The following is a 144179-nucleotide window of genomic DNA, read 5'->3' on the forward strand; positions in this document are numbered from 1 at the left end:
AGCCAAAGCTAAATGCTAGCACCCAAAACAAAAGAAATGCATCTTAGAATTACTTCGCTACAAGTTTGTAAAAACCTGCAAATGATTACTGATTATATCCAATTGTTTCCTAACAGTTTGCCTGTCCTCTGGGGATCTCTTTCTTGAAAGAGCACCCCAGATCCTAACACACAAAGCCACAGGCATAAGATCTAATTGTTGGTAAACAGTGCTTCCTGGAAAGCTGCTATTTACTCTCAGGGATGCACATAGCTCCTTAAAGCATCTGTGTCCCTCTGCAACCAAAACTTAGCTTGTGGATCAGAACCACGCAAGCGGCTAGATGGAACAAAAATTGGTCATCCTGAGGTACTACAAAATCCAGCACGCGGTTCATCGTGCAGCTGCCACCATGCAACAAACACGGTTCCCTAGAGAACGCGTGAATGCTCGGACAGAGAGTAATCAGGAGATTGTACACCCTAAAATGTACTGAGAGAGTCCTAGAGCTCAGCTAGGCGTGTCAAAGCTCCCTCTTACAAGTCTGCCCTAATAAGAACACCCTTGTACCTTCAGATATTACTGATAGAAAACCATGTGGGCTTTGTAGTCCTTAGACTTCTTATGCACCACAGGCAGAACTCCTTAAGTATGCAAAGCCGAGGCAAGCACCATCAGATGACCTATGACAAGTTTACTGTTCAGGAAACCAATTGATATTTATAATCATTATTTTATTAAAAAAAAGTTCCTTAAAGAAAAAGTCAAATTATGCAAGAACAAACGAATAAGCATTATGCTGGTTAATTACAAAGCCGTAGTGAGGCAAAGAAAACATGAAAAATATCCACATGTCCAAAAACATTAAAATAATTCAAAAAGTTAAGAAAATGAATAAAAACAGTTCAAATAAGGTAATCCATCAGGAAAACAAAATAGTCCAATTATGTAAGAAAAAGTCTATAGTCCTTGATAATCCTGTAAATGAAAAATACTGTACACAAGGAAAAATCCTGTAAAATAAAATATCCCATTGTCCTCAGAATAATCCACAAGAATAGTCCATAGGAGTAGTCCATAAAAATAGTCCATGAAAAGAGTCAAGAATATTCCCTGAGTAATCCATGTGTGTAGGCCATGGGTGATCTAGGAGTAGGTCATGAAAGACTTAAGGGTGGGTCACGAAAGACATTAGAGTGAGTCACGAATGACAATGTCCATAGGTAAAAGTACCTTTTTCAAGAGTAACTGGTAAGTCCTTATCTGCTCCTTCCCACGATGTCATCCAATCACAGTCCGTCATTAGGCAAACAGTCCTGATGTACCACCTGACCTTCTCTCTCATGGGTAACAGATGTTATTTGGGTTTCTGTGGTTTTGCAAAGAGTCACAACAATACCCATCTATCTTATCACAAAGTTCCTTCTCATGTTCTCAGAAAAGCATTTTCCCAGCTTTCATTAGCAAACAACCTGTTAGCATTGCAAGGATCCTTTATACAGAGAAACAAGATGGAACCTCTCTTGCACATTTCTTAATTACAAAACCCATGTTCAATACAAGATTTTAATCACATATCCCATCTCATCACAAGTGATTTACAACTTGATTATCTACCTGTGATTTACTCATTTTATTTTATTATATCAATAAACAAGTTTTGTTTTGGAAGAAACACTTGTCCTTTTTAAATATTGATTATAATTGGTGGCAGCAGTTGAAGAGGAAGAGTAGTGAGCACTCCTGGAGGCCTGAGTGGATAGAGGCTTCAGAGTGGCCAGCTACAGAAGATTGGAAGGAAAGCTTGGGCGGATATGAAAAGAGATCCCAGAGGGCATTTGAGAACCAACAGACGGTTGGGGTCCATTTTGTAGGCAAGCCCTCAGATCGTAACCAAATCAGAAACAAGGATTGGGAAGGAAAGGGGGGAAAAGGCCCTAGTTATGATCAAAAGAAATTTTTAACTTGCTTTGGTTGTGGGGAGAAGGGACACTTCTTAGCCCATTGTAGTAAGAATAGAGAGGTTGGGCCACAAAAGGGAAATTTGCCTAAGCCTAAAGCTGTATACCGCTTACAGCAGAACCAAGTTACCACCGAGAGGGAGGAACTGGGTGCCATGGCAATCCAGGCTAATCTCACTACACAAGCTGAGAACAGAGAACCAGATCAAATTCCAGAGACTGAAATACTGCATTGTTATTTAATTGAAACTGTGATGAGATGGGTTTTTGAGTTAAAGTCTTGTAAGGAATATGGGGTTTGTAATTAAGAAATGAGCAAGAGAGGTTCCATCTTGTTTCTTTGTATAAAGTATCTATGCTATGCTAGCAGGTTGTTTCTAGGCGAGCAGAGAGAATGTTATTCTGATAGCCTGAGAAAAGGACTCGGTGTGATTAGATGGGAATTGTTGTGACTCTTTTTAAACCACAGTAACCCAAATAACATCTGGTGTGTGTATGGGAAAGAAGTCATGTGGTGCAACAGGACTGTTTGCCTAGTAACGAACTCTGATTGGATGACATCGTGGGAAGGTGCGATAAGCCCTTGCCAGTTACTCTTGAAAAAGGAACTTTTTGCCTATGGACATTGTCATTCAAGACCGACTCTTCATTCATTCGTGACACACGGGACTAACCTTTACATGGACTGATCTTTGTACTATACTGGATTACTCTTGGACCTATGGGTTTTTTCCTAAGGACTATGGATTATTTCTCTATGAACTCTTATTTATGGAATACTCCATATGGACTATGCTCTTGTAATTTTGTAAGGACAATGGTACATTTACTGGATTTATTTTTTTTAAGGACAATGGGACTTTTACTGAATTTTTCTTTTTAGTACAGGATTTTTGTTCTACAGAATCACTGAGGACTATAGCCTTTTTATAACCTACTTGGATTATTTTGTTTTTACTAATGAAATACTGGACTGGAACTGTTGTTATTCTTTTTAATGGCTTTTTGTATTTTGTAAGGTTTTTGAACACTTTTCTATTTTTCATGTTTTCCTTGCCTCACTACAGAGTTGTAAATAACTAACACAATGCTTATTAACTTGTTTTGACTTAGTTTGGTTTTGATACCTAGTAACATGCTTATTTTTTTAAAATAAAACAATGATTATAAAACTCAATTGGTTTCCTGAACAGTACACTTGTCTTAGGGTCATCTGAGAGTGCTGCCTCGGCCTAGCATACTTAAGGAGGCATGCCAGTGGTGCAAGTTAAGTCTAAGGACTACAAAGCCCACTTGATCTTTTCACAGTAATATCTGAGAGTACAAGGGTGTTCTTATGTGGGCAGACCTGTAAGATGGAGTGTTGTAGCATGGCTAGCTGAGCTTGGACTCACTCAGCCCATTTTAGCGTGTGCAAACTCCGGATTACTCTCTGTCCAGGCTTACGCGGACGTTTTCGAATGCCGTGTTTGCTTACAGAAACAAACCAAGAACTCTTTAAAACTTCTGGTGATGATATTTTTATAAATAACATTAAAATTATGGCTCTGAAGAATTCATGCTCTCAAGTAATCTTATGCCATCATGACATTGTTCCCTCAGGAATGTATTTTGAAAGGAGAAAGCATGACAGCTAAGGGGATTGGGGCAGCATCTGTTATTCTGTCAGTGGCTGAAATACCCATCAGATATCAAGGTTGAGAAGGGAAATGGAGATCAGGAGTAGCTGCGCAACTGCCAGCGCTGGTTTTAATAGGGATTGCCCTTGCTGAGCATGTGAAGAGAGTTTTAGTGCAGACTCATTCCCAGATGGAAAATGAAGTAATAGTTGAGGAAAAAGATGAAGTTCCTATAGAGATAATGAGAGATAATGATGACCCAGCTGAGTTAATACAAATTAGGAATCCCCAAAACAATACATTTACACAGGAACAAAAAGCAGATTCCACGCTGCAACGTTGCTTTGAAAAAGTTACTGAAGAACCATTAACCCCTGAAAGACCTGAAAGGTACCTTATACAGACGGAGATTTTAGTGAATCCCAGGAGGGGAGGGGAAAACCTTCAGAAGCAATTAGTGGTTTCTTCAAAGTATCGACAGAAAATAATGGAAAGGGGGCACTCAGACATCTTTTCTGCTCATTTAGGCATTACCAGAACTAAACAAAGAATATCCCAGAATTTTCACTGGCCTGAAATAGGCAAGCAGATAAAAGAATTTTGTCAGAAGTGTGATGTGTGTCAAAGGCAAGGGAATAGCAACGATAAGACTAAAGCAAAGCTATGCCCTTTACCAATTATTTCTATCCCGTTCCAACACATTGGTCTGGACATCGTAGGATCATTGCCCAGAGTCACCCAGAGGAGGAACTTATTTATTCTATTACTGATTTTGCCACACGGTACCCTGAGGCTGTCCCTCTGAGAAATATTGAAACTCAGACTGTGGCTGATGCCTTGCTTAGTTATATGAGTCGTATGGGGTTCGCGTCTGAAATAGTTATGGACCTGGGGACATCTTTTACATCTAATCTCATGCAAAGGTTGTGGCAACTTTGCAGAATCAAGCATGTAACTTCCACACCCTATCACCCACAAACTAATGGTCTCGTAGAGAAATTCAATGGAACCCTCATGCGTATGATTAGGGCTTACTCTGCAGAGAATCCCAACAATTGGGATCAGAAATTGCAACATCTACTAGATGCTTATAGGTCTGTACCTCAAGAAAGCACTGGGTTCAGTCCTTTTGAGTTATTGTTTGGGAGAAAAGTGAGGGGACTCCTGGATTTACTCAAACAAAGTTGGGAGAAAATAGAAGAATCTGATCCTGAAAATTTGATTTCATATTTAGACAACCTAATGAACACTCTAAAGAAAAATTTAGAGGTAGCTGCTATAAATTTACAGGGACAGTAAAAGAAACAAAAAGTCTGGTATGATAAGAAAGCCAGAGAACTTTCAATCCTGGGGATGAGGTGCTAATTTTGATACCTATCAAAGGGAATAAATTACAATTAAATTGGGCAGGACCATTCAGAGTAATGTCCAAAATGAATTAAATTAATTATGTCATCAAGGAGGATGGAGAAGCAAGCAGGAGAGTGGTCCATATAAACATGATCAAGCCTTACTATAGGAAGGAAAACATTGTCCTGTTTGCAATGAAAGAAGCAGACAATGAAAAACATGATTTACCATTTTGGGAAGGGAGGAGAAAAGCCAAATTTAACCCTGAAGATATCAGAGTTAGTCCTTTACTTTCCCCTGAAAATGAAGTGAGGGCCTTGGTAATGAAATACCAGCAGGTCTTTTCCAGCAAACCAGGGTTATCCAAGGGAGTGGTGCACATAATTGATACTGGAGATGCACTCCCACTAGCAGTTACCCCTTATAGAGTTACTGGGGCATATGTCACTAAGGTTCACAAGGAGCTGGACAAAATGCTGAAGGAGAACATCATCGTTCCTTCATCCAGTCTTTGGGCAGCTCCTATAGTGCTTGTAGACAAGCCAGATGGCAGCATCCGTTTTTGCGTAGACTATAGGAAGCTGAATCATGTAACCAAGCCGGATGCATATCCGATGCCCAGATTAGATGACCTAATAGAGACAATAGGGGGATGCCAATTCATATCCTGCCTAGATCTAACGAAAGGGTTTTGGCAAATGGGGCTAGACCCCAAAGATCAGGAAAAGACAGCATCCTGTAGCCCGTTTGGATTATATGAGTTCCGTGTCCTGAGTTTTGGACTCAGAAACTCACCAGCAACATTTCAGAGACTCATGGACCAAACACCGCAAGGGCTTAGAGACTTCAAGGTGGTTTACATCGATGATATAGGGGCCTAGTGGTTTGAATTGGGATTTCCCTGAAGCCTGTGCTCATTGGGATTTCCCTGGACTCTAACTCTATCTCCAATCCTAATATCCTGAATATGAATGGCCTGAGGGAGGGCAGAGTTTCAGCTTTAAAAGGAGGATGAGGAGGAGAGTGTGTCACGTGAAATTCCCTGATCCTATTTCTTACCCTAATTTGGTAAATAGGAAAGCCAATCAAGATTGCATACTTCCACTCTATTAGAGAGCAGGCCGGGTAGGTGGGGCTCGTCAGCCCTGGAAGGCAGCCCATCTACGAGAAGGAAAACTTTGACTTTAAACCTACACTGCCTTGTGGCTATATCCACTTATGGAAAGGGCTTCAGGAGATAACCTTGAGGCAAAATCCGGAGCCGGAGTCCCAGAGGCAATTCTGCGAACTCCTGTGACATTGCTGGAACCAGTTGTATTGGCTCTTGCCTTTCCACTGGACTATTTCAGCGATGTGGAGAGGGGGGATCTGCTGCTTGGGTAACAGCCTATCCCCCATACTATTTTACCCAGGCTTCGTGCTCTGGAGAGGACACTCCAGCTTCGCATACAGCGTCAAAACAACACAGGAAGTAGCAGTTACCGGTTATAAGTCTTTGCTCAATTGACGTAGAGCATGACGCCAGGGACTACTTCTGACGGTGGGAGAGGTCATTGCACCTCAATAGGTAGATACCGCCCGCCTTAAGCTGGGCAGCTCCCAGCCAGTAAGGTGCTACCTCACCATGGTCTGTTAACCTCACGGGGTGCATGGGGTTTAGGGTGAAACCCGACAAGCAGATCGATAATCGTGCACCATGCAACAATCGTAAGAAAACTTCTGCCCTAAAGCTGGGCACCTGGAATGTACGGACAATGACCCCTGGCTTTCCTGACTATGGCTTTTTTTTTTTAATTTGGGTATTTATTATTTTTATAACATACATACCTACAGCAAACAACAACAGGAATACCTACAAAACATTAACATGTAAAACTAAAAAGACATACACAAGTGACAAGACAGACATATAAGCAGGGAGGTGTTTCTCATACCAGCTTATCTATTATGTAAATTCTGACTACAGAAATAATATATCCATGTGCATCTGCACATGTTATATTCCACATCGCTATTACATATATATAATTATCTAACATCTTAAATTTGTAATAATTGTTTGAATTCTCTCATCTGCATTTCCATCCATCTGTCTCTTATCATATACATTCCTCATTTCCTCTTTAAAATTTCTTATCCAGCATAAAATCCACCCAGGCCTATTCATTCCTTGATAATCTCCATTCTTATATACAGTAAACTATGTATCTAATATTTTCAGCATAGTCATTCTTATAGTTCTTGTATGTTTGATATACCCATATACATGCCTTAAAACAAACATCCAATATTATTATTCATCATCATTTCTAAGATCTATAAACCACATATACTTATCTAATCTTAAATTTCATATTTGGCCAGATTTGCTTATAGTATATCGATCATCTTGCTTTATCTATTAATTATATCTATCTTAAAACAATTGACTTCTATTATTTATTCAGCAAGTACCTTCCCCCTTTCTAGTTTCTATTTGTCAGCTCCAGTGTCGTCCAACCGGAATTGGCCTCATGATCACATATATTTAATATCTCACTATACATGCCTCACCAACAAAATATTTCCCAGTTTTAAAATGCCATCTGTAATATTTCTTTAAAGCAATTTCTATGCAGTTAATTGATTTGATCCCAATATAGTCAGTGTTTAGATTTTGGAGCGAGATAGCATGTGACCTCTGATTGTAAATACTTGCCCTGAGCTTTGCCCATCGCTCCCTTATCTTTTTTCTTTTCAACACAGTCTTAAGATAAATTCTCCCTTTCCTACCCCCTCCCCTTTTCTCTTTTTTAGTCATCCTTTGAAAAAAATGAGTCTTTTTCTCCTTTCTTTCTGACTCTGGGTTGTCTTCACATCGTGCCAATTGCTGTTTCTCCACGATTAAAGACTATTCATTAATTATCTGGAATTCCCCCTTGCTTTCGATTTTTTCGTGCATAGCAGAGAAGATTTCTTTCAGATCCATTCTGCACTCCTCAAGTTGCATTTCCAAATGTCCGATTATATGACTTTGAAATTCTTATAAAAGTTCCTTGATATAATGCATTGCCAGTTGCGACAATAGCTCACCCCCACCTTCCATGGTCGTACCAGTCAACAGATTAATTACTCAGAATATCCACATGATTTATTGGCAAGTCCGCTCTTAAGGTCTTGTAAGGGGGGACTTCATAAACATTGTAGCCAGATACAGAGTCATTGCTAACTTATTTAAAGTTCTTAAGTCCTTACTTTACAGATTTATGAGAGGCCAGTTCTCTGGGAGGGAGGGTTAAAAAGGAAAGAGGATAAGTTGGTTTCGTTTTCGTGCTATGGCGTAGTAAAGAAACTCCAGTATTAAGGCATTAACAAAGTTATGCTGCTTTGAGGTCTCCTTCTCAAACGACTTTCACATAGCAGATTTGATCTTTACTTGCTGTAGCTTATCAGCAGATTAGATTAATTTCTGTTCTGTAGTCAGGTAGTAAATTTCCTCCCCTTTGCCGAGCAGCTAACTCACCAATCATGGCAACTTCACGAGACAAACTGCATGCAGGAAGGGAACCCTTCCAAAAATCAGATTGCCGTCTGAAATTCGGCGGTTCCGAAGCTCCCACTTGCTGACAAGTCCACGCTCCTGTGGAACTTGCCCCCTCCTTCTCTGGGGGGGTCGTCTGTCTCGGAGTAAACCCAGGAGAATCCAGAGCACTAGGATTCCCCTGTTCTCGCTGCTCGTGGCTCCTCCCTCCTGACTATGGCTTTTCTGATGACCTGCAAGAAATAGGCGATGTGCCTAAGACAGCTGTCATTGACATGGAACTGAGTAGACTGCAGATGAACATTGTTGCCCTTCAAGAGACAAGACTGCCAGACTCGGGATCTGTCAAAGAAAAAAACTTCTCATTCTTCTGGAAGGGAAAACCATCGAATGAGACCAGGGAGTATGGTGTTGGCTTTGCAGTCAGAAACACCCTTCTGAAATGCATTGTTCCACCTACTGTGGGGAATGAAAGAATATTGTCTCTGCAGCTCCACTCATCAGCAGGACCAGTAACCCTCATTAGTGCATATGCACCAACACTGTCATCCACTACAGAAGTGAAAGACAAATTCTATGATGATCTGGAAGATACTATCAAAAAAGTCCCTGAAAGAGAGGCACTGTTCATTCTTGGAGATTTTAATGCTAGAGGTGGTGCTGATCACAAGTCTTGGCCCACTTGTCTAGGCCATTTTGGCATTGGAAAGATGAACGAAAATGGCCAATGCTTACTGGAGTTTTGCTGTTATTATGGTCTTTGTGTCAGCAACATATTCTTTAATACAAAGCTGCAACACAGAGTTTCCTGGAGACATCCAAGATCCAAGCATTGCCATCAGCTCGATTTGATCCTCACTAGATGTTCTAGCCTTCCTAGTGTTACGATCACACACAGCTACCAGGGTGCTGATTGCGATACTGATCACTCCCTGGTGTGTAGTAGAGTAAAACTGCGAACAAAGAAATTGTATCACACGAAAAAGGAAGGAAGACCACGTATTGACATCAGCAAGACTTGCGATCAAAGAAAAGTGAAGGAATTTGCCCAAGCACTTGAGGAAACCCTTTGTAAATGCACCTGAACGATGGGAACACTTCAAGACTGCTGTGTATAACACCGCCTTGTCCACCTTTGGCAAGAAGACCAAAAAGATGGCTGACTGGTTCTAAGCCCATTCGGAGGAATTGATGCCAGCCATCGAGGATAAGAGAAGAGCTCTAACAGCATACAAAACCTGTCCTAGCAAGTACAACCTGCAAGCTCTTTGAGCCGCTCGTAGCCAAGTCCAACAGGCTGCCAGGAGATGCTCCAATGATTATTGGCTTCAGCTCTGCTCTCAGTTACAGATAGCAGCGGACACAGGTAACATCAAAGGAATGTATGATGGTATCAAGCAGGCCTTAGATCCATTACAGAAGAAATCTGCTCCCTTGAAGTCTGCAACAGGTGTGATCATCCAGGACCGAGCACAGCAGATGGAACACTGGGTGCAGCACTACTCAGAGCTATATTCCAGAGAGAATGAAGTAACCGAGGAAGCATTAAATAACATTGAGTGCCTGCCTGTCTTGGAAGAGCTGGACAGCGAACCAACCTTAGCAGAAATAAAAGCGGCCTTGGATTCCCTCGCCTCCGGCAAGGCACCTGGAAGGGACAACATCCCTGTTGAAGTGCTGAAATGTGGTAAGGAGATCATCACCACCGAACTGTATGAAATCTTTTGTCTCTGCTGGAGGGAAGGTGGAGTACCTCAGGACATGAAGGATGCAAACACATTGTACAAGAACAAAGGAGACAGGGGCGACTGCAATAACTAATGTGGCATCTCTCTTCTTAGCGTTGTAGGGAAGCTGCTTGCCCGTGTGGTGCTGAAGAGGCTCCAGGTGCTTGCAGACAGAGTCTATCCAGAATCACAGTGTGGTTTTCAAGTTAATAGATCCACCACTGACATGGTATTCTCCCTCCGACAGCTGCAGGAGAATGCAGGGAACAACAACAGCCACTTTTAGTGGCCTTCATAGATCTTACAAAAGCATTTGGCTTGGTTAGCCTTTTTAAAATACTTCCCAAGATTGGATGTCCACCTTGTCTCCTTAACATCATCATATCCTTCCATGAGGGAATGAAAGGCACTGTAGTTTTTGATGGCTCAACATCAGATCCCTTTGACATCCGAAGCGGAGTGAAACAGAGCTGCGTCCTCGCACCAACCCTATTTGGGATCTTTTTTGCTGTCATGCTGAGGCATGCCTTTGGAACTGCAACAGAAGGTGTCTATCTCTGGACTAGATCAGACGGAAAGCTCTTTAATCTCTCCAGATTGACAGCAAAGACCAAAGTCCAACCAAAATGCATGCGGGACGTCCTCTTCGCAGATGATGCAGCCATTGTTGCCCACTCTGCTGAAGACCTCCAACAACTCATCGATTGTTTCAGCAAGGCCTGCCAAGACTTTGAACTAACTATCAGCCTGAAGAAAACACAAGTCATGGGCCAGGGTGTGGACTCACCTCCCTCTATTACTATCTCCACGCAAGAATTGGAGGTTGTTCATGACTTTGTGTACCTTTGCTCAATGATCTCCGACACTCTCTCCCTAGATGTCGAGCTGGATAGATGCATTGGGAAAGCAGCTACCATGTTCTCTAGACTCACAAAGAGAGTATGGCTCAATAAGAAGCTGGCGGCATAAACCAAAATCCAGTTCTATAGAGCCTGTGTCCTGAGCACACTCCTGTACTGCAGCAAGTCCCGGACCCTTTGCGCACGGCAGGAAAGGAAGCTGAACACCTTCCATATGCGTTGTCTCCAACGCATTTTTGGTATCACCTGGCAGGACAAAGTTCCAAACAGAGTAGTCCTAGAATGAGCTGGAATTTTTACTGAAACAGCGCCGTCTACATTGGCTTTGGCACGTCGTGAGAATGGCTGATGGTCGGATTCCAAAAGATCTCTTGTATGGAGAATTAGTGCAGGGAAATCGCCCCAGAGGGAGACCACAACTGCAATACAAGGATATCTGCAAGCGGGATCTGAAGGCCTTAGGAATAGACCTCAACAGATGGGAAACCCTGACATCTGACCCTTCAGCCTGGAGACAGGCAGTGCATCACGGCCTCTCCCAATTTGAAGAGACCCTTGTCCAGCAGGCCAAGGCAAAGAGGAAGTCACAAAAGCAGCAAAACCAGGGAGCTGGACAGGGGACAGAATGGATTTGTCTTCAGTGTGGAAGAGATTGTCACTCTCAAATTGGCCTCTTCAGCCACACTAGACACTGTTCCGAGTCCTCCATACAGAGCACGTCACCATAGTCTTTCGAGACTGAAGGATGCCTAACTAAAACTAATAGGGATCTTTACTCATTCATGGAAAGATCACCTGTATCACCTGGAAACAGTGCTGCAGAGAGTGAAAGCAGCAGGGCTAACAGTGAAAGCTAGCAAATGCCAGCTGGGTAGCCCCGAAGTGAAATATTTAGGCTATATAGTAGGGGGAGGGACAAGCCAACATTGAAGCTATTAGCAACTGGCCTAAACCCACCACCAAGAAAAAGATCAGATCTTTTCTAGGGTTAGTCGGCCATTACAGACGTTTTATACCCAGATTTAGTGAAATAGCCACTCCTTTATCTGACCTAACACACAAGAAGAATGCAGAAAGTATCCAGTGGACCAGCAGCTGCGAGGAGGCATTCACAAAGCTGAAGTTGATGACCAACCCAGTCTTAAGAGCTCCGGATTTCCAGCGCGAGTTCACCATCTTTACCGATGCATCCAACATAGGGTTAGGAGCCGTGCTGAGCCAGAAGGACAACGACGGAGAACATCATCCCATGGTGTACCTGAGCAAAAAGCTACAGGCGGGTGAGAGACATCTTTCTACTATTGAAAAAGAATGTCTTGCAATTGTTTATTCTCTTCATAAACTCAGGACATATATATAGGGTAGACATTCAATTGTGTACTGATGATTACCCTTTATTATGGTTGAGAACTATAAAAGCAAACAACAGCAAATTGATGAGATGGGCCTTGATTCTTCAGAACTTTGATTTTGAGGTACAGTGGTGCCTCGCACAACGATTGCTTCATACAACGATGAATTCACACAGCGATGGGTTTTTTTGAGGAATTTCCCCCATCGTTTAACAATGTTCTCTATGGGGGAATTTCACTTAACGATGTCCCTTTTTGCTCATTTAAAAGTGTCTTAAAATGTTTGAAACCTGTTTTAAATGCTTGGATTCCATAGTGCACCTTGTGAAACATGTGCAAACTTAATTTGGTTTTGTTCTGAGTCTTCATTAATTTTTGGTGATTTTTTTATTTTCCCCATTTAAATCAATTGAATGGACAGTTCAATGCATTCCAATGAGAGAAAATTCAAAAAATCACCAAAAATTAAAGACGACTCAGAACAACACCAAATTAAGTCTGCATAGGGTTCAGGAGGTGGGCTAACGATTGCAAGCATTTAGAACCTGTTCCAAACACTGTAAGGCACTTTTACAGGAGCGAAAAAGGACTTTGCAAAGCCATTGAAATGTATTGAGTCGGCTTCAATACATTCCAATGGAGGAAACATTGTTTCACTCAACGATGTTTCCTATGGGTTTTTTCATTTAAAGACGGCAATCTGTTCCAATTGGAACGGATTAACCGGTTTTCAATTCATTCCTATGGGAAATGGTGTTTCACAGAACCATGTTTCACACAATGTTGATTTTTTTGGAACCAATTAACATCGTTGTGTGAGGCACCACTGTACGTGTAATTAAAGGGACTCACAATGGTGCTGCAGATGCCCTTTCAAGAAGACCTGACGACTGAAGAAGGGAAAAGGACCAGGAAATGAAATACAATAAAATGTATTAAAATGTAAATGGTTCAAGAATAAAAATGCAAAAAAGTGTATGAAATGAAAAATAGATTAAAATGAAAAGTTGTTGAAATGTAAGTATATAAATGTTGAATAAGTTTCTATGCAATGGAGAAGCTAAGGTTATTTAGATGTTTAAGAAAATTGTTTTAATAATTTATATGCATAAAATAATAAGATTAAAATGTAATTGTTTAAGTGATGTTTTGAAATAACATGCCTTTAAGCTCTGCTTTGTTCCTAGGGCTAACCACTGTAGGTTCACCCCAGGAAAAAACTTTTTAAGGAGGGAGGTATGTAGCGAGTACCCAAGTCAGCACCTGCCTGTCACCAGGGAACCTTGGCAGGAGAGCCAATGAGAAGGACGGAAGGACTTAATGTGTTTGTTAAATGGTGTGTCCTTGAATTAATTGATGTTTAAAAGAAAACATCTGGTGGCAGTGTGAGGAAGAGGAAGCAGCTTGTGTCTTTGTGAGGAACCAGAAGAAAAAAAGGAGAGGAAAAAAGTGTACCTTTTAAATTTAAGGCTTGTAAATTGGAGTAGAAGCCTAAATAACTAAACATGCCTTCCAAACGGGGGAAAAAAGGAAGCAGAAGTGCCTACTGAGGTGGCAGTTGGCTCAGATCAAGAGAGGGAAGGAACTGAGGACACACCATTTAACAAATGCATTAAGTTTATTTATCAGGGTGCAGTTAACCGTCAGTATCGAGATAGCCAGTTCACCTGACCCTCCACACTAAAAACTGGTGCTGTTGAATGCCAGGTCTGCATTTAACAAATTCCAGATGATTTACGATCTTATTCTGGAGGAGGATGCAGACTTGGCATGCATAACCGAAACTTGGATTGGTGGGGAGGGGGGTCCACACCTGGCCCTAGCCTGTCCTCCTGGTTATGCTGTCCAGCACCAGGACAGACTGGAGGGACGGGGGGGGGAGTTGCCATTGTATATAAGAACACTCTACAGGTTACTAGGTGTTCTGCGGTGGTGAAGCCGGGTTTGGAGGCCCTCCACATGTCGATAGGGGCCAGAGATGGTCTTGGGATTTTGCTGGGTTACTGTGCTCCCCGCAACCCAGCCACTTCCTTACCAGAGCTGGTGGACTTCGTCTCTGCGACACTGTTGGAATCCCCGAGACTTTTGGTGTTGGATGATTTTAACATGCATGCGAAGGTCCAGCTCCTGAGTTCTTGGAAACCATGACATCCTTAAACATGTCCCAACATGTTATGGCCCCACCCACGTGGGCGGTCATATGCTAGACCTGGTTTTCTCCACCAATTGGAGCAAGCGTGGTCTGATGGTGACTGACCTTGTGTCAGTTCTCTTGTCATGGATGGATCACCACCTGGCTGGCGCTCCTGTCGAGATTCTGATTGACAGCTCGTCTACCGCTGCCACTAGGGCTGTAGACACGATTGCACCTAAATGCCCTCTCCAACGCAGAGCTCGGCCTGCGCCCTAGTTTAACTAGGACCTCCGAGTGATGAAACGGATCAGGAGGAGACTTGAGCGTAGGTGGAGGAAGAACCCAACGGAACATAATTGGATAGCTGTCAGGGTCGCAACTAACCTTTACCTGGCTAAGTGTCATGAGTGCAGCTTGTCAGCTTCACACTGCAATAATACGCAGAGTTATCTTCTTCTGTAATAAGACACGTGTATTATACAAATATACAAATATACAAACTGGCAGAACTTTGGCGTAGCATGCAAACAATAGACAAACTGGCATAGAGGATAGTAGCAAGAGAAAGAAGGAGAAGATACATTAATGTTCATACTGTTCACTTTTATACAGTTACACAGCTTCTTCGGTCCAATCACAGGACGCATTACATCATCTTCTCTATGTGGGTGTCACCTCTTCTCCAGACATTGCATCATCTTCTCCTCTGTCACAGTGACTCAGCAGTCACACAGCTGTTCATTATGGCAGCTCATTAATGTTACATTTGATACATGTTCAGGCCTATAAAATTCCAATACCTTGACACAGCTGAAGACCTGGAACCAGAAGGGTTAACTGAGGCTGAGGAGAGTGCTGAGCAATGAGAAACACCTGAATTGCCTCCAGATTCTCCTTCCCCAGCAGACAAGCTTCGGGCCAGGCTTCGGGGAAGACTTATGGCAAAAAGGTCAGAGGATCGCTCGAAGGCTGTCCACAGAAACATCCGTTCAAATAGCCCTGAGTATTGACAGGATGAAAAGGTTTCCAGCAGCTCAGGGGGCTGTTTTGCTATAAAAACAGCTCCTAGTCAGCTAAGAATTCTGTGGAAGCAACAAGTCAAAACCTCTGGCTTGCATCCACGCTCCTACAACCTTGAACCATGTTCCTGATTCTGGACTCTGACCTTGGGCTACGTTGTGTATTTGACTCTGGACTCTGACCTTGGACTACGTTCTCTGAGTTTATTTGGTAATTGGATATCAGCTTTGCATTCTTGGTATTCCTGACCTTGGACTGGTTTATCCGACTTTGGCTGTTGGAACCCCCGGGAACGTGACACTAAGGTAAAGGCTGCTCGTCGTACATACTTCGCTAACCAGATAAGCGAAGCCTCAAATCAGCAGGCGGAGTTATTCCGTATAGTGTGCGACCTATCCGGAATTGGTCCGAGTGATGCGCCTCCCCCTAGTTTTTCACCGGACCAATTTGCAGCATTTTTTAAATCTAAAGTGGAGGCCATTCGTCAGGAGCTCTTTCCTTTTTTGAATACAGTGAGTTGAGCTGAGATGTCCAGCGCTCCGTCTTGCCTGGTGATTCTTGATCTCTTTCAACCTGTGACACCAGACACTGTGGACAAAGTGCTTGATCGCTGTCAGGCCACCTCCTCCTCCCTTGATCCTTGCCCGGCCTGGCTAATCAAAGCAGCCAGGCCGATAACAACGGAATAGGCCACAGCAATAATAAATGGGTCTTTCCTTGAGGGCAGGTTTCCTTCTGCCCTCAAGGAAACACTCATTAGGCCCATAAGAAAGAAACCTAGTTTGGCGGCGGACGAAATTGGCAATTATAGGCCCATTGCCAATGTTTCTTTCATGAGCAAAGTGGTTGAGAGGATGGTGGCTGATCAGCTCCAAGCTCACCTGGACGAAACAGATGCCCTGGATCCGTTTCAGTCAGGCTTCAGGCCACTACACGGTACAGAGACGGCATTGGTCGCCCTGTACGATGACCTGTTGAGGGAGGCTGACAGGGGTAAAACATCTATGTTGGTCCTCCTCGACATCTCAGTGGCCTTTGATACTGTTGAACACAGTATCCTCCTGGGGAAGCTCTCTGAGTTGGGTATTGGTGGCTTGGTGTTTGCCTGGCTCCATTCCTTCTTGGAGGACCGTCCCCAGAGAGTACAGTTTGGGGAGAGTGTTTCAGCCCTGTGGAGTCTCAATTGTGGGGCTCCACAGGGGTCGATTATCTCCCCAATGCTGTTTAACAACTAGATGAGACCGCTGGGAGGGGTCATCAGGGGGTGTGGAGCATCATGTCATCAATATGCTGATGACACCCAGCTCTGGGGACTGTACTGCAATGGATGCAGGAAAATGGGCTGAAGTTGAACCTGGACAAGACGGAGGTTCTGAGGGTGGGTGCCCCTGTGGTCGGCGGCTTGAGTGACTCTCTCTCATTTGGGGAGGTGACCTTGGCCGCTAAGACTGGGGTTCGCAGCTTGGGGATCCATCTGGACCCGGCACTCACCATGGAAACACAGGTGGCGACGGTAGTCCGTACCACCTTTTCCCACCTCTGGCGGATTGCCTGGCTGTGGCCCTATCTTGATACGGGGGCACTCACCACCTTGGTGCATGCGCTCGTAATCTCAAGATTAGACCACTGTAATGCACTCTACGTGGGGCTGCCTTTGAGGCTGATGTGGAAACTTCAGGTGGTGCAGAATGCGGCGGCCAGACTCCTTAGTGGAGTGAGAAAATGCCAACATATTTCTCCTACTCTGGCCGCATTGCATTGGCTGCCCATCCGTTTCTGCATCGACTTCAAAGTTTTAATGCTTACTTATAAGGCCCTAAACGATTTCGGACCTCGATATTCGGCGGAATGCCTACTCCCACCAAGCTCTACCCGGATCACCCGTGCAAGTCAGGAGGTGAGGCTGAGGGGGCTGACGTCCAGAGAGGCCCAGAAGGAAAAGACACGAAATCGGGCCTTCTCGGCGGTGGCTCCTTGCGTCTGAAACAAACTCCCTCCGGAGATTTGCGCGGCCCCTATGCTGGGTATCTTTAAAAGCCAAGTAAAAACATGGATGTTTATTCAAGCCTTCCCTCCAGTCAATACTTGATTCTCTCTTCTAAGTTCTTCTTTATTTTTACTCTATTTTCTTGGTTTCCACATTTTCATTTGTAGATTTATGTAACTATGTATTCTATAGGATTCCAGGATTCCATGAGAGGGATCCCAGCTGAGCTGGCTGGTGTTCCTGTCGAGGCTCTGGTGGAAGGCTGGTTTACAGCCGCCACCAGGGCTGTAGACACAATTGCTCCTAAATGCCCTCTCCAATGCAGAGTTCGGCCTATGTCCTGGTTCAGTCAGGAACTATGAGCGATGAAGCAAACTAGGAGAAGGCTAGAGTGCAAGTGGAGAAAGGGCCCGATGGATTATAGCTGGAAAGCTGTCAGGTTCACGACTAACCTTTATCTCGCTAAGATAAGGGTTGCTAAGCAAGTTCACCTCACTATTTATTTATTTATTTATTTATTTATTTATTTATTTATTTATTTATTTATTTATTTATTTATTTATTTATTTATTTATTTATTTAATATCCCGCCTATCTAATCAATTAAGACTACTCTAGGCGGCTTACAGCAGCATAAGCAACAACAATATGATTAAAAACAATTACATAAGGAGGACTTTCAGCAAGATGGGACAAACACTGGGAGAAGAAGGAAAAGGGAGGTCAGGAACTGACAAAGGGGAAGGCCTGCCGAAACATCAATGTTTTTAGTTGTTTTTTGAAAATGCCCAGCGAGGGAGCCACGCGAATGTCAGGAGGGAGGTTATTCCAGAGGCGAGGAGCCACTGCCGAGAAGGCCCGATTTCTTATCTTTTCTTTCCGGGCCTCCCTCGGCGTTAGGCTCCTCAGCCTCACCTCCTGGCTTGCACGGGTGACACGGGTAGATCTTGGTGGGAGTAGGCGTTCCACCAGGTATCGAGGCCCTAAACCGTTTAGGGCTTTATATGTAAGCATCAATGCAGCCAATGCAATGTGGCCAGAATGGGTGAAATATGTTGGTGTTTTTTCACACCACTAAGAAGTCTGGCCGCCGCATTCTGCATCACCTATAGTTTCCGCAGCAGCCTCAAAGGAAGCCCCATGTAGAGTGCATTGCAGTGGTCTAATCTTGAGATTACGAGCACATGCACCAAGGTGGTGAGTGCCCCCACCTCAAGATAGGGCTATCCGCCTAAGATGGTAAAAGGCGGTTCGGACCACCGAGGCCACCTGGGATTCCATGGTGAGCGCCAGGTCCAGATGGATCCCCAAGCTGCGGACCCCATCCTTGGCGGGCAGAGTCACGCCCCAAAAGAGAGGGAGTTTCCCAAACCCCCGACAGTGGGGGCGCCCACCCTCAGTACCTCCGTCTTGTCCGGGTTCAGCCTCAGCCTGTTTTCCTGCATCCATTGCAGTACGGTCCCCAGGCAGCGCTGAAGGGACAGAACGGCATCTCCTGCGGTAGGTGGAAAGGAGATGTACAGCTGAGTATCATCAGCGTACTGATGACACCGGGCCCCACATCCCCGGATGACCCCACCCAGTGGCCTCATATCGGCCACCACCCTCTCGACCACCTTGCTTAGGAAAGAAACATTGGCGACGGGCCTATAATTCCCAATCTCGTCCGCCGCCAAACTTGGTTTCTTCCTAATGGGCCTAATGAGTGTCTCCTTGAGGGCCAATGGAAATTGGCCCTCCAGGAAAGACCCATTTATTATTACAGTGGCCCATTCCGTTGTTATAGGCCTGGCTGCTTTGATTGTCAGCAAACACGGGTTCGAAAACATGTGTAAGCCTGGACAGAGAGCAATCAGGATTTTGCACATGCTAAAATAGGCTGAGTGAGTCCAACTCAGCTAGCCATGATACAACACTCCTTCTCACAGGTCTGCCCACATAAGAACACCCTTGTACTCTCAGATATTATTATGGAAAGGTCAAGTGGGCTTTGTAGTCCTTAGACTCAACTTGCACCACTGACAGGACTCTAAGTAAGCTAGGCCGAGGCAGTACTCTCAGATGACCCTATGACAAGTGTACTGTTCAGAAAACCAATTGAGTTTATAATCTTTATTTTATTAAAGAATAAGCATGTTTCTAGGTATCAAAGCCAAATTAAACCAAAGCAAATAAACTAGCATTGTGCTGCTTAGTTACAAAGATGTAGTGAGGCAAAGAAAACATGAAAAATAGAAAAGTGTTCAAAAACCTTACAAAAACACAAAAAGCCATTAAAAAGAATAAAAACAGTTCCAGTCCAGGAAATCATCAGTAAAAACAAAATAATCCAAGTAGGTTATAAAAAGGCTATAGTCCTCAGTGATCCTGTAGAACAAGAATCCTGTACTAAAAAGAAAAATTCAGTAAAAGTCCCATTATCCTTAGAAAAGAAAAATCCAGTAAATGTACCATAGTCCTTACAAAATTACAAGAGCATAGTCCACATGAAGTATCCCAAGAAAAGAAGTCCATAAAGAATATTCCATAGGTAACAGTCCATAGAAAATAGTCCATGCATAGTCCCTAGGAAAAAGCCCATAAATCCATAGGTAATCCAGTATAGTAAAGGTTAGTCCCATGTGACACGAATGAATGAAGAGTCGGTCTTGAAAGACAATGTCCATAGGCAAAAAGTTCCTTTTTCAAGAGTAACTGGCAAGGGCTTATCGCACCTTCCCACGATGTCATCCAATCAGAGTTCGTTACTAGGCAAACAGTCCTGTCGCATCACATGTCTTCTTTCCCATACACAGCAGATGTTATTTGGGTTTTCTGTGGTTTATCAAAGAGTCACAACAATTCCCATCTAATCACACCGAGTGCTTTTTCTCAGGCTATCAGAATAACATTCTCTCTGCTCGCCTAGAAAACAACTTGTCAGCATAGCAAAGATACTTTATACAAAGAAACAAGATGGAACCTCTCTGGCTCATTTCTTAATTACAAAAGCCATATGCTTTAAAAGATTTTAACTCAAAAACCCATCTCATCACATTGATTAGCCAGGCCAGGCAAGGGTCAAGGGAGGAGGTGGTGGCCCAACAGCGATCAAGCGCCCTGGCCACAGTGTCAGGCGTGACTGGCTGAAAAGAATCAAAAGTTACCGGGCAAGACGGCGCGCTGGACGTCTCACTCCGACTCACTGTGTTCAAAAAAGGAGTCAGGTCCCGGCGGATGGCCTCCACTTTAGATTTTAAAAATGCTGCAAATTGGTCCGGTGAAAAACTAGGGGGAGGCCCATCACCCAGACCAATTCCGTATAGGTCGCGCACTATACGGAATAATTCCACCTGCTGGTTGGACGCTTCGCTTATCCGGTTAGCGAAGTATGCTCGACTGGCAGCCTTTACCTTAGCCAGGTAAAGGTTAGTGGCGACCTTAACAGCTATCCAATTGTAATCCGTCGGGTCCTTTCTCCATTTGCGCTCTAGCCGTCTCCTAATCCGCTTCAGCACCTGAAGGTCCTGGTTAAACCAGGGCGCCGGGCGAGCTCTGCGCTGGAGAGGGCGTTTAGGTGCAATCATGTCTACAGCCCTAGCCGCAGTGGCGAACCAGCTGACAGTCAGAGCCTCGACAGGAGCGCCGGCCAGGTCAGCCGAGACACCTCTCATGGCATCCTGGAATCCATTTGGATCCAGTAGCCTTCGAGGGTGGACCATAACAATAGGTCCCTGCTCCCTGTGAGGGGGGAGGGCCATGTTGAGGTTACATTTTATTAGGTGGTGATCCGACCATGATAGAGGGACCGACTCAAGGTCAGTCACCATCGGACCACTCTCACTACAACTGGAGTTAAAAACCAGGTCGAGTGTATGGCCGCCCACATGGGTGGGGCCGTTGACATGTTGGGACATGTTCAAGAAGGCCATTTCTCCAAGAACTCAAGAGCTGGTCCGGAAGTCTCTGCCTCCGCATGCACGTTGAAATCCCCCAAAACCAACAGCTTCAGGGAGACCAATAGTGCCGCGGAGACAAAGTCCACCAGCTCCGGTAGGGAAGTGGCTGGGTCGCGGGAAGCACGGTAGCCCAGCAAGATCCCAATACTGTCCCTGGCCCCAATCGACACGTGGAGAGCCTCCAGACCTGGCTTTACCACCAAGGAGCGCCTTGTAACCTTGAGGGTGGATTTATAAACAATGGCAACTCCCCCCCGTCCTTCCAGTCTACCCTGGTGTTGGATGGCATGTCCGACCCTTCGTGACCCCATGGACCAGAGCACTCCAGGCCCTCCTATCTTCCACTGCTTCCCGGAGTTGGGTCAAATTCATGTTGATCACTTCGATGACAATGTCCAGCTACGTATCTCACCCTCTGTCATCCCCTTCTCCTCTTGCCTTCACACTTTCCTAACATCAAGGTCTTTTCCAAGGAGTCTTCTCCTCTCATGAGATGGCCAAAGTATTGGAGCCTCAGCTTCAGGATCTGTCCTTCCAGTGAGCACTCAGGGTTGATTTCCTTTAGAATTGATCGGTTTGTTCTCCTTGCAGCCCACGGGACTCTCAAGATCCTCCTCCAGCACCACAATTCAAAAGCATCAATTCTTCAGCAGGCAGCTTTCTTTATGGTCCAGCTCCAACTTCCATACATCACTACAGGAAAAACCATAGCTTTGACTATTCGGACTTTTGTTGGCAAGGTGATGTCTCTGCTTTTTAAGATGCTGTCAAGGTTTGTCATTGCTTTCTTCCCAAGAAGCAGGCGTCTTTTAATTTTGGGGCTGCTGTCTCCTTCTGCAGTGATCATGGAGCCAAAGAAAGTAAAATTTGTCACTGCCGCCATATCTTCCCTTTCTATTTGCCAGAAGGTGATGGGACCAGTGGCCATGATCTTAGTTTTTTTGATGTTGAGCTTCAGACCATTTTTTGCACTCTCCTCTTTCACCCTCATTACAAGGTTCCTTAATTCCTCCTCACTTTTTGCCATAAGAGTGGTATCATCTGCATATCAGAGGTTGTTGATATTTCTTCCGGCAATCTTAATTCCAGCTTGGGATTCCTCCAGTCCAGCCTTCCGCATGATGTATTCTGCATATAAGTTAAATAAGCAGGGAGACAATATACAGCCTTGTCGTACTCCTTTCCCAATTGTGAACCAACCAGTTGTTCCACATCCAGTTCTAACTGTTGCTTCCTGTCCCACGTATAGGTTTCTCAGGAGATAGATAAGGTGGTCAGGTACTCCCATTTCTTTACAGACTTGCCCTAGTTTGCTGTGGCCCACACAGTCAAAGGCTTGTGCATAGTCAATGAAGCAGAAGTAGATGTTTTTCTGGAACTCTCTGGCTTTCTCCATAATCCAGCGCATGTTAGCAATTTGGTCTCTAGTTCCTCTATCCCTTCGGAATCCAGCTTGTACTTCTGGGAGTTCTCGGTCCACATACTGCTGAAGCCTACCTTGGAGGATTTTGAGCATAACCTTGCTAGCGTGTGAAATGAGTGCAATTGTACGGTAGTTGGAGCATTCTTTGGCACTGCCCTTCTTTGGGATTGGGATGTAAACTGATCTTTTCCAGTCCTCTGGCCACTATTGAGTTTTCCAAACTTGCTGGCATATTGAACGTAGCACCTTAACAGTGTCATCTTTTAAGATTTTAAATAGTTCGTCTGGAATGCCATCACCTCCACTGGCCTTGTTGTTAGCCATGCTTTCTAAGGCCCACTTGACTTCACTCTCCAGGATGTCTGGCTCAAGATCAGCAACCACATTATCTCGGTTGTCTGGGATATCTAAACCTGTCTGGTATAATTCCTCTGGGTATTCTTGCCACTTCTTCTTGATGTCTTCTGCTTCTGTTAGGTCCCTCCCATTTTTGTCCTTTATCATGTCCATCTTGGATTATCATGTCCATCTTTGATTACATACAAAGCCCTACATGGTTTAGCACCTCGATACTTGGCAGAACGCGTCCTCCCACCTAGATCTACTCGTATCACTCGTTCTAGCCAAGAGGAGCAACTGAGGAGCCTAATGCCAAGGGAGGTCCAGAAAGAAAAAACAAGAAACCGTGCCTTCTCGGCAGTGGCTCCCCATCTATGCAACAATCTCCCCTCCGAGATCCGCTTGGCCCCTTCGCTGGGCCGCTTCAAAAGCCAACCTAAGACCTGGCTATTCAGACAGGCCTTCCCTCCAGACACCATATAATATATTCTGATTTCCATCTTGAGTGATTGTTAATCTCTGTAAATGATGATATAACTTTTATATGTTAATTGTTTTATATTCTTTGTTGTGAGCCGCCCAGAGTAGACTGTGTCTAGATGGGTGGCATATAAGTCCAATAAATAAAATAAAATAAAATAAAATACTATTAAAGGAAGGAAGGAAAGAAGGAAGAAGCTGATGGTGGACTGATGTGAGGAAGGGACAGAGGAAGGATAAATAAAGGGCAATGGATGCAAGAATTTATCTGAGGATGCTGTGAGGTGTAAACAGTGTGATAGAGCAGCCTCCCCAAAACAGGACAGGGGCTCTAGGTTAATTAGGAAAATTGGGGCAACACAATTCTAGCAACAGCATAGTCTAAGACAGTGGTCCCCAACCTTTTTGTGTCCATGGACTGGTTTAGCAGGGGAGGCCTCCATGAGTGCATGGGAGGGGCCATGTGTGCATCCATATGTGCATGGGAGGGGTCATGCATGCTTGGGAGGTCCAAGGGAGGGGCCGTACATGCATCTGCACATGCAGGGGGGCAGGAGATTTAAGGCCATGGACTGGGACCAGTCTGCAGGCCGGGGGTTGGGGACCCCTGGTTTAAGATACTAGTTTCCACCCAGTCTTTCTTCATTCAATATACAGTGGTGCCTTGACTTACAAAATTAATCCGTATTGAACTGGTGCCTGCAACTCAAAACTTTCGTAAGTTGAAACAAAATTTCCCATAGGAATGCACTGAAAACCGTTCCGGCTGTTTTTGGTTCTTATGTAGAGGCACCGTTCTTAAGTCGAAGCATTAGTTCCCATAGGAACTAAGGCAAAGCTGGTTAATCCGTACTCTATCACTAGGGGGAGAATTTTTCTTCTTCTGACCTAAGATGAACTTAGGTTAAAAAAAAAGGGGGCAAGAAAGGAGGGAGGGGGGAGGGAACAGCTTTTAACCCAAGCACCTTTTAAACAAAAGCAAGCACCTTTTAGGTTAAAAAAAGGTCAGGAAAGGAGGGAGGGGGTGGAGGGAAGGAACAATGAGGAAATGAGGAAAAGAGGAAAGAAAGAAAGAAAGAAAGAAAGAAAGAAAGAAAGAAAGAAAGAAAGAAAGAAAGAAAGAAAGAAAGAAAGAAAGAAAGAAAGAAAGAAAGAAAGAAAGAACGAACGAACGAACGAACGAACGAACGAACGAACGAACGAAAGAACGAAAGAAAGAAAGAAAGAAAGAAAGAAAGAAAGGTCATCACTGGGGCACACAGACCCCTCAGACAAAGGTTTGTGCTGTTAAGCACAAAAAGAGAGGAGAGAGAGAAAAAAAAACAATGGGGGGAGCCTTGAGTCTACAGTAAACTTCATTTTAAAGCCTGGCTGCATCAACAAGCATCACAGTCCCTCACATAATATTTTCTGATTTTAAAAGAGACAGACATTGGAGCCATATTTTAACACACACATTTTAAAACAAAAGAGAGGTCACAGTACACAAACACTAAGAGCCACAAAAATAAATAAAATTTACATTTTATTACAACCTACTTTTCACATTTTAAATCCACACTGCAAGACCCATAAGAGCACAGAAACATAACCCCCACCTAGGCCTACCCCCCACCAAGCTGCAGAAAACCTTGTACAGTACAGTAAATACAGTGTACTCACCCAGAACAGGCAGTGTCTCTGTTTAAAAAAAAAGTCAAAAATCCAACATTAAAAAAAAGTCCATAGAGTACAGTACCAGGCAATACAAGGCAGTCTGAAGATCCATTCTCTAATCCATGGGTTGGGGAACCGGAGTAAATTACCCCAAATGGGGTAAAAGTGAAAATCCTGGGGGTAATGAGCAGGCTGGTACCCCTCTCCCACCCACCCACCCCCCACCCTCTGCAGCCAAGCTCAAATTGTAAACTACCTTGTCCCTTCGTTGCAGCAGTGGACTTCTAAAAGCTCCGTTTGTTCAGAGATTGGGGAGATAAGCTTCCCTAATAGTTTACAGGTGGGGATTAGCCCGGGCAATCAGCCAGTCCAGGGCTTCTGAATGACTGCTTCCTCCAGATGTGAATGCGAGCAAGCAGAAGGCGGGAAAGGAGGGAAGAAAGAAAGAAGGGTGCGAGAGACCAAGGACTTCATCAGGCTTATTTAAATGTAATTGGAGAAAATGGAGGGAGGGAGGAAATGGAGTGTGTGGGTCTCTGTGTGAGAGAGAGACAGACAGACAGACTGACTAACTCAAAACTGAAAATGAACAACCAATCAAGCAAAAGAGAAACTGAATTAAGGCAGGGAGAGGGTGGCTTTTTAAGGTGCTGTCTGTGTTTATCATTGCTTTGCTTCCAAGAAGCAGGCATCTTTGAATTTTGTGGCTGTTGTTACCCTCTGCAGTGATCATGCAGCTCAAGAAAGTAAAATCTGTCACTGCCTCCATATCTTCCCCTTCTGTTTGCCAGGAGGTGATGGGACCAGTGGCCAGGATCTTGCTTTTTTTTTTTATGTTGAGCTTCAGAGCGTTTTTTGCATTCTCCTCTTTCACCCTCATTAAGAGCTTCTTTAAGTCCTCACTTTCTGCCATGCTTTTGCATAGTCAATAAAGTAGAAGTAGATGTTTTTCTGGAACTCTCTGGCTTTCTCTATAATCCAGCGCATGTTAGCCATTTTGTCTCTAGTTCCTCTGCCCCTTTGAAATCCAGCTTGTATTTCTGGGAGTTCTCAGTCCCCATACTGCTGAAGCCTACCTTGAAGGATTTTGAGCATAACTTTTGCTAGCGTGGGAAATGAGTGCAATTGTATGGTAGTTGGAGCATTCTTTGGCACTGCCCTTCTTTGGGAGTGGGATGTAGACTTATCTTTTCCAGTCCTCTGGCCACTGCTGAGTTTTCCAAACTTGCTGGCATATTGAGTGTAGCACCTTAACAGCATCATCTTTTAAGATTTTAAATAGTTTGACTGGAATCCCATCACCTCCACTGGCCTTGTTGTTAGACAAGCTTTCTACTTCATACTGATTATATAGCCTGCTAGTTCGGTACATAGCCTGGCAGCCAGGATTACAACTTTTCCAATCACTGTCTTTTTTACCTTTTAGATGACATCAGTTAGAAAAAGAATATATCAAGAGGAATTCCTGGATTATGGGTTTACCCAAATTGATGACAGAGGAATAATGAAACCACAGTGTGTTGTTTGTTTGAAAGTTCTGACTGCAGAATCTTTCAAAAAGAGTCAATTGAAGAAACACTTGGATAATTTGCACCCACATCTGGCTTCAAAACCGCGGGAATATTTTGTAAATTTGGAAATGTCTGTCAAAAGACAAAGATTGGACAGCAACGTGAGAGGTACATTCAATCAACGTTCAGCATCCAAGGCTAGCTTTGAAGTGTCCTGGTTGATTGCCTGGAACAAAAAACCTTATACTATTGGTGAGGATTTGATTAAACCAGCAGCTTTGAAAATGGCAGAGATTATGTGTGATAAGAATGAAGCCAACAAACTAAATTCTGTGCCCTTGTCTGCAAGAGTTGTTAAAGAAAGAGTTTCTATTTTAGCAGAAAATGTGAGGCAACAAGTTATTTGCTCAATAAAAGAGAGTAAATACTTTGCTATTCAACTTGATGAGACTACGGATGTTAGTAGTAATTCACAGCTGATGGTATATGTCCGCTACAAAGGTTTACATTTAATTGAAGAAGAATTGTTGTTTTGTTCTCCTCTTGACTTGAGATCTCGTGGAATTGATATCTTCAATAAAGTTAATGAATACTTTAATGACGTCAATTTAAAGTGGGAAGACTGTGTTGCTGTGTCTGTTGATGGAGCACCAGCTATGTTGGGTCGTGTTAATGGTTTTTCAGCTTTGGTGAGAGAGAGAAATCCAAAAGTTGAAGTAAACCACTGTATTATCCATCGCCAGGCACTGCTTGTGAAACATTTGGAACCTGCACTGGAAACAGTCATGATGTTGTCAAGATTGTCAATGTTGTCAAAGGACATGCATTAAACACGCGATTATTTCGTGAATTATGTAAAGCTGGTGATGCTGAATATACAGACCTACTTTATCATACAGAAGCGAGGTGGCTCTCACATGGGAATGTTCTGTACCGAGTGTGGACTCTCAAAGCTGAACTTGAAAATTTTATGGTTAATCAAAAGCATGTTCTCGCAGAGAAGTTTACGAACTCCTTGTGGGTTGCACATCTTGCATATTTAGCTGATATGTTTGAGCATGTTAATGTATTGAACAAAGAATTGCAAGGAAAAAACATAAATATAATTTCAGCCAGAGAAAAGATTTCTGCATTTGGATCAAAACTTTTATATTGGAGACGGAAAGCTGAACAGAAAAAGATAGCTACCTTTTCAAAGTTAGCTTTGTTCTTGGAAGATTGTGAAGATATTACTTATGAAGACATCAGGGATACAGTTGTAAGGCATCTTACCAAACTCAAAGAGCGGTTCTCTGATTACTTTCCAGATCTTGATTCACAAGCTGTCAGTTGGATTGTAGACCCCTTTAAATGTGAAATTGCTGTTGTACCAGAAGAGCCTCAAGGGTTGGCAGAGTCACTTCTTGAGCTTCGATGCAATAACGAAGCATGTATTGCATTTGAAAACAAAGCAGACCTGTCAAATGTTTGGATGTCAGCAGCTGCAAAGGCATTCAGAATTGCACATGAGGAGGCAGTCAAAAAGTTGCTGCCTTTTGCAACAACCTACCTTTGTGAACAAGGATTTTCCATTCTTACAAACATAAAAACAAAGCAGAGAAATCGATTGGACCCTGAAGACTGTATTCATATTGCTCTGACGTCAAAATGCCCCAGTATTGATGCTCTCGTATCCAAGATGAAGCAACATCATTTCTCCAAAATCTGAAGTTTTCAAGTAAATTGACAGTAATTTTGAATAGATTCAATAAAATTTTGAATTCAAATACTGTATCATTTCCTTCCTTTCAAATCAAGGGGGTAATGTCAGCTTATATAAACATTTTGGGGGGTAAAAGGTAAAAAAGTTCCCTGACCCCTGCTCTAACTACTGGGACGAGCAAGGTAGCAGACAAGCAGTCTCTTCACTGGCCAATGGTTAACTGAAAGTCCAAATTTCATGCTTTCCCCGCCTCCTCCGCGTATTTTTTTCCGTCCGTAACTTGAATCTCCAGCCGCAAGTCGAAGCAATGTTTTGTGGTTGCAGCTTTGTCATAACTCAATAATTTCCTAAGTAGGGATGTTCGTAAGTCGAGGCACCACTGTACCTAAATGGCAGTCCTATGATCTCTGAACAAGGAAAAGGATTCAGGCTGAACCCCACAGATTTGTTGAACTATCTTTGCTATCAATAGCCTTAGTTTTTATAGTCAGTGATGAGGAATGCTGAGAAATATAGTTCAACACATCTGATAGGTCACATTTTCCCAACCCCTGCTATACGTGATATGAACAGTAGCTAAAAAGGTGTTAAGTCTAGTTTGAAGATAGGCAATGACATATCCATAAGGCCTTACTGGGATAAAAAAGCATACTAGTGGCTCTTACACTGCTTATATGCCAAATGAGCAAACATTCCCTAGTTGCTGCAATCCATTTACTTACTTGCCAGGGTTCTAAAATCTCCCTGCTGTTGTTATGTTGCCACAGAAACCTTGCTGTGATGCTTCTGGTGCACTTGCTCCTGGTGCTTTGCACTTCAGATTGAAGTAAATGAAGCGCACCTGCCTCTTCCATGATATTGCCTGTCCTTTCTCATTATGCAGTCTGAGATCAGCTGTGAACACAGGTTAGAATTGCAGCAGATACATTTATGACCTCACAATTTCAAGCCCTGTTGTAAAGGTGTGTGCAAGAGAAATGTTTGAGGAAGCAAAGCTTTAAAAACCATAAAACTGGAACTGTTTAGCCTAACATGATCACCCAGTTCTTCTATGGTAAGTTGAGTTTTGAAGATGGTGGGCAGAGGCGTAGTTAAATTTGTGAAAAGGATTAGTTTTGACTAGGTTAACAGCTGGTTGGCTGCATAGCAAGCTGAGTAGCTGAAGGTATAACGAGCTCACACAGCTGTATCTTTCATGTCCCTTTCCACTATAATAATAATAATAATAATAATAATAATAATAATAATAATAATAATAATAATAATAATAATAATAATAATAATAATAATAATAATAATAATAATAATAATAATAATAATAATAATAATAATAATAATAATAATAATAATAATATATGGTCAGTGAGCCCCTTTCCTGAAGCGGAAGCTGAGGCAGGAGGGAAATGTGCTTGGGGGACATTTTACTGGGTGAGATCTTTTCTGATAGGCTGACCTTTGCACTCCCTGACCACATGGTCTGAGGGGGCAGGGTTTTGGCTTTAAATTAGTGCCAGCAGAAGCGCGCGCCTAATGGCGCATGAAATTTTCTAGTTCTATTTTGAGTCTAATCTGCTAAATAGGAAAGCCAAATAGCATTGTATACACCTGGGGGGGCAGGAATGTTTTAGGAGTAAAACACTTTTTTCCCGCACTATTAGGGAGCAGGGCGGGTAGGTGGGGCTCATCAGCCATGGAAGGCAGCCCATCTAGGAGAAGGAAAACTCTGATTTCAAACTTCCACTGCCTTGCGGCTATATCCACTCATGGAAAAGGCTTCAGGAGATAACCTTGAGGCAAAATCCGGAGCCGGAGTCCTGTAGGCAGTTCATGTCATTCTGGCAACTCCTGTGATGTCGCTGGAACCAGTTGTATTGGCTCCTGCCTTTCCATTGGACTATTTCAGTGATGTGGAGAGGGCGGATTTGCTGCTTGGGTAAAAGCCTATCCTCCATATTATTTTACCCAGGCTTCGTGCTCTGGAGAGGACACTCCAGCTTTGCATACAGTGTCGAAATAACACAGGAAGTAGCAGTTACTGGTTATAAGTCTTTGCTCGTTTGGCGTAGATCATGACTCTAGGGACTACCTCTGACTGTGGGAGAAGTCACTGCACCTCACTAGGTAGGGTGAAAGCCAACAAGCAGATAAAGAACCCTGCACCATGCAACAATCAGAAGAAAACTTCTGCTCTAAAGCTGGGCACCTGGAATGTACGGACAATGACCCCTGGCTTTGCTGACAACCTGCAGAAAATAGACAATGTGCGCAAGACAGCTGTCATCGACATCGAACTGAGTAGACTGCAGCTGAACATTGTTGCCCTGCAAGAGATGAGATTGCCAGACATGGGATCTGTCAAAGAAAAAAACTTCTCATTCTTCTGGCAGGGAAAACCATTAAATGAGACCAGGGAATATGGTGCTGGCTTTGCAGTCAGAAATACTCTGCTGAGATCCATTGTTCCACCTACTGTGGTGAGTGAAAGAATCCTGTCTCTGCAGCTCCACTCATCAACGGGACCGGTCACCCTCATCAGTGCATATGCACCAACACTGTCGTCCACAACAGAAGTCAAAAACAAATTCTAGACGATCTGGCAGCTACTATCAAAAAAGTCCCTGAGAGAGAGCCGCTGTTCATTGTCGGAGACTTTAATGCTAGAGTTGGTGGTGATCACAATTCTTGACCCACCTGTCTAGGCCGTTTTGGCATTGGGAAGATGAATGAAAATGGCCAACGCTTGCTGGAGTTTTGCTGTTATTATGGTCTTTGTGTCAGCAACACGTTCTTTAATACAAAGCCTCTACACAGAGTTTCCTGGCGACATCCAAGATCGAAGCATTGGCATCAGCTCGATTTGATCCTTCCTAGCATTACGATCACACGCAGTTACCAGAGTGCTGATTGTGATACTGATCACTCCCTGGTGTGTAGTAGAGTAAAACTGCAAACAAAGAGATTGTATCACACAAAAAAGGAAGGAAGACCACGTATTGACATTGACAAGACTTGCAGTCAAAGAAAAGTGGAGGAATTTGCCCAAGCGCTTCAGGAAAGCCTTCCAGGGGCGACTGATGCAAATGCATCTGAACGATGGGAACATTTCAAGAATGTTGTTTATAACACTGCCTTGTCCACATTTGGGAAGAAGACCAAAAAGACGGCCGACTGGTTCGAAGCCCATTCGGAGGAACTGATGCCAGCCATCGAGAATAAGAGGAGAGCTCTAGCAGCATACAAAGCCTGTCCCAGTGAGTACAACTTGCAGGCTCATCGAGCTGCTCGTAGCCAAGTCCAACAGACTGCCAGGAGATGTTCCAACAATTATTGGCTTCAGCTCTGCTCTCAGATACAGATAGCAGCGGACACAGGTAACATCAAGGGAACATATGATGGTATCAAGCAGGCTTTAGGTCCAATACAGAAGAAAACTGCTCCCTTGAAGTTAACTACAGGCGTGATCATCTAGGACTGAGCACAGCAGATGGAATGCTGGGTGCAGCACTACTCTGAGCTATATTCTAGAGAGAATGTAGTAACCGAAGAGGCATTAAATAACATTGAGTGCCTGCCTGTCTTGGAATTTTAGCAGAAATAAAAGCGGCCTTGGATTCCCTTGCCTCTAGCAAGGCACCTGGGAAGGATAACATCCCCGTCGAAGTGTTGAAGTGCTGTAAAGAGATCATCACCACCGAGCTGTATGAAGTCTCTTGTCTTTGCTGGAGGGAAGGTGGAGTACCACAGGACATGAAGGATGCAAACATTGTCACATTGTATAAGAACAAAGGTGACAGGGGCGACTGCAATAACTACCATGGTATCTCTCTTCTCCACGTTGTAGGGAAGCTGCTGGCCCGTGTTGTGCTGAAGAGACTCCAGGTGCTTGCAGACAGAGTCTATCCAGAATCACAGTGTGGATTTTGAGCTAATAGATCCACCACTAACATGGTATTCTCCCTCAGACAGTTGCAGGAGAAATGCAGGGAACAACAGCAGCCACTCTTTGTGGCCTTCATAGATCTCACAAAGGCCTTTGATTTGGTTAGCAGGGATGGCCTTTTTAAAATACTTTCCAAGATTGGATGCCCACCTCGACTCCTTAACATCATCAGATCCTTTCATGAGGGAATGAAGGGCACTGTAGTTTTTGATGGCTCAACATCAGATCCCTTTGACATCCAAAGCGGAGTAAAACAAGGCTGTGTCCTCGTACCGACCCTATTTGGGATCTTTTTTGCTGTCATGCTGAAGCAGGCCTTTGGAACTGCAACAGAAGGCGTCTATCTCCAGACTAGATCAGATGGAAAGCTCTTTAACCTCTCTAGATTGAGAGCAAAGACCAAAGTCCAACTGAAATGCATGTGGGACTTCCTCTTCGCAGATGATGCAGCCATTGTTGCCCACTCTGCTGAAGACCTCCAACAACTTATGAATCGTTTCAGCAAGGCCTGCCAAGACTTTGGACTAACAATCAGCCTGAAGAAAACACAAGTCATGGGCCAGGGTGTGGACTCACCTCCCTCTATTACTATCTCCACGCAAGAATTGGAGGTTGTTCATGACTTTGTGTACCTTTGCTCAATGATCTCCGACACTCTCTCCCTAGATGTCGAGCTGGATAGATGCATTGGGAAAGCAGCTACCATGTTCTCTAGACTCACAAAGAGAGTATGGCTCAATAAGAAGCTGGCGGCATAAACCAAAATCCAGTTCTATAGAGCCTGTGTCCTGAGCACACTCCTGTACTGCAGCAAGTCCCGGACCCTTTGTGCACGGCAGGAGAGGAAGCTGAACACCTTCCATATGCGTTGTCTCCGATGGATTTTTGGTATCACCTGGCAGGACAAAGTTCCAAACAGAGTAGTCCTAGAACGAGCTGGAATTTTTACTGAAACAGCGCCGTCTACATTGGCTTTGGCACGTCGTGAGAATGGCTGATGGTCGGATTGCAAAAGATCTCCTGTATGGAGAATTAGTGCAGGGAATCCGCCCCAGAGGGAAACCACAGCTGCAATACAAGGACATCTGCAAGCGGGATCTGAAGGTCTTAGGAATGGACCTCAACAGATGGGAAACCTTGACATCTGAGTGTTCAGCCTGGAGGCAGGTGGTGCATCATGTCCTCTCCCAATTTGAAGAGACACTTGTACAGCAGGCCAAGGCAAAAAGGCAGTCCCGAAATGAGCAAAACCAGGAACTAGACAGGGGACAGATTGTATTTGTCTTCAGTGTGGAAGAGATTGTCACTCTCGAATTGGCCTTCTCAGCCACACTAGACGCTGTTCCATGTCCTCCATATAGAGCACAATACCATAGTCTCTCAAGACTGAAGGATGCTACAGGGGATGGTCAGTGACCAGGAAGATAAGAATACATTATTTAGATAAAATCATGTATCAGAGACATTGGTCAAGACATGCATCATCTGGCTGTTTTATGACATTAAAATTAAAAAGATGTTTTAAGTTAGCCAGTAGCATATATAAAAGCTTTTAAAACATCAAAGCAATCACATGGTATAGGATGAAATTAGGGGGCATATATAACCATCAGTATGACACCTAACTCTCCTAGAAAGTAAGTTAAACAAGAAATCTCTAACCAGGGCAGAGGCACTCGAAGACCTTGTGCCATCAGGAGACTGTGGCAAGCTACTGTGGCAGTGCAGTATTTGGTCACTTTATTAGTAATGTAAGAAATTGCATTGGAGAGCAACAAAAGAATATAAAATTCATTGGATCTTCCTGGAATTTTTTTAAAAATAGCAAAGATTCTTGCAGAGATCTCGATAGAAATGACAACATAAGAGGTCATGTCCCCTGTTTCTATTTCATCACCATCGTAAGGACAAACAATCAAAATAGGGTATGCCTTGAAATCTCCCTTCCAAAAGATTAGAAGGCAACACATTAAATCTGGCTAAGGTTTATTTAACTATTTAATTTTCAGAGCGTGGAGGTTCTGGAACTGGACCTCACTTACCATTATGCACCTTGACATGGGAGCGACTCTGTAGAACTTGGATGGCCAGCAGACTGAGATGTACCACTGAATCTCAGGGAAATTTGCACAATTGAATTGTTTATCAAAGCCCCTTCTCAAGCTCAATATTCTTTAATTATGAGTGTATTTTTTTACATTAGACCTCTAGTTTGAAAAAGAAAATTGTATGTACATGCCTCTCATGTGAGACAAAATATGTACAAAGCTACACATACTGTAGGAGAACATGACATATGTGCTGCCAAGGGCTCCATAGACAGTGGTCACCCAGGAAAGAGCTGTTGGTGAAGGAGCAACAGTTCACTGTTTCCAATCATCAGTAAAAGGGGTGAAAAGAATACTAGATTATGTGAACCTTTATCAAGTCCAGCAAGACTTTTGCTCATCCATAGTAAGGTTAACATTCTTCTATGATGCTGTAGTAAAGATGAAAAATACTTATCTGAAGAAAATGGAAGGGATCTTTACATTTAAAAAGTGGGAGACATCTCTTTAGAGGAGACTCATATCCCCTGGATACATGAGTCTTGTTTTGAGCAAATATAAAGCTTGAAATTCTAAAGGGCCACAAAAAAAGCCATAGGGTCTGTGCTATTAAATATAAGAGAGATGGCCATTAAGCAGTCCCACAATAGTGGGGCAAATCATTATCCTCACCATAAATCCCACAATTAGTCAGATGGGCAGCATATAAATCAAATAAATAAAATTGCCAGAACTTCACAATTCAGGTTTCTTGCTAACTTTTTCTGCACAGGCTTTGCCACCATACTGTAGCCTCATCAGCTCCTATAAGGGCAGTTCTCTGTTTCTGACTCCTCCCTAGAATAAAGAAATACCAGCTCATCATGCATTACTAAAGAAAAAACCCTCAATGTACAATGAATTATACAATCTGCCCTTTTGTACTCTTTCAGCAATAACCCAACAAGGAATAATATCAAATCCCAGTCCTGCTTCTAAAATATTTTGACTATCTTTGAGGTCTGTGAATGGAAATGACAGCAGCTACAGAGGTCAAAGCAGAATTTGCAGTACAAATTGCTAATCAGGCAGATTCAGCAGAAGCAAAAGATGAAGTGGAGGAGCAGGAGGAAGAGGAGGAGGATCATTCTGGCCAGGCATGTTCCTATGTCCTCTACATTGGGAACCTGAACCCCAAATATTCCTCTGATGTTCTCTGCAGCATGTTGAAGGACATATTTGGAATGGCGAACGTCACACTTCAGAGACACAACATCGAAGTTATAAGGAAACGCAGACAGGCCCATGCCTTTGTCCAGCTGGCAACAGAGACCAGTCTGGAATGTGTTCTGAAATGCCTGCTGATTGCCTCAGATGGAGAGGAAGACCTCACCAAGAAACTTGTGAAAAAAGGAAAAAGTTTAGTTGTAGGACCTGGCAAGAAGTTTGCATTTGGAAACAAAGATGGCAGAGAGGTAAGCCTGCTGGAGTGGGTGTAACCTGCTGTGGGGGGTCCTTCAATTTTAAAAAACACAAAAAGAAGGAAAGACAAAGCACAAAAAAGAAGTTGCTGTAGGCCTTGAGAGCTCTACCTGAGTAACACTGAGGAAGCAGAAGAAAATCAGTATTTCTTCACAACTACTAGGTACATCTTTCATTACAAAGCTCAAAGGTAAAAACTGTTAATATTCTCTATATTAACATACATGGTTCCTCTGCTAGTCTTCACCACCACCACACTCCTTGTTGCTCTTGCATGGTTATCTGTTTTCTGTCTCTTATAGCAATGTGTGTGTGTGTGTATGGCAGCCAGGGCCACTCTGGGTGGTTTACAACAGAAAAACAACAGAATGACAAAATAATACAATATCAATACAATTGGGGAGTAAATCAAATATCATACTGTGCAGTGAGAATAAATACAATACAATAAATTACAATGTATTGTGGTGGCACCGCGGGCTAAACCGCAGAAGCCTGTGCTGCAGGGTCAGAAGACCGGCAGTTGTAAGATCGAATCCATGTGACGGAATGAGCGCCCGTCGCTTGTCCCAGCTCCCGCCGACCTAGCGGTTCGAAAGCATGCAAATGCAAGTAGATAAATAGGGACCACCTCGGTGGGAAGGTAACAGTGTTCCGTGTCTAAGTCGCACTGGCCATGTGACCACGGAAAAGATTGTCTTCGGACAAAACACTGGCTCTATGGCTTGGAAACAGGGATGAGCACTGCCCCCTAGAGTCGAACACAACTGGACAAAAATTGTCAAGGGGAACCTTTACCTTTACCTATTGTATACAACAGAACACCAAACACAGGCCGTAGGTTATTGCATGTGGAATGTAATCACACATCCAAGACTCTTAGAGCCAATGAACATTTTACTTGTGAATTTGGTATTTCATCCAGTATTTCATTTTTTCCAGTAAGTCTGATGAAGTGGACTTGTCAATGAAAGCTCACATTAAAATATAATAATTAGTCCTTAAGGTATCACATTTTTTGCCTTGTTTTGTTTTGTTTCTTTGGACTTTGCCTGATATACAGTAGTACCAAGTCACCCTTTGTATAAATCTCAAGGTCTTCCTGCACTAGTTAACAGCCTTAAATACAATTTAAAAATAAACCTGGGAGTGAATGCCCAGTCATTTCCACTTTTTGCACTGTGAGGAGTCTGTACAGTCTCTCAGATGGTCTCAGAGGCAGAAGATTGGTCCGTGCCAAGGTTGCTCACCATAATAACCTATTTACACACTCCAAAACATCTGGCCCATAGACATTGTCTATTGGGGTTATTTCGCATTTCTTCCTCACTCAGTTTTCAAGGCTAAGACTTACCTTAGTATTTTATTTATTTATTTATTGGACTTATATACCGCCCCATAGCGCTACAAGCACTCTCCGGGCGGTTTACAATTTTAATTATAAAGGCTACACATTGCCCCCCCCAGCAAGCTGGGTACTCATTTTACCGACCTCGGAAGGATGGAAGGCTGAGTCAACCTTGAGCCGGCTACCTGGGATTTGAACCCCAGGTCGTGAGCACAGTTTTAGCTGCAGTACAGCGTTTTAACCACTGCGCCACGAGCTCACCTACATATACCACACAAATGTGTTTACCGCCGCCCAGAGACCTTTGGGTAGTGTGGGCGGCATATAAATTAAATAAATAAATAAATAAATAAATAAATATTATCAGATCTTTTTCATACACCTGTATGGACATAACATGTATATAGGTGTTAAACGTGTCCCAGTGAATCACAAGGAATTCCACTTGGTCTTCAATATTTCAGCATCTCAGGCTTATAATGAATTACCTCATTGAACATGGCTTCTACAAGACAATGAAGAAACAATTGGCCATCCCCTAAGTCAACAACCAGCCAAGGTCCTCAGCCCAATTACAGAATCTTATTTCCACCATAGATGATTTCCTTTGGGCGCAACATTCTAGACCTTTAGAGCATTTTTTGCATTCCTCTCAGCCGAATTCAGCTGTGTATACACCTCCAATGTTTAAGAATCCACCACCTTCTGAGTCAGTCCATTCAATCATCCTATTATTGTTAGGAGGTTCTAGTGTTGAGTTGAAAACTCCTTGCCTAAAAATTTAAATCCATTACTTTAGGTTCTACCATCCAGAGCAACAGAAAAGAAGCTCACATCATCTTCAAAGTGACAGCTCTTCAGATATTTGAAGATTTATTTATTTATTTATTTATTTGATTTGATTTGTACCCGCCCGTCTGGTCTATGTGACCATTCTGAGCGGCTTCCAATATAATACAATTAATAAAAACACATAGTTACATAAATCTACAAATGAAAATGTGGAAACCAAGAAAATAGAGTAAAAATAAAGGAGAAATGAGAAGAGAGAATCAAGTATTGACTGGAGGGAAGGCCTGAATAAACACCCATGTTTTTACTTGGCTTTTAAAGATACCCAGCATAGGGGCTGAGCAAATCTCAAGAGGGAGTTTGTTCCAGACGCGAGGAGCCACCACCGAGAAGGCCCAATTTCGTGTCTTTTCCTTCTGAACCTCTCTGGGCGTCAGCCCCCTCAACCTCACCTCCTGACTTGCACGGGTGATCCGGGTAGAGCTTGGTGGGAGTAGGCGTTCCACCGAATATCGAGGTCCTAAACCATTTAGGGCCTTGTAAGTAAGCATTAAAACTTTGAAGTCGATGCAGAAACAGATGGGCAGCCAATGCAATGCGGCCAGAGTAGGAGAAATATGTTGGTATTTTCTCACTCCACTAAGGAGTCTGGCCGCTGTGTTCTGCACCACCTGAAGTTTCCGCATCAGCCTCAAAGGGAGCCCCACATAGAGTGCATTACAGTGGTCTAATCTTGAGATTATGAGCGCATGCATCAAGATGGTGAGTGCCCCCATATCAAGGTAGGGCCGCAGCTGGGCAATCTGCCAGAGATAGAAAAAGGTGGTACGGACTACCGACGCCACCTGCGTTTCCATGGTGAGCGCTGGGTCCAGATGGATCCCCAAGCTGTGAACACCACTCTTAGCGGCCAAGGTCATCCCCCCCAAATGAGAGTCACCCAGACCGCTGACCACAGGGGCACCCATCCTCAGAACCTCCGTCTTGTCCGGGTTCAACCTCAGTCCATTTTCCTGCGTCCATTGCAATACGGTCCCCAGGCAGTGCTGAAGGGACAATAAGATGGCTATCTTATTGCTTCTCATTCTTCTGTTCTTCAGATAGAACATGCCCAGATCTCTCAACTGCTTCTTGTAAGGCTTGGCTTTCAAACGTTATGATATCCATTCTTACACTGTGGTCCTTGCATACAGGTGGGGTCTGGCCAATGCAGAATACAGTATTATTATTACTGTACTTCCCTTGATTTAGACATTGGACTTCTGTTGATGTGTAAAGCTAAGGATGTGTCATTGGAAGCAAGGACCTGTGGGTGATCATGGAACAAAGGAAGGCTAATTGCCTTAGAGAAAGTACAAAGGAAAGTCAACCACAGATGTCCGAGCCAGCGGAGCCTCAAAGCAATGCCCTGAGAACTCTTTTTATTAACTTAGCAAGAGTTATATAGTATGTTGTGAGAATTCAGATAGGATACTAGTTACCTAATCGTAACCAGGATTGGCTGAAGAAACTTTTTGATCTTATGATCTTATGCTTTGATCTTATCTTATGCTTTATGTTCTAGCTCTAAGCAAAAGGCAGAATGAGCGGTTATCCCACCCATTGGCAGCTGCCACTTCCTGCCAGGAGTGTGTGCACATCACTGAAACAGAATGCAGCTACAACCTTAAACAGAAGTTTCCCACAAGGACCGAGATCAGAAAATCCATGCTCTTATATTTTCCAGTCAGCATGTATGGATGTGAAAGCAGGACAGTAAAGAAACATGACAAGAAAAAAATTATCTGTTTAAAACGTGGCAGTGTAGGAGATGGCAGTTGTCAAAATCAATTTTGGCAAGCTGCATCAAGGCTTGTACTGCAATGTTTAGTAACATTTCTGGTATGGAAAATTCATACCTGGTGGTGTCACTGGTGTCACTATTCTAGTAGTGTGGCCATGTTTGCAGCCTTTAGTGGTCCACTGTTGGACATAAGTAGAGACACCACTTTGTTTTTGCATTTGTTAAACGTACGTTTGATAGCTACATCTTGCCCAGAGCATCACTTTGATATGGGCTCAACATTCAAAATTGGATTCTTCAACAAGTTGTGTAATCCTGAGATCCTTTTTGGGGATTTACCCATCCTATCCACCACTACAGAAAAAAAAAGAAATATTTTTTGCAGTTGGAGGAGGCATTGCCCCCCGTCCCGTAACTGATATACTTGTTCGCAATTGTGGTTCCCTGGGTATTGTGTTCTTCTGACTGAAATGTCCTGTTTTATTACCAAATGTTGCAAACTGTCTCCATCATCCTGTTGGTTTTATATATAATTCATTTCCATCAACTTTGGTACCAGACTGGCTGGTCTAAGTTGCCCCTATATTGTATGAGGCCCCTGAATCTCAATTAAGCCTGTTCAACTAAGCAGCTTACCAGAGCAAATAAATAATTCTAGCAATCCTAGAAATATTTCCACTACAAAAAATGAGTATATCATACACAATCCCAATGTCCTTTCTAAATCTATTTAATCTATCATTTAGAACTGCAGAGCTGATTGGGACCCTATGGACTGAGTTAAGGAGACACAGAGGGGAATCTCTGAACTTTAGGCTCCACAGCCAAATACCTAAACCACTGAGCAAATCTAACTGAAAGAAACAGAACTCGTTAATACTAATTTATATTATTGGGTCTGTGCTAGTTGAGATGAAAACTGACCAGTCAAGATTCCCCATCACCCTCCTATTTTTTGGACCATGCTCCATATGCCTTAGGAACTTGCTATTCTAGAAAAGTAGCTAGGGGAAATTCTTTCTCCACTATTGTGATCCCATTTTAAACTTTTCCAATTCAAATTATCTGCCACTAACTTTACATGATACATGGGTAATGCCAATCTTCAAATGAACAAAACTCAAAAGGTTGTTGATGCTATATTATTTCCTTCCTGTGGTGCCTCATATGCATCAAAACAAAATGGTAGAAACCAATACTGCTGAAGTAAGTTATATATGTACATATGCAGCTGACACAGTAACACTATATCCCTTTCAAAATACCTGTACATCCATGCAAAGCAGATTTTAATGCAAGTTGTCTCAATAACATTTGCCCTTGAATCACATATTGTACCCTCTTGTGTGGTTTCGCTTTATCATGTCTGCAGAGTGATTCTGTTGGGAGCAGCTCAGAGTCTCCTCTGGGAGACCAACAAGTGCATGAGAAAAGCAGGAAATGGCTGCAAAAGGAAACTCAGACTCACCCCATCAGAAAATCTGCTCAGTACTCCTGCAGACTGGTAGATCAGCCAGTGAGATTCCTGAGTGGCACATGTTCAGACAGTGCTATTCTCCAAAAAGATATCATAAAGAAGGAATGCCTGTTCCATGGAGCTTTCTTGGGTAGTGAGACCCGGAATGTGGAATTTAAGCGTGGTGGTGGTGATTATCTGACAGTCACCCTAAAGCATCATGTGCGGAAGTATATGTGTGCTTTCCTTAATAGTGAAGGAGGCAGCCTTTTTGTGGGGGTTGACGATAATGGCTTAGTATGTGGAATCAGGTGTGACCACAAAGATGAAGATAGAGTCCGCCTACTCATAGACTCTCTTTTGAAAGGCTTCAAACCTCAGGTTTTCCCAGCAGCATACACACTGAGTTTCATTCCAGTTATCAAAGCTGAAGACACTGGCATCTTCCTGAAAGTTATCCGGTTAAGCGTCCATCCTTCCAAACAGTATGGAGAACCTCTTCTTTATGAAACAGATCAAGGGGAAATATACCTACGACGAGATGGCAGCATTCAGGGCCCACTCACAGGGAGTGCTATTCAAGAATGGTGCCGACAGGTAATTTTTGTACTACTTTACACAAGTATATAGGTGCTAGTTCAACATTAGGAGACAGCAACATAACTTCCACCTGCAACAATGAAATTAAGTTGAAAAGCTCTTTCAAACATGTATGGTCATCTGTTTCACAGCAGTTTGACTCACAACTACCTAACTGGCTTAATTCAGAAACCTTACTTTTGTGTCAATAAATTGTTAAGATTAAATATTTTCAGTAAGGCTGTCTCCTGAAAACCAAATTGCTGAGAAATTGCAGCCAGAATGTTAGGTTCTGTGCATGATTTGTCCTTCCCATGTATGTACAAGAAAAGTCCAACAACCCCTTCCAAAGGTGGACATCCCTACTGTTATCAAAGGGGCAAGCTCTGGGCAAATGTGAAATACTCAGTCTGTAGAACCATTCTGTTCCATATTTGCCAACAGGATTCTAACCCAAAATAAGACCTAAAATGTTTTTATTGCTCAAATTCGTTGAAGCTGAAAATATTCAGCTTAGTGCAGTTCAGTCAGAGTGGCATATCCACTGTGATTGCCAGAAAATACTGGAGTTTCTACAGAACTATATGAACACTAAAACTAACACTGAACACTAAAATACCTAATGCTTTCTCATTGGCTACCATTGTTGATCTGAGGCCCCTTGTTGAAAAAAATCCAGCTATGCATTTCGTAAGGTACAGTGGTGCCTCACAAGATGAATGTAATTCGCTCTGCGAGAAGCGCTGTCCTGCGAAAAAGCGTCTTGAAATTTATTCGTCTTGCGAGGCATTGGCCTCGGGGGAAAAAAAAGTCTTGCAAAACATGGCCATAGAAGAAACTGTCTTGCGAGGCACTATAGTGATAGCAGAAACCAATCATCTTATGGGTTTTTCATCCCACGAGGCATTCGTCTTGCGAGGCACCACTGTATAGTGTTCCAAAACTCTTCTGCACAACCTCCTGCTTATTTAGTTCATTGTTGACTGGACTATGCATTTGGTACTGATTAACTAAATCTCAAGGGTGGAGGGCTGATTGCTGTGGCAACCCTAGCAGTTGAAGTAAATCAGTATTTGTTTGTCCTCCTCCCTTATCTGATAATGCATACAACACACATAGTAATGCCATAGTGATTAAAACAAACCAACTATATCTGAATGAGACGATGATTCTTGCTTCAACTCTATGAACTCGTCTAGCAATATCTGCCAACAAAGATATGCTTAGAGAAAGAAGCAGTAATTTGGACGCTATAGCTCCATGAAATGGAATGACTTTCATTTTGTATATCCCCAGAAATGGACAGATGAAACAAAGAAGCTGGAATTGAAAATACAGAGCTTGCTAGAGGAGAAGGAAAACCTGCAGCAACAAATACAGGAAAATACCAGATCTAGATGTTGTGTCCTCATGTGATAGCTCAGTAACACTGCCACTTGACATTGGAAACAAACACATGCTTCTACAAAGTAAAAATAGGCCCAATAAAGAGCATGGGTCTTATAGGTTTCTTGCTATTTTGAAGGTTGGCATGTTAGCCCTAAATCAAGAATTCTGTAACAATATTCAGGGTCCAAATCCTTCAACTCTTTCAATACATTCTGCCTCAGCACTAGATATGAAGAATGGTTTTCCATGGACTTCAGGGATGTTATATATTTGGGTAAGTTGTTCTCATCTGTAATGGATGTACATGAGCAACTCTAAATAGCCCGAGGTACTTGTTTCCCTGTGTTACATGAGCTATATCAGGAACATGTTCCTAAACGCCTCATAGTATGCTGGGAGTGACAGGTAAGTACTACACATAAGAATGCTCAATCTCACAGACAAATTGGAGTTATGCTACTGACTGGGTTTTTGCAGAGGGATTGTTAATTAGATTAAATGAGTCAGTGTTTTGCAGGGTCCATAAAAGAATGGCAATAAGGACTTCCAGCTTGATGCTGCAACGGGACAGCAGGAGGAGGATGGAGCTCTGTCTCCTGGGCTGAATTCTGAACTGTTTGAAACCCCCTAGGGGGTTAAAACCACCCTGAAGAGGTGGTGAATTGGGGGAGAAGCCTGTTGATCATGGGGGGAGGGGAAATTGCGGTTATCCCCGTTTTGATCTGGGAAACTCCCCAATCAACCAGTGGGTGGAGACAAGCAACTGAATAGCTTGCTTGCAAGTCGTCGGCAGCCAGCAATAGAGAAGCAATAAATCAGCTAATTAACATCATCATTACCTCTGGGTGAAATAATATTTTATAACTATACTGCTTTATGACTATCCCTGGACGAGTTAATCCCTATAACAGAAATAAGCGTCTCTTATTCCCACCACTTTTAGAGCAGCGGTGAATCTGGACAGAGGGAAGGAGATGCAAAGCGACACAAAAAATAAATAAATTGGACACTAATTAGACATTTAATTATACTTCAAGGAAGGAAGTCTGGTATTAGAAATTTAAGAAATTTTTCTCTTAAAATCATTATTAGCTAAACAACTCGGAATTAAATTTGTTATGGCTATCTATCGCATTGGCAAAAAGCCCAGAACAATGACCTTGAACATTCTATGGCGGTTTTAAGCTTAGAAATTGTTTTGACTTCCCTTTTTTTCTGAGAACTAACTGAAGCATAGACAAATTAACCCTGGAAAATCTAGTCCTAGTAAAGTGGAATTTTTAAACTACTTTGCTGAGATCTGAACAAAGACAATTCATCTTGGAATATATATCTGGCTAATGTGGACATATGTGGACCAATAAAAATATCTGGATGTATCCTAGGTTCTGAACCTGACTGGAACACAGGCCAAGATAGAATTAATACTGGAATGGACTGCTTCCTGGGCTGGATTACAAAAGACATTAGGCCATGAATACAAACATTGAGTGAACTGGACTGTCAATTTACATCTGAGATTCAATTCAAATTTAACCCTAAAGATAACCACTCTATTAAAATGGACTTATTGAAGCAATTATTGATGGAACTGGACTGATTACTTTAAGCCACTGGACATCTTTCACTTGGAATACAATTATTTGACATCTTGGGACATAATGTTACAACAAGGAAATTTTTGGGGATGAAACAAAATCTGCTCTTCAAGCAATTTTAGAAATAGTGAGATCCCACAATGGAGATGTGAAATCATTCAATGAGCAGTTAAGGAAGGACTATATTCAACAGGAGACAGGGAATAATGAACAAGGAAATGTGAGAGTGATGGATGATGTATGCCTACCAAAGGAGGGGCTGGAGGAAATCAGAGGAGAAAATTTAGAAGATCTAATTCTAACCCTGGAGACAAGAAGAGTCTTAGGTGTGCTAAGGGGAGAGAACATATACAAATGCTACAGGCTTGCTTGTGAAAACAGGTTAGGCAGAAAGAACAGAAGAAGAGAGGAGGGTATCAATTAATATTCTAATGTTTCAAAGTAGAGGAAATAACACCACACGTTTGCACAGGATTTGTTTTTAAATGTTTAGCTACTCTTAAGTACATTCAACAAGAATTACTTAAAACCCATGTGTCTTAATGATCAACTCCCAGATTTCAGAGACCTGGCTCAGTACACCAAATATTCAGCACTCGGAAGCAATGTAATGGCACTGCTAAATGTGAGAACTTGTAAAATGGAAAAGCCAACTACCATACTGGATACTTGAAAGAAATAGTCAATGCTAATTGAAGGGTCTGTTGGTTTCCTATCTCAGGCATGAAACACCAGACTACAGAAATGCTGAGATACAATCAGCTAGAAACGCCACTCAAAACTGAATAGTAGATCCTATGAAAGAACAGTACTCAAGTTTGACATATGACTCACACAGAAATACAGGTTGCTTTCTCCAAATTTTAATAACTGAACTGTGCTTGCACATCAGGTATATTCTACAGGAACACAGTGGTTCTAACCCAAGGCAGATATCTCAGTGAGAGTTGCAAAAGACATCTAACGTAAAGTTATTTGCTTGTATGTATGATCCCCTTGATGCAAGGAGTTATTTCAGTCCAAGAAGCAGGACTTTTAAAAAAACAAACCCCAAACCCCTCACTTGAGTTTCAAAAATACAATAAATGTTATATACTTACAGTTAAACACTCTTGCTTAGATGCATAGTCAATTAAATATCCTAAAGTTTCATGAACAGGAAAATAGTATTTCTGAAATAGTTCAGCAGTGGTCTTGAGGCACCAAAAACATCACTTTATTTAAAAGAGTTACAAAAATTAATTTATTCTGCTTTGAGAAGCTTCTATTCCACAACATATTAAGAGAGGATAACATAATTGGAAACCTCTCAAAATGAAAGTCTAAACAGAGATAGTCTTCTGGGCAATGTGTATGAGATGTTATAATGGCATTTCAATAGTAATCCAGAATCCACCCTAGCCCTTGCCTGACTTCCAAAGATCTTCATTCTAAATTCACAAATGCACTTGGAGAGGCACTAGGATCAGTTTCTAAAACTATATTTAAAAAAAGATTGGAAGGAAAACAGAACAGTGACAGGATTTCTCAAAATAAAATAATGACATTTAAAATATTCTAACAATCCTATTATTGTGTCCTACATGGGATCTTCTGAGGATGATACATATCTGGAAAGGGAGTGCAGAAACAAGAGAGATTATTTATCACCAACCATCTTTTCAATGCACTTACAACCTACCTTCCCTCCAAGCACTTTCTGGTAGCATATATTATTTTCTCCTCAATCCATTCCCTTTCACTGTAGGCCAGTTTGGGCTAAAAGATTAGTAATCTGGATCAAGATACTCAACAAGCTTCATAGCTGAACAGCAATTTGAATCTCTTAGTCCTAATCTAACACTCTACTCACACCACCACACTAGGCTGCTCAAGTTACTACTAGAGATGAGGGTATTCGTATACGTGTATCACCACACAGGTGGTGTTAACGAGCGTCCAGCCCCATGGGGCTGAATGGTCCACTCACCAATCCATTGCAAGTCTACCAATGGCTCTGCAAAGCGCAATCCACTCACCACTCTTCAACCTTGCAGCGACGCTTGTCCTCTTGCCTCCTGTCAGGAGTGGTGAGCAGATGGCATGCTGCGGAGTCACTGGCAGAATCACACAGACTGCATCCGTGTTGGATCGCTGAGTAGACTGTCCAGCCCCATGGGGCTGGACCCTCATTAATGCCACCTGTGCAGGGACATTCATATTCGTATATATTCGTATATACCTCCATCTCCAGTTACTACAAAATGCGCTACTATTTTTCACTTCTATGAGGCAAACAAGTGTGATCCAAACAGTACATCTCAGGAGAAAGTCTACTTTGCTCAGCAGTTCCTTAACAAAATAGACTTTCTTCTGAGATCCAACTTGTCTGCCTCATAGCAGTGAAAAATAGTAGTACATACTGTAGTAACTTGAGCTGCCTAGTGTGGTGCACCTGACTGCAGAGCCAGAGGTTAGGAGTTCAATTCCCTACAGTGCCTCCTTGACAGGAGCTGGAACTGATGATCCATAGGGTCCCTTCCAGCTCTACAGTTCTAAGATTATTATATTATTACATTTGTCTGTAGTAGCGCAAAATGCCCTCACTACACATACCAATTCCAGTCTAGAAGGACTCTCAGGTCCTGACAATTCTTTTCCAATTAAGAAAAAGTCTGCCCCAACTGAACAGTTAGGGTTGAGAAAATAAAGAAGAGAGAATTTAAAAATACAGAACATGAAAAGCAGACATTATCATTACTCATGATTCATGGCAGTAAACTTCAGTTCTGTGATCTCAGAGTCTGGAGAACTACTTCCACTTCTGTCACTGTATGTATCCCTGTTAGAAATAAAAAACAACAAAATAGTTTTGTTGGTTAAAGTGCAAAAACAACTTCATCCAAATTACCCAACCACTTAGACTGTTGTAATGAAGGCAAGGCACAAAATATAACCTAAAATGGAGAATTTAACTAGCCTAATTCACTGCAATTATACATGGTGCTGGTTCGAGGCTGCAAAGGACCCTTAGCTCCAGGCTTTAAAAAGATTGCTGGTGGACCTCCTCAGCTTACCTGTGACAGCAGCACTCCAATTTACCTTTAATTATCATTTATATTTCCAAAAATGCTCCAGGGTGTTTGCCTTCAGGGCATGGATGGATATGACAACTCTCAGACCCAGCTGCTTGATATAGAGGGCAGGATTTTTAAAGCAGATGTCTTTCTTGTTGAGTCCTACTGAATCACTGGTACCGTGCAGCCTCTTTAGGAGGGCAGGTGTTGGTGCCAGACTCCCTTTGGCAAATCCTGGGCCCCGTCTCCCTGGAGAATTGGTAACTCCACATACCAACAGGTCCAGACCTTCAGATACTTGGGGATTCTTTTCCACTTTCGGCACTCATGGAGCCCACACCGCACCTCCGCAATCGCTTCTTCCTCTCTCTCCCTCAGTGCAATTTCCCGTTTTCACTTTCATTCTGGTAATCAGTATGTACCTGCTGCCACCAAAATTTTATACTCCAAGACAATTTCCCAGTTACTTTATGGAGTCCCAATTTGGATCGAGGCAGCAAACTCTGAAATCGATAAGGTGCCTGCCTCCTTTCTTAGGAAAATCCTCGGGATCCCTAATCTTATCAGACTTTCCACCATTACTCTAGAACTGGGTATCCACTTACCCTCTACCCTAGCCTGGACCACCACCTTCAAGTTCTGGCTCAGAACTCACCTTCTAACCCCCTCTGACTCGATCCTACAAGATTTATTAAAGGACCCCTACACTTCTACGTGATTTCACTTCATAGAAGCCAAACTATTGTCATTATCTCTCTCTGTCGAAACTCTCGCCGACATGAAGCTCAACTCAGCATATCAAATCATTAGATCCAACCTTTATGACCTTGAACATGCAACCCTATTCTCCCAATTGAACCCCACCTGCTCTCCTCTTGCTTTTGGCCTATCCCCTCCCTTGGCCGCCCCTCCAATTATTTTAACCAATTGTCCAACCCTCAAAAAAGACGAGCTTTTATGCTCGCTAGGCTGAATATCTTTCCATCTGCAGCCCATCTTGGGAGATTCACTCGAATCCCCCGCCCCAATAGATTGTGTCACTCTTGTGCATCCGAACCCGACTCCTTGGACCACATCTTACTCCGGTGCCCATCCCACAACACCCCCCGTAAGCGGCTACTAGGCCCACTCCTCTCTTCCCTCTCCCCTTTTTTCCCCGACCTTACCCCCATACACCTGAGTGATTTCTCGCCTTTTATCACCAGTCAAGTTGCTGACTTTCTTCTAACTGTTATGAAGACCTCCCCTCCCCCCCCCTTACCCTAAACCCTCTGTAAATCTCTCTGAACCTAGCCTACTATAATCCCAACTTTACCCTTCCCCCCACCCGGTATTGGAATGTAACTATCCTGTGTACTCCCTGTACCCTGTAATGCCAATAAAGGTTTCTGCATGTGACTCCCTTCTCTAAGTTTAAGGATCCTAATTATTCATTTCGCTGGAGGCTGATTTTAACAACTGACTGATCGACTTTGGTGTGGACATATTGACACACTGCAGGAGAATTAACCAGGCTGTATTTAGGATTTTCAAGGGGGAGGACAAGTAACTTGGAGCAGCTACACTAGACTACTCTCCCAAAAATCCACTGAAAGCTGCACTGTTAGTAAAATGTGACACTGGTTCGCAGCTTGGTCAGCACACCACCAAGATTCAGCAAGAACTGCAACAGTTCTCTATGGGGCACAAAGACGTCAGAGTACTCTCCTACATCATAAAGCCCTACCAGTCTTTCTTCATTACACAGATATATTCCTTGCCAGAACAAAAGAAGAGCAGTGTGTGTACGTTTATAATCACTACATCTTTATGTTTGCAAAATTAGCAAGTAGTAATGGAAGTAAATGGAGTGGGAGAACAAGAGTATACATTCATCCTGTGGTGAGATGTTGTAAGAAAATAACAAACCAGGAAATCACACACTGGCCAAAATCCTGTTGCACAGATATGCAGAAGGCAAAAGTTTTAGCCGCAAATTGCCATAAGAAATCACCACAGACATTGTGTGTTACACACCAAGTCTCATGACTCAGTATGAAATAGGTAACGGTCACAGAGATTTCTTAACATACAGTAATCTTCTTCTGAAAGTTATACCTTTTGTGCAACTGTGCAACAGAAAGCATAATGCCTTTGTTTGATTCTTTGATTTTCTATGCAACATTAAAATGTAACAGTGTTTTCCCCACATCCATTTGTTACTCAGAGAACCCAGATCATTTACAAAACATACATCAATAATGAAGCCTGCCAGACTATAGTGCATAAATATGGCATGTGACTGTTTTTCTTCCAGACAACCCTCATAGAGACCAGGTGTGCAAAGAGCCACTTCTGATCTGGCATGACTCCATAAGCCTCTGGCAGGCAATACTAAAGAACAAAAATAAACTGAGGATGGTGCCTATTTCCTTCTAAAGAAATTGGAACTAGCAAATAAATGACCTTCATTTTACTGTGAAAAAGAGAATGTTTGGTACCTACAGATATTCAGAATACAGTATTAGTAGTACACTCCAGCAACAACAATGGTATGTTCTTTTAAGTTAAAAAAACAACAACGAACAGACCAATTCACCTTAGGGTGAACACTAAGTCAAGGCAGTTCAAATCATGACAGGATCACAAAGGCCCACATTTTCTTTCTAGAAAGAAACTAATTAGTAATTATTATTCTAGCTTTTTAAAAAGTTACCATATAGCTTGCATTGTTCCCAATAGAAACAAGAGATAATTTCCAGTGAATACATCATAACGAATAGAAGGGACTACCACCAGACAGTTACCTAAAGAGCCAAGACACTCAAATGCACTTACCTGGGGGAAAGTCTGCAACCCTTTTGCAGATAATGTGTGAGCCTCCCTGCAGAAGCCAGGAGTAGGCCAAAGTAAGGGGGAGATGGTTTTATAGGTCTCGACAGGAACTCTGGATGATACTGAACACCAACAAAAAATGGATGCTCTAGGATAGAAAATGATGCATACTTAATCAGGTCAGTATCTAAAGCAATCTAATTTAAATATACAGTGTATCATATATAAAGTCACCCTGGGTATTATTATTAAGTTTCTTTGTTCCTGCAGTTACCATTGGTACTGTATTTGGATGCATCTCTGAAATTTACTGTATATACAATCAGAGAAATGTATTCTCGAAGGCTTTCATGGCTGGGATCCGATGGTTGTTGTGGGTTTTCCGGGCTGTTTGGCCGTCTTCTTAAAGTTTTTCTTCCTAACATCTCACCAGTCTCTGTGGCTGGCATCTTCAGAGGACAGGAGTCAGAACTCTTTCCGTGCTCTGGTGCAGTTTGTTGGATAGTTGAGCATTTACAGCTGTGGGATCAGCTTTTGTCCTTTCCAGGAGATTGGGTGATTATGGTGATCAGGTTGTTTTTTGTTGTGGGTGTATTGTTGTGATAAGAGGGAGAGATGATTTTTCACTGTGATTGATGGGTGTAGTTAATTGGTCTTTTGTGTGCTTGATCTTCTCCTGGATTCTACTCTGGGCCTGTGAACAATCAAGAGGTCAACGAACTCTACCCAGCCACAAGGAACGGTGATCACGGCACACAACACCATCTAATGACACCCATCAATCAGAGTGACAGATCATCTCTCCCCCTTATCACAACAATATGCCCACAACAAAAAACAAGCTGATCATCATAATCACCCAATCTCCTGAAAAGGACAAAAGCTGGTTCTACAGCTATAAATACTCAACTATCCAACAAACTGCACCAGAGCATGGACAGAATTCTGACTCCTGTCCTCTGAAGATGCCGGCCACAGAGACTGGTGAAACGTTAGGGAAAAAACCTTAAGAACACGGCCAAACAGCCCAGAAAACTCACAACAACCAATCAGAGAAATACTTATCATTTTAAACTTATAGCTAGTGAACTAAAAGATTTCCTCTCCCAAAAATTTCAACTACAGAATTCCATTACTATCTCCTCTACTGACTTCCAAGGAATGAAGTCCCATGGACCATATGTCTTACATGTCTTTTTAGGTATCTCCCTGATACCAACCCCAGTCCTCCAGCCATTGATCCAAGTGCTCACCTTCCAACTCAACCACTTCCATTCGCTCTCCTTCAATATCCTGGCCCACAAACTTCATACCCTTTTCTTCAAATGCACTTTTTAATTCTGGATTTACCTGTGAAATGCAAGCGCTGTCCTGTGATTTCTTCTCAAATGCAAGCAATAACAATTATTAAACTCACAAATTTCCTGTTGCAATACCTCAAATCGATGTCTGTGCCTCTCTTCCAGAAAGTCACTATCTCCATACAGTTTTCCTGTTGATGAAGAAAATACCACCATCTGTTTTTCAAAACCACATTAACACCTTTCTCATTGCCATTCCCTACAGGAACAGTTTAAAACTCTTAAATGATGTGTTTTTGTTAAAGCAGATGTCTTTTGGGGAAAAGCTGCACATTAGTATACCACTCAAAAACATAAGAAAAATGCTTCAAGTTGAAAATGATTCAATAAAAGCAACAAATATCAATCATGTACCAATTCTGGAAGATTTTACAAAATATGAGATTTTACAATAATACTCCACATGAACTGTTCCACAGTGGCCAACCAGATGTCTCTAAATACACTGATGGGGCATGAAAGCAATAGCTCTCTGTCACTGTGGCTTTTAAATAACTGGTTATCAATGATATACTACATCTAAAGCTGTAAGTTCCATTTAGCTGCCATGTCAACAGCTGTAAGCTAACCTCCATGAACTTGCTGATCCCTTATTAAAGCCACCAAAGGTAGTAGCTATCACCAGATTCCCTAGCAATGAATTCCAACATACAGTATGTGAATTCCACATACAGTATGTGAAGCAGTGTTTTCTTTTCCAGCTCCAAATCTACAGTAAATTACTTTAGATTATCCCAGATTTATAGTATGAAAAAGGAGGAAAAGACTCCACCCCTGGTAACAGTGGGTGGAGGCAGAGTTTAACAAAGACCTTTTATAGTAATTTATAAGTTACATCATAAATTGGTGCCATCGAATTTCTAAAAAATCAATCAAAGGAAAGAAGGAAAAAATAAAGAAGAGAAAGAAGAGAAAGTGGGTGTAGGGGACAGAACACTAGTAAAAGTCATACTCATGACTGAGTTCTTGGTTTGAAAGATTGTTCTCCTCTTGCCAAGCCGCATAGTCCCACCCATTTGACCAGGATTATGTTCTGGCATGTCTATTACCTGAGGGAGATAGTTCAAAGAATACTGTATGACTGAAAAGGAATTAAGAGAGCAAACATAGCTAAACCACTACAAACAGAAAACACAAACAAATGCTAATTTCTAACATAAAACAATGCATCAAAAGGCTTACAAACACCAATATTAATTGTTTATATTTTAAAAGTGGGAAAGAAACTAGTACCCATATATTTGCATCAGGTAATTAAGAGTGAAGTCGAACTGGGAAGAGATTGTAATGTAAGGCCTGGCCCGGCTTTCTTTGTCTTGTATATAAAACAGCCAATATTAAGATTGTATATATAAGTAGACTTCAAAGGTGGATAAGAAGTGTAGCAAGATGTGACAGATGTGTAGGTGGAAACCCCATCTACCAGCTAACACTAAAACAGAAGCTGGAGATAATTCTTAAATCTGGGCCTCTATGGAGTGCATTTTGCACTTACAGGTCATGTTTTAATCTTACATCCCATGTGCAGATGGCCACAGATAAAGATATTTTTTCCTCCATATATGGGAGAGAGATAATTCAATGTAGCCCTGAATATCTGAATTCAATATTATGCAGAAACATAGAAATATGCAACATAAGCATGATGTTTCATCTGTCTTTTTCACATTTATCAGTTTCTGTTGCATCTCACAAAAGAGAAAGAGAATGGTTTATATCTATGCCAAATTTCACATTCACCATAATTCCTGTTTAAACCAATTAGGCCATTTCATATTTCTGATTCCCTAAATAATAAGAAATGTGGTGTATATATATATTATAAAACCATGCTGGGATCCAAACTCACATCACACTTACCACTGGATGTGTAGTTTCAGGGTCAAATTCAGTTGAGTTAGCATCTGTAGGTTACAGTGTTCGATTAGCTATGGCTTCTAGTATAAACTCTAGGATATTTCTCAATTCAAAATAAGAGATACCTTTTCCATTAATCCAATACAGTAACATAAGTGTTGATCACCATAACACAGGGAATACTGCCCAACTCAAATCATAAGGATAGTAACATGCATTCTTTAGTGGTTTCTACATTACGATATTTGTACCTTGTAGTTACCAATCCCTTTTTAAAAATGAAGACTTGCATAGATAGATCTGTGACCTGTAGGCACTTGATGAAAATTTTTTTCTAAGTAATAATCTCACCAAGTGATCTTAAGCAAACTAAGATCTGAGACAAGAAAAGCAAATCTTTCTAGTCCATCATACATTGTGGGGCTAATACTATTTCATCTTACAGTCTTGCTGCAAGGATTACTAAAGTAATATGTGTCTGAAGCATTCCACGGTGTGTTACACTTCATAGATATTAACTGGTTTTATTATTACATTCTAGTATATTATTTCCAAAAAGACATTTAAAAAACCCTTCAGTTCTGGATCTGGAGGAAAATGTTACCCACTCATAATAGAGTTACTATTTTAGAAAAGATTTGGTTACTTGTGTAATTATGGTTCTTAAAGTGGTGACTGATGTATCCACACAGATGGGTTGTGTACCTGTGCAAACCCTACTTTTGAAAGTTCCAGAGACTCAAAAACAAAAGTGCAAATGCAGTGCCGCTCTTCTCAGTCCCAATTTTCTACCACTAGAAAGACAGGAAGAGCGAAACAAAAGAAGAGGTTGGTGGGATGTATGGATACATGGATCACCACTTGAAGGATCATAGTTTGGTAAGTAACCAAGTCTTCTTCGTTGTGGTGTCCATGTACGCACACAGAGGGGTGATTAGCAAGCCAAAGTCTGGAGGTAGAAGTTACGTTAGAATAGAGGATAATGCAGCCCTACCAAAAGCAGAATCCTTCTGAGCCCTGAGATCTAGTCTGTAGTGTGTGACAAATGTCAAAGGCTTGGACTATGTGGGTGCCTGACAGATTTCCTCAATGTCTACACCTCGCATAAAGGCAGTAGATGAGATTCGTATATTTGACGAGCTGGGAGAAGACCAATGATAGAGACCAAAGGTTCTGCAGAGGTTGCACATCTGGGTAAGTGTTGTGGATGCTCCTTAGAAACATTTTGACAATTTGGTGTCAGCTGGTGGGCCACTATAGCCACGAAATAAACTTTGATAGAGGAGATACTGTAAAGTCTTTGTTGTTTGGGGTATAGTAGAATAGCAAGCCTTTGACTGTGTGGACCACAATAAACAATGGCAAGTCCTTTAAGAAATGGAGTGCCTCCAAGAAAAAGAAACCATGTTTTTTCAAAACTAAAAAAAACCAAAGCAGATATAATTTGTCTTCAAGAAACACACATCAAACAACAGCATTACAAATATCTGATCTACCCGAAGATTGGGAAGCTCTACTACTCAGCTGCACAACAAAAGAAAAGAGGAGTAGCTTTGTATGTGAAAGAAAAGTTAAACTCTAAACATATCTATTCCGATGAAGAAGGGAGAATCTTAATGGTAGAAATAACAATAAATCAAAAAAAGGTCTTGATGATAGCAATATATGCACCTAATAGTAAACAAGAAAAATTTTATCGTAAGCTATACAAAACAATATTGGAAAAAGAATACCAAAACATCTGCATATTAGGTGACTTTAATGCAATTGTAGATGAGAGATTAGATTATAAAAATGAAAAAAAAGGGAAAAATGGAAGGAGAAGACTGCCAAATGTTTTCTTTCAGATGGCAGAAGAACTAGGACTACAAGATATATGGAGAGAAACAAATACTAAAAGCTCTCAATTTACCGTCTATTCAAATAGACATAAATCCTGGTCGAGAATAGATATGATCTGGCTATCAGAATTAAAAACTGAAATACAGGAAGTAGAAATAGAAACCAATATTTGGGCAGACCATAATCCAATGAAAATGCGGTGGAAAGGAGAGAGAAAAGAAAAGAAAAGATGGACTTTAAATCAGGAAATTTTGAAGGATAAAGAATTTGTGGAAAGAACTAAAAAAGAAATGGAACTCTTCTTCAAAGAGAATAAAAAAGAGGAAACATCCCTGCAGACAATCTGGGACACAGCTAAAGCATACTTCAGAGGATTGGCCATATCATATATAGCCAAGAGGAATAAAAGGAAAAATCAACAACTTACAAAACTGAAAGAAGAACTCAAAAAACTGGAGCTAGAGCTACAAAAAGAACCGCAGAAGAAAACTCTTAAAAACCAGATGGAGATAGTGAAATATAAATTAAACTTAATAGAATCAGAAGAATTAGCTCAACAAGTCAAAAGGGCTAAACAAATTTTCTTTGAGAATGCCAACAAACCTGGAAGATGGCTATCCTATAGATTGAAAAAAGAAAAACAAAAAAGACTGATAACGAAGCTACAAGATCAAAACGGAGACCTCCAATATAAAAAAGAGCAAATAAAAAAATAGCTAAAGAATATTATGCTAATCTCTATGACACTCAAGAAGTTTCTCTTGAAAAGATAATACAATATATTAAAAAAGCAAATCTCCCTAAAGTACCAGAAAACATTAAAAATCTCCTAAATGAGAAAATAACAATGATGGAAGTAATGGAAGCAATTAAAAAACAAAAAAATGATAAGACTCCAGGACCAGACGGATTACCAGCGGAATTTTATAAATCCTTTCAAGATATAATAAGCTTACCAATAAAAGAGGTCTGCAATGAAGTCCTACTAGAAGCTAAAATACCCAAGACATGGCTAGAGGCATATATCACGTTAATACCAAAAGAAAATATGGACTCCACACATATAAAAAATTTTACACCAATATCACTGTTGAATGTGGACTATAAAATCTTTGCAGTAATTATAGCGGAAAGATTGAAAAAGTTTTTAATGGAGTTCATCCACTCAGACCAAAACGGATTTTTGACAAAAAGACAACTAAGGTATAACCTAAGGATAATTTTGGACATATTAGAATATTATGAGGTACATTCAGAGAAGCAAATGGCATTAATCTTCTTGGATGCCCAAAAAGCCTTTGACAATGTGAACTGGCAATTTATGATGCAGCAAATAAAAGCTATGGATTTTGGCAAAAACTTTACAAATGTAATTGAGACAATCTACAATGAACAAATAGCTAAAGTAATTGTAAATGGTGAACTGACAGATAATATTAATATTAAAAAAGGCACAAGACAAGGATGTCCACTCTCTCCATTGCTATTTATATTAACTCTGGAGGTATTAAATAGGAATGTGAGGAACGACCCAGAGATTAAAGGTACCAAAATAAAGGACGAGAGCTACAAGCTACAAGCATTTGCAGATGACTTGGAGTTTATATTGGAAGACCCATTGGAAACAACATTGAGACTACTGGACAAAATCGATGAATTTGGGAAAGTAGCAGGATTGAAGATAAATAAAGTAAAAACTAAAGTTATAGCCAAGCAAAAAAATCAACTCTCAAAGATGTCAGATTTACAAATAGTTAAAAAAGTTAAGTACCTAGGAATATATTTAACTGCTAGATGTGTAACTATAAAAGAAGATAATTATATGAAACTATTTAACCAAATAAAAATAGATCTAGAAAAATGGAAAAACTTACAACTATCACTATTAGGAAGAATTGCAACAATCAAAATGAACATTTTGCCAAAGCTACTTTTCTTGTTCCAAACAGTGCCAGTGAAAATAGAGAAGAAATATTTTGACGATCTAAACAAAGTGATACTACAATATATTTGGCAAGGGAAGAAAGCCAGAATCAAACTAAAAATGCTCCAAGAATCCAAGGAAAACGGAGGATTTGGTCTACCGGACTGGACCTTATATTACCAATCATCTGCTCTAACTTGGCTGAAAGAATGGATTAGCCTGAAAAACAAGAGACTTCTGTATTTAGAAGGACATGATCTACAGTTGGGTTGGCATGCCTTTTTATGGTATCAGAAAGCCAAATCTCATAGGTATTTTCAAAACCATTATATTAGAAACTCCTTGTATATAATATGGGAAAAAATAAAAATGAAAATGTACATGAAAATACCAGGATGGGTTTCACCCATAGAAGCATTTGTTCATCCCAACCTTTTGAATGTTAGAAAAATTTTGACTTATACAGATATTTTAGACAAAGATAGGCAATTAAAGCCAAAACAAGACCTTATAGACCACGGGTTAGATGCATCATGGTGGTCTATAATGCAAATACAATCAAGATATGAACGGGACCTAAAAATGTACGATTTTTATAATGAACAGACAACTTTTGACCAAATAATGTTAACATCAGATGACAAATTAATTAGGAAAGTATATAAATACCTTCTAAATTGGAAAATGGAGGATGAACAGGTCAAAGAAACAATGGTTCAATGGGCAAAAAATTTTGGGTACAATATTGACTTAGAAAAATGGCAAGGGCTGTGGTCTAGAAACTATAAGATGACAATGGCAACATCTTATAAAGAGAATCTATATAAAATGTTTTATAGATGGCATTTACCTTCTGATAGATTAGCTAAGATGTACTCTAACAGGTCAAGTAAATGTTGGAAATGTCATTAAAAAACTGGAACCTATTATCACCTCTGGTGGACTTGTGATAAAGCAAAAAATTTTTGGTACAAAATACATACATGGCTTGTTAAAATAATCAAAAAACATGTAGATTTTAGGCCAGAGCTCTTTCTGTTAGGTATAATACCAGAAAGTGTTGATAGACAAAATGTATATTTAATACTGCATATTCTAACAGCGGCGAGGATTATTTATGCACAGTAATGGAAAAATGAAGGAACACCTACGGATCAAGAAATAATTAAAAAGATATTGGACTGCGCCGAAATGGACAGACTAACACTGAAAATCAAAGGAAATGAAGATACAAAATATTACCAAACATGGGACTATCAATGGTTAGAAGGATGTTGTATAGATTAGGAGTATAATGTGTGTAGTAATTGTTTTACAAATGATTATAAGCTGTACCCTGGTAACACAATGTTAAACCAATATAGATGGATTTATATAATAAAAAAAGTTTAAAAAAAAAGAAATGGGAGTGCCTGACCACCTTATCTATCTTCTGAGAAATCTATATGTGGGACAGGAAGCAACAGTTAGAACTGGATATGGAACAACTGATTGGTTCAAAATTGGGAAAGGGGTACGGCAAGGCTATACATTGTCTCCCTGCTTATTTAACTTATATGCAGAATAAATCAGGTGAATGGCAGGACTAGAGGAATTCCAAGCTGGAATTAAGATTGCTGGAAGTATCAACAACTTCTGATATGCAGATACCACTCTGATGGCAGAAAGTGAGGAGGAATTAAAAAACCTCTTAATGACAGTGAAAGAGGAGAGCGCAAAAATGGTCTGAAGCTCTACATCAAAAAAACTAAGATCATGGCCACTGGTCCCATCACCTCCTGGCAAACAGAAGGCAGTGACAGATTTGACTTTCTTGGGCTCCATGATCACTGCATATGGGGACAGCAGCCACAAAATTAAAAGACTCCTGCTTCTTGGGAGGAAAGCAATGAAAAACCTAGACAGCGTCTTAAAAAGCAGAGACATCACCTTGCTGACAAAGGTCCGCAAAGTCAAAACTATGGTTTTTCCAGTAGCAATGTATGTAAGTGAGAGCTGGACCATAAAGAAAGCTGACTGTCGAAAAATTGATGCTTTTGAATTGTGGTGCTGGAGGAGACTCTTGAGAGTCCTCAAGACTGCAAGGAGATCAAACCTATCCATTCTGAAGGAAATCAATGTGGGAAAATGTATACTTTTACAATGTATATATCTGTGGCAGTAGCAGACATTGTGCCTGGGCGTGCAGGTCACGTATACAATGTGCCAGCTCCAGTAAGGATGATCACTAACCTACTTTGGTATCTAGGATAATTTCCTGTCTCTGGGTAAATTGTATCAACTTGCTTGTGTATTTAAAATGTTATCTGTCTATGTTTACCCTGCTCTGTATTCAGGAATGTTTACCCTGCTTGTGTATTTAGGATTTACAGTTGTGTTCAAAATTATTCAACCCCCAATGCTGTAAAGGGGTTTAGGGACTATAGTGTACATTTGGAATTGTATTCAGAATGAAATCCTACAAGGACGTTTCAAAGAACCAAATGCAACTAAAATAACATCAATTGTTTATGTAATACAGTAGTAAATGTTTCTTTTGTGGTTTCTTCATTGCCACAATTATTCAACCCCTTAAAGACTACCACTCTGATGAAGAGAGGTTCATTCAGGTGTTTTCGATCAGGTATTGAAAACACCTGTGGATGTCACCGAGCACCAATCAAGCATAATAAGCACCAATTAGGCAGCTTTAAAATGACTGTGATACTCAGCTCCTTCTAGACATTTACTGGTGTGGTTACAAACATGGTGAAGTCAAGAGAATGGTCCGGGAAGACAAGAGAAGAGGTGATTTGTCTTCACAGGAAGGGCAATGGCTATAAGAAGATTGCAAAGAAGTTAAACATACCAAGAGACACCATAGGAAGCATCATTCGCAAATTCAAGGCAAAGGGCACTGTTGAAATGCTACCTGGTCGTGGAAGAAAGAAGATGCTGACTTCGACTGCTGTGCGCTACCTAAAGCGTAGAGTGGTGAAAAGTCCCCGTGTGACTGCTGAGGAACTGAAAAAAGATTTGTCAGATGTGGGTATAGAAGTTTCAGCTCAGACAATAAGGCGCACACTGCGTAATGAAGGTCTCCATGCCAGAACCCCCAGGCGCACCCCCTTGCTGTCTCCCAAGAATAAGAAGAGTCGACTGCAGTATGCCAAAAGTCATGTGGGCAAACCACAAAAGTTGTGGGATAGTGTTCTGTGGACTGATGAAACAAAATTAGAACTGTTTGGGCCCATGGATCAACGCTATGTTTGGAGGAGGAAGAACAAGGCATATGACGAAAAGAACACCTTGCCTACTGTGAAGCATGGCGGAGGGTCAATAATGCTTTGGGGCTGTTTTGCTTCTGCAGGTACAGGGAAGATTCAGCGTGTACAAGGTACCATGAATTCTCTTCAGTACCAGGAGATATTGGATGAAAATGTGATGCAGTCCGTCACACACCTGAGGCTTGGGAGACGTTGGACCTTTCAACAGGACAATGATCCCAAGCATACCTCCAAGTCCACTAGAGCATGGTTGCAGAGGAAAGGCTGGAACATTTTGGAGTGGCCATCGCAGTCACCAGACTTAAATCTGATTGAGAACCTCTGGTGGGACTTAAAGAAAGCAGTTGCAGTGCGCAAGCCTAAGAATTTGACTGAACTGGAGGCTTTTGCCCATGAAGAATGGGCGAAGATACCCGTAGATCGCTGCAAGACACTTGTGTCAAGCTGTGCTTCACGTTTAAAAGCTGTTATAACTGTAAAAGGATGTTGTACTAAGTACTAAGATTGAATGTCACTTGGGGGTTGAATAAAAACTAATAATGATGTGAGCACAGAAAAGACATTTGTGGTTATTTCATTATAAACTTAAGGTTATATTTCTCTGACCTACAAGTGCCTCTTTCATGTAAATGTAAGCAAGATGACTGAATGATCAAAATCAATGTCAAAATGGCCAAAACATTCAATTTCAGTGGGGGTTGAATAATTTTGAACACAACTGTACATGCCTCTGTTTACCGGCCCCTCTGTTTACCATACTTGTGTATTCAGGATATTAACCGCCTCTGTTTAGAATAGTTTTTGATTAACTTGTTCAAAGGGAGATCCCGATAATAAACGAGGGCGAGGCGATGGATGGAGGAGAATTCTCATTGAACAGCGTTGCACAGCACGCTGTTTAATTCATCCGGATCCCGCCCTGAAACACACACTCAAGTGCTGCCCTCTTCCTTTCTCCTTGCTGGTCAAGAGGGGGGAAAGGCTTCATCTGCAGATCCCGACAATTAGGTTTCATCTGCAGATCCCGGCAACAAGGCTTCATCTGCAGATCCCGACAAATCAACCTGGAGTGCTCACTGGAAGGACAGATCCTGAAGCTGAGGCTCCAATCCTTTGGCCATCTCATGTGAAGACTCCATAGAAAAGACCCTAATGTTGGGAAAGTGTGAGGGCAAGAGGAGAAGGGGATGACAGAGGACGAGATGGTTGGACAGTGTCATCGAAGCTACCAACATGAATTTGGTAGCATTGGAGGCTACTGAAGCAGTGCAGGCAGTGGAAGACAGGAGGCCCTGGTGTGCTCTGATCCATGGGGTCACAAAGAGTTGGACACAACTTAATGACTAAACAACAACAATAGAATGGCAAGGACCGTGGTAAAGGATGCAGGATATTCCTGCAAGCTCTCTGATGACGCATAGTGCTGAAAGCACCTCGACTTCTAGGTGCATAGTCGGTTAGTAGAGGGGCATCTAGCCTATTTCAGGATGTTTGCAAGGAAAGGGATATCCCCAAGGTAGTGAGTTTCAGGTGAGTGATTCTGGGTGAAAGACTGTGCCTTTGTGCCAGGAGAGAAGGTTCTGGTGCAGGGGCAGCGAGAGTGTATCAACTGCCATGAGAAGAGTAGTGAACCACTGCTGCTGTGGCCACCGTGGGGCCACAGCAGCAGTGGTTCACCACTTCGCTGTGGCCCCAAGATCGATCACATGAGGATCACATGTGCGTGATCTTGTATGATCTTCACAATCATCTGCTGGATCTGTGGAAAGGGGAGGAACATGTATAGAAGGTCCCACGCCCAGACTATCTCTCAAGGAGTCTAGTCCCCTGCCTGCTCAAGAGCTGTAGAGGGCACTTTTCGAGTTGGTGGCAGTGGCAGGCTTGCCCCAGCACGGGATTAGTTGACTGTATATTCTTTTGTAAAGTTCTCATTCGTGTGTGTATGTCATTGTTTGGCTGAGATGGTCTGGTGTTTGTTGTCTGTGCCTGAGGCATGGGTTGCCATGCGGAAAATCTGATGGACGATGCATCACTGCATCACTCCTATAACAGGCCTGAGAGGTAGAGAAGGCTCAAGGATTTGGTTCCTCTTTCCTTGTTGAGATAATACATTCCCATGGTATTGTCCATGGCGACTTGGACTGTGGCCTTGGATCATGTTCTTGAAAGCTCAAAGGGACTTGAAAATGACTAGGAGCTTGAGAAAGTTGATATGATGAGTCATTTCTCATCTCAACCATGTAGCCTGGGCCACTCTGTGACTTCCCTTCGTACTCACATCTGTAAATATAAGATCGGAGTGATGTGGCTGTTGAAAAGGGATGCTGAGGTGGTGCTCGTTCGTCCACCCCAGCAGTTGTCTTTTGAGGCGCAGCGGAAGAACAGAACAGCCTTTTGTTTGGGGAGTCCTGTCTGTTGTTGTAGGCAATCAGATAAAAAGACTGGAGTGGTCGCATCCTCAGTCATGGAGCAGTACAGCTGTAGTGGAGGCCATAAGCCCCAATGTTTGTTGAATGGAGTGGAATGAAGCGTGTTAGGAACAAATCATTTTTGTGTTGAGCGGATTATGGTGTCCACCCGTTGCTGAAGGAGGGCCTGTGCTCTCTTGGCATCTAGGAGCACTTCTATGTATTGAATAGTCTGAGATGTGACAAAATGAGGCTTCTTCTCATTGACTTGCAGCCTCATACTCAGGAGCAGGTGCAGGGTGAATGCAATGTTAGTGTATAGGGTAGTTCTGTTGTGCGCAACCAGAACACAATAGTTAATATAGGGGAATACTGTACAGTGGTGACTCGTATAACGAGTGCCCCGTTTAACGATGAATTCGCATAGCGATGGCATTTTTGCCATCGCTTTTGTGATCGTATACCGATGTTGCCTATGGGGAAAAATCGCTTTGCGATGTTTTCCCCATAGGCACCATTTCCCCCCAGCTGAGCGGCGGGAGCCTCCGAAGGAGTGCTCCCGCAGCTCAGCTGGGGGAAAATGCCTGCGGTGGCCTCAGAAGGACCCTTCCGAAGGGTCCTTCCGAGGCCACCGCTGGGATCCCCCTTCCCCGCGGCCAGCTTCCCCGGCCATGGTCGGATTCTCAGGAGTCCGACCATGCATGGGGTAGCCTGCCACGGGTCGGATCCAAGCCGTGGGGAGAGGGTGGGGGGATCTGGATGCCTAAAAGGAATCCGGATCTCACCACCCTCCCCCCGCGGCCTGAGGAGGGTGGGAGCCATGCCCGGACTCTTCGGCAGCCACCGCGGCTCGGATCCGAGCCGCGGCGGCTGCCGAAGAGTCTGGCCATGCCTTCCGAGGCCACCACCGGGATTCCCCTTCCCCGCGGCTGGCTTCCCCGGCCATGGTGGGACTCTCAGGAGTCCGACCATGCATGAGGTAGCCTGCCGCGGGTCGGATCCAAGCTGCGGGGAGAGGGTGGGGGGATCCGGATGCCTGAAAGGCATCCGGATCCCACCACCCTCCCCCCGCGGCCTGAGGAGGGTGGGAGGCATGGCCGGACTCTTTGGCAGCCACCGCGGCTCGGATCCGAGCCGCGGCGGCTGCCAAACAGTCCGGCCATGCCTCCCACCCACCCCCACCTCCTGCGGCTTGAGAAGGGTGGGAGGCATGGCCGGACTCCTCGGCAGGCACCGCGGCTCGGATCCGAGCCGCGGTGCCTGCTGAGGAGTCCGGCCATGCCTCCCACCCACCCCCCACCTCCTGCGGCTTGAGAAGGGTGGGAGGCATGGCCGGACTCCTCGGCAGCCACCGCGGCTCGGATCCGAGCCGCGGTGCCTGCCGAGGAGTCCGGCCATGCCTCCCACCCTCCCCCCGCGGCTTGGATCCGAGCCGCGCGGGGAGGGTGGTGGGATCCGGATGCCTTTCAGGCATCCCAGGCTTGGATCCCACCCGCCGCCGGTTACCCAAGCCATGGGTAACCGGCGGCGGGTGGGATCCAAGCCCGGAATGCCTGAAAGGCATCCGGATCACCCCACCCTCCCACCCTCCTCTCGCAGCTTGGATCCAAGGCGCTGCGGTTACCCCAGCCATGGCTGGACTTCCGATCTCCCCCCCACACACACACCAGGCGGCTTCTCCCGCTGCTCCCGATGGTGGTGGTGGGAGATCGGATTGGCTTCTCCCTTTCTTCTCCACAGCCCGGCTGCTCCCAAAGCGCTGCCCCGACTGTGCTTGCAGCAGCGGAGGAGGTGCCCGGTGGAGGAGAAATGACAGATCGGCTCCTGCCTTCTCCTCCACCGGGCACCTCTTCCGCTGCTGCAAGCACAGTCGGGGCAGTCCTTTGGGAGAAGCCGGGCTGTGGAGAAGAAAGGCAGAAGCCCATCCGATCTCCCCCCCCTCCACACCGGGCAGCTTCTCCCGCTGCTCCCGATGGTTGGGAGGGGAGATCGGATCGGCTTCTGCCTTTCTTCGGAGCAGCCCGGCTCCTCCCAAAGGGCTGCCCCGAAGTTGCTTGCAGCAGCGGAAGAAGTGCCCGGTGGAGGAGAAATGACAGATCGGCTCCTGCCTTCTCCTCCACCGGGCACCTCCTCCGCTGCTGCAAGCACAGTTGGGGCAGCCCTTTGGGAGAAGCCAGGTGGTGGGGGAGAAGGCAGGAGCCAATGCCGTCTTCCCCCCCTCCCCCGAGGCTTCTTCCAAAGGGCTGCGCCCGATAGTGGGGGAGAAAACCGGATAATCCGTTCCTATTGGAACGGATTATCCGGTTTTCAATGCATCTCTATGGGAAAACACGTTTCACTTAACGATGTTTTCCCATAGCGATGTTTTTTTTTTAACCAATTAACCTCGCTATGCGAGGCACCACTGTAATACTGTGGGTTCTAAGAATGCAGCCACTAGTGCCATGCATTTTGTAAAGACCCTTGGGGTTGTGGAGAGTCCGAAGGGAAGTGCACAGAAGTGATAGGTCTGTTGGTTGATGAAGAAGCTGAGGAAGTGACAATGTTGTGGTTGAAGTACTTATTGTAAAGATCTATGGACACAAAACTAGTCTCCCCATTGGTGTAGGGGGCAATTGGACTGTAACGTCACCATCCAGAAACGTTCTGGAGTGATGGATTTATGTGCCCTATACAAATTCAAGATGAGGTGGTATGGTAAAGTACCAGGAGAAGAGGCCAGTATATGTGTGATGGGGAGGCACACTTGCAATGGATCCTTTCTTCAGGAAGGTGTGGATTTCTTTCTGAAGGACGGGCAGTGAGTGGTATGTCAGAATAGAAGATTGAAGCAGAAGGAACTAGATTCCTAAATGACTAGAAGATGGACCAACTGTTGTTTCATCCCTTCCAAATCTTTTAATTCTCTTTATTTTTACTTTTCTTCTCTCTTTTCTTCATTCATTCATATCAATTTTTTTCTCTTTCTTTTTTTCTAGTTTTTGGTAATAATTATACTAATCATATTAATATTAGATAGTAACAGCAATAAGAAAACTAAAATTATTAATAATTCTGGATTTTAATTTTTTTAACTTATAATTACAGGGGAGAGAGGGGTGGAGAAGGGGGCTGCAGTGTTATCAAGTATTAAGAAGAAATTCAAAAATTTAATAAAAAGGTGAGGTTCTGGTTGCAGTTCCACCAGACGGTGGTGGCGTTCCCCCCCCCCACCTTGTGCCCTTGCTAGTAGTTATGGTGGGAGAATATGGTGGGGTAGGGAAAAAGATATATGTTCACTGGGCTGTTAATGGTAAAGTGTTGTATGTTTGGGTAATGTTGAGGTTATTTTTAGTCTATTTTTCTTAGTTTGTTGGGGAGAGGGGTTGCACAGGAGGCCTGTTAGGAGGAGAGATTTTGAACTCAAATGGGTAAAAGAATAAAACTAGTCACTTTAAATGTGAAGGGCCTGGGATCAGTAGTGAAAAGAAGAAGAATAGAAGCATTATTGAAGAAAAATAAGGTGGACATTGCCTTTCTGCAAGAGACTCATCGGTCAGAAGATGGAGTCAATGAGCTTAAGATGAATAAAATAGACATTAATGAAAAAACTTTGGAACTTCTAACTCTAGAGGTGTGGCAATTATAATTTTTTTAAAAATTGTGAATTTATAGTGAAACAGGTAGTAAAAGACTATAATGGTAGATTTATAATAATACAGTGTAAAATGGGCTTGGAAGAATATACTTTGGTTAATGTCTACGCATCTAATAATAAACGAAGAGATTTTTACGATATGGTTATTAAAGAAATGGAGAAGGTAAAGAAGAGTTATGTTATTATGGCAGGGGATTTTAATATGGTTATGGATAAGATAAAGGATAAAACTTGTTATGATTGGAATGATGTTCTTCAAAGAAATACAATATTGAGCAAAAAGGTAAAAATAATCAATTGAAGGATATTTGGAGGGTAATGAAAAGTGATGAAAGAAGATATAACTAATTTTTCAGCAGTATATAATAGTTACTCCAGAATAGATTTTATATTCACATCTCAAGATTTAATTTCTAAGATAGTTGATATTGAGATTAACTCCACCAAAATAACAGATCATGCTTTGATGTCAATGAAGACTGAGATTAAAAAAGATTATAAAGACTCTAAAAAGTGGAGAATGGATATAAATATTTTCCAGTACTCAGAGGTAATCAAAAGATAAAGAATGGTTAGAATTATGGAAAATAAATAAAGCAAGAGTTACAAAATTAGGCCTGTTGTGGGACATGATGAAAGCCATTTCAAGAGGAATAATAATAAGGGAATCCTGTAAACTGAAAAAAAAGGAGAAAAACGCAAAAAAACTGGAAGAAGACTTCAGAAATTTGGAAAGCAAGTTTTTTTAGAAAGAGATAGAAGGATATTGGCAGAAATTCAGGCAAACAGAAAGGAACTAGAAAATTTAGAGACAGAGAAAGTCCAGAGGGATTTGATGTATATAAAGAGGCGTTTTTTGAATTTAGCAATAAAAATTCAAAATTATTAGCTAGAATGTGCAAAAATAGAAGATTAAAAAACACAATTGGGGTAATTAAAGACAGAGCAGGTAAGAGGTGTAATATAATGAAAGATAAATTGAAGATTTTTCAAGAATTTTATCAGAAATTATACAAAGGAAACAACATACTGGAAGAGAATATAGAAAATTATATAAATGAGAATTTAAAAACTAAATGATTGGAATGTTATAAAACAATATTAGAAGAAGAGATTAAAGAAGAAGAAATTGAAGTTATTAATAAATTGAGAAATGGTAAAACACCAGGCCCTGATGGATTCGGTCCAGAATATTATAAACATTTTAGTTCCATTTTGATACCTAAGCTAAAAATGATTTATAATAAAATATTGGAAGGAGAGACGATACAACCTTCTTGGAAACACTCATTAACTATTCTTATCCCAAAACCCAACAAGGATCTAAGAGATCCAGGATCTTATAGGCCTATAAGATCCTTCATGGATTGCTGCCTTGTCGTGGCGAAGGGGCTTGAGTAACTCAGAGAAGCTATGGGCTATGCCGTGCAGGGACACCCAAGACGGACAGGACATAGTGGAGAGTTCTGACTAAACGCAATCCACCTGGAGTAGGAAATGGCAAGCCACTCCAGTATCTTTGCCAAGAACGCCCCATGATCAGAAACAAAAGGCTAAAAGATATGACGCTGGAAGATGGGCCCCTCAGGTCGGAAGGCGTCCAACATGCTACTGAGGAAGAGTGGAGGACAAGTACAAGTAGCTCCAGAGCTAATGAAGTGGTTGGGCCAAAGCCGAAAGGACGCTCAGCTGTGGACGTGCCTGGAAGTGAAAGGAAAATCCAATGCTGCAAAGAAAAATACTGCATAGGAACCTGGAATGTAAGATCTATGAACGTTGGGAAGCTGGAGGTGGTCAAACAGGAGATGGCAAGAATAAACATCGACATCCTGGGCATCAGTGAACTAAAATGGACAGGAATGGGCGAATTCAGCTCAGATGATTATCATATCTACTATTGTGGGCAAGAATCCCGTAGAAGGAATGGAGTAGCCCTCATAGTCAACAAAAGAGTGGGAAAAGCTGTAATGGGATACAATCTCAAAAATGATAGAATGATGTCAATACGAATCCAAGGCAGACCATTCAACATCACAATAATCCAAGTTTATGCACCAACCAGCATTGCTGAGGAGACTGAAATTGAACAATTCTATGAAGATTTACAACACCTTCTAGAACTGACACCAAAGAAAGATGTTCTTCTCATTCTAGGGGACTGGAATGCTAAAGTAGGGAGCCAAGAGATAAAAGGAACAACAGGGAAGTTTGGCCTTGGAGTTCAGAACGAAGCAGGACAAAGGCTAATAGAGTTTTGTCAAGAGAATAAGCTGGTCATCACAAACACTCTTTTCCAACAACACAAGAGGCGACTCTATACATGGAAATCACCAGATGGGCAATATCGAAATCAGATTGATTATATTCTCTGCAGCCAAAGATGGAGAAGCTCTATACAGTCAGCAAAAACAAGACCTGGAGCTGACTGCGGTTCTGATCATCAGCTTCTCATAGCAAAATTCAAGCTTAGACTGAAGAGATTAGGAAAAACCACTGGGCCACTCAGGTATAATCTAAACCAAATCCCTTATGAATACACAGTGGAAGTAAAGAACAGATTTAAGGAACTAGATTTGGTGGACAGAGTGCCTGAAGAACTTTGGATAGAGGCTCGTAACATTGTCCAGGAGGCAGCAACGAAAACCATCCCAAAGAAAAGGAAATGCAAGAAAGCAAAGTGGCTGTCCAACGAGGCCTTAGAAATAGCAGAGAGGAGAAGGGAAGCAAAATGTAAGGGAGATAGGGAAAGTTACAGAAACTTGAATGCAGACTTCCAAAGAATAGCAAGGAGAGACAAGAGGGCCTTCTTAAATGAACAATGCAAAGAAATAGAGGAAGATAACAGAAAAGGAAAGACCAGAGATCTGTTCAGGAAAATTGGACATATTAGAGGAACATTTTGCGCAAAGATGAACATGATAAAAGACAAAAATGGGAGGGACCTAACAGAAGCAGAAGACGTCAAGAAGAGGTGGCAAGAATACACAGAGGAATTATATGAGAAAGATTTGGATATCCCGGACAACCCAGACAATGTAGTTGCTGACCTTGAGCCAGACATCCTGGAGAGCGAAGTCAAGTGGGCCTTAGAAAGCCTGGCTAACAACAAGGCCAGTGGAGGTGATGGCATTCCAGTTGAACTATTTAAAATCTTGAAAGATGATGCTGTTAAGGTGCTACATTCAATATGCCAGCAAGTTTGGAAAACTCAACAGTGGCCAGAGGATTGGAAAAGATCAGTCTACATCCCAATCCCAAAGAAAGGCAGTGCCAAAGAATGCTTCAACTACTGTACAATTGCACTCATTTCACACGCTAGCAAGGTTATGCTCAAAATCCTCCAAGGTAGGCTTCAGCAGTATGTGGACCGAGAACTCCCAGAAGTACAAGCTGGATTCCGAAGAGGCAGAGGAACTAGAGACCAAATTGCTAACATGCGCTGGATTATGGAGAAAGCCAGAGAGTTCCAGAAAAATATCTACTTCTGCTTCATTGACTATGCGAAAGCCTTTGACTGTGTGGACCACAGCAAACTATGGCAAGTTCTTAAAGAAATGGGAGTGCCTGACCACTTTATCTGTCTCCTGAGAAACCTATATGTGGGACAGGAAGCAACAGTTAGAACTGGTCATGGAACAACTGAGTGGTTCAAAATTGGGAAAGGAGTACGGCAAGGCTGTATATTGTCCCCCAGCTTATTTAACTTATATGCAGAATGCATCATGCGGAAGGCTGGACTGGAAGAAACCCAAGCCGGAATTAAGATTGCCGGAAGAAATATCAACAACCTCCGATATGCAGATGATACCACTCTGATGGCAGAAAGTGAGGAGGAATTAAAGAACCTTGTAATGAGAGTGAAAGAGGAGAGTGCAAAAAACGGTCTGAAACTCAACATCAAAAAAACTAAGATCATGGCCACTGGTCCCATCACCTCCTGGGAAATAGAAGGGGAAGATATGGAGGCAGTGTCAAATTTTATCTTCCTGGGCTCCATGATCACTGCAGATGGAGACAGCAGCCCTGAAATTAAAAGGCGCCTTCTTCTTGGGAGGAAAGCGATGACAAATCTTGCCAGCATCTTGAAAAGCAGAGACATCACCTTGCCAACAAAAGTCCAAATAGTCAAAGCTATGGTTTTTCCTGTCATGATGTATGGAAGTGAGAGCTGGACCATAAAGAAAGCAGACCGCCGAAGAACTGATGCCTTTGAATTGTGGTGCTGGAGGAGGCTCTTGAGAATCCCCTGGACTGCAAGGAGAACAAACCTATCAGTTCTAAAGGAAATCAACCCTGAATGCTCACTTGAAGGACAGATCCTGAAGCTGAGGCTCCAGTACTTTGGCCATCTCATGAGAAGAAAAGAGTCCTTGGAAAAAACCTTGATGTTAGGAAGGTGTGATGGCAAGAGGAGAAGGGGACGACCGAGGATGAGATGGCTGGACAGTGTCTGCGAAGCAACCAACATGAACCTGACACAACTCCGGGAGGCAGTAGAAGACAGGAGGGCCTGGCGTGCTCTGGTCCATGGGGTCACGAAGAGTCGGACACGACTAAACGACTAAACACACACAAACACACATAGGCCTATATCTCTAATAAGATGCCAAGATTTTTACTGCTATATTAGCAAATAGATCAAACTGATTTATAGCAAATTATATTAAAGAGGATCAATGTGGTTTTATAAAGGGAAGACAAATGGATAATTTATCTAGGCAAGTTTTGAATATTATACAGTATATGAGGTAGAAAAGGAAAAAACAAAGGCAACTGTTTTATTACTAGACATATTTAAAGCCTTTGATTGTGTGGAATGACCAACATTAAAGCTGCTTATAAAGGGCTGGGGATTTGGTAGAAGATTTATAGGGGTTATAGATCAACTATATTCAGACAATACTTCAGAAGTAATAGTTAATGATGGTTTAACAGAGCGGATTTTTATAGGCCGAGATACAAGACAAGGCTGTCCACTTTCACCAATATTATTTTGTATGGTTATAGAACTCTTAGCTAATGCAATAAGAAATGATGAATCAATTAAAGGATTATGAAAAAATGATACAATTAAGATTAATTATTTGCTGATGACTCGTTATTGACCATTAAAACCCATTAGAATGTATGGATAATATTAAAAATCATTTAGGAAAATTTGGGGAAATAACAGGACTGTTAATTGAAAAAAACCACAAATAATGATGTTTAATTATAATAAATATGAACAAGAAATGTTTGTAAATAAATACAGTGGAACCTCTACTTATGAACTTAATCCATCCCAGAAAATGTTCGTTAGTTGAAACATTCGTAAGTAGAAGCAAAATTTCCCATAGGAATGCACTGAAAACCATTTAATCAATTCCGGCTGTTTTTCGTAATTCTCTAGAGGCGCTGTTCTTAAGTTGAAGCATTAGTTCCCATAGGAACAAATGCAAAGCCGGTTAATCCGTACTATACCACTGGGGGGGAATTTTTCTTCTTTTGACCCAGGATGAACTTAGGTCAAAAAAAGGGCAGGAAAGGAGGAAGGGAACACCTTCTAAACAGAACACCTTTAAGAACAAGCAGCTTTTTAAACAAAGCCAAGCCAAGCACCTTTTAGGTAAAAAAGGGGGGCAGGAAAGGAGGGGGGAGGGAGGGAAGGAACAATGGGGAAAAGAGGAAAGAAAGAAAGAAAGAAAGAAAGAAAGAAAGAAAGAAAGAAAGAAAGAAAGAAAGAAAGAAAGAAAGAAAGAAAGAAAGAAAGAAAGAAAGAAAGAAAGAAAGAAAGAAAGAAAGAAAGAAAGAAAGAAAGAAAGAAAGAAAGAAAGAAAGAAAGAAAGAAAGAAAGAAAGAAAGGTCATCACTGGGGCACACAGACCCCTCAGACAAAGTTTTGTGCTATTAAGCACAAAAAGAGAGAAGAGAGAGAGAAGACAAAGGGGGGAGCCTTGAGTTTACAGTAGACTCCATTTTAAAGCCTGCCTGCCTGCCTCAACAAGCACCACAGTTTTCTGATTTTAAAAGAGACAGAGCCACATTTTAAAACAAAAGACAGGTCACAGTACACAAACGCTAGAAGCCACAGAATCCAGCAAGCATTATTCCATCACAGAACTCCTCATCACAAAAAGAGAGTCTAAATTGCATTTTACAGCCTGCCTGCATCAACAGCCAGCACAGCCCCTTCACAGAATATTTTCTGATTTTAAGGGGGAAAAAGGCTGTGGAGTCTAAACTGCATTTTACAGCCTACCTGCATCAACAACCAGCAACCATTATTACAACAAACAGTTCCTCAAAGGAAAAAAAAGACTTTGGAGTCACATTTTAAACCCACACATTTTAAAACAAAAGAGGTGATAGTACACAAAACCTAGAAGTCACAGAATGCAAAAATAAATAAATTTTACATTTTAAAAATACAGTCTAATTTTCACATTTAATTTTAATTTAATATTATAGTCTACGTTTCATATTTTAAATTCACACTGCAAGACCCATCAGTGCACAGAAACATAACCCCCCACCTAGCCCTACCCACACCAAGCTGCAAAAAACCCTGTACAGTACAGTAAATACTGTACAGTGTATGTACTCACCCAGAACAGGCAGGCTCCGTTTTTTTTAAAAAAAATCAAAAATCCAAATAAAAATAAAAATAAATAACAAAAAAACAAAAAAACCCAACAGTCCGTACAGGGCAATACCAGGCAGTCTGAAGACTCTCTCCCTATCCACTCTAACCGCTTGGACAAGCGATGTTGTAGAGAAACAGCCTCTTTGCTGGCCAACAGTCAATTGAAAGTTCAAATTTCGCACTTTCCCCACCTCCCCTGTGGTTTTTTCCCGTTTGTATCTTGAAGCTCCATTTGCAAGTAGAAGCAATATTTTGCGAACGGAGCTGTTTGTAAGTTAGATTGTTTGTAGCTAGGGACATTCGTAAGTAGAGGTTCCACTCTATGGTTTTAAAATGTGTAATATATTAAATATTCAGGTATAAATATACTGTAGTTAAAGTGACTCAAAAATTAAAGGAGCAAAATTTTAATAAATTAAAAAGTGATATTAAAGATAACTTGCAGGATTATACTAAATTGAAACTATCGTGGTTTGGGAGAATTGCCATGATCAAAATGAAAATATTACCAAAAATTACTTTTTGATTCAGGATGCTCCCAATACAATTAAAGGAAGAAGATTTTAAGTATTGACAGGGATTAATTAATGGATTTTGTAATCAAGGTAAAAAATCTAGAATAAATAAAAGCTATTGGTATAAGGTGCAAAAAATGGAGCTTTAGGTATTCCTAATATAAAAAAAATTATATAGCGAATCAGTTAAGATTTATTGGAGATATTATATACAACAAAGAAAGGTTAATTTGGTGGGATATGGTATCCTCAGGAGTAAATAGGAATACTGAAAAATATTTATTTAATGTAGTAAAATGAAATACAATAAATCAGGTGAACAAGCCTTTTTTTAAAAAAACATGTTAAATATTGGAACAAAAATAAAAAGAAGTTGTAGCGAACAGCCCTGCCCTCACCTGTCCATCACAGCTGAGCAATGGAGAAGGAGCCAATAAGTGGACAGAAGGCGGTGCCAAGGGGGGAGGGGTTTGGATATAAAGGCTGGTGTATGGGGTATGAAGGAGTTTGAGTGAGTGAGAAGAGAATCTGTGAGTGAGAGAGATTCTGGTATTGAGAGACTGTGTGAAACTTAAGAGTGAACTAAGAGTGAGTGAGAGATCTGTAAGGACGCTGAATGGAACAGAGAGTGGATAGATCTTTAAAGTTGAAGTATAATCGATTCAGATTCATGTGAGTAGCAACCTGTGATTTACTTATCAAATATTAATCAGTTGTTAACCTCCCTAATCAAATAAATAACTTAAGTTTTACAATCACACGTGTCTCCTTGATTAAGTGGTATTAAAGCAGTAATACCTGGTGGCAGCGAAGCAGGAAGAAAGGCGAGAACCTTATGAAGGCCTGGGGAATAGGGGCTTCAGAGGAAATTGCCACAGAAGTTATGTCCCTTTACTCCACCACTAAAATTAGTGACTGAAATAGAAAATTTCATAGCAAACTTGAAGGGTTTAGCTGATATGTTTAAGGACAAAAAAGTTGCCAGATTGAGGGACTGGATGATTAAAATGAAATCGAAGGATCAGATTATAGTTGAACTTCAAGCTAAAAAATTATCATGGTATAACTGTATCCTATTAGAAAGTTGGACAAATGAATGGTTGAAAACTAATGGCAAATGTAGAGAATGTACTAAGTACGAACAATTTCTATCATCACATGAAGACATGCAGAAAGATGCTTTGAGGAAGAAAGTAGTAAGTAGAATTTATAACCTAATTTTGGAACAAGAGGAAAAAGATACAGAAACAGAAGGTTTGAAATCAATTCTGGAAAATGATTTAAATTAAAATAGAGTATTGGATAAAAATTTGGAAGATGAGAGTTTTAAGATTAATGTTGGTAAGAATAAAGGAAAAAATTAAAATTAGTTTAAGGTAGTATATGACTCCAGTGAAATTGAATACTGTACAATAAATTCAGACTATTCTAAGGCCTGTTGGAAATGTGATGAAGAAATTGGCACGTATTATCATATGTGGTGGGAGTGTAAATGGATTCAGAAATTTTGGAAACTGATTTTTAAGGAAAGATGTGATATATTCGGAAAAGATATTGAATTCAATTCTAAAATTGTTTTGTTGTCAATTTTTGATAAGATAGAACTTGATTACTGCTCAAAGGAAGTGCTAGAATATTAATAGCTAGGTTTTAGAAAGACAAAAATGATATTAAATTAGAAGATTGATATAATGAGGTATGGGACATTGCATTAAATAATAAATAGACTACTGAAATTTAAGATGAAAAGAGGGGAAATAAATCAAATATTTTATGCTATTTGGGGTAGATTTGTTGAATATGTATTAGTGAAAGGAAAGGGGAAAGCCTCTAAACAACACTCAATACAATTTTGGAAAAGAGGTTTGTATTAAAAGTATTGTTCCAAAGGGTCCCGTGGGTATGAGGTACACTGTGGTTTAGATTGCATAGCAAGTATTTTGTATTTTTGTTTTAGAAATTTTTAAAAAAAGGAAGGCAGAAGACTTATCAAAAAAAGACGGTAAGTGAGGCAGAGGCTCCGAAGCAGTCCTTTGTGTGCTGTTGCAGTAGACAAAAAAGGACTGAGGAGAGCAAGACATACAGGCAGAGAGGCACTTTCATTTTTGAGGCTCTGGAACTTTCTGAAGTGGGGTTTGCACAGGCACACAACCTATCTGTGTATATACCTGGACACCATGATAAAGAAGAACAATTTTCACTCTGCACTGCCCCTCTACACTGTTCAATTCAGTAAAACACAAAGGAGAGGTCTTGAGCTTTCCAATACTTGCCTAGAGAGTGAAAACTACAGAATCATTAAACAATGGTTGTAATAAAACTTTGTGAAAATTTTTTAAAGCATTGTCTCCACCATTTGTTTCTGTGGGAAAACAACAATGTAGGGTTATGTACAATATATGTAACTATACTGCAGCTATACCATAATCCTATTATAAAGCAATGTAACTTGCTTTGAGTCAGTAACGAAAGTACTGAAAATAATGCCATGTGTGCTTGATATCCAACTGGCAAAAGGATTAGGATTTTTCTCCCTTACCCCTCCTGCTGCAGCTATCTATGGCAACTTTCCGGCAGTCTAGTGCAGATTCTTCTAGGGTGCACCTGGGGCTGCAGAAGAGTAACGGATTCTTGAGAATGCAGCAAGAGGAAGTGGAAGTACACCACTGAATGCTAGCCACTGCATTTTATTCCAAGTGTAAGACACTTGCAGTCACACAACACTGGCACAATTAGCTTAGGGAACAGGCAGTTATATAGAAAACCTATCCAGTACTCTAAAAGAACTACAAAGAAAAAGTGAAGAAAAAATGTATGCTCTTTCTATGGGTGGTTGATCATTTTGCATTTCTCAAACTGTAACGTTCATACACCAATCCATGGCAAGCCTAACCACCAGCATCCTTAAATCAATTCCCAACAGCCTTTCTCTATTGCCTTTACCTTGCCAATCAAGGATATTGCGGGCAAATTCCACCACTGCCAACTGCATTCCCAAGCAGACTCCTGTAGAAACAGAACAGGAAAACTCACAACAACACATAGCAATCTACAAATCCCTAACAGCACTTCTGTAACAGCCATTATTTGGATTCAAGTCTACTATGGTACCAAACTACAACAATGGCAGATCTTATTTGTGGTACCCTGGGGGGGGGGAGCATTCTGCAGTTCAACTTCAAACATTTTGCAGTTTGAGGTCATACATATATGACATCCAACAAATGGCATCAAATTCACAGATCGGATAAACACCACTAAGGTCAGAGGTAAGCAACATGTGGCCTGCAGGCAGCCTTCAGCATGTAAGAGGCTCTGCAATACCCCGAGACTCTCATTAAAAATAAAATAAAATAAAACATTTTTAAAAATAAATAAAGTCCCTTTGCACTCCTCAGGGAGCATAGAAAGCATTCTGCAACACGGGAGGGGGGGGGGAGATGCAGCACCACATTGAATACCTCAATTTAAAGAAAGGTTTGGTTATAGTCATGGGAGTGGGTGCAGCTCACGTGCGGCCTTCGGATGTTTGGACATTGCCCACCACTCAAGTAGGTTCACACACCTCATGTTTCTGACATTCAGGTAACATACTGTATGTTTATGACTGAGACAGTAAACTACTATGTAGGCGGTATGTATTCTCACTTTTTATACACAAAACAGTATTGGCATATACTGTCTTACCTAAGAAGGGTTTTTTCTGTTTTCTTGCCCAAGAAATAGCTTGTATCTTCCCTTCTGTTCCGCGAACACCAAATCCACCTGGAACCAGGATTCCACTACATAAAGAAGAGGGAAATCCACTTCGTTCACTTCACATTTCACATAACATATTTTAGCTCCCTAGAAACACACAATCCCTTTTGATCTTAAGAGTTAAAGCAGTGCTGCTTATAAATATGCATCAGAGAAAACACAACCACATAGTCAATGAAAGCAGCTGCAAAGCAACTGGGGAGAGGCATGGTCTGAAGAACAGAAGCAGTGAGGGGCATCCATAATGTATATACCCATGTAACCCTCTTTCCATCTGCTGCTTTCCCTTTTCCCTAGCTGCAGCTAACAATCTTCAGAAACACCAGCTGAAAAGAGGAAGGAGTTTTCTGCTAATTCCTCTTCCTGACAAATTCTTACTATCATTTCATTGTAAAATATCATTGCTATTCAGCAGACACTTGGGTTTTTGAACATTGTTCTCCATTTAACATGTACTGTATATGGGAACTCAATCTGAAGTCACACAACTACCATAAAACAATATAGGTTTCAAAAACAGGCTACAATGTTCCCAGCCTCCTTAAGTCATTTTTCAGGTTTGTCAACTCTGTGCTGTCAGTCTATAGTGGGAGTCAGACGTGTTAAGAGAACTCCCATCCCCCAGACAAGTATGAGTTCTTACAACTAAGATAGACTACAGTGGGGTCTCGACTTACGAACGGTTCTACATACGAACTTTTCGACTTCGAACCCGCCCAATAGGAAATTACATACTCAACATACGAACTTCCCTCGAGTTACGAACAGGAAAAAAGTGCCCCCTCCCTCCCCTTAGAGGTTTCTGGAGGGGAAAAAAGGTACATTGATTCATTCTGTGGCAGAATCACATTGTCATTACCAACTGCTTTTAGTGACATAGTAATTTTGAACATGGAGGTTCATGACTATCATTACTAATAGCCATTGATAGAAAGACCAGATGCCATTCATTTCTCCTGTTCCTTATTCAATAGCATTCAATAGCAGCACAGTTTCTGCACAACATTTAATAATTGAGCAAAAATATATGAAGCATTTTGTCTATCAGGATGATAAGATAAAAAGGTAAGGCTGCTGCTTCAACTCTATCTAAACAACTTGGCTTGACTAGAAAGCTGTACAAATCAGGGAACAAGATAAGCTTACAATAGTGGCATATTTTCCAAAAGAAAGCAAGGTTATCAGTGTCTTACTCAGCACTGCAGAGTTTCTGCCAGGCCTCGTGGTATCGAACGGGCTCTTCTTGCAGAGTAGTAGGTTCCAAGTCAGCAGAATCAATGTACTAGAAAGAAATAGCAATTTTAAAAAATAAGCAGTATCGTGTCAGAGGTACCACCATGGAACAGCAGTTCATGCAAACCTTTACAGTAATTTTATTTAGCATTGACTTTGGTATTTGCACGGTAATCTAAACATCAAACTAAGCATATTATTGTACTCAAGTGCCACATATTCAGTGAAAACGTCTTAACTCTCACAGCAGTACAACAATAGAACCAATTAGGTGATGAGCAGAAGTGGTGAGCAGTCCAATACTGGAGACATTCAAGAGAAAACTGGGCAACCATCTGTCAGATCTGCTTTGCTACAGATCCTGTACTGAGCAGGGGATTGGACTCAATGGCTCTATAGGGTCCTTCCAACTCAATTATTCTATGATTCTATGAATCCCAGCTTGTCAAGGATGAGGCTTGTGCAGGCTGCCTAATCACTCCTGTTAAGTGAGAACAGCTAACAAACTACAGACGTTCGACCCATGTTTTATGTACTGTGACATGTGAAGCCACCAGGAACTGGTTCTTTGGCTGTCGTTTCCCCAACCAGATAGAAAAATAATACAGTGTTTTAGAGTCAGCACTCTGATTTGTTGGGAGGGAAACCAGTCAGACAGCTGGCTTCTGACAGGTTTGCACGTTGCAATAAACAAACCATACAATGAAGTTAGCCACTCCTACTAGTGACTAACCTCAGGGTTAGTTCACAGGTTAAACCTGTGTGTGTGTGTGTCCCCAAAAAGCTGAGACTTATGATCATGTGTAAACCAGCCCAATGCCAAATGATTTTCAATTGTATTTCCTAAGCTACACAAGTGACATCTCCTGTTGACTGTAAAACAAATGTAATTATAACAATTAAGTTATTGTTTTGCTTTCTGTTCGGAGTCAACTGGCAAAGTTCCATCAACTACACAAGGTATTGTATTTTAAATGCTGTAAGCCGCCCAGAGACCTTTGGGTAGTGTGGGCGGCATATAAATTAAATAAGTAAATAAATAAATAAATAAATAAATAAATAAATAAATAAATAAATTGGCAACTGTTAATTCTGTAATCATGCACACATTCTAATTACTGTGTTCTTTTCAAGAAAAATGTGTACGACATAAAGAATCATGGAATCTGATTTACGATTCTAAACGAGATGGAATTTGTTTCTAATAAAACTAGCTCCCATTATATTGTCACATGACAAAGTATACACATTAATATTGGATTGTTTGCTCAGCCTTTAAATACATGTCAGGATTTGTTCCTAACTTATGAACAAAGGGTTAAATTCCATACAGTATTGTAGAAGGAATGTAAGATGGATGACAAATGCAAAGTTATGCCTGTAAAAGTCAATGTGAAATGATTGACTGATGACATGTAGTTGGAACAAGCTTAGGTAGTGCTTGTTAACCACGTTCAGCTGCATGGTCTGTAGTGATAGGCTGCTCTTACTGTTTAAGCAGAAGAGCAGAAACAGCACTTTGCCACTCAGTAGTGACTCTGGTGGTCTTTACTTCTTTGAATGTCTGTGTTGTTCTAGGAGATTTATGCACAAGCTATGTATATAAGGCCATATATATATATATATATATATATATATATATGTATGATCTATGCTGATATATAAACTCTGAATATATCAAGTTTCTTATCAAACTCTCTCGGTGTTTTTCCTAAACCTTAGCATCTTTATTCTGCTTATTAAAAGGGAGGATTTGAAGCTGCCTGATAAAGAGACTCTGTCTAACTTGTTATCTTGGGTTCCAAGGTTTGTTTTCTCTAACAGAGTGCTCTTGGAGTTTCAATATACAAACACTGACAACAAGCTTCTGGAGAGGCAAATGCCACATCTGTTTGGAGTTGGCACCTAGCCAACACATAATTACAGTCAGTCAGTCAGGGTCTTAATATAGCCAGGAAGTATAAAAAAGAAAATGGGTGCAACATTATAAATACACTTTTGGAACTGTCTGGCTAACCCAAAATCTATTTATAGGCATGGGCATCTTTATTTTTATTACTAAATCTTTAATTGCCAAATTAAAGCTTGCCCCTCAAAAAGGTAAAGAAATCAGCTGAAATTTCAGTGTCAACATCCCAAGTGCTATATACTACAAATTATATTCAATGACCACACAGTTAGCACCATGCACAGAAGTAAGCCTCTTGGGTGCTTGGAAAAAGTTGGGGTAAAAATATTTTAAATAAAATAATAAAAAACCTTTATTCTGTCCTAAAATTGTTTCCAAAGAAGTTTGAATATAAAGCTAAGTTGCTTGTATTTTTGCAGTGAAGGACATCCTAGCAAATTCCATTGAAGCCAGTAGAAATACATACTTTTATCTCAAGTTTGTGATTGATAGCCAGGGCAGAATGTTCCAAAGCTTTGATGACAGAGGCATAGGAATCAGAAAATTTTGTATATTTTCCAACAAGAGCAATAGAGCAAGTCTCCAACAAACGATCATATCTGTGTAAACACATAAGAAATGTAATTATTGGATGCACTCTTAGAACTCAGGCATAGGAAAACACCTATCAGATGAATTGTGTAATTCTACATGAACGTTCTATGGCCTGCTCTACATATTCAGAGAATGAAACAGAAAATTAGTAATATTTTTGTACAGTAGCAATATTTTTGAGTACAGGAGTGGAAGAAACAAGGGATTACGAAATGCCTCGCATATTAAAAGAGCTCACTGAAGAAAAATATATCAAAGCTGGAAACAGGCTGGACTCAAACTTTTGCCATTTTCTGCAATTCTCTCTTGTTTTACATGAGGGAGCTCTTCATAGGAGAAAAGTGGCATAGAAATAGAGATGGGCACAAACCACCGGTTCAGTGGTTCATTTAACAGCGAAACAGGTGTTCGACAGGTCAAAGCCCCACCTCCTCTGGTGGGCACCCACTCGGAGGCAGTGGTGTGGCCTCCCTATCTTGCCCTGTCTGTGTGCTGCCCAAACAACTGTTTGGCTACTAAATAAACTAGTGGTTTGTGTTCATCTCTAGAAATGAAATAAAACGAAATTAATACTCCTCCAATGCAACACACTATGCCAGCTCAAAACCAAATTATTTAATTTCACTGAACATGCAAACTAGACTTCCATGCGCCTAGAAAATATACTAACTTTTATATACTGTAGAAAGTGATTAAAACACAATCTTTTACAGGTGTACTAAAAAATAAGACCCAGTGAGTGCCTTGCCTGTTGCAACCATATATTTTGTTTGCTACAGCCATATATACTCTTTCCTGGATTCAAATACAACATCTGTTGTCTGTTATGTTCAAATTCAGTAAACCAAAGTTCTCCCCTTATTTAATTTTCTATTTCTAGGAAGCCCAAGACTATCATTAATTGTTTCAATCTGGCATAAGTGGGTGTGAGGAAAGTAGCACATAAACACCAGGTATTGTTGTAACATTGTGTTATGTAAATAAGTTACTATCTTCTATGCCTTTTTAAAAGTTGTAACAAATTCCGCTCACACACTTATTCTTAATTTTACAGATTACAAATAACTTTACAAATGACTTTACATGTGGACACACAGTCTAACATGTTCCTATGTATTAGAAAGCCATTTTACGCTTGCTCCATGTTAACAACTGTAAGAGCCTGTGCAGGTGAACACTGGAACCAGGCTATACAAAAACCTGCCAAGTCCTAACTTACCAGCAAAATTTACCAACTTCCCTAGTAGATGAACAGCTAGAAACAAAATGTATTCTTTTTCAAACATGACAAATCTGAGGAGGGCTAAAGAAAAAAGCCTTTCTTATATCCCCTTGACTAACACAGCCAGTCAGATTAGCATGGTAAGAAGCCCACCTGTCTGCCATTTCCTTCCACTTCATAAGCATTCTTCTAGGCTGTTTTTCAATGGGAAGGTCGAGCCTGTGACGAAAGTAATCAACTACCCCTTGTTCCTCCAACAGTAAAGGTACCCGGTAGATGGAAGAGACATCATGAACACAGATTACCTGTTTAATAATAAAAGCAGAGAAAGCAAGAATAGTATGACCTTCCTTCCATTTTTATGATGGGTGTAATTATAAGCAAATGGCATCTGGCGGAACGCCTATTCCCACCAAGTTCTACCTGTGTCACTCGTGCGAGCCAGGAGGTGAGGTTGAGGAGCCTAACGCCGAGGGAGGCCCGGAAGGAGAAGACAAGAAATCGGGCCTTCTCGGCGGTGGCTCCTCGCCTCTGGAACAATCTCCCTCCTGAGATTCGCGGGTCTCCCTCGCTGGGTATCTTTAAGAAACAATTGAAGACATGGATGTTTGGGCAGGCCTTTCCATCATATTCCTCTTGACCTCCTTCTTCCCTCTTTACTATTTCTGTTTTGCACTCTATGTAATGTATTGCAGTGTTTTTATTGATTAGAATTGCTTATTTATATTGTTACTGTATTTTATTGTTGTTAGCCGCCTAGAGTGGTCCTCACCGACCAGATAGGTGGGGTATAAATTAAATAAATATATAAATAAATAAATAAATAAATCACAAGATCAAGATACTGCAATTTGCAAATGCCAGGTTTTGCTGTATAGTCATGTAATGCACTGGCTGAAAGCCTGTTTGCATAGGTACACTGTGTAAGGATGATGATGTCATCAGCTGTAGTGGGTGTTTTTTTTTGTTTTGTTTTGTTTTTGAAACAAAACATTTCTGATTCCTCTCTCTTGTCAAAGAGAAGCCATTGGGGTCTCCAGAACAGGAAGGAGTCTTTAATTATAGAAAATCACACAACCATCATGTAATGCTCTGATCTGATAACAATGGTTTATGACTAGCACCCTCAGCTGTGCCTTCAGGTTAAAAAGTATTCCATATATTTCCATCTTCCATAAAGTCACTTTAGCTACTTCCACCTTAAAGTTCTAATTCAAAATACTTAAACAGTTAAACCAACAGGTAAAGTGTACCCCGGAACTATGCTCATTGCTGCAGAAGATAATCATCACTGGCAAGTAACCACCTATGGCCATAAGTGATGGCCCTAATGAGGCCATATTACGAAAGTACTGTTTACATATTATGAATGGGTAATGTTCCAGAGGAGAAACATGTTAGCAGGATATAAGGAAAAGAGAATAACAGACTACTAGCAACATGCATGGATCAAAGATGTTTAGACAGAAATGCAAAGACCCAAATATGAAGTCCATAAACGGCTGAAGAAAGAGATGCAAAAAGCATCCTCCATTAAAGGTATTTTGCACATCCTGACTCATTACAGTGGGGTCTCGACTTACGAACTTAATCCATATTGGAAGGCAGTTCTCAGGTCGAAAAGTTCTGAAGTCGAATCTGCATTTCCCATAGGAATGCATTGAAAACCATTTAATCCGTATCTGCTCTTTTCGTCCATAGAAACTACTGTAATGGGAAGCTGCTATTCCGCCTTCTGCCACTAGAGGGGGATAATTTTTTTCTTTTCTCCTTTTGACCTAAGATGACTTAGCTTTAAAAAAAGGGGGGGGAAGAGTTCGTAACTTGAATCTAAGTTCGTAAGTCGAGTCCATATATTCCTATGAGCGCGGTTCGTAAGTCGAAACGTTCGTATGTCGAGCCGTTCGTAAGTCGAGACCCCACTGTAGATGCTTTTCTGAAGCTACAACCCATTTACAGTAATTATATCAGTTGTGCTCATGACCTGGGGTTCAATCCCAGGTAGCCGGCTCAAGGTTGACTCAGCCTTCTATCCTTCCGAGGTCAGTAAAATGAGTACCCAGCTTGCGGGGGGGGGGGGAATGTGTAGCCTGCATAATTAATTTGTAAACCACCCAGAGAGTGCTTGAAGCACTATGGGGGGGTATATAAGCAGCACACTTTGCTTTGCTTTTTTTTTTTTTTTGCACATCTCTCGTTAACTGAAGTCAATAAAACTACAATTGACTCTCATTTTCCACTTACAATATTTATTCTAACAGTCTGAAAGAGATAAGATACAACACCTGGAAACAAAAAATACTACACAGATTCCAAGTTTAGCTTACTTTTTTTGTTTTAACAGTATACTAACACTTCTATAAATCAAAACAAAGGAAAAGACAGTGCATGAAAAGACAAAGAGGGTAGAAGACAAGTCAGTATTTTAATCAACTTCTCAAATGCTTCTTTGTCCTCAGGGATTCAAGGGATTAATATCCTGAAGAAAACTATTCAACAGTTTGCATTATATTTAATTATGAACTGCTTAAAAAGCAGTGGATAATCCCATCATAATTCTTGAGTGGGTTTTATTTTTTTGAAACTATATTCTTTAATATTCTTTAAAATTTTATTCTTTATATTCTTGAAACCTCAATATTTTTTTTAGTCTTGCCAAAGAGATATACTGGATATGTATCCTATATGTAATTCATAGATTTTACATGCATATATGAGATCAATTACTTAAAAGAAAACTCTGCAGGAAACAAAGGAAGGTAAAGTGATAGCTAAATAAAGTATCAAGAAGGATTACCTGTTCTGGTTCTACATGGCAAAACATGGAAATCTTCTCTTTCACTGAGGTATCTAGAGGAGTGGAACATCGGCATACAATCTAAAGGGAAAAAAATAACCCCAAAGAGTGGTGCTGTCAAACAACACTGAACCAACATTTAATGCAACCTTTCATATGCACCTTAAAAATGTTTGGTTTCTGTATGTACTTATGGACTTTCCTAGAATCCTTAAAGGCAGACAAGACAAAGAAAATGGCACTCATAGAAAAACAGAAGTAAGAGGTTAACAGGGATTATGGAGGGAACTGGAGCAGGAACTGGCAAGCCACTCCAGTATATATGCCAAGAAAGTTCCATGGACAGAAACAAAAGGCTACAAGATGACGCTGGAAGATGAGCCCCTGAGGTCGGAAGGCGTCCAACATGCTACTGAGGAACAGCAGAGAACAAGTACAAGTAGCTTCAGAGCCAATGAAGTGGCTGGGCCAAAGCCTGGAAGTGAAGTGAAAGGATAGTCCAATGCTACAAAGAAAAATACTGCATAGAAACCTGGAATGTAAGATCTATGAACCTTGGGAAGCTGGATGTAGTCAAACAGGAGATGGGAAGAACAAACATTGACATCCTGGGAGTCAGGGAACTAAAATGGATGGGAATGGGCGAATTCAATTCAGACGATTATCATATCTACTATTGTGGGCAATAATCCCGTAGAAGAAATGGAGTAGCCCTCATAGTCAACAAAAGAGTGGGAAAAGCTGTACTGGGATACAATCTCAAAAATGATAGAATGTACAGTGGTGCCTCGCTTAACGAGCGCACCGCATAACGACGAAATCGCATAGCGATCCGTTTTTTCAGGTCGCTAATGCGATCGCTTAACGTTTTTCCTATAGGGCACAATTCGCTTTGCGAAGACCGGTAAGCGTTTCGCTTACCGATCTTCGCAAACCGAAGCCTGCCGATCAGCTGTTCGGCGGCCAAAATGGCCGCCGGAAGCCCGGAAATGGCCCAAAATGGCCACGCGCAGCGTTTTCGCGCCCTTGTTAAGCGAGGCGAGGGCGCGAAAATGGCTGCCGGCCATTACGAAGCTTCGTTGAATGGTGAGTATTTGGCCCATTTGGAACGCATTAAACCATGTTTAATGAGTTCCAATGGGCTTTTCTGTCCCGTTCAACGATGCTTCAGCATAGCGAAGGTTAATCCGGAACGGATTAACCTCGCTATGCGAGGCACCACTGTATTGACTTTCATCCCCCTAAAATCGCAGGGAGGCATATAACAACATTACTGTATGCCGATGATGCAGCTATCATCTGTAGGACCCCAATTGGGCTTAGAAGAGCTTTGCGAAGGTTATCTATATATTGTGAGCAGGAAGACCTGATAATTAATTTTCAAAAAACAAAAATCATGTCTTTTGCCAAAAGGCCAGTAATACGAACATGGATGATAAATCAGCATAGAATTGATCAGATCCACCAATTTAAATACTTAGGTGTTGTTTTCCAATCAGTCAAATGTAAAATATCAATTTTCTAATCAGCCAATCTCCCTGGTAGGCAGTGGGAATGCTGAAGACACAATATATCTTGATTTTTGCAAAGCCTCTGACAAAGTGCCCCATTATATTCTGATCAGCAAACTTAGTAGATGTGGGACGTATAAACTGTCAGGTGGATACACAGTTGGTTATAGGATACTTAGAGAGTGCTTATCAGCTGAGTTGCCACAAGACTCAGTCCTGGGCCCAGTGCTCTTCAACATTTTTATTAATGACTTAGAGGAGAAGGTGCAGGAAATGCTTATCAAATTTGCAGATGACACAAAATTGGGTGGAATAATACCCTGGAAGACAGAAACAAAATTTAAAATGTCTTAATAGACTTAAGCACTGGGCTGAAAACAACAAAATGAAATTGTACAGGAATAAATGCTAAATTCTACACCTAGAGGGAAAAAACCCAAATGCACTGTTACAAGATGGGGAATTCTTGACTTTGTAATACTATGAGTGAGTAGGGTCTTAGAATTTCTATAGATCAAAATCTGAATATGAGCCAACAGTGCAATGTGGCTGCAAAAAAGGCAAGTGCTATTTTAGGCTGCATTAACAGAAATATAATCTCAAAATCTTGTTAAGTACAAGTCTTGCTCTATTTGGGCCTCATCTTGAGAACTGTGTTCAATTCTTTAAGAAGGATGAAGACAAACTGGAACAAGTTTAGAGGAGTGCAACAAGGATGATCAGGGGGATGAATACCAAACCCTATGAGGAAAGAACCAGGCATGTTTTAGCCTTGAGAAAAGAAGACTAAGGGGAAATATGATAGCACTTTTCAAATACTTGAAACTTGTCATACTGAAGAAGGAAAGGATCAATTCTTGATCTTCCCAGAATGCAGAATACACAATAGCAGGCTCATACTCATCACCTTAGAACTGCAGAGCTGTAAGGGCCCCTATGGATCATCAAGTCCAGCACCTGTTAAGGATAGTGGGGAATCGAATTCCCAACCTCTGGCTCCACAACCATACCACTGAACTATTCAGCAGTTCTTCAAGTTACCAGAAATGAGATTAAGGCTGAATATCTCAACAAATCTTCAAACTGTTAGAGCAACAGAACAATTGAACCAGTTACCTTGGGAGATAGTGAGTGCTCCAACGTTGGAGGTATTCAAGAGAAAATCTGTCAGATACACTTTGATATGGATTCCTGCATTGAGCTGACGGTTGGACCTGACTCCATTATTTTTTGATTTTATGACTTTGCTAATAAGCCACATTACATGTGAATCACTTGATACTCTTCAGTTTCTGCAAACAGATTGCCTGCATTTTTCACGATTATTTCTTTTATGATAACTATGAATATTCACAGATCTTTCCATGCCAAGCACAGAATGTCCAAAGATTTTTCTAAAATCCAGAGCGTGTGTTTTCTTTATATCACAGCAAAACTTACTAGATCTGGTGAAAGACCAAGACCTCGGAGTTCACGGACACTATTCTGTGTGGGTTTTGTCTTTTGTTCTCCCGTGGAACTTGGCTATAAGGTGTGCGGAAAGAAACATATATGAAAAGACAATTACATCAAACCAAAGTATCATGTATCACAGTGAGTAACTATGGCCATTTAGTCATACATGAACAATTGCTTTAACACAGTGGTTCTTAACCTTTTTGAAAGAAACGCCCCCTTGAGCTATTGAGGAAGTTATCATCGCCCCCCTCTTATTTCTTACTATATCTTATTTATTTATTTATTTATTTATTTATTTATTTATTTATTTATTTATTTATTTGTTTATTTGTTTGTTTTGTTTGTTTATTTACGACACTTAAATCCAATGACCCCTGAAAACAAAATTCAATTCCAAGAAAATGAAATGCCCCCAAAAAGTAACATTTAATGATTTAGTTGCAAGCGAATTTTTAAGACTCAAAAAGAAATTTAAAAAGGGCATAAAATGCAGGAACTAAAAATTTCAAGACAAAAACTTTGAAACTAAATTAAGATAGGAGGAAAATATATATTCATGCACATTGTAAAAAGGCTGCAGCCATCTTCACAGGTTTGGCTTGCTCCAGCGCCCCCACACCGCCCCTTTTCGTTCTACCGCCCCCCTGAAAAATGAAATCACCCCCTGGGGGGCATTATCGCCCAGGTTAAGAACCACTGCTTTAACAGATGCTCCCTTAAGGGAGAAACAGCAAACAAGTGAAGAAGTGGACTAATTATTATATAACCATCAGAATGTTGTGGTAAGGCATTAGTACACACAGAGTTTTAAGCAGGAAGCTCCAAGAAGCTCACATGCCACTTTTAGGATCACAACTCTGAGTAAAGATAAACAAAACCTACAAGATATAGGTAGAAATCCAGTTGGCATAGCTATACCAAATAAACAATGATACTGTAATAAACAGGAAAAAAATGATCATTTTTAAAATACTTTTTAGAGCCCACTTACCTGTGGTACAAGACTGACATGAATATTACAAAAGTTTTCTCGCTTCACTTTGAATTGGAATTGGCGGAATGCCTCAATAAAGGGCATGCTTTCAATATCTCCCACTGTTCCTCCAAGCTGAAAGAGAGACATAACAGCATTAACCATGGTACTGGTTTTAGATGACACAGCCTATACAGTGGTGCCTTGACCTACGAACGCCTGGCCTATGAACAATGTGACTTACAGACAGTTCTGGCCGCAAAATTTTGCTTTGACTTGAGGCTGGAGCTTTGACCTATGTATGGAAAAAGGCTGGGGAAAAAGGCAGGCAATTCAAATTTCAAACTGTAGGTGGTGAAAAAGGCTGCTCCTTTGAGCTCTTTTGCCCCCAACAGTTAGGAAAAGGGATGAGGCTGCGGTGGCGGCAGTGAGGGTCTGGCTGGGAGGCAAGGACCCATCCCAGCTGGGCTCTGGCTCCCAGCGCTGGGTTCATCCACACTGCTCGCTTCCCGGGAGCCAGATCCCAGCCAGGAGGCGAGGATCCATCCCGGCTGGACAGCGGTAGAAGCCTGAGATGCCTCCCGCTGATAGTGACTTTGGGGGCAGTGACCCCGCGCGGCAGTGGAGGAAGGCCAGGTAGGCTCCCGGAAGGTTACAGGGGTGTGGCGTTTTTGGCCCTTGTGGGCCTGCATGAGGGCGCCGGAAGGCCAGGTAGGGTACCTGAGGGCAATTGCAGGTGGCGGTTTGGGTGACGGTGGGCCTGCGTGGGGGTGGAGGAAGGCTGGGTAGGGTCCCAGAATGCTATTGCTGGCACCGGTAGACCCATGTGGGGGTGGAGGAAGGCCCAAACCACCACCTGCAGTATCCCTCTGGGACCCTACCCGGCCTTTCTCTGCCCCCATGCGGGCCCACCGGGCCCAAAACTGCCACCCCGTGCCCTCCCAGACCCTACCCAGCCTTTCTCCACCCCCGCCAGTTCCAGAGGCCTCCCGGCAGCGGCGGTGGAAGCCTGGGAGGCTTTGGACTGGCAAGGTGCTTTTTCCTTTTTTAAAAAACTGTTCTGGGTGGGTTTTGGAGGGTGGGTTTAGACGGGGGGGTTATGTCTCTGTGCTGTGTTGTTTTGTTTTTGGATTTGTGGTTTTTGTTGTTTTTTTGCAGTCCCAGCATGGGACTTGCTCTGTTTATTTTCAGTTTTTTTTTGGGGGGGGCATATTAATCGTTTTCAATGCATTCCTATGGGAAATGGTGCTTTGACCTACGAACGTTTTGACTTGCGGCCACCATTCCAATACCGATTAAGGTCGTAGATCAAGGCACCACTGTATTAACGTCATTGTTCAGAACTATCAACAGATTCAGCTAAAAACATTCATCATCCTTAGACTACCTTAGTTGTACTTACATATCAAAAGTGACCTCTTAATGTATGATATAAATGCTATGGCACAAGTCATAGTATTTTCTGTTCTTTTCAAGTAGTCAAATAAGGCTAACTGGAGAAATTTGGTTCCTGACATTTTCACACTTCCAATTCTACCCAATCAATTTCTTCTGTGCTCTCTTGGATCATACACATGGCTTGCCTACCTACCTTCTCAAAATATTAGTTTGAAATTAAGCCTAAATTCACTTTTTAAAGAGCTGACATTTCTGCTTTAATTAGCAGATAATAAGCACTAGGTAAATATTAGATCAAAAAATCTGTTGATCACAGTCACAAGCATCCTTAATAGAACCCTGAATACAGGTCCTCAGTATTCAACTGACTGATGTGTATTTTCTAACATAATATTTAGTCTATAGCCTCACAACAGACACAGGAGAAAACATGTACCAACCTCAATTACACAGACTTGAGGTTCTATGCCATCTTCATCTACAGGGATTTGTGCCTGTCTCATTACCCACTCCTGAATAGCATCTGTAATGTGGGGGACAACTACGAAACAAAGAGAATAACACATTTGTCTATTTCTGAAACTATAATTCATGGCTAAAGCTGTATCGTTCAATCCATTTACTGCATTTCATTTGCTCCACATTCCAGCAGAGAATTTTGTTTATTTCAATGCATTTTTAATGATCAACAACAATTTCCCTAAATTTCCAATTAACAAACTTTGAAGACTTAAGTTTCAAACCGTATCAGCAGAGGCTTGTCTTTAATTTAAAATTTAGTATAGAATAAATTATTATACTTGTAATTGTACTTGTAATTCCCTTAGTTTCATACTCAGGCTTGCTAATGCAATGACAGACCAAATCAATAATCATAATACAATCTTCTTGTAGGTGAGTTTTTGGCAAATTTAGCCACTTTTGCAAATAGCAGAAACCAACTAAGAACCCTTGGGCATTGTATACTAACATGACACTTCTTAACAACAAATCAATTCTGGTATCATTATGCGTGAATGGTACAATAATGACAATGGTATAGTAAACAGTTTTAACAGCTATTTTAAAAATATATCAGCAGAAGTCCAGTTAGTTTTTGTGGAGGATTGTGTAATTTATTTATTTATTTATTTATTTTATTTATATCCCGCCTATCTAGTCAATAGACCACTCTAGGCGGCTGCAACTAACTTTGGCTTATTGATGAGTTGCCAAAGGCACATGCCATGTGTGTGATCTGGCAAATAACCAGCAGGAGTCCAGCACCTCCCCAATGAGCCATGGCATGTTATGTGATTACAAATACCAATTCGACTCCAGCCATCACTCTTACTTTTTTCAACTGTGTACATCACTTTGCAAGTTACAAACTATAGAGAAAAACAGAATTAACATGAACTGTTCATCACTGTCATTAACAGTACAAAAACAGCATTCAGTCAGTATCATTAGCTCACAATAAATTAAAATTACCTTTCAGTTCAAATAACATCACCAAAAAACCTAAGGAAAAATATTGAGAGAATATACTGAATCTTTCTAGGTATTAAAACAGGATGAATCTATCTCCATCATTTTACCTTGAACAGTTTTGCCCAGATAGTCCCCTTTCCTTTCTTTGTTGATAACATACTGATAGATCTTCCCTGTGGTCAGGTTATTATCTTTTGTTAGTCGGATATCAAGAAAGCGTTCGTAGTTGCCCAGGTCCAAATCCACTTCCCCTCCATCATCCAACACAAACACTTCGCCTAAAATAGTGACATTCACAGGTTAGGCTTGGCTTGAAACAATAGCTATCTTCTTTTCTAAGCCTACATTGTCAAAACGGGCCCTAAAAGGAACAAACCTTTTCTTGTTCATGCAGTCCATAGGCACAAATAACTAAACGGGGATAAAAAGCTGAAAGTAACCCTAACCTCCCCAAATGGATCCAATCCAGAGACCATATTCTCCCAATATATTTTCATTTTAACTGTTAACCCACAGATTAAATACAGACATTGGTTTAACTCTACTTATGTAGAACAAGGCTACATAATAAAACCATGCGTAATTTGGCCATGTGTCATACAAAAAGGACTTTTTATCCCATCTTACCATGCTCATAAGGAGAGAAAGTGCCTGCGTCAATATTAATATATGGGTCAATCTTAATTGAGGTAACATGCAATCCACATGACTTGAGAATTGTTCCAACGCTGCTGGCAATTATTCCTTTCCCAATCCCAGAGATAACACCACCTGTTACTAGAATGTACTTCATTTCCTTCAATATCTAAAAAAGGAAAACACTGTCAAACATTTGTTTTGGTACTAAGGCAACCAGATCCTCTTTTTAATATATACACAGCAACAGTGGTAGAACAAGAAGAAAAATATGTAAAATATTTAAAGAAGAGATATATAAACTCCTTCTAGACTGGCAGTGGTGAATGTGTGGTCCACCAGCTGTACTGCAATTCCCATCATCCCTAACCAGCACAGACACTAGTAGGTGATAATGGGTATTAAAGTCAAACTATGTCTGGAGGGCCAAACATGCTATGTCTCTAGCCTACACAAAACCATCTTCAATTAAGTCCTACTAAGTATGTTCTACTGATACATTCCATGTAAGGTTGAGAAGTCAAGAACAAGCAGAAAAACAATGAGATTAAGTAAGAATTTGATCATTTCATTAATTTTGGTTCCACTGTTCAATATAAAAGTGTATCTTGGAAGCAGGTTGCAGAAAAATCTTAAATGTAATGTGAAGACACAAGTTACAATGAAAACAACAGATAAGCAGCAAGATAAAACAAAAATGTTTTAGAAACACTCAAAAACATGGGAACATTTTAAATGTTTATGCTCATAGAATTTGAAAGAGTTGTGCAACCCCCATGCGGCCAGACCAGTGGCTCCTCAGGCATAGAGATATAGCCATAGGTGACCATCTATAGTGGTGTTTGTTGGGAGCAGGGATAAATGAATATATAAAAACAATGTAAAGACAGTAGGAGCAATACTGCAAACATAGCATAGCAGTTGGTGTGTTGAACTAAAATTGGAGATAAATGCATCTTCAAATTCCTAGTAAACAATCTTAGATCAGTCACTATCTCTCAGCCTGAACTATATTTAAGAGCTGTTGAGAGGATATATGTGGCAAAATGAACCATATATGTGCTCCATAGAATGATAAATACCTAAATAAATCAGATTTCATAAATTAGTAATTTTAAGAACTAATAAAATGAATTTAAAATGCTTTAAAACTATATTAAACAGATTATTTTAAAAATAAACATGAAACTGAGAAATATAATCATGAAAGAATAATTGGGACATTCGGATGCCCACCACAATGATAAATATCCAAACACACCATCTAATCACTTATTGCTTTTTTTAAGAGATTTCTCTTGTAAGATGCAGGTGCAAAAAATGAAGGAGATTTGTGGAAGAGTTCAAAAAGAAAAAGAGAGAAGGGGAAAGGAAAACTGTCTACAACCAGAAAAGACAAATAGAAAGGTACTCCATAAATAAATTGGGAATATGGCTGGAATGCATAGGACACATGACTTACAATCTTATATCTCCAATGAAATATCTTTCCTGGAATTGCTTCCAATTACAGCTGCAGTCAAAAACATTTCTTCCAGGAGGAAGGAATGCAGAGATGGTGAAATATGCCCTATTTACTGTATATTGTTTATTCTATGTATATAAGCCATATTTTAGCCAAGGCTTTCTAAGCAGCATAGTCAGTTCTTTCCTTCCACCCACTGTATCTTTCTTAAAGGTATGAGACAGGTCACATTAAAGCTCAGAGATTACCAAGATCTTCCAATGAGAACTTGATAGCTGACTCAGGAAGATTTGTACCTGTGTCTCACCTCTTCCACCCAGTCCTGCCCTTTTAACCAATACAGCATAGTGGCCATAATCAAGATATGGGAATGAATCTATGCTTTATAATAAACCTGATGGGACCAGAATAATCCATTACAAACCTGAGCCCCAGTTATTTCAGTGGGTCTACTTTAAGTATGTCTAAGCCTGGATCCAACCAAATGATCAGCAGAAACCATTAACATCTCCTGAAAAAGACTGAAAAAGAATATTGCAAACCAATAACAACAGGAAGGAGCAATGATATTATGGCAAATTTGGAAGTAAAATAGGAAACCCACCCAAACGCAGATAAAAGGGAACTGCATATACAACATACAAGGGGGCAGAACAAAGGTGTCAAGGGGGTGCCCTTCTATGTTGTATACAGGGCTGCAGCAAACCACTGATAAGTGAAACCACATATAGTTAAATTTAAATTATTATAGTTAAAGTTAAATTTATCTCAGCATTTACTTCTGTCATACTATCGTAGCACCATTGAGAGTGTCCTAACCTATGGCATTCTGGCATGGTTTGGGAATAGCTCTGTCACGGACAAAAAAAGCTCTACAGAGAACCATTAAAATTGCCCAGAATATCATCGGGCTCCAGCTACCAACCCTGGATGACATCTTCACATCCCGCTGTCTAAGGAAGTCACACAGCATCCTGAGAGACTCTTCCCATCCTGCTTATAACTTTTTTGAACTTTTACCATCTGGCAGACGATATAGAACAATTAAGACTCGGACCACAAGTTTTCTCAATAGTTTTTATCCCAGAGCTATAATTGCAATTAATAATGAGCTTAAAGACCACCAGTAGTGAATAATTAGTTGGACTGTGTTACTTGGCCTGTGGTGCAGATGTTTGTATTTTTAGTGGGGGATTTTTTAGTGGGTGGGGAGTGTTTGGGGAATTTTATGTGTGTGCATGTGTCTGGTCTCTGGGTGTCTGTGAATTTCGTTGTATGGGTATACTGTGTATATACTTACAATGACAATAAATTATTATTATTATTATTATTATTATTATTATTATTATTATTATTATTATTATTATTATTATTATTATTATTATTATTATTATTATTATATATTGATCACATAGATATGGGGGTCCTACTGTATGGGTGTTTATCATGACAGCCCTCAGCCATCTTCTCCAAAGTGAGAGTCAAAAAAAATGCAAGCTATATTGGTCTGTATCAATTGATCCCATTCATGGATTGCTGCCTTGTCATGGTGGAGGGGCTTCAGTAATTCAGAGAAGCTATTGGCTATGCTGTGAAGGGACACCCAAGATGGACAGGTCATAGTGGAGAGTTCTGACTAAATGCGATCCATCTGGAGCAGGAACTGGCAAGCCACTCCAGTATCTTTGTCAAGAAAACTTATTATAAGACTAAAAGATATGACGCTGGAAGATGAGCCCCTGAGGTCGGAAGGTGTCCAACATGCTACTGAGGAACAGCGGAGAACGAGTACAAGTAGCTTCAGAGCTAATGAAGTGGCTGGGCCAAAGCCAAAAGGACACTCAGCTGCAGACGCGCCTGGAAGTGAAGTGAAAGGATAGTCCAATGCTGCAAAGAAAAATACTGCATAGAAACCTGGAATGTAAGATCTATGAACCTTGGTAAGCTGGATGTGGTCAAACAGGAGATGGGAAGAATAAACATTGACATCCTGGGAGTCAGGGAACTAAAATGGATGGGAATGGGCGAATTCAATTCAGACGATTATCATATCTACTATTGCGGGCAAGAATCCTGTAGAAGAAATGGAGTAGCCCTCATAGTCAACAAAAGAGTGGGAAAAGCTGTACTGGGATACAATCTCAAAAATGATAGAATGATTTCAATACGAATCCAAGGCAGACCTTTCAACATGACAGTAATCCAAGTTTATGCACAACCACCAATGCTGAAGAGGCTGAAACTGACCATTTCTATGAAGACTTACAACACCTTCTAGAACTGACACTAAAGAAAGATGTTCTTTTCATTATAGAGGATTGGAACACTAAAGTAAGTGACAGAAAATTGAATGCTGACTTCCAAAAAATAGCAAGGACAGACAAGACGGCCTTCTTAAATGAAGAGTGCAAAGATATTGAGGAAAATAATAGAAAGGGAAAAACCAGAGATCTGGTCAAGAAAATTGGAGATATTAAAGGAACATTTTGTGCAAAGATGGAAATGACAAAGGACAAAAATGGTACAGACCTCACAGAAGCAGAAGATATCAAGAAGAGGTGGCAAAAATACACAGAGGAATTATACCAGAAAGATCTGGATGTCCCGGACAATCCAGATAGTCAATTTGTGAAACTTTGGCCCAAATGCTGTTAGTTTGAAAGCAACACATGCAGCACCCAGACAACCCAGATAGTGTGGCTGCTGACCTTGAGCCAGACATCCTGGAGAGTGAAGTCAAGTGGGCCTTAGAAAGCATTGCTAACAACAAAGCCAGTGGAGGTGATGGCATTCCAGCTGAACTATTTAAAATCTTAAAAGATTTTAAGGTGCACTGTTAAGGTGCTACATTCAATATGCCAGCAAGTATGGAAAATTAAACAGTGGCCAGAGTACTGGAAAAGATCAGTCTACATCCCAATCCCAAAGAAGGGAAGTGCCAAAGAATGTTCCAACTACCGTACAATTGCATTCATTTCACACGGTAGCAAGGTTATGCTCTAAATCCTCCAAGGTAGGCTTCAGCAGTATTTGGACTGAGAACCCCCAGAAGTACAAGCAGGATTTTGAAGGAGCAGAGGAACTAGAGACCAAATTGCTAACATGTGCTGGATTAAGGTGAAAGCCAGAGAGTTCCAGAAAAACATCTCCTTCTGCTTCATTGACTACGCAAAAGCATTTGACGGTGTGGATCACAACTAACTACGACAAGTTGTTAAAGAAATGGGAGTGCCTTACCACATTATCTCCTGAGAAATATATATGTGGGGCAGGAAGAAACAGTTAGAACTGGATATGGAACAACTGATTGATTCAAAATTTGGAAAGGAGTACAGCAAGGCTGTATATTGTCTCCCTGCTTACTTAACTTATATGCAGAAAACATCGTGCAAAAGGCAGAACTGGAGGAATCCCAAGCTGGAATTAACCTCCTATATGCAGATGATACCACTCTGATGGCAGAAAGTTATAACCCTAACAGCGCTTAGGCATTGCCCATTTAAGACCAGACTATTTTCAAATACTTTGCATTACTGCAGCAATAGCCTTTGACAAGATTCTATTATCTGGAATATCAAGCAAAATCCAAAGGGGAAAAAATTAAAGAAAAGACAAGAACACGTGGCACCTTAAAGACTATTATTTTTTAATATGAGCTTTCATGGAAAGATACCTTACTGTCCCAGCTACTGACAGGACTGCAGGTAAGTTCAGAGTAAATGGGGTAGCCTGAAGGGATTGTGAATGATTTCATCATCCAGCTTTGACTCTGTGAGCCGTAGCTCTTACTACACCACTGGGAAGTAAAGCCACACACTGAGGAGCAGTGGAAGAATGGCACTTTCTTTTCCTCAGAGACCAGACTATTGATTAGCTTATCCTCAGTCCCATCAGTATCAGCGGATTTAAAGTAAATGCAGCCCAATGGTCAGTATGAATGCAGACATGTGTCCAAACTGTGATATACAAGAGACAAGGGAGGAAAATCCGGAGAAAGAGGAAGCTACGACAAAAAAAGAGCTCCCCAGGAAGAAATGTAAAGAGACGACCCCTATCTCTTTACTTAAACGTCTCATTCATTTCAAGGTGTCCAGTCAAAGCAACGGGTCTACTTCGACTCAACTGTCAAAGCCCACGTGGCAACTTGTTCAATCAATGGGGAGACCCAGAACGTGGGAAACCCACAAATGGGGATGGGTGGGATGAGAGGGGCACAGTACGTAGCCAGCCAGGGGGCCGCCTGCCACGGACTTTGGGGGAAATGAGGCGACCCCTTCTTCTTTTCCCCTCAGCCTAAATGGCCAGCCCCAGACTACACAGTTTGGAAACAAAGGAAAGGGGGACGGCAACAATTTGGCCCCTTCCCTAGGCGCCAGCCGATGCCCCATCCTTTGCTGGCCCCTTCCCTCCTCCTGCAGCCAGGCCCCAAACTCCTCAGTTCCCCACTCCAACCCATCCCATCCCCCTCCACGCTGCACCGGTGCCTGCTTTCTATCCTCACGCACCAATCCTCCCGCCGAAGCCTATCCGCGGTGCACGCGCGGATACACAATACTCACAGGCAGCACCCAACGGGAGGGAGCAAGAGAGGAGCCAGGAAAAGATCCCTTCGCCCGTGGCGACCTTAGGAGGCCCGAACGAAGCGCAGGAACTCCAGCGACCGCGTGAAGCCGGCGGGCGCGCCCGGTTAGAACGCCATGAGACAGGACGGGGGGGAGGAGCCAGGGGAAGGCGGGCGCACCAAAAGTGGCGGGGGAGGAGGGGGAATGCTTAAAAAAAAAAGGGGGTCAGATTAAGTCCGCATGCGCAAAGCGCAGCAAAGCTTGGCCCCGGAGCCCCGCCCGTATTTTCCTAGAGATCGTTTCTGATAGGCGGAACTTTGAAGAGGGGGCGGGGCAGAGTCAGGTCGGAAGTTAGAAGGAAGGAAGGAGCGGAGAAGCGTGCCCGAGTTTAGGTAGGGTGGCTGGAACTACATAGAAAATTGCTATATACTACGTTGATTTTGGGAGTGATTCCTCCGACGAGTTATGCAGTATTTGCAACTTTAAGGCTTTTGTGACTCAGCCTTTTCCCCTCTCAGCTCTCGCTCTTTTATTTCCTTGAGTGTCTTCTTTATTTGTTACCTACATTTATTCCTCTTTCCTCCATCGCAGCGATGTTCTTAGTCAGGGGTGGGCAGTTAATTTCTATGGGGGGGGCACATGAAAAATCTGAACTCTGTTCAGGGGCCGAACAAACTTTACTTAAAAAATAAAATGAAACGGTGATGTTATGATTGTTTTTATTTTAAACTTGTTAATCTTCACCAATAGTAAAGAGGTTTTTTGCGGTATGTTAAAGATAATCAACTGATCAACTTTAGACAAAAAGCTATAAATTGTTTTGATGTTCAAAACTGTCCGCCGGCCGGAGAGGAGCGGATTGCGGGCCATATGTGGCTGCACTTTGACCAGGTCTGTTCTTAGTTCTCCTCTTCTCCACGTCATCCTCAAAACAACCTTGTGAGGTGAGTCAGCCCTAGAAGAATGAGAAGTTCAGAGGTACCTAATAAACTTTATGATGGGGGGGGGACTAAAAAATTCCCTGTTCATCCCTCTACACCAGTGTTTCTTAACCTTGGGTTACTCAGGTGTTTTTGGACTGCAACTCCACCAGCCGCGCTGGCTGGGGTTTCTGGGAGTTGCAGTTCAAAAACACCTGAGTAACCCAAGGTTAAGAACCACTGCTCTACACTATACTGGTATACTGGCGGCCCTGTCTTCTAGAATAGATTGTAAATCTGAATCCAAGGAATTTCTTGCCTCTTAACACACTGCAAACTGTTTTTAACTATAGAGCTTGGTAAAAATGTTTTACATTAATTCCACCCTCCCAAACTCTTTGATAGATAGGTGAATGACTGAGTCTGTTCTACCTTTTGCTCAGTCTTGTAGACTTATCAAAGAGAGACTCTTGGATATCGAAAGGCAAGAACTCTTTGTGGCAGCCTGCAAAGTATATTCACCTTTAAATCTACAAGTGTCATTATAAATCTATAAATCAGCCTGCTATTTACATCTTATAGAGAGCCAACATAAACAGTGAGCATTCACTGTATTACTGTACTTTCGTCCTATATGGTAGATTTAATTCGCAAGCTCTGGAAACACGGCTCTGCCCTTGTAACTCGGGGTCCATAGAGTCCCTGGAGCACATGCTTCTCTACTGTTCTATGTACATTTGCTCTTCAAATCTGGAATCAATCCTTGTTAGTTTTACTGGACAGGCAGAGGAGGCAATCTTGTATGTTCTTCTGCTCAGTATGAATAAAACCCACTCAGTGCCATAGAAATCAATTTTCAACAAACCCACCTGCCTAATCTTATTGGATACAATTATTCCTTTTTGTATAAATTACAGATTATGAACAATAGCTAGGTATTACGTTGAAACTAACTGTATACTGCTATATTCTGCTTGAATTGAGGCTTTTTGATTTGTTTTGTGTGGGGTATATATCCCCCATCTCTTTGAAGACTGCTATTTGCTGTATGTTTTTATGCTAATAAAGGTGATGATGATGATAGATGAATGAAAGAGTCTTCCCTGAAGTCCTAGTCTGCCATTTATTTGTGGCATGGAGTTGAGTCTGGGTTGTCAAACACTATGCCTGCAAAACAAGCGTTCCGGTAGGTTCTACAGATTGATATGGCTTTAAGTATTATGCAATGTGTGTTGTCAAGTGAGTTCTGACTTATGGCAACCCTGCCTAGGGTTTTCAAAGTAGCAAATACACAGAAGTGGTTTACAGTTGTCTTCTTCTGAGGTCATCCTGGAACTGTGCAGCTTGCCCAAGGCCACACAGGCTGGCTCTTATTGCAAGAGGCACAGTGGAGAATTCAACTATCAGTCTCTGGCTCCGCAAACAGATACCTAAATCACTGAGCAAACTACAGCCCCTCAAAAATTGCATGATTTTCCTCCACCAGGGCAAATAAATACGTTGTTTATAAGAAGACTAGTATGGTATTTATCTGAAAATCAAGTTTATTATGGCAGCAGGTCTGGCCAACTGGAAGTTGTTCATTTGTTTTGCTCTGCCGCACCCGTCAGCCATATTCAACATAGCTAATGATGAGGGATGAAGGGACTTGTAGTCCAGAATCTGAAGATTCTGTGAAGTGCTAGATAGCTCAGTGGCTTAGGCATCTGGCTGTGGAGCCAGAGGCTGAGAGTTTGATTCCGCACTGTGCCTCCTTGACAGCAGCTGGACTTGATGATCCATAGGGTCACTTTCAGCTCTGTAGTTCTGTGATTATGTAGATCCATTTCATTCTGGCTTCAGACCTGGTTATCGGGCAAAGAACACTTTGGTTGCCTTAGTGGATGATCTATGCCAGGAACTGGACAGGGGAGTGAGGACCAATTCAAAGCTCAGGTGAGTCCTGTGCAAAAAATATAATAGTGTCCCCTCCTTCCTCCTCCCTCCCTTTCCCTTACATCCCACCTAAATAGGTCACACAAAATGAACAATGTAATATAACATAAACAAGACTAACTCAGTAGGTTATCTTGTTAGTAGTAAAATGCTTAGGTAAACAAACAACATAACAATGAAAAGAAAGTCTAGCTTGTAACCTTCAGTACTAGAAAACAAAAAGTGTATCCAAAGAAAAACCTGCAAAAGTAAGAGTCTTGGTGCCAAAGGGCTAAAGTGCTACCTCCTATTACAGTGCCAAAATAAACACTTTGGATACCTCCATTTGCCACTCAGAATGTAATTGGGATCCAACAGGTATCCCCAATCACATCCAAGCAATCTGGATAAATTAGGCAGAAAAGTGCACTGCACAAGGTGCAGGGAGGATTGTTTTGGATAGGGCTGATCTTGCCACAAATAGTTTAAAGGCAGCATTAGGAGGTTTCAATTAGAAAACATTTTTACATAGCTTTTCTTGCTTCCCATTTTCACTAATGTTGTCTTCAAACTCAATTTGCTTCAAAATATCAGTCTCAGTTGATATTAGTTAATCTGCTAAGGCGTTATTCTTGCATTGAAGAGCATAATACTGACTATAAGCTTTAGTTTCAAAAAGGAACGCTTTCCTTCAGCCACAGAGACCTGTGATATCAGATGGAGACAAAAGGCTATACTGACATTTGGGTAGACTGAAATGATGTTTCTTTATTGCAAGAATTTGCTACAGTATGGACTATTTGGAGAATATTTGTCCTTTTTGCTGCTGATGATTCTGGGAAAGGCATCCTTGTAGTAAAATCTGGAAAGCAACAACTTCATCTGTAAATATGTTTTCCAAATCATCCTAATAAGCTTGTTGTAGAGTAAATGCATGTTTTCTTAATTGTTGAACTGATATGAAAGCCAAGTCATTCAAAAAGGCAAACTTGCTGTTTACTGAAGAATATTGTTTCCTCTTTCATGCAGATAATTGACAAGTTTGTCAAAAATTATAAATTTGAACTTGAAACTTTCTAGAACACGGGTCTCCGAAATACAGCCCATGGGCCACATCTGGCCCGCCTGGCCTTTTTATCTGTCCTATACATGTGCACACGTGGGTGGGTGGGCATGAGTGTGTGCCTGCGTACAGGTGAGTGGGAGTGTGGATGGGCATGCAGGCAGGTGTGCGGGCGGGCGTATGGGTGAGAGTACGGGTGTGTGGGCGTGTATGTGAGTGACTGGGTGGGCAGGAGTGTGTATGTATGCCTGTCTGTGCGATGCACATTTGCACGTGTTCCTTCAGCCCTTCAAAAATATCAAAAATATATTATGTGGCCCTTTGTGAGAAAAGTTTGGAGACCTCTGATCTAGAACAACATCTTCAGTCCTGGCCCCATCAAAAAAAAAGTTTTGTACTTTCTATTACAGCTTTCATACTCACAGTCAGGATAGTTTTAGCTGTTTTTTCCATGTCTTGAAACTCATTTCTGAAACTCTGAACATATTTCACAAGTGACTCAAGCATATTGGTTGCAGTGCCCAAATGTGGCTTAGGTAAAGGTTAAAGGTTCCCCTTGACATTTAGTCCAGTTATGTCCGACTCTAGGGGGTGGTGCTCATCCCTGTTTCCAAGCCATAGAGCCAGCCTTGTCCATAGACAATCTTCCATGGTCACATGGCCATTGCGACTAGACACCGAACGCCGTTACCTTTCCACTGAGGTGGTCCCTCTTTATTACTCACATTTGCATGCTTTCGAACTGCTAGGTTGGCGGGAGCTGGGACAAGCGACGGGAGTTCACTCCGTTGCGTGGATTCGATCTTACAACTGCTGGACTTCTGACCTTGCAACACAGAGGCTTCTGCGGTTTAACCCACAGCACCACCACGTCCCTCTGTAAAGGATGCTGTAGCTAATTGATGAGGTGTCATTCTATGTCACCATATGCATGATCATGTGCCTGATAATTAGTCCATGTGTCTGAAGAAGAAAGGGACTGCAAGCCATGAAAACTCATGCTTGAATAAATTTGTTTATCTTCAAGGGGCTTGTGCACGGCCCCCACGCCTCTTCTATATAGATGCCAGAAATAGGAGTGGTCTATGATACTTTTTATTGTCACAAATGAAATATAACTAACTCAGCCAAATAAACTCGGATATTTCAATGGGTGCAAGGGAGTTTATCCTTCTCCCAAACAGTCCCCTGCCCAAGGCAGGGTCTTTCCAAGTCCCTGTCATAAGTAGGAACTGAGTCCTGCTTCCTCCACTGTATCAAACACACCCATCAGGTACACTAGACATGGGATGCTGCAGCAGGGATGTTGAATGCAGGCTTGCAGCTGCCTCTTTAAAAGAGTAGACTGGGATCCTCCAGCTACCCCGGGGCATGTTTGTTGCTTGAAGCGGCATAACCCAGTGGGTGGTACTCCTTGCAATGGGCACACCTGACGTCTATCCTTACCTGAACAGAGTGTGCATACTGGCAAAGGTTATAGTGAGAAGGGCCACTTCCTCAGGGCAACCAAGAACTACCAAATCCCAGTCTCTGGATCCTGTCACTGGATCTTCTTCCATCCCTCTGTGGAGTTCCTGCAGTAGGTCTCCTCCTTTGCGTGTCCCATTCCAATGTGTCTTCCCAGGTATCTCCTCCTTCCTGCTTGTTCTCTTCCTTAAATTCCCAGTCCCCCACACTCACGTACGTGGCTTCTAGGGCATCACATGTGGCGCCACCCCAGTCCATGGGTGAACTGTGGGTCTGGAATAATGCCCTTACTCCTGAGGAGATGGAAAGCCCACCATTCCCAGTATGGGAGGAAAGATCTTTATTTTATGTTTAATTTTTATCTGTTTTTGTTATATAGATCTAATTGAGCTAAGCTTTGTCCTCTTGTGTAATCCTTACATGGCTTTCCAGGGTAATTAGCAACATATAACTTTGCTACAAAAACAAGTGCTGAGAAATGCAACCAGCATGTTGCTAGCATGCAGCCATTTGCTGACAGGATTTAAACAATTTACCTTATGCAGGTGGAAATTGGCTAAGTATGATTCTAGCCAGTATCTTTTAAACAAGAAATGGGAAGGTATGCTATGTTTTTTTCAGACAGAAAAATATCATGCATCAGCGCTGACTTTTCTTCCAATACTCATCTTCTGTTTTTGGGATAAACAAAATTTTAAAAAGTGTGCGCACACACACACACACACACACACACACACACACACAGAGAGAGAGAGAGAGAGAGAGAGAGAGAGAGAGAGAGAGACTTCTCTCTTTTTTTTACCAGAACTGCTCTTTTTAAAATATGTTACATTTATGCCCTGCCTTTTCTCCAAGAAGTGTACATAGTCCTCCAGTTTTAACCTCACAGCATTCCTATGAGGTAGGCCAGCCTGAGAAATAATTACTGACTCAAATTTATTAAGAGCTTAGTGGGGAATCTGAAGCACCTAGTCTTGCACTCCAACATGGGTTTGGCAACTTCAGCAGGTCTAAAAGCCAGTCTTTACCCTACAACCCAAAAATTTTGGAGAATCAAAATACTGAGAACAATAGGAGAGTTTGGGTGCCATCAATAGGAGAGTCTGGGTGCATGTCTAATTGCACTAAGAAAGAGACTGCTCTGCTGGAGCAATCTCTTTTAAAGTAATCTTTCCATCAACCAGGGAATTCCTCTAGCCCAGTCTCCAAAAGTGGTAGTCCTACTTCTGGACCACAAAAAGTCCAACTTCAGCATGGATTGGAGAGCAATTCCCCATAAGTTATGCGATCACTTGGAAATAGCTCACACCTGACCGTGCCATGAGCAGTCCAAAATGCATGCTATATACTTGCGGGATCACACCTTCCTGGATACTGGCGGGATCACACCTTCCTGGAAACTTCCAATAGTAAAATTTTCTTTGTTTGAAATAACGAATGGACAGGGATTGTGTAAAAAAAAAACCCCACAATGGGCAGGGTGATATGTGGCATGCTGGGCAAATATTATCCCTACTGTAACATCTACACTAGAAAAAAGACAAGCCAGAACATAAACGGTTTTTGCTTTTCAACTCCATGTCATTGACAGACTTCTTCCTTTGTTGCCAGTCACTAGAAATAAATATGTTCTTGCACAATAAGGGAGTGCAGCATTTGACCTGGGGTTGTTTGTGGGAATTCAGATTGCGTTCTGAGCATACATGATCTCTCCCTACAGAGCAGCTCAGAAAGAACTACAGTGGGGTCTTGACTTGAGAACTTAATCCGTATTGGAAGGTGGTTCTCAAGTCAAAAAGTTCTCAAGTCAAATCTGCATTTCCCATAGGAATGCATTGAAAATCATTTGATCCGTATCTGCTCTTTTCCGTCCATAGAAACTAATGGGAAGCTGCTATTCCGCCTTCGACCACTAGAGGGGGAATATTTTGTTTCTTTTTTTCTTAGGTCAAGAAAGGTTCAGGGAAGGCAGGGAAAATACAGTCCAGGCAGTACAGTACCAGGCAGTCTGAAGACTGTCTCCCAATCCACTCTCTAAACGCTGGGAGGAGTGAGGAAGCAGACAGGCACCCTTTTCACTGGCCAACAGTTAACTGAAAGTTCACATTTTGCACTTTCCCTGCCACCCACGTGGGTTTTTTTCAGTTCTTAACTCAAATCTAAGTACTTAAGTCAAGTCAATATTTTCCTATGAGAGCGGTTCTTAAGTCAAAATGTTCTTAACTCGAGCCGTTCTTAAGTCAAGACCCCACTGTAATATTTAACCCACTGTTGGTCATGCTCTGCCCTGAGCCATATTCTAATAGGCAGGCATACACTTGTTGATATAAAAGATGCTTACTTGTGCATCTGAACTTTGACAGCCTTCCACGCTTGTATAGAGATGTTACTCATCCTTTCTTATACGTAACACCTCAACGAGCACCTGGGCCTTGTTAAGAAATGCTATCAATTTCCAGCCCTGCATTTAGGTTGGCAGCTTTTTAAACAGCTTCTTACCAATTGTCAAGCAAAGCGATGGCACACAATTATGGAATGAAATGTCATTCCACATGAATGTATTTGTCATTTTCCTCTGGGAGGGAGGGAAGAAGGAAGGAAGAGAGAAAGAGAGAAAGAAAATTGTCACTTTGCCGTTGTTTATAGCTTATAAGGTAGGCTGTGCTTCCTGTAGGGCTATAGGGGAGCTAGGTTAACAAGCTGCAAACAGGACTATTTAGCCAGTTTTCTTCTACCTTGTGGCTAATTAACACCAACAGAGACAGGAAACCTAAATTCATCTGGGCAACTTCAAAGTGGGTGACTCTGCATTTCTCTTGCTATGGAGTTGCACCCAGAGAGGGAGGGAGATAGAAACGGGGCTACTCCCTCACTGTGAGAATGGGGAACATCTTTCAGCCTGAGAACTGAATTAAACCCCAGAGGACTTCTCAGGGACTCAAAAGCAAAAGGGTAGGGATAAAAATTACAGTCATGCCTCGCTTTACGATTGCCCCATATAACGACGAATCCACTTAACAATGCCTTTTTATGCTTCCTATGGGCAAAATCTGCTGTGCGATGATCAGTTCCCTTCTTCGGGAACCAATTTTTCGCATTATGACAATCAACAAACAGCTGATCGTTGGGTTCCAAAATGGCCACCGGCTGAAGAAAATGGCCCCCTGCTGTGCTTAGGGATGGATTCCTCACTAGACAGGCACCGAAAATGGCCGCCATATGGAGGATCTTCGCTGGACAGTGAGTTTTTAGCCCATTGGAACGCATTAACCGGTTTTTGATGCATTTCAATGGGTTTTTTATTAACATCGAATTAATATCGTTAAGCGAGGCACCACTGTATTTAAAAAGGAACAAATAAATAATACAAGATTTTGATATAAAGCTTATATTGCCAGTAGCTGTGCCTTAAGAGGGGTATTTCAACATTTTAGAATGGAGGGGAAGTGTACAAAAGCATAGCCAACTGGTGAATAAGGACCAGGAATCCTGCATATGACCCCAGAGTCCTGGCACCTGCTGTATTGGAGGGATGTTTGCTTTATAAAACACATTTACTCTCCCCCATGGATGCCATATCACCACTTAGTGGGAGGCATGAGGACAGAAAGAAATCACATGTCACATCCTAAACTTAGAAGAAATCTATTCATCTAAAAGCGGTTATCATACCAAGGTGAGCTCCTGCTGATCTGGTCAGAGAAGGTGTTTGTGTCATTCAACATCTCCCTTCCCTGCTCTTTAAGAGAATTGTCTTCAGTTCCTCCATTCCAGTTCTTCTACCATAGGGAGTTTGGACTATAAAGACCCTTTGGTCCCCCAATTCTGCCATAGAAGGAAGAGCTGGCTCTCTCTGTGGCATCTGCACCACATCCAGTTGGGCTTAGAGGAGTTCTCCAATGTGTGAAGCCATCTGCTACTTTGTGCAATATTGTATCTTGCTGCATTCCTGCCAACCATCTATACAAGTGGTTCCCAACCTAATCCTGGCCAGAGCAGCTAATGGTGAAGGCTTCTGGAAGACCTAGTCCAAAAACATCTGGAAACCCAAAGTTGGGAACCACAGAACCACAGTAAACCTTCTAAGGCACCAGTGGCTGTCTTCATTGGCACTCAAAGAACAAAAGCTCATTAGGGTTCTGGGTCGTCTCAAAGCCTCCACTTAGAATATCTGCCTTTGCCTTACTGATTATAGCATGAAAAAGAAATCTTTTGCTTTCCAAATGCTAATCAGCTACTATTCTTAGCTAGACTGGTTAGATATCATGGGAAATGTTCACCAACATCTGGAGAGTCACAGGTTATCCAGCCCTCACTTACAGTGTGCCCTGAAAGTGGACATCTCACTTTGGCACTCTAAACATGAACACTTTTCTTGTGGAATGGCAATTCTTTTGTTGAATGTTTCATTTTTTAAATTAATGTGTATTCCATTTTACCTGTATGAAACTCACACACACAAACTAGGCACCATATTCCACCTAATGAAGCATCAGCCCCACTCAACTATTAAAACCTTTAAAATAATTATTATGATATTAAACATGGGCCTGTATTGACATGGCTTAATGGGCTTTGAAGATTGAGGAAATGTTTCTAATTCTAAATCCTGTCACTCATCTGGTTCCATTTTCTTCTCCCTAGTGCAAGGACAAAAAGAGATAGATAGCCCATAGAACTCAAATTACTTTACTGTTGGAGAGATATGATTCAGGTAGCTTTTTGTCTCCAAGGTCTCATTAGGTCTGCTACCAGTGGGAGTGATACTTCAAAATTTTAGAACCACGTTTGAAAATTACATAAAATAAGTAAACATTCTCCTGTACACTCAGATGCATTGAGAGATTCTTCCTATCTGTAGCAGCTCTCCATGTCCCAACTGGGCTGTTACTATTTCTCAATTTGGCAACCCTCTCGATGTTTTGGACTATGGCTCCCAGTGGGGATGATAAGAGTTGAATTCCAACATATTTAGAGAGTTCCAAGTTGAGGAAGGCTGTGTTTGCAAGTCACATCAGCATATTTTTAGCTCTAGTGATCTATTCCATTTAAACTGCCTACTTGTTCTGCATTACCACTTCGGGATGTTCTACTTCTGTTCAAAATGCTGCTTTATTTCCTATCTCAGTGGAAACATTTCTTCAGCACAGGATAATGCCAAGAAATTGGTTCCTTCATTAGCAATGTCCTCTGCTCTTCCACTGTTATAAGCAGGCTAACCTTCAGGCCCCTGCCCTACCCACCACTATCTTCCTGACTTTGGTAATACAGTCATGCTGGCAAATTTTATGCCATTATATATTTAATCTTTAGATGCTATCATTATTTTTCTTCATTATAATTCATGCCTTCCTTGTACTAACTACATATCTACAATTCATTTCCTTTAATTTTAAATTTAAATTTTTGTTAGGATCTCTGGCTTGAATGCACTCTTGAACCTTGCCCTTTTGCCATATGTGTTTCTTCCTTGGTCTGTTCTCCTCTTTGTTTTTTCTTCTGGAGGTAAGCCAGCTCAGAACAGCAAAAACCCAGATATAAATCTAATGTTTTAAAGTTACTAGTAATCCAATCCTCTGGTCCACAGGATAGTGTGTCTAATCTCTGTCTTCAATACTAGAGACCCAATGTTTAACAAGGGAAGAAGTAAGCTAGATCAGCAACTGATCCCTGGATGGAGTGATGAAGTTTTGAATCCAAAACCTGGCCAGTCTTCCCCACCCACTGCTAACTATGCCTCACAAAAGTATGAAAGATTTTCTCGTGTTTCTGGGGGATAGATACTGCAGGCGAAAGTCCAATAAATCAGTCCAAAGTCAGAAGTCCGGGAGATACAAAACAGATGCCAAATTGCCAAAGCCAAAACACAAGCCATAGTCAGAAGTCAGAGCCCAAAGCCAAGGGTCAAGAGAGCAAGGTCCAAGATAAGCAGGAGCATAGATGTGAGCCAGAGAATTCAGGGAAGGTTGATCTATCATTGACCAATGCTTGATATTACAATATCTTACTGAAAAATATACCTCTGATAAAGCAACCTCACTCCATGTAGATTTTATAGATCTCAAGGCAGCTTTTGACTCAATATCAAGGGTCAAATTATGGAGGAAACCAGAGGCTTCTAACATTGACAGGCGTCTGCTTCAACTTAATCAGACTCTCTATAGAAATACCTCACTTAAGGTAAGATGTAGTGCTCACAGCCATCTTACTAATGCCATTCAAACCCAAAAAGGAGTCAAACAAGGCTGCCTCTGGTTCCACTTTTGTTTAACTTTTACATTGATTCTATGGTAGACCAGTTAAAAAATATTGACTTTCATCCCCCTAAAATCGCAGGGAGGCATATAACAACATTACTGTATGTAGATGATGTATCATCTCTAGGACCCCAATTGGGTTTAGAAGAGAGTTGTGAAGGTTGTCTTTATATTGTGAGCAGGAAGACCTGATAATTAATTTTCAAAAAACAAAAATCATGTCTTTTGCTAAAAGGCCAATAATGCAAACATGGATGATCAATCAGCATAGAATTGATCAGATCCACCAATTTAAATATTTAGGTGTCATTTTCCAATCTAATGACTCTAGGAAAGCACACAGTGATTATGTGGCATTGAATGCCCAGAGAAGTTCTGCTGCAATATTATAATTTATGAGAACAAAAGGGGGGCATTACATTCCCTCAGCCATTAAATTGTTCCACGCAAAAGCAGTAGTCCAGCTACTGTATTGCTCCCAACTGGGCCCCTTCCCAAATATTGCAAACCTAGAACGTGTACAATTAAAATTCCTGAGGGCAATATTAGGAGTTCCCAGAGAACATAAAACTGAGATTGGAAAGTGGTCAAATTAAAATTGAAGCCAAGATATGGACTGCAGTTCTAATGTACTGGCTCAGACTGTCTTATCTCCCTATTGGTCTTATACCATTGATCCTGCAATACACCTTTAAGTCAAGATGGGTTCAGTTAATTGAGCAAAAATAGCCTCTTTGGGTCTGTCTAGGTTTACTCTGTTAACCATGGGAATGGGACAAGCAAAGAAAATCATTAAGCAATGTACTAAGGACATCGAGAGACAAAATGATTTAAGCAGTGCCCCAGAATTCTACCTTAGGGAGAACAGCTTATACAAGGTTACAGCTGTGATGATTTGTGTTTTTATGTGTATTAGAATGGGATATGTAGTCCTAAGATTGTCCCAATAGCATCCATCTTGATTCAAAGTCTGCTCTGTAGTAGGAAAGTTTTTCATGCTGTTTCAGAGAGGCTTCGCTCTCTGGTTATCTCGTTGCTAAGATGAGCAGAGAGCAGAGACTTTCGTAGTCAAAATAATTCTGCCACAAAGTATGATAACTACTGAAGCTCCATGAGAAAGGTAGGCGGGACAACAAGACCCAGGAGGGGGTGTTCCTTATGAAGAATTCTGGGAAGAAGAAGGAAGTTGGTGAGGAGTTGGAAAAAAAGATGGAGTTGGACTGAGAAAGGTCAGACACGTGCTTTTTCCCATAATGGTTTGTAGCTTTGCTATGGACTATTTTTCCTACCATGGACTGATGGAAGTCAACTGGATTTCATCTAGCATCAGCCTATGAAGACCCAAGACACGTGAGATGGACTGTGTTATGCTTTTTATTAGTTAGCATAATTCTATTTCTTTATTTTTCCAGCTGGAGTGGGGAGGGGAGTATTCCGTTTGTCTTGATATGAAAATGTACCTACTGAACTATTTTACTATCAACTGAAACCTTTTCTAAAGCAATTCTTTTCAATAAAGCAGTAATGTTTTGATCTGCATGCATTGGTTCTTGCACAGACTAGCTGAATGTCTAATTGGCCATGTGTGTTTGCTACCAAAGATTTAGAGCCAGATTATTCTGAGTATAACTCATGGATTTTTCTGTGTGTGTTGCTTTCTTAATAAAGGAGATTGGCTTTTGAGGAAGAAGTTTAGACAGGACCTGGCTGAGACCTAAGTGGCTCTGCTCAGCAGTCAGAGGTTTGTCTGATTTCGGACTCATCCCAGTCTCCGGCACCCCCGTAAATCTCTTTGGAGATAAGGGGCTGCTTACATGGTGGCAGCGGTGGGATGAAACACGGGCTTTGATTTATTGTGTTTACTTTGGCTTAAGTTGAAAGCAGCAAGCATCTCGATGCATGTGCTTTTCACAGCTGGGAAATCCCAAGCCTTGGCAGAGGGGTTTCTTCCACGCTATTTACTTTGAAGGGCTATAAATTAGCTATATTGCATTTTTCTTTTCAGCTAAGGGTCTTAAAGAAAGACTTAGCTTTAAGCGAAGTCTGTAAGAACTAATGCTTTGGTTATGTAATTGGGCTGTTTAATGAGTGGGCATTTTCATGCAAGTAAGCGGTCGCCCTTCTGAAGCTCCAGGGTAGGGCTGTTTTTTTCCAGAGTGTTTTATGGCTTTACCCTCGCCCTACAGTTTCGGCTACAGGGGCAGGGAGAGGTTTTTCCTTTTGGGTCAACTTAGCGTCTGCGTTAGTTGCAGCTTGCATGGAGCAACACTTAGAAGGAGAAGAATTTTTCGAGTTGCCTGGAGAGCAGTTTGTGACTCAGAGGACAATTAAGATTAGGGGATTGCGAACAGGTGGAATTAAGTACAGTCTCACAACTGAGGATATCCGGGACCTACTTGGATCTGATCCAGATCAGACTTGGTCTAAGTTGCAACAGATGGATCAGGCAGAGGAAATGGCGGGTGCCAGCACTCCGGTAGGGAGGGGAGTGCCAGCCAGAGACATTCCTGATGAAACAGCAGGAGCGGCGGCAGCAGCAGCCGGTGCTGAGGGGCCTGATCCTAACAAGAGTCTATCACCAGTGGATAAGTTAACAATGATGTTTGCAGATTTTGTTGCTTGTCACACTCAATCTATTCATAATCAGAACATTGCTGATCAGTTATTGCAGCAGTACAGAGAGAAAAAGGTGGAGCGTTTGGTTAATGAGCTGAAGGAAAAAGAGGAGTTTAAGAACTCAATAGCCAGTGTTGATAGAAGTAATCTACCTTACTACCATGATGGTGATGATATCTTATCATTTTTATCGTTATATGAACAAGCGTGTAGAGATCTTAGGATACCTGAGGCCTGGTACCTCAAATTATTGCGTACTCAGTGTTCTGGGCAACTTGCCAACATCGTAGCCAAATTATCTGATGAGGACCCTGACTGGCCTATTTTTAAAGAGGTGGTAAAGAGAAAATTTGGTTTCACTTCGGAAATACTGAGGCAGAACTTTAGAAAACTGAAAAAGCAGCCTAATGAGTGTTATTCTGCACTAGCTGACAAGATAGAACATCTAGGTGATCAGTGGTTGAGCTCCTTGGGCGCCAGTACCTTTGAGGATTTAAGAACTGCGTTGTACAAGGAGCATTTTCTTAATTTGGTGCCTTCAGAAATAAGGAGTACTTTGTTGGAGAGAGACTACAAAGACTTGCAAACCCTTGCTTTAAAAACTGATGAAATTCTCTCCTTTAAAATGCATGAACCTGCTGTTAGGGCAAAGACTGCACCAGTAGTGCCTAAGAGACAGAGTCAGCCTGATTTTAGAAAGTCTTTTTCTCAAGAGCCCAGGCAAAGTTCATTTGAACAACGCAGGAGCCTAGCTCCTAGCCAGAGTAAAACACCTCTTAAATGTTTTGAATGTGGTGGCTCTCATCTGCGACGAGATTGCCCAAGGTTGAATGTGCCATCTAGCCAAGTTAAGGAGCCAGCTAGAAAAACACCTGTCCCAGCTCCACGCAGATCTAAAGCAGGCACTCCCAAGATGGTGTATGTAAGTTCTGTGCCAGCGGGAACTCAGCAAGTGCCAGCTGCCAGTAGTGCAGTTTCTGTGCCTCACCAGTCAAGCATTGTGCCTTCACAGAGTCAGGAAGGAGTTAACTTAACTGTAACCCCTTCGCAAGCCAGTGGAATGCAGGCAGCAGTAAACCAATATGTGCCTAGAATTTTGGACTTACAAATTGCTTCAATTTCCTCAGAAATTGTAAAAGAGACAACCTCAGGAGAGAAATTTTCCATTATGGATCCTGATTGCATAGTACCAACTACACAAAGGGACTGGGCAACCCGCACATTTTCTGAGGTGGTTTTTCTTCACACACCTGAAGGTGATATGGCTTTAAGTGCTTTTCGTGACTCGGGTGCCGACATTTCTTCGATAAGCAGACATTTTCTAGACCCCACCTTGATCTTGAACAACCTGAGGTGTCCAGTAAAAACTTATGGGTCTATAGAGACTGAGCAGAAGTTCTTTCCTTTGGCATATGTAAAAATTACCTACAAGTCCTGGTCAGATGCAAAACATATTTTAACCCATGAGGGAAAACCTGATTTTCTGCTTGGAAATGATCTTGCCTTTTTGGATCACATGCAGAGTCAAAATGCAACTTCAATGCTGGTAGTCACGCATTCTCAAAGTAGGGAGATGCATGATCCTGAACTGGAGCAGGAATCCACTGAGGATAGCTCAGATGGAGACCTTATGCAACAGCAGCCTCTTGTGACCAAACCTGATAATGCAACTACAACTGAAACTATAATAGAGGAGGTGATACCTAAGGGATCAGAGGACTTTAGACTGAAGCAACTTAATGATCCCTCTCTAGCTTCTTTGAGGTCACAAGCAGACAACTATGCTGAACGTCCTGCGCATCAGCAAGTTAGTTTCCTGTGGGGAGAAAATGGACTTTTGTACAGAGAATATTTCCCCAAATCCAACTTGGATGCCCAACCTATTCAACAGTTAGTCATGCCTACTGAATATAGACTGAGAATACTAGAAATGGCTCATGACCATCCGAGTAGTGGGCACCAGGGAATACAAAAAACCCTAAAGAGGATTTCTCAACATTTTTACTGGCCTGGTATTTCAAAAACTGTAAAGGACTATGTCAGTTCTTGTGACTATTGCCAACGCACAGGCCATCAAACTGACAAGGTAAAGGCCGAAATGCAGATTATGGAAATTCCTGACCAAGTGTTCCAGTGTTTGCAAATGGATGTGCTAGGACCTTTTGTTCCTACTAAATCTAAGAAGAAATACATCATTTCTTTCATCTGTTCAACCAGTAGGTGGATCAAAGCCTATGCTATTAGCAACCTGACAGCTACCACCATAGCTAGAATCATCGTGGACTTGTGCTCGCGTATTGGAGTACCATCCAAAATAATTTGTGATCAAGCAGGAGCCTTTACAAGTGAACTTATGCGTAAGACCTGCGAGATAAGTGGAATAACCATCAGTTTTAGCACGGCCCATCATCCTCAATCTCATGGTATGGTGGAAAGAGGTCAACAAACTTTGCTTAGGATGATTAAAACTTTGACCCAAGAATATGGAAACATTTGGGATGAACTTTTGCCTTTTGCTTTGTTTGCTTACCGTAGCTCAGCTCATTCTTCACTAGGTGGCTTTTCTCCAAGTGAGGTGGTGTTTGGAAGAAATCTACAAGGACCATTGGACTTCCTGAAATCCGATTGGGAAGGTGTGGTTAAAAGTAGTACTGTGCCAGTTGCTGATTTTGTCAGAAAACTTCAAGAGAAACTCTTGGCTGTCCAGGAGTTGGCCAGAGACAATTTGTTGGACGCTCAAGCAAGTCAGAAGTTCTTCCACGATAAGAGATCCAGACACAGGGAATTTTCTGTGGGTGATTTGGTACTTGTTCTGAACCCACTCAGACCTTCTAAGTTAGAAGTTGTCTGGGAAGGTCCAGGTGAAATTGTTCAAAAATTGGGAAATGTCAATCATCTTGTCAAAATGTTGGATTCTAATAAGAAACCTGTTCTTTACCATGTCAATAGTTTGAAACTGTACAAAGATAGATCTGCAATGGTTTTTCAATGTCATGCTGAATATTTTCATGCTGCAAATGAACCTATTGATATGTTGTCTGAATTGCAAGATGCAGGTACATGGTCTGATAATCTGGTTTTAACAGGTACCGTTGATCAGAAAGAAAGGTTGTTTCAAATTTTAGAACAATACCAAGATGTGTTTTCAGATAAACCAGGTTACACCAAATTGATCAGTCATGTGATAACTACTGAGAACAATGCCCAGCCCATACGGTCTAGCCCATATAGAGCAATTGGTAATCATGCTATCCAAATTGAACAAGAGATACAAAAGATGTTATCTTTGGGGGTGATTGAACCGTCATTCTCCCCTTGGGCTTCTCCGGTGGTACTGGTGCCAAAACGTAACGCTCTGGGTGAAATTCTCGAGGAAGTAAGATTTTGTGTTGATTACAGAAGGTTAAACAGTGTTACTGTTCCAGATCCATACCCATTGCCTAGAATGGATGATTTAATTGAACATCTTTCAAAGGCTAAGTTTATCAGCATTCTCCATCTAAAGAATGCTTATTGGCAGTTAGATTTGGCTGAAGATTCACGAGATAAGACCGCTTTCATCACGCATGTGGGAACTTTCCGTTTCCGAAGATTGCCATTTGGTTTGAAGAATGCTGGTGCTTCATTTCAAAGGATGATAGACAAACTTTTACAAGGTTTACCTTTTGCAAGTGCTTATCTTGATGATGTTGCCATTTTCAGTTCTGATTTTGATTCTCACATGTCTCACATTGAAACAGTTTTGTCCAGACTTCAGCAAGCAGGACTGACAGTCAAAGCCAGCAAATGTCAATGGATGCAAGGAAAAGTCATGTACTTAGGTCATTTGATTGGGCAAGGAGAAATTCAGACTCTGCAAGCCAAAGTACAATCTATTAATGATTGGCCTATTCCAAAAACTAAGAAAGAGGTACGCTCTTTTTTGGGCCTAGTTGGCTACTACAGAAAATTTATTCCTGATTTCAGTCATTTGGCTTCACCTCTGACAGAGCTAACTAAGAAGAGACAGCCTGTCAAGGTAAAGTGGACACCAGAGTGTCAAGGTGCCTTTGATGCTTTAAAAGCTAAGATTATGGATGCACCTGTTACATACAGCACTGATGTTACCTGTCTGTCATGGGTTGAAGGGAAAGTTCCATCCTATGGGGAGTGGAAGGCGGGACATCAGGAGGAGGGGCTGTACTGTATATATGTGGAGCTTGTGTGGAGAAGTTTAGGAGAGAAGCTGGGAAGAAGAAGCTGGTGTGGGAGTCTGTGTGTCAGACAGGGTACTACTGTGTGTCAGTCAGTACCTACCTGATAGGTTCAGGTATCTTTATGGGTAGCCAGAACTGATAGGTTCAGGGTCTGTGCTTTATTTAAAGGTGTTCTGTGTGAACCAAACTGGTGTATGTATGATTGAGACTAAGCCACGTTACTGTACCTTATTCACTTGATCATTTTATTTTCCCTGTGTGTTATGTAAATAAACCTTATTCCTTTGTTAGTTAAAAATCCATCCCTGGTCTGTGTGACTTCTTATAGGGAATGGTTGGTGGCAGCTTAGTTAAACTGTGGCATATCCCAGTAGGTCTGGGGTTGTCACATTGATTGGTGTCCAGCGTGTGGGATACGACTGGTCCAGTGGTCCAGTGGTCCAGCAAAGCCTTGGCAAGTGTGCCTAGAGCAAGGGGGGTCTAGTCAGGGACAATCTGAGAGCGCGTAGGTAATCTTCTAGGCTTACCTCACGGGGAGGTACGCTAGTGGAAGAACGTGCCAACTCAGATTGGTGGGGACTAGATTAGGGAGCTCTGAGGCAACCTGTTTTGGCGGGAAAAAAGCTGAGGCAAAGCTGAGTGAAGTAGCAGTGATCTAGCCTGTCTGCTGAGAGGCCTAGCAGAGGGGGGTGGACTCTGGCTGGCAACAGTTGCAAGTTAGTGCTGAAAGAACAGCAGCAATCTATAGAAGGCTGGTTCTGAGGCAAAAGAAAAAAAAAGTGGTCGCTTTATTTTGAGGCTTGACTTTTGAAAGCAGCCTGTTCTGGGGGGGGATTATGCCCTTGACTCGAAGCCAAATGGCAGAAATGGGTGAAGCGAGGGAACCCCAGGTAGACCAAGGTTCTGAGGATGAATTTGGCTCAGTGCAGGAAGACAGCACGGGAGAACAGAACCCAGAACTCAGGAAAATGCTCCTAGCCCAACAGCATGAACTGAGGATGAGGCAATTTGAAATGGAGGAAAGGGAAAGAGAGAAACAAAGACAATTTGAATTGGAATTGGAGAGAGAGAAAATGGCGTTTGAGTTAAGAAAATTGGAACTGATGAACCAGAACAATAATAACAATAGGGATTCTGAGGGGGGCCAATTGTCTAAAACTGACCTGAAGAAATTCCCTGTATACCACAAGGGAGATTGCCCTGAGGTGTTCTTTTCCCTCGTGGAAAGAGCGTTTGTGGACTTCTCAGTAAGGGAAACTGAGAAGATGACCATCATGCGATCTTTAATCAGTGGCAGCCTGGCAGAAGTCTATGCAGAGATGCCAGAGGAACTGCTAAAAGACTTCGCTGAGTTTAAAAAACTGGTGTTTGCCAGACATGGGATAAATGCGGAACAGCTGAGGCAAAGATTCAGGTCACTCACCAAGAAACCAGGGCAGACTTTTACCCAAGTGGGGGCCCAACTGGTGAGGCTGCTAGAGGAATGGCTATCTCAGGAGGGGACAGAGACCTTCCAGCAGCTCAAAGACCTGATAGCGCTGGAACAGTTTTATTCAGTCCTGCATGGGGAACTGAAGTTCCAGGTAAGGGAAAGGAAACCGAAATCTGTGGCAGAGGCGGCCGAGATCGCAGATTTTATTTCCCAAATAAGAAAGCCCTTAGGTGAGGGGAAATCGATAGGGAAACCTAAAGAAACCTACAGCAAGTACTCTCAGGGACCAGGGAAAAACCAGCAAGTGGGAGGGGCCCAAGGTGAAGGAAGGCCTCAGATATGAAACCAAGACCTCAGATTCTGGAGGGAAAACCAAAACCAGATGAGAAAGCCTCCAAGTACAGCAGAAAATGTTATTTCTGTCAAGGAAAGGGCCATCTAATCTCAGAGTGTGAGAAATTAAAGCAGCTAAAAGGAAATGTGCCTCATGATTTGAGTGGAACCAAGCCAAAAGCTGTGTTCTGTGTCCAGAAAGAGCAAAGCTCCTTGTCACTGAGGGAGCCTGTTGCCATGGCTACTCAATCTGGAACAGTTACATCTGCTGATCAGGCTGGGGAAAATGGTCCTCTTGTGGAGGTCAAGCGCTGCTTGCTAGTGAGAACAGATTCTCAGTTGTTTGAAACCGCAGGGGTGGACGTAGGAATACTTGACCATCAGTATAGGGGGCTAAGGGATACTTGTTCCCAGGTGACCCTGTGCCATCCAGATATTATTCCTAGGGAGTATATAATCCCAAATGAGAGCAAAAAGGTGGCAGGGATTGAGGGACAGGTGATCTCGCTGCCAGTAGCTGAGGTACCTGTGAGCTTTCAAGGCTGGAGGGGAGTTTGGCGGCTAGCGATTTCATCGACTCTGCCAGCAGCCGTGCTTGTGGGAAATGACCTGGCTGAACATGTGAAACGGGTGCTAGTGATTACACGTTCACAAGCCACCAAGGGGACAGTTCAGGGGGGCACTGATGAGCCCGAGACGGAAGCAGAGGGGAGTTCCGAAGCTGTGGTGGAAACCTTAACCACAGACAGCAAATTTGGCCAAGAGCAAAAGGCAGACGCCACTCTCCAAAAGTGTTTTGAACAGGTGACAGACGCCCAGCTAACACCTGAAACCCCAGTGAGATTTCGTGAGGAAAAGGGAATTTTATATAGAGAGACCCTGAGGAATATCTCAAAAGGGGGAGATGAGATCAGAAGTCAGCTAGTGGTACCTGAAAAGTATCGCCCCATGATCTTACAAAGGGGGCACTCTGACATGTTTGCTGCGCACTTAGGGGTGAACAAAACACAGCAGAGAATCACACAGAATTTTTACTGGCCTGAAATAGGGAAGCAGATCAAGGAGTTCTGTAAACAATGTGATGTGTGTCAGAGGCAGGGGAATAACCGTGACAGGACCAAAGCGAAGTTGTGCCCTTTGCCTGTGATTGACACTCCGTTCAAATGTATAGGGGTGGATATTGTGGGACCTTTGCCCAAGGCCACAAAGAGAGGGAACAGGTTCATTCTCACCATTGTGGACCATGCCACGAGGTACCCTGAAGCCATACCCTTGAGTAACATTGAAACTAACACAGTGGCAGATGCCTTGGTGGGGTATATGTCCAGGATGGGATTTGCCTCAGAAATAATCACAGATTTGGGCGCATCGTTTACATTGAAGCTCATGAAACGGTTATGGCAAATCTGTGGAATTAAACACAAGGAAACCACTGCCTATCACCCTGAAAGTAATGGGTTAACGGAGAAGTTCAATGGGACTCTGATGCGCATGATTAGGGCTTACTTGGCAGAGAATCCAAACAATTGGGACCAGAAGCTGCAATCCCTTTTGTTCGCTTATCGATCAGTGCCACAAGCCAGTACCAGGCTCAGTCTGTTTGAACTTTTGTTTGGGAGAAGGGTGAAAGGGCCCCTTGATTTAATCAAATAAAATTGGGAGCAGATCACCCAGGATGACCCACAAGACGTTGTGACATATATAGACTCTTTAAGGAATGACCTAAAGAGAAACCTAGAGCTAGCAGCAGAGACCCTGCAAGCTCAAAAGGTCAGAAAGAAAGCTTGGGATGACCAGAAAGCCAGGGAGAGGTACTTTAACCCAGGGGAGGAAGTGCTTTGGCCTAGGCTCTGCAAAGAGAACAAACTGCAGCTGGGTAGCCCAGAAATAAAATACTTGGGTCACATAGTAGGGGGAGGAGTGATAAAACCCCTAGAGGCCAAGATAGAAGCAGTTCGTGATTGGCCCAGGCCCAACACCAAGAAAAAAGTCAAATCATTTCTTGGGTTGGTGGGCTACTACAGAAAGTTCATCCCGAGGTTTAGCGAGATAGCGACTCCGCTGACCGATCTGACGCGGAAGAAGACTGATGACCGCATCCCGTGGACCAGCGACTGTGAGGAGGCGTTCCAGAGGTTGAAGGAGGCCCTCATCAACTATCCAGTGCTGCGTGCTCTAGACTTCGACCGGGAGTTCATCATCTACACCGATGCGTCTAACAGCGGGGTAGGAGCAGTTCTTTGCCGGGGGATGAAAATGGTGACCAGCATCCAGTGTCCTACCTGAGTAGGAAACTCCAGAAAGGTGAGAGACATTTGGCAACCGTGGAAAAGGAGTGCCTGGCCATAGTCTACGCGATCCAGAAGGCCAAGCCTTACATCTGGGGAAGACATTTTATTCTGTGCACTGACCATTCACCACTGCAATGGTTAAAGACAATGAAAACCCACAATAGTAAACTTATGAGGTGGGCTTTAAACCTGCAAGACTATGACTTTGAAGTGAAGGTGGTCAGAGGGTCAGTGAACTGTGTTGCTGACGCCTTGTCAAGAAGACCCGAAGAATGAAGACGGCGAAAGAAACCATGGACTATGTATATATTTTGGTGACCAAAGGTTAAATGTGCTTGTTTATTAAACATGCTTGGTTTGTATGAATAAAGGTAACTTGATGTATTGTAAATGGTAAATGTTTAAATGCCCAATTGATATGTTTATCCTAGAGTAAGTATGGTATTGTATGTTAATGTATAACTGTTTTTGTATGTTTTGGATCCAGGTTGTTTTTTGGAGAAAAGCACTTTAGCTTTCCCCCTACAAAACAACTTATAAAGAGGGGAGGTGTTACATACAGCACTGATGTTACCTGTCTGTCATGGGTTGGAGGGAAAGTTCCATCCTATGGGGAGTGGAAGGCGGGACATCAGGAGGAGGGGCTGTACTGTATATATGTGGAGCTTGTGTGGAGAGGTTTAGGAGAGAAGCTGGGAAGAAGAAGCTGGTGTGGGAGTCTGTGTGTCAGACAGGGTACTACTGTGTGTCAGTCAGTACCTACCTGATAGGTTCAGGTGTCTTTATGGGTAGCCAGAACTGATAGGTTCAGGGTCTGTGCTTTATTTAAAGGTGTTCTGTGTGAACCAAACTGGTGTATGTATGATTGAGACTAAGCCACGTTACTGTACCTTATTCACTTGATCATTTTATTTTCCCTGTGTGTTATGTAAATAAACCTTATTCCTTTGTTAGTTAAAAATCCATCCCTGGTCTGTGTGACTTCTTATAGGGAATGGTTGGTGGCAGCTTAGTTAAACTGTGGCATATCCCAGTAGGTCTGGGTTTGTCACAGCACCTATACTGAAATCCCCTGATTTTGACAAACCATTCATTTTACAAACAGATGCCTCTGAATTAGGCCTTGGAGCAATATTGTTACAGCAAGGAGAAGATGGGAACCTTTACCCTATCTCATACTTCTCTAGAAAACTCTTGGATAGAGAGAGAAATTACGCAGTACCTGAAAAAGAGGCTCTTTCTATATTTTGGTCTCTAAATTTACTACGGCCTTACCTATGGGGGCGTAAGTTTACACTCCAAACAGATCACAGAGCTTTAGTTTGGTTGCAGAAGATGAAATCTCACAACCAAAAATTGTTGAGATGGAGTCTAGCATTGCAAGATTTTGATTTTGAAGTTCAACACATTCCTGGAAAATTGAATGTTGTGGCAGATGGTCTTTCTAGAATGTACTGTGAAGATTCTTATGAACCTGAACGTTGAAACAATGTATTCAACAGTGTGCTAGGTTTCAGTGTTGTAATAGTTAATTGAAGTTTGAGATATAACCAATTACTTTGAATTACTTTTTAGTTACTTTTGCTTGATTTCTTAAAATTAGATCAGATTAACTGCTCTGAATTTTAACGATAATCAGGGGGGGCATGTGATGATTTGTGTTTTTATGTGTATTAGAATGGGATATGTAGTCCTAAGATTGTCCCAATAGCATCCATCTTGATTCAAAGTCTGCTCTGTAGTAGGAAAGTTTTTCATGCTGTTTCAGAGAGGCTTCGCTCTTTGGTTATCTCGTTGCTAAGATGAGCAGAGAGCAGAGACTTTCGTAGTCAAAATAATTCTGCCACAAAGTATGATAACTACTGAAGCTCCATGAGAAAGGTAGGCGGGACAACAAGACCCAGGAGGGGGTGTTCCTTATGAAGAATTCTGGGAAGAAGAAGGAAGTTGGTGAGGAGTTGGAAAAAAGATGGAGTTGGACTGAGAAAGGTCAGACACGTGCTTTTTCCCATAATGGTTTGTAGCTTTGCTATGGACTATTTTTCCTACCATGGACTGATGGAAGTCAACTGGATTTCATCTAGCATCAGCCTATGAAGACCCAAGACACGTGAGATGGACTGTGTTATGCTTTTTATTAGTTAGCATAATTCTATTTCTTTATTTTTCCAGCTGGAGTGGGGAGGGGAGTATTCCGTTTGTCTTGATATGAAAATGTACCTACTGAACTATTTTACTATCAACTGAAACCTTTTCTAAAGCAATTCTTTTCAATAAAGCAGTAATGTTTTGATCTGCATGCAGGAGATTCTTGGTTCTTGCACAGACTAGCTGAATGTCTAATTGGCCATGTGTGTTTGCTACCAAAGATTTAGAGCCAGATTATTCTGGGTATAACTCATGGATTTTTCTGTGTGTGTTGCTTTCTTAATAAAAGAGATTGGCTTTTGAGGAAGAAGTTTAGACAGGACCTGGCTGAGACCTAAGTGGCTCTGCTCAGCAGTCAGAGGTTTGTCTGATTTCGGACTCATCCCAGTCTCCGGCACCCCCGTAAATCTCTTTGGAGATAAGGGGCTGCTTACAACAGCAGCACCTTATTTTGCCTAGTTGGAGCAGCCCAGGCATAGAAGGGCATTTAGCCTGGCTTAACACACTATCCCTCTGGAGATCAGGCTGGCCTCTTCCCTTTTATCCTTCTACTGACAGCTGATGGCCGATCTCTTCAGGCAGGCTTTTAACAGTCATGAATGCCTTCTTAGCTTTAAGATTTTAAGTTTTTAATATTCACTTGCTTGTATTTTAATTAGCATATAGTTTAATAGGTTTTTAATGTTCAATTTTTTATGCTTTTAACTCTATTCCTTCTCATACTGCAAGCTGCCTTGAGTCCCCTTATTAGGAGAAAGGTGGCATATAAAACAAACAAAAAAACATTTGAAGCAGGTAGCTCATTTGAAAAAAAAGCTGGGTGACAATATTTTTCCTGTCCACTTAAGACTCCCAGTCAGTACATGCAGCCCATCATGAAGATAAGACCTGAGAAGAGTCCAGCTGATAATGTGAATATAGAGCTGCATCAATATATTTCACATGTGCTTTAATTCTGCCTGAGGAATATTGAAATGAGAAATTACGAAGTGCAGTAAATGAATAGGGAGATTACAGGTACTATGGCTTAAAGGGATAAGAAAGGAGATTTGTTAAATATATGCACTGAGGATAAGGGGCACCAGAGAGAATGTTTTATGTCCTACAGCAGTTTTCTTCTTCTGCAACATGATATCTATCACAAAGCAGAAATGTTTGGGCTTTTTTTAATGCTACAGCTCCCGGAATCCCAATAGTTCTGGGAAGTGCAATCGAAAAACATTTCCCATCTCTGATTTCTATGACATATATGGAAGTGCCTTATGAGTTGTCATTCACAGACTTCCCTGACAATACTATGAAATCTTGTCAGAATACTGGAAAGAGAGCAGCATGGGCATCAGCCAAATGAGCTTTCCAGAGCAAAAACCATCTGCACTGCACAGTTATATCAGTTGGATATCACCTTAATTGTTATGATTCCACACTAAAGAATCCCAGGATTTTTAATTTGGTGAGGTATTTGGAAATGTTTGATAGAGAATTCTAGTACACTCCCCTGATTTACATCACAGACATCTACATAGCTCAGCACCCTATAAGTTCCTGGATTCCTAGATGCAGTGGAGTGGTATTAAGCTGATGGTGTGACCAGACAGAAATTTGTTCTGGTTGATGTGAACTTCAGTATAATGCACTGTTAAAATCCCTGTCATAATTCACACAGACTCATAGAATAATTGAATTGGAAGGGGCCAATAAGGCTATTTAATCCAATCACCTTCCTCAGTTTAGTTATCTGAAGAAGGTGCACTCCAACTGTTCACACATCACATAGCACCCTTTTCCCCCCTCAGCCTGCTGTGCCATTATCATCACATCATCGTCATTCAAAACCCTTCTTTCTTGTTTTAAATGTTTAACAAGTGAAATAAAACTGAACTGAATTAATTTGAATTAACACTATATCAGGGTAGTGCTATAATGCTACACTAGGAAATTGCATTGCAGCTATAGTCCTTACCAGTAAGAGCAGAAGGCAGGCAAAAGAAGTCACTTTACTCCCATTATGTCCTATTCTGTGAATCATCTGCAATGTTGTCTGTACACAATGATTATGGAGCAGAGCTATACCTATACCACATGGAATTGTAAATCCATTTTCTATACCTGGTCTCCATGCTTATGGTCAAGAGGATAAGTTCATCAGATAACTGTAATACTGTATATGGGCAGATCAACAACATTCCCTTACCTGGGATTTCAGTGCCAAAGCCTGAATTCAAGTTATGATCCCTGTCAAGTCATAGGAAGGGTCCTGGTGAGATCATGGGGTAGTTCCTAATGATGTCATAGAGGCAGGGTAGATCAGATTTGGAAAGGATGCAAATGTGACACACATAGTTTTTGCAGTGAGGCAGTGAGCACCTGTGCCAGCTGAAACTGGCTGCCTATTAATGCCAAAGCTTTAAAGACACCATACACCTCTCATCAGCAACATTTCTCCTCCTCTAGCACTGCTTATCCAATGATTTGTCTCTCTATCTAGAGACTTTGACGAGCACAGCAATTCCCTGACATTTCAGCTGCCCCCCCCAAGACCTGGCAGACCTTCCTTCAAGTACACTAGCCCCACTCCTTAGCTGTTTAAGAACAAAAATATAAAATAATTGTAATTTGGGCTTGTGGCGGGGGGGGGGGAAGAAAGAGGATATAATTATTCCTATATAGCTCGCAGATGGCAGCCATATGATATGCCAAATTCATGTGCCAATCATAGCCAAGACAATCTGCTCCAACTTGCCCCCAGTTGAAATACCAGGAAAAATGGGTTCTAGAGATACATTTCTTTGGCATTCATGGAGAAGAGAGATATGTTTCCTTCTGCTTCATTAGTGATGTCAGTGCAAGCAGTTTCATTTCCTATTATTAGCTTTGCTTTGTAAACTGGTGTATCATTTCTAATGTCAAGATGAGCAGTCATGTCTGCTCTTGTTCCCCTTCTGCAGAATGCTTGCAACTATCCAGAGATACTCTCAGGAAAAGACTCCCTGCCAAGTCTCAGGCTTCAAAGGGAGGAGCATTGGCCCAGCAAAAGCTGAACAGCAGGCTGCCATTTGTCATCTGATTTAGCTGCCAAAGATAAATTATATCTCCTACCCTCCCGGAAGTGGGAAGCAAAGGTGGAGTGCATTGTTGCTAAACATGTTTGTACACACACACAGAGAGAGAGAGATTGGTAATACTCCAAATGTGAGAATTTAAGAGAAGGATCTCCTCTGGAAAAATGCACATCATGACCACCCACAAGAAGTGAAGGACCTTTAGAATGACAATGCTAGAAAGAAAGTTAAAGATAATTGAATTCCAACCTCTGCAAATGTAGGAAATATGGGGTTTCTGATGATAGGGCATTGTGGATAAACACTGCTGAGGTATGAAGTATAAAAGCCCATTTCTGCCTGTTGGACACCTGGGAAATGGGACAAGCATCACACCTGCGGATGATGCCATCTTGACTCTTGTCAGAGGCATGAGAACAAGGTGCTGGGAACAATGGCTGCAGAAGGCTGATCTTTTCCCCTTGTGCAAACTGTTATCTGTGGTTTTCCTCTGCAAAGAAGAACACAATGGTAATGTTACAACATCTTCGTTGGGAATAACACAGCTTCAAACTTTTAGTGGGCCAATACTGGTTTGAATGCAGCAATACACAAAACAAAACTAAACCTTATGAAGAACTTGAGTGGATGGTACCAAAACCTTATCTGATACAGTATTCTGTTTCCATGGTAGCCAAACAGTTAGATCTGGGAAGCCCACAAACATATACTTAGTCTTAGTCTTCCCTGATGACTGTGGGATATTAGGAGCTGAAATCAAAAAGTCAACTTTCCTGTCTCTGCCCAGGGCAATAACCTGAAATGTCCCACCACTCCACCCCATGCCAGATATAGTTAGCAGCTGCACGCATATTGCAATGATGGGAACACAGAGCTGTAAAAAGAAGGACCCGAGTGGGGCCTACTTCGCTGTCACTGGGAACCATGCTAACTGGAGCTAGTATAATCGCGCGCACACGTGTGTGTGTGTGTGTGTGTGTGTGTGTGTGTGTGTGTGTGTGTGTGTGTGTGTACTTCACTGTCACTGGGAACCATGCTAACTGGAGCTAGTGTAATCGTGTGTGTGTGTGTGTGTGTGTGTGTGTGTGTGTGTGTGTGTGTGTGTGTGTGTGTGTGTGTGTGTGTGTGTGTGTGTGTGTGTGTAATTTAGGCTCCTGGGCTTCATGCTCTAAGGCCTCATCTCCAGGGGTGCTGATTCCTTTTTGAAACATTTCTCGTTAGCTGCTCATTCAGCAAGGCAAGGTATTTCTGCTAGTTCAGCACAACTTTTTGGCTCCTCAGCAAATGCTTTATTCTGTCACACTCTCAAAAAATGTCCCCAGTCATTTCCTTCCCATTGCAAAGACATTAAGGCTTTTGGTTTTATTCCAAATGAAGTGGCACGGGGACAGGGATGTAACAGTGAACTGGGATCTTAAATTCTGCATATTCTCTACAAGCAAATTAAGCTGGGCTGGAGAAGGACGCAGCATGAACAGTAATATTTAGTTTAAGATGATTTATTTTATTTGTGAAGCCAAGTTATTTTGCTCTTCAGAGTTAGGACAAAGCAGGGCCCCGTCTTGATAGGGCAGCTATTTCCGTGGTTTCTGAAGGCAACAGGCTAGTTGAGGGATTAGAGGATTTGCAGTATTTGTTTTGTAGATTTACTCCTTGTCTGCTGTGAATATCAGGGCTAGTCTTTGGGCAGCTTTGTTAAGTGGTTCAGGGCCCAGAAACTGCAGGCTATGTCAGAAAGGGTGGCTGATGCCCATTATGCAAGCTGGAACACATAGCAGCTGCAGGTGGACAGAGCTTGGGATGATAGACAGATCCAGGAACAGGAGTGGGTATATTCATTCACAGGTAGGGTCTCAGACAGGGCCACATCTTCACCTTATTCATTCACTCCACAACCTAGTTGAGGACCAGAAAAATGCACTTCACTACCAGATTAGAAATAGTTTTATCTTCTGCTGCTTCATTTTGTGCCTGGTTTCAAAGCTGAACAGTTCACACAGGGCTCTTCCAGACACAGAAAAAATTCTACCTCCACTTTTTCCCAACTGATCCTATTCCCAGTTGGTCAAGAAGAAATGTGGAACTCTCTGGGATTTTCATCCAAATTGTCTTTTTAAAAGCCACATCTCTGAAATCCCCTTTTCTTCAGAAAATATTTGAAATCTATTGGAAAAACCTATGTGAGAAAGCCACGTCCCTGATTGAGTATCTGTCCCCTTCCCCCCTCTCTCTGAGCTAAATGAAAGCTACCATAAGGCTTCAAACTGACAGGTCATAATCACAAATATGAAGTCAAAATAGGTAGTGCCACAGTCTTAACTTTACCACCACCACCCCAAGACAAACCTAAAATAAACTGTGTAATAGGAATAGGAAATTAATGAAAGCAAAGAAAAATGTCACAGTTCTAACCGGGACAAGGAGAACGCTAAATGAGCAACATCTTGTTGGCATAAATTTATGCTGGTGTAACTTTGATTGGGCACCAGTGGTGGTAATTTAGTAGTAATTTTTTTACCATTAAAGTTGAGGCACCCAAAGTTTTCCTCAGAGAAAAATGAGCCTTGGAACTTGAAAGGGGTGACAAAGAGCTTTCTGTCAGTTTAAATCAAATATTTCTCATGCCCCATCCAGGTTACACTGGCATAAATTTACACCAACAGGATTTTGCTCATTCTCTTATTGTCTTAATTTTTCCCATTTTCCCACACTGTGGCATCTGCCCAGGTCATGAATATTAATATGATATCTGTACAGACCAATGGGAGTGCTGGAGAGGTGGAGTCACAAGATATAAGAGACTCAGCAGGAAGAGGGGGAGTTTAGTCAGGGAGACTGAGAGTTTAGAGAGAGTGGTGATTGAGAGTGGATGCAGGAGGATGTTTCTTTAAGAGTTAACAACATTCCTTGAACTATCATTATCTGTAAAAATAAACAATTTCTATTTGATTCTTTTAAAAAGGACAGATTGCCTGGACCTCTATTATTAATATTAAACAATGCTGAGGTAATCAACTGGTGGCAGCTGAAAGACACATATCGTGAGCTCTTAGTTTGGTGAAACAAGCAGGGCCGCATGGGGATCATGACACACACACTCCTTCACATAGAGTGTGAAGAATCTGGGTGTTCAACAGGAGCGGAACATAGCCAAGGCTTCAGTCCTACACCTCTGATAGGGAGTAGGGCAGAAGGGCACAGTCGCACTTTACCTGATAGACCAGACCTCCTCTGGTGACTGGATCATATAAAGCTTTTATTGAAACAGATAACACCAGACTGTTCTGTAGAGGAAGGACACAGTTAGTTATTAGAATGCACAATCTGTTTGAATCCTTTTCATATCCACCTCACCATGTGCCAAAGGAAAAGAACAGCACATTCCTCCTGGAGCAGGTCAAAGCTGATTAGCGTAGAAGCAAACAGATCATGTTCCCAGTTGCACTGGGAGGGTTGGAGCCATCTTTCTGCTCACTGGAACAATTCCCATAATTCAGTGAACACTAGTCTATCAGTGCAATTTAAAAGGAAGTTCAGAAAAGAGGACAGAAAAAGATCATCAACCTGGAACATAAAATCCTTGCATACAGCATCTGTTATTATGGATTCTGCTGCATTAAATTTAGTACAGACCTGAGGAACAGATTGGCATGGAATACTGTTATTTTGATAACACTATGGCAGGATGTCAAGCCCTCTTCCTCCACTTTCTACAATTTTGCAAACATTTAGCAAATTCAGAAATATCTAGGGCAAGGAGACTGCTATAAACAGTAATTTGAAATGTTGGCTTGTCCAAAATATGAGCCAGTGCAGTGTAAAGAATTAGAATCACAGAACAATAAAACTGGAGGGCATACTGGGCATCATCTAGGCCAACCTCTTGCCCATGCAGACATTGACAGTGGATATGTTTATTATCTGGTTATTGCTTACACTTGCACCCCAGCTTCCCTCAAGTGAGCTTAAGGCAAATACACAGCCCTACTCCTGTACTCTTTGTCCTCACAACAACCCTGTGAGGTAAGTCAGGGCAAGAAAGAGTGACTGGCCTAGAGTCACCCAGTGACTCAGTGGGAGGATAGAACCTGGATCTCTCAAGTCCCTCTGTAATGTTCTAATCATATGTCACACTGGCACTTAAAGTGCTGAGCTGGGATTTAGAAGACATAAGTTAAAATCCCAAATCAGTCACAAAACTCATAGGAGGTTATACAGACAGACAGATAGGCAGCCCACTTCTCCCTTGAATTTGGCCATTGTCCAGAGGTTCTGATAACACACAAGAGATCAGGAACAGGGTCAATGGGTACAATTCCAACATACATACTCATGCCACATGTGCTCTATATGTTTATGTTGCACACAGACACTTATTCAAACAGAATGTTCAGAATGATCAGCGTAGGATGCACTGTAACAGCAGCAGAAAGGAAGGACAATGTTCTTCTTAAAACAAAGGAGAGAGAAAAGGACAATGGAAAGATCTTAATAGAATCTGACAGCAGAACAACCTCCCCCTTCCTGGCCAATGCACAAACATTAAAGAAACACAAGAGGGACATCAGTGTTTAGCATCTCTCTGAAACCAAACACAACCTTTCTGGAGTGAATGCCCAGGAAGACAACAACTGATTGTAAATCCAGCTCTTGATGGAATAGCCACTGCAGCAGAATCACATCTTTCACACAGCTGAATATGTTTCTAGTGACACAGATTTCCAATTTAATTTAGGGCCAGTGGTGCAATGGGGCCAAGACTCACTGCCTACCCGTCATTTTCTAATTGACAGGGGCTGTCATGTCATCAGCTATCCCCTCTGTCATTTCTCTGGATCTATGAAATTCTGCAGTAGTGATATGCCAGTCCCAGAGTTCAGAAGTAACTAATTATAAATAATTTTGGTTATCTTCGGTAGTTATTTTGGGGGCAACTAATAATTACAATATTACTTGTTATAAGTAGTTTGAAAGTAACAAGATGTAATACATAGTTACTTTCAAATGTTACTTTAAAGGATATGTAAAGTTTTATTTAAAGACATTTGGACAGTAATCCTTCAGGTTTTATGCCCCACTTACCATATTTGCTGGCGTACAAGATGACTTTTTTGTCCCCAAAACATGCCTCCACCTGGGGGGGTCGTCTTGTACGCCGGGTGCATTTCATTTGGGCCAGGAAGGAAGTGATGCGGGGCCCCGCCGGCCAGAGAGGAAGGCAGGTCGGTCCGGAGGGAGGAAGGGAAGCAAAGCCAGCCATGCCTGAGTGGCCAGAGCCAGCTGCCCTGTGCTGCTGAGCCTGCTCAACCGTGCGCCGCTGGAGAGCTGCTTCTTCCCCTCTTCCTCCTCCTCCGCCGCCCGCTTCCCTTCCCTTCTCGCCCTTGCAGCTGAGCCAGCTCGTTGCAAGGGTGCCCCGCACCGCTGAGCCCGCTCGACCGCTGCTTCTCCTCCTCCCCCACCGCCCGCTTCCCTTCCCTTCTCACCCCAAAAACATGCCTCGAGTGGGGGGGGCATCTAATACGCCCAGTCGCCTCGTACGGCGGCAAATACAGTAACAATCTTAAGCAATAAGGAAAGTATTGTTTGGTTTTGAATGTTGTGCTTTTATAAAAAAAATTTAAAGGTACAATATCAGAATTGACCACTACAGGGAACTGGAGAATATATCTTACATTTTCAAGTCTGTTGGTAAAAGCAGCCTTGTATGACTGGGGAAACAATAGGAATAAAAGCAACTTAGCTACCAATGTGGCAAGGAATTTGTTTTAAAATGTTTCCGAGGTCTGTTCTGTTTTCAACCATGCTCATTTTAAAAAAGTAAACATAACATCTCATGACCCCCCCTTCAAACAAATCAAGGCAGTGTATTTTTCACATTACAGTGGTGCCTCACTTGACAATGTTAATTCGTTCCAGCGAAACCACTGTAGAGCGAAAACAGTTCAATGAGTTCCAATGGGATGAATACCTGCTCGTCCAGCAAAGATCCTCCATACGGTGGCCATTTTCAGTGCCTGTAAAGCGAGGAATCCGTCCTAGAAAACAGCGGGGGGCCATTTTCTTCAGCTGGTGGCCATTTTTAAGCCCAATGATCAGCTGTTTGCTGATCGTCGTAAAGCGAAAATCTGTTCCCGAAGCAGGGAACCGATCATCGTTAAATGGAAAAAAACCATTTAAACCATCGTTTTACGATCGCAAAAGGGATCACAAAAACCTAATTGTACAGCGATTTCCTTGTTAAGCGAGGCAATCATTAAGCGAAGCACCACTGTACTATCTATTATTAGTTGATGGAATGATCTGGGTACTAAGGCAGCAATAGGTATAATCGGTTTTTCCAGTTTCTTTATAGTTCCCCCCCCCATTTTCCAATTAAATTTTTGTTTGTTTGTTTAGTCGTTTAGTCGTGTCAGACTCTTTGTGACCCCATGGACCAGAGCACACCAGGCCCTCCTATCTTCCACTGCCTCCCTGAGTTGGGTCAAATTCATGTTGGTAGCTTCAATGACAGTGTTCAACCATCTCATCCTCTGTCGTCCCCTTCTCCTTCTGCCTTCACACTTTCCTAACATCAGCGTCTTTTCCAGGGAGTCTTTTCGTCTCATGAGATGGCCAAAGTATTGGAGCCTCAGCTTCAGGATCTGTCCTTCCAGTGAGCACTCACACTTGATTTCCTTTAGAATGGATAGGTCCCCTGCAGTCCAGGGGACTCTCAACAGCTTCCTCCAGCACCACAATTCAAAAGCATCAATTCTTTGGTGGTCAGCTTTCTTTATGGTCCAGCTCTCACTTCCGTACATCACTACAGGAAAAACCATAGCTTTGACTATTCAGACTTTTTCTGGCCAGGTGATGTATCTGCTTTTTAAGATGCTGTCAAGGTTTGTCATCACTTTCCTCTCAAGAAGCAGGCGTGTTTTAATTTTGTGGCTGTTGTCCCTATCTGCAGTGATCATGGAGCCCAAGAAAGTCAAATCTGTCACTGCCTCCATATCTTCCCCTTCTGTTTGCCAGGAGGTGATGGGACCAGTGGCCATGATCTTAGTTTTTTTGATGTTGAGCTTCAGACCATTTTTGGCACTCTCCTCCTTCACCCTCATTAAGAAGTTCTTTAATTCCTCCTCACTTTCTCCCATCAGAGTGGTATTGTCTGCATATCTGAGGTTATTTCTTCTGACAATCCTAATTCCAGTTTGGGATTCTCATGATGTATTCTGCATATAAGTTAAATAAGCCGGGAGACAATGTACAGCCTTGTCGTACTCCTTTCCCAATTTTGAACCCGTCAGTTGTTCCATATCCATTTCTAACTGTTGCTTACTGTCCCACGTATAGTTTTCTCAGGAGATATTTCTACTGAATATGCTTTTTCAAATTATACATACCTCCCCTGAAACACATACCATGCAAAAATTATGTCCCATGGGTCATCACCACAGGTAGATGCCTGCCCTGTTCCAAAAAAAAGAATCAAAGGTTCAGAAGTACAACCCATTCTACTACTAGCAAGATGCTATGCCTGAGCTTGGGCTAAGAGTGTATCTGTTATGCTGGCACTTGTGTTGTGTGCTGTCAATTTACCTCTGACTTACGGTGTCAATTTACCTCTGACTGACCCTATGAATGAGTGATCTACAAAATGTCCTGTCTTCTACAGCAGGGGTCCGCAAACCCCCCCCCCGGTGCACGGCCCATGCCAGCCCATGGCCTGGAACGGGCTGGGCCACGGAGTCAGATCTCACACACACCCCACACGCACTCCCACCGCAGCCCCTTCGCACATGTGCACATGCACCCACGCAAGCACCCCCACCCCTTTGTACATGTGTACGAGTGCCCCCAAGGACCCCCCACCCTTTGTGTGTGTGGCCATGCGAGCACCCCATGCTCTGTGCATGCGTGCAAGTGCACAGGCACCAGTGCGAGCACACACCCACTTCTTTACGAATGTGCATGAGTGTGGAGTGTGCGCCACCTTCCCCAACCAGTCTGCGGTATTAAAAAGGTTGGGGACCACTGCTCTACAGCACTGCTGAGCTCTTGTAAACTCAAAGCTGTGGGTTCCTTTAGGATTTGTAAAACATAAATATCTCTCATTCTCCCTTTAGTTTCAAGGGGTTTTTTTACTCCCTCTATTTCTTTTTGTTGAATCCATCTCTCTGTTCTCCTTAGGCTTTAAAAGAGAAGGTAGCCCTGTAGGTCTGTGTCAGCATATTTAACAACAACAAAATAGCACTCTAAATACTAACATATTTATTTCAGTCTGGGCTTTTACAGATTACCACTCCTTCCTCAGATATGTAGTGAAATATTTACCTACCATTTAATGCACATTGGATGCAAGCAAAGAAAATTAAAATTTAAAGTGACAATACAATTACTAATTCCAATAAGGAGCTTTGAGAGTGTGGATTACATAAACATCATGGCACAGCTAAGTAGGTATCTGGCATTGGCTGCCTCTGAGGTTCAGAAATACTGAGCCAGAAAAACTTTTATTCTGTGGCCAGGATCAATAACTTATTAATTACAACAAAAAAGTAAACTCCTTTTTTTAAAAAAATAACCTTTCAGAACTCTGTTTAAGCTTGAGAATAAAAGCAAGTCATTAATCCAATCATACAGTATTACAGAAAATCCTATGGCAATTTTATGGTATTCTCATCCAGCCTCTGCTTAAAAACAGCCAATTAATATTATAATATCTTTCAGCACACCTTACTTGTTTTTTCTATATATGCTTTTAAAAAGATCTGCTGTTCGTCTTTAGTGGAATAATTTCATTTCATTTATTTTCATTTTTTGGTTTTAGATTTTATTTCCAATTTGCATCATTCGGTGCTTTTTTGGTATTGTGAACTTTTAAGGAAAAGCCAGACATAAATATTTTAGATACATTTACATGCCACATTTTATCTCAGCTCCCTGTGGATAATGGTGATAGCAGCAGCAGCAGCAAGAGAAATAACAAGTGATGAAACTGATCATTAGACAAGAAACATTATGAAGATTAAGGGCAGCTATTGAACACTGGGATGTTATTTCAAAAAACATTTATAATTTGAAAACAACTCTGTGAAACTGCAAATTCTACATAAAAACGAGCAGGTTGTTAAACATCACTCATCGTGGTTTGTAATAGGTAGTGTGGCTTATCTATAAATGTCATCATGATCTATATTGTTTTCCCTACAAACCCTTCTTAGAAAACCCTAAAACTGTTGCATCACATTTACCATAATTATAGCTGGGGTTGCTGTGGTGGTTGTAATTCTAAAATCTACTTTATCATTGGGACTGTTTTAAAAATGAATTGAGGTGCCAATATTTACAAAAGCTCCAGAAAATCTGCTGTGGCACATGGGCCAACTTCAGATGCAGCAGAAAGAGCTTTACAAAATCTAGTGCTGTTGTGCATCATTAGCAGGTTTATGCTTGATCACTTCACTGTGTGTTCATATTAATGTCAATTCATACACAAGTGGCAATATGGGACTGTCCTCACCTCATAATTTCTGGTCTCCTCATAATATAATCTCATGGGAATAAGGCAGGCGGGAGAAAATAGACTGAGTCCTCTTATGTTTGCAAACACATTCGGATATTTGGCATGCTTTAATTCCCAAACCTAATGAGCACATATTTTAACCCCCAGGATGTGTGTAAATTTTACAAAAATCTGGAAAATTTCCATTTACGTTGCACAGGATACCATGTACAGTTTACTGTGCCTTTGTTTTCGTTTGCTTTTGGCTAGCCATTTAAAGAGCTTAACCAAACTTGATGGGACCCTGGTTCTGCTTCTAAACTCTTCAGGGAGAAAGGCGGGGCTGAATTTAAATAAACAAACAATAAAACAAACCACACACTTAAGAGGAAAAGCCTGTTCATTCAAACAGAAACTTGCCTCAGTCTACATTTGATAAATTACCAGGCTTTCATTTTGTAATTGGTCGGCTGGGAGATAGGACAGTTTTGCTTGTGCTTCTGATGTGCCAGCCAATAATATGGAAAGACTGGTGTTGCCTGGAGCAATAACACTGTCAGAGATAGAGCCTGAAAATATTTATCTTCTCTCTCTTGCTCCCTCCCCCCCTCTCTGGACTACAGTTCCCAGACCTCTCTGTCCAGCTATGCAATCTGGTGGATTCTTGGAGTTTCAGTCTAAAGTTGTAACATTCCCAAGCTCTAATAGGTGGAGGAAACACACTTTTGCCTTAATGCATGATCTGATCCATAATCTGTTAGGAGAAAGAAAATAAAAGAGACGTATTTGACACCTTAAAGATGAACAAATTGTACTTGCTACCCTAAGTACAAGGGTGGCACAAAAATGCATTTAAAAGAAACCTGTGGTTTTAAGCTGTTCCTTTGCTGTTTCCCCTTGTTTTGTTTTGTTTTAGACAACACAATCCCATGCATACCTACAGAGTTCCACAAAACTTCCACAAATAAGGACCACTGAGTTCCACAATAGAGGTAGGGAATCTCTAACTAGTTCCAAACATTTGGACTTTTCCATTGAATGAGCACCCTTTCTCGCAAGCCGTTTTCTCATTTCTGCTGGCTACAATCCCTCAGCAGCCTCAGTCCAGGATGTCACTATCATTTATTCCATCATGTTCAGTGCTCATAACTACAAAGTTAGCAGGGAGAACTTGGCACATATCAGAAAAGAAACTCCCTAGACAGAAACCCATTTTTGTTGCTGCTGCTGCAGCAGCATGGGAGTCAGATCTGGAACTGTATTGACTTTTTGTCCTGACTACAGTGGTGTCCTGACTTACAAACTTAATCGGTTCCAGAACTCTGGTCATAACTTGAAATGGTCATAAATCAAAGCACCATTTCCCATAGGAATGCATTGAAATGCAATTAATCTGTTCCGGCCGAAGAAAAAAATAACCAAGAAAAAAACAACCACACACAAAACACTGCAATACCCATTGGAAACGCGATTACAGTGGAACCTCTACTTAAGAACTTAATCGGTTTTGGAATGGTGTTCTTAAGTTGAAACGTTCTTAAGTTGAAGCAAAATTTCCCATAGGAATGGACTGAAAACCAATTAATCCGTTCTGGCTGTTTTTTTGTTATGTAGAGGTGCGTTCGTACATTGAAGCATTAGTTCCCATAGGAACAAATGCAAAGCTGGTTAATACGTACTCTACCACTAGGGGGAGAATTTTTTTTTAACCTAAGATGACCTAAGGTTAAAAAAAGAGCAGGAAAGGTTTTTTTTCCTGTTCTTATCTTGGATTTCTGTTCTCAAGTAGAAGCAAAATTTAGCAAATGGAGCTGTTCTTAAGTTGGATTGTTCTTAAGTAGGGACGTTCTTAAGTAGAGACCCCACTGTAATCCATTCCGGCCGAAGGGGGAAAAAGAAAAGTAAAGTAAACAAACCGTGCAAGACCCTTTGGAAATGCAAAAAGAAAAAAGAAAAGAAAAGCAGAAAGCAAACAAACCATGTAAGACCCATTGAAAATGGAAGTCCAAAGCCTCCTCCAATCGCACACTCTCTGACCACTGGGGCAAAAGAGCTACAAAGAAGCAGCCTCTTCGCCACCAACGGTTAGCAATTTGAATTCCCCGCCTTTTTTCTCTGCTTTTTTCTGGTTGTAACTCAAAGCAGCCGTAAGTCGAAGCGAAATGGTCGTATGTCGAGACGTTTGTAAGTCAAGGCACCACTGTACTTCCTTGAGGCTCCAACCTTCTCCAATACCAAAAGGTGGGTGTGACAGCCTCCTCACACGTCACACAGGAGCTGCCATGGCACTCTCTCACACACACTTTATTTCACGCTGCCACCAACCATTCCCCCATAAGACTCTTCAGACAAAAGTATGAATTTTAAAACAATAACTTATGTTTATTGGTAAGAACAAAAGGAATGGTAAATCACTTTATCAACTAAAATAAAAGGCAATCAGTAATAATAAAGTACCGCCCCACACACACTCTCTCAGACCTTCACTCTCTCTATATAGCACAGTACTACACAACATGTTCAAGCCCTAACTCCCTAGGTCCCTAACCAGACCATATCACTTCCCTATCTCAAACCCTATCTGACTCACACCTCATTCACTCCCCCTTAAATACCTTAGCTCCACCCTCTTAAGTCCCACCTCCCGTCACGCTACTGGCAGATGACATACAGCCACAGCTATGACGGGCAGATGATGTCACCGCTACCGTAACATTACCTCCCCCCTTATAAAAGTTGTTTTGTGGGGGGAAAGCTAAGGTGCTTTTCACCCCAAAACAACTGCATATAAAACAAAACATTGCATATCACATTACCACTTACCACAACTATATTAAATACATTTATGCATAACTATATCATTTAAAATATACTTACATCCAAACAAGCAATTGCGTACTTAAATACATAAACAATATTGAAATAACAACACATTTAATAACTTTTAAAAGTTATTACAAGAGTCCATATTAGTTCAGCCGTCGTCGTCAGGTCTTCGGGATAAGGCGTCAGCAACACAGTTTATTGACCCTTTGACAACCTTAACCTCAAAGTCATAGTCCTGCAATATTAAAGCCCGTTACTGTCCATGGATATGCAAATTTTAATGACAATTACAACTGTCCAATCCTCTTCCTTCAGTCATTTGGCTTTCGAGGCAAGATTTGAGTCTCTTTCGCAAAGTCCAAGTTATCAATATCCAAAGCATGCTCTCTCTCGCAGTCATCAGCGCGCCACCTCACCTCTCCAAGTCCATATTTCACAGCATTTGAAATGAAGGTGGACCCATAGTGGTAATCAGGTGTAATGAAGACTGGTCCGGATGTTACCGCCTCTTTCAGCTGGATATACGACTGCTGGCACTCAGGAGTCTCTCTGTCGTCCACAGGCTCCTTCCTCCGCAACCTCTTCCGTCGTCTGGCGGTCATCAGCCACTCGGTTGACCCCGGGATGTCATCAGATGGATGTATCATAGTGAAGCCAGCTCTCTTTCTGGCTTGGGGCTTCATCATCTCATTTGGGGAAAGGACAGGCAATTTCCTCTCTTCCACCTGACCATCTCTGGAGGCGTCCCTCTTTAAAGCCTCAGAGAGAATGCCTTTCTCTACCTCTACACATTGTCTCACAGATGCTTTCTCAACATTGTTTTCCCTATGTGGGAGAACACTATCATGGGTTACTCTGTATGGGGTTACAGCATGCGGGGGTGAATTTCCAGTAACAATTCTATGCAACACTCCCTGAGTTACACCAGGTTTGCTGGAGAAAACCTGTTGATACTTATTAACCAATGTTTTTAGATCACTCTGCTGTTTTATGGATAGGGCAGGGCTGATCTTCACCTCTTCTGGGTTGAACTTTGGCTGACCCCTCCCTTCCCAGAAGGGTAACTCATGGTCTTCTTTATCAGCTGCTTTCATTGCAAACAGCACATTTTTCTCTTCTCTATAATATGGCTTAAGGGCATTTACATGAACTACCCTTCTGCCTAAGTGTTCATCTCCCTCAATAATATAATTGAGGTCAGTCATTTTATGAATGATTCTGTATGGTCCATTCCAACTCAGCTGTAGCTTGTTCCCCTTGATGGGCCTCAACATAAGGACCTCATCTCCAGGATTAAACTGACGTTCCCTAGCATTTTTGTCATACCACACTTTCTGTTTGACTTTTTGTGCTTTTAGATTTTCAGCAGCCAAATCTAGATTTCTTTTGAGGCTGTTCATTAAGGAGTCTATATATGTGACTACATTTTGGGGGTCTTCTTCAATAGTCTGTTCCCAATTTTGCTTAATTAGATCCAGCGGACCCCTCACTTGTCTCCCAAATAACAACTCAAAAGGGCCGAACCCAGTACTCTCTTGTGGGACTGATCTGTAGGCATATAAAAGTAACTGTAATTTTTGGTCCCAGTTATTAGGGTTCTCAGCTAAATAGGCTTTAATCAACCTCATGAGGGTCCCATTGAATTTCTCCGTTAACCCATTACTTTGAGGATGATAGGGGGAAGTTTCTAGGTGTTTTACTCCACAAATCTGCCACAATCTCTTCATAAGTTTGGATGTAAATGATGTTCCCAAATGCGTTATAATCTCTGAAGGAAAACCCATTCTACTCATATAGTTCACCAGGGCATTAGCTACTGTATGGGTCTCAATGTTTCTCAAAGGAATTGCTTCATGGTATCTCGTGGCATGATCTATAATGGTTAGAATAAATTTGTTTCCTCTCTTCGTGACTGTGGGTAATGGTCCTATAATGTCTACTCCTATTCATTTAAAAGGTGTTGAAATTACTGGTAATGGGCACATCTTTGCTTTAGTCTTGTCGCAGTTATGACCCTGTTTCTGGCACACATCACATCTCTGACAGAAATTTCTAATCTGTTTACCAGTTTCAGGCCAATAAAAATTCTGGGTTATTCTCTGTTTGGTTTTATTTATACCCAAATGTGCAGCGAATATGTCTGAATGTCCCCTTTCCAAAATCATTGAACGATATTTATCTGGTACAACTAACTGGCTTCTAATCTCAGGTCCCCCTTTTGAAATATTTATCAGTTTTTCTCTGTATAGCAACCCTTGTTTGATAATGAAATGTTCAGGGGATTCAGGTAATAATTCTTTGTCAGCCACTTTCTCAAAACAGACTTTTAAAGTGGGGTCTGCTAGCTGCTCTTGGGAAAATATACTTTTCTGAGGTATTTCTAGAGAAAATGCCTCAGCTTCGGTTATATTTCCATCTCTCTCTTGAAAATCAGTAACGTTTCTTTCTGCCTCAGTTTGTTCTGGTTGTGATCGTGTAACCACCAATGCACTCTTAACATGTTTTGAGAGATCTGTGCCTATAAGCACTGCTGCAGGGATTTGCGATGAAACTCCAACGCGCCAATTCCCTTGCCATCCCCGATAATGAATTAAAACTTCTGCTACAGGCAAAATCACTACCTCCTTCCCAATCTCTTTGATTGTCATATACTGATTAGGAATTATGTGCTTCTGAGGTACTATATCAGAGTGACAAATGGTAACTTGGGAGCAAGTGTCTCTCAATGCTAAATAGTTGTGTTGAAAAATTCCTATATTGTCTCCAGCTGATTCAAATAATTGAGAATCAGTTCTAATATATAAACAGTGTTTAATTTCAGCAATAGGAATATTATCGTCATAACTTGAGATCTTTCCACTATATGTATCCATTTTAGAGAGCTCTGCTGACTCTGCTGTCGTTTCCTTGACAACCGGCTCTTCTCTAGGGGGAGCCATTTGACTGTTCTGAATGCAGTACACAGACTTAGCCTTGTTTAAATTCATTTTCTGAGGTAAAATTTCTTTATTTTGTTTTGTTTTAGTACACTGGGAAACAATATGGCCCCTCTCTTGGCAGTTGTAACAAATTCTTTCCCCCCATGAGCTTTTTCCAGCCATATTTTCTAGTTTTTCTTTTCCCTCCAAAATCTGGCTCTTGGCTTGGCCCTGTTCTGAAGACTTTCCACCAAAATGGCCGCCCACTTTCTGCTGGCTTTGAACTTGTCCTTTGGAATATTTAGGGTAGTCTTCCCATGTTTTCCTCATGTTTTTTCCCTCAGAATACGAAGACCCTCTTATTTGTGAAATAAAATCTGCAATCTCAGCTGCTTTTCTAACGTCTGAAGGTCTCTTCTCTTGGACCAGATATTTAATTTCACCATGGAGTAAGGAATAGAACTGTTCCAATCCTATAATATTTTTTAATTGTAGAATTGTCTGTACACCCTCCTGTGTTAACCACTTGTCCAAACATTTAACTAAATTGAAACCAAGCTGTGTGTAAGGCTCATCTGATTTCTTTGACAGCGATCTGAATTTCTTTTTCAGGTGTTCTGCATTTATGCCAAATCTAGCAAAAACCATCTTTTAAAATTCTGAATAATTTTTACTTATTTCGATTGGCATATCAGCATAGACTTCAGCCATTTTCCCACTGATTAGAGACCTTAAAATTATCATTTTATCTGACTCTCTAACAGAGAAATCTGCACATGCTCTTTCAAAAAGCGTGAGGAATGCTTCTGGACAGTCCCCCTGTTTATAAGAAGGGAATTTCTTTATATCTGCTTTTGACAACAGTCCCTCCTCAGAGTTAGAATTTCTGTTGTTGTTGTTATTGTTCTGGTTCATTAATTCCAGCCTCCTAATCTCAAAAGACATATGCTCTTTCTCCAGTTCAAATTGTCTCTCTCTCTCTTTTTCCTCCTTTTCCATTCTCTCTTTCTCTAATTGTACAGTGGGGTCTCTACTTAAGAACGTCCCTACTTAAGAACAATCCAACTTAAGAACAGCTCCATTTGCTAAATTTTGCTTCTACTTGAGAACAGAAATCCAAGATAAGAACAGAAAAAAAAACCTTTCCTGCTCTTTTTTTAACCTTAGGTCATCTTAGGTTAAAAAAAATTCTCCCCCTAGTGGTAGAGTACGTATTAACCAATGTACGAACGCACCTCTACATAACAAAAAAACAGCCAGAACGGATTAATTGGTTTTCAGTCCATTCCTATGGGAAATTTTGCTTCAACTTAAGAACGTTTCAACTTAAGAACACCATTCCAAAACCGATTAAGTTCTTAAGTAGAGGTTCCACTGTAGTTTCTATGGACGGAAAAGAGCAGATATGGATTAAATGGTTTTCAATGCATTCCTATGGGAAATGCAGATTCAACATAAGAACTTTTCAACTTGAGAACCACCTTCCAATACGGATTAAGTTCTTAAGTAGAGACCCCACTGTTACATCAATTTCTCTCTGTCTTTGAGCAATTTTGTCTCTCTCCATCTCAATTTCTAGCTGTTTCATTTTGTACTCATGTGCTTGTGCTAATTCAAATTTTCTTAGGTCTGTTACATGTTCACTAGAGGACTCTTCCTCTTGCGCTGAGGAAAATCTTTCCTCTTCACCATTAAATTCCTCCTCTGAACTGGCTGCCATCTCTGTAGCTCTCAGCTCAATCTCAGATTTCTTACTGCGAGTTAAGGGCATGTTAACCACAAAAAAGGCTCTATTCTCTTTTCAAGCCTCTGTTTAAATCACTTTTTTTCCTGTGCTAAAGTCTGATATTTAGTTGCAGAGTACACCAGCTGGCCTAGCTGTGAGCTGGTAACTGTAACTATACTTCTTTTGGCATCTTCTGCCCCTTACACTGGGCCCCTTGCCAAACTAAGGATACTTTATTAATCTGCCTTTGGCACCACTTTAATTTTAATACAGCTC

The 144179-nt window shown here is 41.7% G+C and overlaps 2 protein-coding genes and 1 long non-coding RNA gene across 5 annotated transcripts in view; 2 read left to right on the forward strand and 1 right to left on the reverse strand.

The window, feature by feature from the left end:
* LOC144584304 (uncharacterized) overlaps positions 1–24910 on the forward strand; it is a 182182-nt gene extending 157272 nt beyond the window's left edge. The window contains exon 2 of the long non-coding RNA XR_013538467.1: positions 24743–24910. This is a non-coding gene — a long non-coding RNA (uncharacterized LOC144584304). The remainder of the gene's footprint in view (positions 1–24742) is intronic.
* Positions 24911–33435: 8525 nt separating this feature from the next.
* On the forward strand, positions 33436–43437 carry SLFNL1 (schlafen like 1). The gene is made up of 3 exons (XM_072980053.2): positions 33436–35871; positions 41303–41983; positions 43262–43437. The coding sequence occupies exons 1-3, from the start codon at positions 35554–35556 to the stop codon at positions 43379–43381; spliced, it is 1119 nt and encodes a 372-aa protein (XP_072836154.1). The 5' UTR covers positions 33436–35553; the 3' UTR covers positions 43382–43437.
* Positions 43438–45799: 2362 nt separating this feature from the next.
* Positions 45800–99399, reverse strand: CTPS1 (CTP synthase 1). 3 transcript variants are annotated; one of them, XM_020810543.3, is made up of 20 exons: positions 99245–99399; positions 95110–95206; positions 93212–93389; positions 92692–92862; positions 91552–91652; positions 89732–89848; positions 88723–88806; positions 85772–85852; positions 83128–83279; positions 81625–81757; positions 79210–79298; positions 77945–78039; positions 77201–77263; positions 54044–54087; positions 53136–53232; positions 52259–52314; positions 52076–52172; positions 50826–50970; positions 47693–47773; positions 45800–46562 (listed from the first exon to the last, which is right to left on the reverse strand). In XM_020810543.3, the coding sequence occupies exons 3-20, from the start codon at positions 93375–93377 to the stop codon at positions 46532–46534; spliced, it is 1803 nt and encodes a 600-aa protein (XP_020666202.1). In that variant the 5' UTR covers positions 93378–93389; positions 95110–95206; positions 99245–99399; the 3' UTR covers positions 45800–46531. The 3 variants fall into 3 exon arrangements, 2 of the variants coding, with proteins under 2 accessions (XP_020666202.1, XP_020666204.1); XM_020810545.3 differs by lacking the exon at positions 95110–95206 and having other exon boundaries at positions 99245–99394; XR_012081100.2 differs by lacking the exons at positions 45800–46562; positions 52076–52172; positions 95110–95206 and having other exon boundaries at positions 47421–47773; positions 99245–99394.
* Positions 99400–144179: the final 44780 nt, after the last annotated feature.

Source organism: Pogona vitticeps, chromosome 9 (assembly GCF_051106095.1).
Source record: "Pogona vitticeps strain Pit_001003342236 chromosome 9, PviZW2.1, whole genome shotgun sequence".
Taxonomy (NCBI): Eukaryota; Metazoa; Chordata; class Lepidosauria; order Squamata; family Agamidae; genus Pogona; species Pogona vitticeps.

Coding starts and splice junctions, on each gene's coding strand:
- SLFNL1 (XM_072980053.2), top strand. CDS start 35,554: ATGGAAATGACAGCAGCTACAGAGGTCAAAGCAGAATTTGCAGTACAA. Junction 35,872..41,302: donor CAGAGACCAGTCTGGAATGT/GTTCTGAAATGC, acceptor TCATGTCTGCAG/AGTGATTCTGTTGGGAGCAG. Junction 41,984..43,261: donor TTCAAGAATGGTGCCGACAG/GTAATTTTTGTA, acceptor GTATATCCCCAG/AAATGGACAGATGAAACAAA.
- CTPS1 (XM_020810543.3), bottom strand. CDS start 93,377: ATGAAGTACATTCTAGTAACAGGTGGTGTTATCTCTGGGATTGGGAAA. Junction 91,653..92,691: donor TCTGGGCAAAACTGTTCAAG/GTAAAATGATGG, acceptor TTTGTTTCGTAG/TTGTCCCCCACATTACAGAT. Junction 85,853..88,722: donor TTGGTCTTTCACCAGATCTA/GTAAGTTTTGCT, acceptor TTTTCCCTTTAG/ATTGTATGCCGATGTTCCAC.